Genomic DNA, 138,788 nt, shown 5'->3' with positions numbered 1-138,788 from the left:
GGACAAGCACAGGTTAATTCCCACACCTGGGCATGCCCCTGCCACACCCTGCAGGAGGAGGCCCTTACCCAGCTCCAGGAAAATGATGGTGGTGTTTTTGCCCAGGGAGTTGGAGGCCACACATTCAGCACCTGTCTCCAACAGCTCTGGGGTCACAAGGACATTCAGGATGCTCAGGACACTCTGTGGATCCTGGTCTTGTTCACTTGCCTACAAGGAAGGAGGTGCAGCTCAGGGGGCAGGGAGGATGTCCGGTCACGGCAGCAAAGCCTGGGCAGGGATTAATGAGAGCACGGCAAGAGGAGAGGAGCCTGCTCACCGTGCCATCAACATTCCAGGAGATGGTGGGCCGAGGATGTCCTGATGCTTCACAAGACAGATTCAGCACCGTGTTCTCCTTCACCCACACCTTCCTCTCCTTTACTGTCATCCACGGGGACCCTTGGGGAGGTTGGGAGAAGGATGAGGCAGCCAACTCTGCTAGTCTGCTTCCCCCTCCCCACCAGGGCACCCCAGGACAGCAGCTGACTTTTTGTCCTCAAAAAGTTGTAAACTACCCAACTTGGGGTGGCTTCAAGGGGCTACCCGATCTCTGCCCAGAAGGCCTCCTCACCAAAAACGGCTACGTTGACCAGCTGTGTGCGGTTCAGCCCGGGTACACTGGGCACAGACGCCACACAGCGGTAGCCTCCCCCTTCCTCCCGTTTCAGGTTGTATAATTGGAGCACAGGCCCCTTTTGCAGCAGCTTGCCTGTCTGGGATGACAGAAGAGTCAGAGGGTCACTCCCAGCCCTCTGCTCCCCACAGCCCCTTGCCCCTCACCCCAGGCCCACCTGAGTACCTTTTCTCTCAGCCACTGGAACTCAATGGCCTGGTTGCTCTCTGCCTCACAGGTCAGGGTGAGACTGCTGCCCTCCTGGCTCTGAGGGGCTGCAGGTCTCACTCGGACATCAGACACGTCTGGGGACACAGCAGTAGTGTCAGCCTACGAGGGAATTCCACAGGGCTCCCTCTTGCCCCAGCCTGGCCCCCCTGTCCTGAGTCCCCAGCCCCTCACAGTTCACCAGCAGCTCCTGTTGGTCGCTCTGCAGCGATGTTGTGGTTTCCAAGTCCAGGCCGTGGCATTCATAGACCCCACTGTGCTCCTTCTGGGCGGGCTCCAAAACCAGGATCCCATTGTCATCCGTTGTCTCTTCCTCCATCTCCCTGGTGCTGAGGTTCTGGGAAAAGATGAAGGAGTGAGCAGAGGGTACCTCCAGCCACTTCTGCATCCCTGTCTGCCCCAGCACGGAGCCCTCCGTACCTGCTTGCTGATGCTGAAGTGGGGTGGGGGGTTGCCATCAGCCAAACACCTGATTTCCACACGGTCCCCTTCCTTCAGCATTCCCACGGGCTCCACCTCCAACCACACTTTCTCTGCAGGGTCTGCACAGGCAAAGGGGGTAGCTCTCAGCCCAAGAGCTGCCCCTGTGCTGGGTGAGAGGAGCTAGCAGAAGTTTCCGCCAGACCTTGCCCCAGTGGGGTGGGTCAGTACTCACAGAAAACAGGGACAGTGACCTCCTTAGATTCCTTCATGTGGTTCCCGCTGGGCAGCCGGTAGTTGAGCTCACAGTAAAACTGGGCATCTTTGTCTTCTTTAACCAGCTGTGCCTTCAGAACGCTCTGCAAGGTGTACAAGCCACTCGACTCCACGATCTGGGACGACTGAATGTGGACTCCTGAGCGGGGAGGAAGGGGACGGGGCTCAGACTCAGCCCTGCCTCCAACTCCACCCCCTTTGTCTCCTTGGGGGTTGGCAGGGGAGCGCCTAAGGGACCCCTTGCCCCCTTTGGAAGGCAAGGTACAAATGCAAGCTGTGACCCTTGAATCTGACAGTTTGCTCATTATAACGCTCATTATAACACCTGGATAAACACTTAGACGTGGGAACATGCACAAGGATGTGTGCAAATGATGCTGCAGTGATAAAAAGAAATGAGAGAACACTTGACGTCCACTAACAGGGGAATGAGCGATTAACTAAACTACATTATCTACATCATAGAGAATACTAGGCAGTCGGCAAGAGAGTCAGCTCTAGATAGACTGACCTGGAAAGATTTCCAAGACTCACTGTCACAAGAAAAATGAAATTGTATAGCAACGTATACCACACACTACCATTTAGATCAAGGTCTCTCAACCCCCGCACTGCTGACACTGGGGGCCAGATCATTCTCTGTTGTGGGGCTGTCCTGTGCACTGCAGGATGTTTAGCAGCATCGCTGGTCCCTACCTGCTCCATGCCAGTAGCACCCCTCCATTTGTGACAACCAAAACTGTCTCCAGACATTGCCAAATAGCCCCAGAGGAGGAGCAAAATCACCCCTGGCTAAGAACCACTGATTTAGTAAAAAAACAAAAAAAAAGTCTATACATCCCAAGATATATGTACATGAGTAAGTAAACAGAAATAGACTTGAGAGAAAACACACTACTTCCAAGCAGAGATGACTTCTGTGAGGGGATCTGGAGCAGGAAGGAAATTGTCCTTATAGATTTTCTATACGGTTTAAATTCTTTTTTGTTTTTTTTGAGGAAGATTAGCCCTGAGCTAACATCTGCCAATCCTCTTTTCTTTTCTTTCTTTTTTTTTTTTTTTGCTGAGGAAGACTGGCCCTGGGCTAACATCCCTGCCCGTCTTCCTCTACTTTATATGTGGGACGCCTACCCCAGCATGGCTTGCCAAGTGGTGCCACGTCCGCACCCGGGATCCAAACCAGTGAACCCCAGGCCGCCGAAGCGGAACGTGTGCACTTAACTGCTGTGCCACCAGGCCAGGCCCTATACAGTTTAAATTCTTATGAAAATATTTTCAAACATCACTTGTGTACTTAAAAAAAATAAAGTAAAATAAAATGCAAGGTGATCCCTGTGTGGTACCATAAGCATGGCTTTTAAGGGCTAAGAGGGCTACTCACGGTTCTTCTCCTCCTTGAGGGGCCGGCCATTCTTGTACCAGATGACCTGAGGAACGGGGTACCCGTTCCTCCCCACACAGGTGGCAACCTAAGGAAAACAGGGTGCCAGTCTCCCCGCCTCAGACCCCACCGAGCCCCGCCTTTGCGCCTACTTACCACCTGACCACCCCAGCAAATCTCACCTCCTCGGGCTCCTGACTGTTCACAGAAATGCCCACAGCATTGACCTGGATGCTTGGCTCCTCCGGAGCTTCTACAAGGGAGAGAAATAAGGAGGGCCATGGCACCACCACTTCCCAAGACCCACAGTGCCCACAGAACAGATGGGGGCACTCACTGTACACACGGAGCTGGATGCGGTGCTCCTGGGACTGAGGACGCTTGCCCTGGCACAGGAAGATGCGCTCGTCATGGGGGGTGATATGTGCCAGGGCCAGAGTAGTCCCTTCGTCCTGGAGGCTGAGCCGGTGCTGGTACTCCCCAGGCTGGCTCTGGCCCAGGCCCTGGCGCACGCGGAAGATGAGGGTGGGCTTCTCTTTGTGGACCTAAGGGAAGGGGCAGAGAGGAGATGAGCATCCTGGGGCTACACGGCCAGTAGAGCCTCCTGCCCCTGCTTATCTCTCTGGGGCTCAAGCACTCACAGAAAACCAGTCCACATGGCCGAAGTTGCCCTGGGAATGGGAGGGGCCACACTTCAGAAGCGCCGTGCCGCCTACTTCCACCTCTACCAGCTCAGGCTCGGGCTGCTCCGCCTCTCCAGGCACACCTGGGGGTGAGAGAGGAACACCCCCAGCAGTTGTGTCAGCTCCAGCTGCTCTCCATGCCCTCCCCTCACAGCCGCTCACTGCAGCTGTTCATGCTGCCACATCGAGGGTCTGAATGGGCCCTGTCCTCTCCTAGCCCTCAACCACTCTCTGCCCCCAGCCTGGAGCCAGCCCGCTCCCAGTTCAAGGAGTTGGGGATGGTCACCTCTGGTCATTGGAGTAGAGACCCTGAGCCCCAGGTACCTCCCAGATGAGACTAGCAGAGGGGCAACCCAGGCCCTGGGCCAAGAGGAAGGCCCCTTTCCTTACATGCCCCTCCTCTCCGAGTGAGCTCAGAGTGTGGGAATGCAAGGCATGTGCCAAGCTGGGGCACACAGGCCCCTTTGTGTCCCCACACCCAGGGGAAGACTTCACTACTCTACCCTTTGCCCCCCAAAAACTCCTTCCCTAAATCCCCCACAAGACCCAGTGGGCCAACTCTGGCCAGAAGCTCCCATCTCATCCTCCCTAAGTGGCACCTCCATGAACATCCTGCACACTTGGGGGACCCCATCCTGGGAGCCTTGTGAATATGGAGGGGTCAGAGTCTCCCCCAACGGTCAGGGCAAGGGCCAGGCTGTGGGCAGGAGTGACGTCAGTGGTGCCAGCGTGCTGCCCGCCCTGTGAGAAGGTGATGTCACTCGATACCATCTGGCTGGACTCCGGGATGCCTGGGTTGTTGCCCTGGGCTGGCTCCCAAACAAGCAGGGCAGATGGAGAGGTCTTCAACCCAGAGCAGGAGCCTCAGATCCCTGACTCTGTTTCTCCAGAGCTAGAAGAGCAGGGCTGGGGTGGGGTGGGGTAGGGGGGCTGGACCTGCTGCAGCTGTGGAGCCCGATTTAACCTTTTCTCCAGAAATATGGTCAGCTTGGAAGGCAGCAGCCGGGGGTACCCCAGGGACGCTGTTGGCACTGAGCATGAGGCGAGGAGCTGGCTATTGCCTAGCCTTCCCCTGCCGGACAGCGGCTGCGACCCGGGACCAAGGAGCCAAGAGAAACACGCGACATCGTTGCGGGCCATACAAGGGCAGCGTGGACCCGGGAGCGCCCAGCTCTGAGGCATTTCCAGAGAAAAACACAGAGGTGCAGGGGCGCTCTTCCCACCTGAACGCGGTCCCATTCCTGGAGATGTAACAAGTCTGGGGCGCTTCCACTCTGGGAATCCTCAATCCCTCGTCTCTGCCACCTGCGATCCCGTCACCCCGGTAGGCGCGAGGCGACCCACGTCGCCCCCGGCCCCTGCCAACGCCCAGCTCAGGCGGGAGCCGCCGTCCCTCCCCCTCTCGCTCACCTCCAGCCTGGCTCGAAGCCCGGGCGGGAGAGGGAGGGCTCGGCGCACCCCTCCAGCTAAGAAAGCTGCCTTTTCCAGCAACAGGCGGGCGAGGAATTCAGGATTTGGGGATGCGCTCTAGCTGCGCCACCCGTCACGACATCAGCTGCGAGCCCCCAGAGTAAGCACCTGAGAAAAGCTCTCCCCAAAGCCCCAAGAGGCTCGGCTCCACCCCTTCCCGCTCCGGGCAGCTGCCTCCTCCCCGCCTCCCCAATCCCGCTCCGGGGACACTCTAGAACAGAGGCTGCAAACTGGCTGCAAAGAGGAGTTGCACGCGCGCAAGGCACCCGGGTGCCGGGGACCCGAGGAGGAGCGCACGCCAAAGCGCAAAACCCCGGCCGCACCGCGTCGTCAGCGCAGCTCCCGGGCACGCTCCCGAAGCCCCTCGGCCCGGGCCATTGCAGGCGCGGGCTCCCCAGCGAACTCACTCACCCGCGGCACGGCGACAGCAGCAGCAGGCGGCGAGCAGAAAGGCGCAGACGAGCCTGGACAGCTCCATGCTTCCCGGCCGGAGGGCGAGTGGCAAGTGAGCAAGCCCGCGGCGGCCGGGGGCTGACGTCAGGGGGGCGGGGGAGGGGGCCCGGAGCGCGGGGCTGGCCCGCCACGCCCCGCGCAGCCCCCCGCCCCCGCCCCGCGCCGCAGCCCTAGGGGGCGGGTCCGGCGCCGGAGGCCGGGAGCTGCGCCGAGCCGCGCCGCTCGCGGAGGGGGAGGCCGGAGGCGGCCTCCCCGCCCCCCACCCTGGTCAGGGTGAGGGGGCAGTGACAGGTGTCTCGAGGCCGGACCGTCTGGCCGAGGCAGCAGCAAGGAGAAGCTGGCCCGGATGCCCAGAGTCACGCCGGGTCAGAACCAGCAGCGCGCGCCCCCGCTCAGCCCCTACCGGCCAGGGTAGCCCTGGGGGGACCTCCTGGCGGGAGGAGCGGATGACAAGGTCCTCGGTGTCCCCGAGGGGGGCCTCCCATTCAGGCTCCTCTCTCTGCCTCTTCCTGCAGCCCGCGAGACCTCTGCCACAGAGAAATCGGCCGGCCACGGTCGCTTCCCAGAACGATTGCACCACTGCGGCTGCCGCCGGCCTGGCGCTGCCCCCAAGCCTCGCAGTCCTGGCAGCTTGGAGGGGAGAACCCTGGGCCGGATCCCACAGACCCAGAGGTACCTGTATTGGGGAGTGGAGATGGTGCCTTATGGGCTACCCCTTCAAACCCACGCTCCTGCAAGTCCGTCTGACTAGAGGAAGGAGGGAGGGGGCTGAAGGCACAGGCCCAAGGGTTTCACACTTCTCCAAGCCCAGGCCTTGAGAATTCTGTTTCTGTCCTCTTCACTCATTGAGCCTAGCCTGGGACTCAGTTTCCCCTCACCTGAATGAAGAAAGGAAGAGGAAGAGTTAATGGGTTCAAGGTCTCCAGTGACCCCTGAAAACCTGTTGCTGTTCCCGGAGGTTGAAAGACCCCCTGCAGCAGAGCTCCAGGCCCCTCTTCTGCTGCACAGGCTCCCGGTCCCTCTTGACTGTGGGGGTGGCATATGAAGAAGGGATCAGGAATGGTGTCAGGCAGCCCTGAGTGGGGTCTGCCACACAGCCAGGTGGTGGGAGCCCTGCCACTGCCCTTCTTCCCCAGCCCTGGGTCTTCTGGCCTCTTGAACTAAGGTTCTGGGGAGTGGGATGGGCTTCTGCCTCGCAGAGACCCCAGCACCCTGGCCCTGGGAAAGGGGGCCACATCTGCAGGACTCCTTCAGCAGTCAGGGTCAAATAGGGCCCTGATTTGGGGTTGAGGCGTATTGCCTGGCAGGGCAGACTTTCTGCTGCTTGGGGGAGGAGCAGGGTGAGGCAGCAAACGCCAGAGATGGGCAGGTGACTTGAGAGAAGGCTCTGGGACGGCGTTTTGATGACACAGAGATGACTCTCAAACCACATCAGCCTCATCTTTCAGAACCTTGCTGACCCCTTCCTCCCTGTCCATTAGTCTCCAGCCCGGGGTCCTGCCAAGCCAGCCAGGGCAGGGGGCCTAGAGCCTGGGGGGAGGGAGGCAGAGGAGGACCCTGGCTCTCCATCCCCCAGAGTGAATGTATGGACTGGACCCGGGCGGAGTGGAATGGATGAGCTTGTTTATCCACGGGAGCAGGAGGGGGAATGGCTGAAGGATGCTGTTTGCGCTGACAAGCCTAGAGCTGAGCGTGGAGCTCTGCTTCCCTGCCCCCACCCCCTTCCCTTCACTTAACACCATTAACTAATCATTCTCCTCTCTGGCCTGAAAACAAAGCCAGCTAACCACCAAGGACAGTCAGTTCAGCATTCTTCTTCCGTCCTGAGGACAGTGAAGCCAGGTGGGGGTGGAGGAGCTGCCTCTGCAGTGAAAGGGAAATGAGGTTAGAGCCTAGGATGACATCCCTTCCCTGCATGGCCCCACCAAGCAAGCACAAAGTCTTTTAAGGAAGCCAGTAGCTTGAGGCTATCTGAGCTGCCAGGGAGGAAGTGGGAGAGGTCAGGGCGCAGACAGCTTTGGGATGGCTTAATGAGGGTGGCACTTTGGGATTCCAAACCAAAGAGAGGTCAAGGCCTTGGAGAGGATTCAGAGGGGACTAGAAATAGGAAGAAAGGGCAGTGAAGGCAGGAGGACAGGGTAGAGGGAGCAGAAAGTGGAGGGTGTCAGTCCTGCAGCTCCTCTAAGATGCCAGAAGACAGGGCTTCAGCAGTCGCAGGAAAGAGAGAAGGTGGCAGAGGAAAAACTCCCAGCGAGAGAGGATTGAGATCCAGCCGAAAAGGAGATCAAGGAGGCAGTAATGGGCCTTCCACCCACCGGGACTCTTGCACCTGGACTGGGTTGCAAGCAGCCTTGCCCAGATTGTAGGCCAAGATCAGAAGCAGCGGCCCTGGGCCAGAGTCCTAATTCTTTGCTTCATTTCTCTCCAGAAGGACGGGGTCGGAATGCTGCATTCCTCCACCCCCATGGCAGACCCAGGCTGCTCAGAGATGAGAGGACCCGCTGTGTGGAATGCCCTCTGTGTATCTCTCTGCCATAGGTCTGACCCCAGGCAGAGAAACTGAGGCTGGGTGGGGTGGTGGCTGTGGTCTGGGTCCCTCAGCTACAGTCTCCAGGCTGGGAGGGCCTTTCATTTCATTGTAAGGAGAGGTGGAGAAGAGTGGGGCCCCAGCACCAGTGGAGTTGGTAAAAAGATGAGGCGGGGCCTACCCCCAGGGACTTGCTGGGGTGAGATTTTAACCTGGGAGTCCTCTCTCACCTCCAGCGTAGAGGGCACAGTGGCCTCCCACCCATCCCTCTGGCCAAGGGGCCTTCCTCAGGAGGATGTGAGGAGGGCCGGCTGGGTGGAGGAAGGAAGCTGAGAGAGACAAGTTTGCAGCTGCAGTAAGGAGCTGGGGGTGGGGTTGGGGGGGGCGACCCAGCAATCTTGGCAGTTATGGAGGCTGGGGAACCCCCTGGCCTGGCCAGAAAATAGAGTCCAATCTGGGTCCTTGGAGGCAAGGTAGGAGAATTCCTCCAGAATGGGGGTCTGAGTTGGGAGGAGTCTGTGCTGAGGGAGCGAAAAACAGGGTGGGAGGAGGGTGGGGGGCAGTTGTTGATGAGGACATCATGGGCCAGGAAACCGGATACTGGGGGGCTGGGTGGAAGATGTGGGGGAAGAGATTGAATGGGGGGAAGCAGCCCCTATCCCGGCGGAAGGAGTCTCACTCATGGCCTTTGCACTTGACTCAGGGCGGCAGGAAGGAGGTGCAGCCTGGACTAAGGTGCACCCCTGAAACACCGTGGAAGGGGAGGAGAGTGACTTAGGGGGGATGGGAGGGGCTATTTTTAAACTTGGAAAAACCGTGAGTGAGTTCATCTCCACCCTGAGTGCTGGAGGCGGCAAAGGCCCCATTGTACAGGGGTCCAGAGAAGCGGAGGGGGGAGGGGCTAGTGGCACAATGGCGAGGATTATGTTAGAGCAGGCAGGGCGAGGGGAGGGAGGGGGACGGGGTGTCTTCGTCACAGCTGGCCTACTGAACTCTGGGGTTGAGCCAGGCTGGGGCTTGGACAGGGGGCTTTTCCAGTCTCACAAAGCCCCCTGTTGGGGAGCTGGGGTCTCTGGTATCCGGTGGTCCATCCTGGGGAGGGGGCTGCGGGTGGGATTCCCACGGCGTGGCTTTCCCAGGGACTGTAGGGTCTGTTCCCAGGCTCCCAGCATTCCAGCGGCTCCCCTGGGAGCGCCTGGCCTCTCTTCTCAGCCCCTTCTCTGCCAGGGAGTCGGGGGGAGAGAAGGAGAAAGAGGATGTGGATGCATAGGGACTACTCCTGGGGACTAGGGACCCTTAAACTAGCGGGAGGGGGCAGCTGTGGGTGGGGTATGTTGAGGGAGGTCACACCCCTCCCATCCTAGTCCCCAGCCTGCTGAGCCCTCAGACCTGGGACTGTCTCTCTTGTCCCCTCCGACCCCAAGGGCTTCTCCACGTGGGGAGCCCCCCAGCACCCAGGGCTTCCGCCCAGGGGACCCCGCCATAGCCCCTGCTCCCCAGATCTCGCCCCGCAGAGGCTCCAGGGAGGCGGGGCATCCGGCGTCGTTCGCCACCGACCCAAACATTACCATAAATGCTCAGGCGGCGCCGCGGGCCGGGGAGGGGCTTGGGCGGGGGACCCTGGGGCTCTCCGGAAGCCCCGAATCCGGTCTCCCGGCTGCGGTGATTCAGTCTTCCCTCTCCCCGCTCTGGAAAGGGAGAGGGGGAGGCAGAGTAGGGGGGTGTTGGGGAGAAAGCTGAGGCTGCATAGGGAGCCCCTGGGAGCTGCCCCCTGGGCGCGCAGTGACCTCTGAACAAGGAAAGTAGGACCCTCCACGCAGGCTTTGAGGGTTGGGACAGGAGTGGGAGCTTCTGGGTATCCTTCTAGCTTCTGCGTATCCTTCTAGCTTCTGCAGGACCCACTCCTGTCAGCTGTAATAATGGGGCCTCTTCCCCCTATCTTCTGGGTCTCAGTTCTCTGGACTCTGAGGGCCTAAACATCTTTCCACTTCCTCCTTCCACCCTAAATTTGGAGATTGGAGCATGTTAGGGGGCGGGGTTACAGGGTGGGGGCTGGAAGCAGGATGCTGAGAGATTACACCTCTCCCCCTCAGGGAAATTCACATCCGCTCCCCAAAATACCGCCACGCAAGGGGAGTAATGTCCCCAGAGAGCTGTTTAAATTTGACTCTGGGTTGTCCCTGAGGAAAGGCCAGCTAGTCTAGGAGAGGAGCCCATGGGAAACCTAGAGATGCTATGTTCTGGGTCTCCTGGCCTTTACCTCCCTGAAGGCCACTTCCGCATTCCCTCTACCCTTCCACACAGAGCTTTGAGTAACCCGGGAGGAGCCCTGGAGGAGGGGAGCCTTGTTCCACTCCACTCCGGGAAGGCGTGCTGTGATCCTGCTGAAGTTGCCACAGCTGATCCTGGAGGAGGGGAGAGAGGTGGGAGAAAGAGAAGAGGGGAGGCAAGACAGGAGCTTGCTTCCTGCCACCCTGACCCACACCCCAGGGTCTGGGGCTTCAGAACTTGATGAACGGAGAGTACGCAGGATTTGGAGTCAGAGAAGGGCCCCAGACCAGGTCAGCCTGGGGCTGGGCTCTCCTGTGCCACCTTCCCTTCGCATCCCTGGCACCCTGGAAAGTGCTTTCAGCGTTGGTCTCAGACACCCAGCTGTAAACTCCATGAAGGAACTGGTGGCTTTGAGACTGTTCTACCACTTAATTAGCTAATCTCGGGAAAGTGACGGAACCAGTGACCACTCATAGGGGACACGGCCGTGCTCAGAAGCAGGGAAGAAGCTACTCATATCCAATATCTGTACCATGCGTTACAACTGAGACGCTTCACTTAAGGGTCATTTTCACCACCAATATTTATCTTGATCTTTGCAACAAAACAAATGAGGAAACTGAAGAACAAAAGTTAAATGACCTGAAGTCACGCAGCCTGTGAATGATGGAACTACATTTTTTTCATTGTGGTAAAAGACACATAGCCTAATTTACCCTTTTAACTATTTTCAGTGTACAATTCAGTGGCATTAAGTATATTCACAATGTTATCCAGCCATCACTGTTGTCTGGTTCCTGAGCTTTTTGATCACTCCAAGGAACTAAAATTTGAACCGAGATTGATCTAACTCCCAAACCTGTGCATGCTACCTGTAATAATTCACAGCTGCGTTAAGTAAACGTATACTGGAAATGAAAGTAGTGGATTGAATACCACGGAATTATGTGGTATAAACAGGAAATGCAGCAGGGATTCAGAAAAGGGAGCATCAGTGTGGACCTCTGCCTGCACTAGCCAGGAAAGTCCTTCTGGACATGTGGAGGCTTCAGTGAAAAGTCAGGTTTAGATAGGGGAGGAATGAGGATAGATATTCCAGGCAGGGTAAGTGGCACAAGCAAGGAGAGAGGGGTGACTGAAGAGAAGGGCTCGTACAATGACGACTGCAGAGTTTCTGTATCAGAAGAGTTCAGGGTAACCATCTGGTTAGAAGGTGGGGCTGGTGGGGAGACTAAGTGACATGGCTTGAAGTGATATTTGCAGAGCAAGCCCAGTGCTTTCATTTCCATTGTATGTCTGCTTGGAATGCCTTGAGGAGAGCATTAGCCCCTACCACCACCCATTGGCACCACCCTTATGCAAAAAGCTGGTACTCAGTAAAGAATATTTATTACATGGCTAACTAGAAATTCAACAGGGGAGAAGGTGCATACATGTGAGAGCTTGGGCAGATGAGGTGGAGTTAGGTCATGGGGGAGGAACTTGGATCTTAAGATAAAGTAGGCAATGGGGAGCAGCTGCAGGTTCTTGAGCAAGGGCAAGACGATGTGATGAAATTGGAATTTAGGTTTTCAATGGTTTCTCTATTTCTTCGTTGCCTGAGAGCGCCCCCTTGGTGTCCCTAGGTTGAATTGTTCCCTCATCTCAGGGAGCGGGCAGGAGGAAGGGGGCACTGAAAAGCAGCATTGACGATCGGAGAAGCCAGACCCTTGGGCCTCATTTCAATTCATCCTGAGTGATGACAGCACTGCAGTGAAAATAGAGGTGACATGTGGACAGAGAGGGTTTGATGTGAAGGAAAAGGCATTGTGGTGGTTCCCCTCTCTGTCTCGTAACTCTGAGCTGGGATATTGTGTCAGGTCCTAAGCTGGGGGCTGGAGATAGGATGATGACTAAGACAGGTCTATGTGCGTGAGAAACTTGTACTCTAGTGAAGGGGACAGACAAGTAAACAATTATAATACAACGTGTCTAGCGTGTAAGTAGGCACATAAAACAGTTACTTAACTTAGCCCGAGGTGGTCAAAGAAGGCTTCCTGGAAGAACTGACCCCTAGCTTCATTGAAGGGACCATGGTAAGTAACCAGGTAAATGGGATGTGGCAGCATGCTATGTGCAGGAGATTACTAGCAGTTGGTTAGTATCTGGCAAAGGAGGAATGAGTTTAGTGAGGGATGAGGCCGGATTACAGAGGATTTGTAAACCATGGTAAATTATGTAGAGCGATGGGGTGTGTCTGCATGGTTTTAAGCAGGGGAGCACCCGCAAACCAGTTTAGATCCATCAGAGTTCAGGCCCCAGAGCGACAAAACCAAAGGTCCCACTTCTAGAGTCCTATTTCCCTTCCCAGGTCTGTCCTGTCCCTTGGGTGGCTGAGGTTGGAGACAGCCGGTCCCTTCTGGGGGAGGCTGCCTCTACACGTAGGGTGTGGCCTTATTTTAACTTTCAACAAGCCAGTCCATCTGATCATAAAAATCCCTTACTAGAGTGAAAGATAAGCACTGGGGGGGAACCTCTTCTCTTATTTCACCCCCATGTGACAGATCCTCATGGCAGCTCCTTCCCACATCTGACTTGAGATAAGACACAGCACTTTGAATCCCCTCTAAACAATCCTTGAATAAACTCCATGCAGTGGAGTACTATGCAGCTGTTAAAAGAATAAGGATGATCTCTATACACTGGTATGGAGTAATTGCCAGAATATAATTTTTTAAATTTCTTTATTCATTTATTTTTAAAGGTTGGCACCTGAGCTGACATCTGTTGCCAATCTTTTTTCTTTTTGTTTTTCTTCTCCCCACAGCCCCCCAGTACATAGTTGTATATTCTAGTTGTTAGGTCCTTCTAGATGTGCTATGTGGGACGCCGCCTCAGCATGGCCTGATGAGCGGTGCCATGTCTGCGCCCAGGATCTGAACTGACGAAACCCTGGGCCGCTGAGGCGGAGCTTGAAAACTTAACCGCTCAGCCACGGGGCCGGCCCTCAGAATATAAGTTTAAATTAAAAAGCTAGATATAGAACACTATCTAGAGAATGCTATCTTTTGTGTAGGAATGTAGGAACATTTCATCTATTATCCATCTATATTTATGCTTTTAAATAGAAACAATGAAAGGACCAAAACCAAATAAAAATAGTTACCTAGAGAGACGGAAGGAGCAGGCCTGCCTCTAATATTTGTGTGGCCAGGTCCGAGTACAATAAAGGCTCACATATCATATATCAAAATATTTGAATTATTTGAAAGTAACTAACTGTTAAATGCGTTCTATCCTCTTACCTAGACAAATATACTTTCTAATGACAAAATAAAAAAATATGTAAGGCTGTGGCTTTTGTATGACTTAGAGTCAACAAAATATCCAAGATAAATTAATTTAATCATTATTGCACATGCCTGTTCAATGTGCTCATGGTGTTCTCATGGTAGGACAGCAGTGTTTGGATGCAAAATAAAATTATATACGTGGATTATTACGTATTTATTCCGTTAAATTAATTTTTCTTGCCTTCATTTTGGTAAAATCCCTAATTATGTTGTTATAATAAAAATTTTCTCATAATGCATATTCTTTTGCCAGTAATGCCAAATTAATTGACTTTTCTTGAGTCATTGTTGTTCTTAGATGTTTAAAAAATTAATTTCAATTTGGAGAAATGTTGCTCCAAACTGAAATTATTACCAATATTTGTAAAGCAATACTTAGATTCAGAATTGACTCGTAAATTTTCTATGTCACGTTCCGACATTGTAAAGGAGTTACATAGAATAAATATTTTATCCCAGAAAACATTTAAAATATTTTTCATCATATAAATATCATTTATATTGTAATTTTCACCGTCTCTTAGAGCCATATCTGGATCCATTTGGTGGTTCTTAAGTTTTATTTTTTTCAAATTCTTCTGTGCTGGGATATTATAAAGAAAACCCTGAAGAGCAGTGTATCACTGTAGTTCTTCAAATCTCTCTTCAGTTGAGACTTGAGTTGATCTTGGCCAGAAGATAATCTCTAGAGAAATTAGTTTGGGGATTATTTGCACGTGAAACTTTCTTTATGCCAACATTTTTATTTCCTTGTTTTAGTTTCTGTATGTGTATATTGCTTGCAAACATTTTTATTTCCTTGTTTTAGTTTCCCTATGTATATATTGAACTCTATTTTGGAAAAATTTCAAACACTCAGAAAAGTTGCAAGGATAGGACAGAGTCCTTGTATCCCCTTTACCGAGTGTCACAGATGATTGGCATTTGGTCAGGTGTTTTGCTTTTTTATTCTATGTTTAAAATTTGAATAAAAAATTTTTATTTGATATGTGTGTGTACATATGTTTAATTATTTTTTTGTCAATCATGAGAGTAGATTGCAGGCATCAAGCCCCTAGGTCCCTTAATACTTCAGTATTTCCTAAGAAGGATATTCTATATAACCACAGTACAGTGATCAAATTTAAAAGATTTTTGGGGGCTGGCCTGGTGGTGCAGTGGTTAAGTGCGCACATTCCACTTCAGTGGCCCGGGGTTCACAGGTTCGGATCCTGAGTGCGGACATGACCACTGGGCAAGCCATGCTATGGCAGGCATCCCACGTATAAAGTAGAGGAAGATGGGCACAGATGTTAGCTCAGGGCCAGCCTTCCTCAGCAAAAACAGGAGGATTGGCAGCAGATGTTAGCTCAGGGCTAGTCTTCCTCAAAAACAAAACAAAAAAACAAAACAAGACCAAAAAAAAGATTTAAATTGATACAAGACATTTCTAATCTATAATCCATACTCTGGTCCGACAAGAGTCCCAGTAATGTCGCTGGCAGCGTGTGCTCATCCTCTCTCGTGCGGGATGCAGTCCAGAATCCTCTAGCGCGTGTGGTCCTCAGGTCTCATTACTCTCCTTGAATCTGCAGCAGTTCCTCAGACTTTGTTTTTCCTATTTGTCAATTTGGATTGTCCGATGTATCCTTGTGCTTAAATTATGGTTATACATCCCAGGCTGGAATACTACATAATATGAACATTAGCATCCCTTGATGGGTCTGGCTGGAACCAATTTTTACTATGATGGTTTTAAAATGGTGATTTTCCCCCTCAGCCTCCCTCCTTGTGTACCAGTCGGGATTCCACTGTGCAGAAGAGCCCTCTCGTCACATTTATTCGTTTATCTGTATCTTTTTATTATCAGTTTAGACTCATGGATTCCTATTTTATTCAATGAGTTTTATTCCATTACTGTCCTTATTTATATTGATGATGAAATTAACCCAGATTTGGCCACCTTTGAGATGGCTCCTGTGTCTTTTTTTTTTAAATTTTTTATTTTTTTGAGGAAGATTAGCCCTGAGCTAACATCTGCCAATCCTCCTGTTTTTGCTGAGGAAGCCTGGCCCTGAGCTAACATCCGTGCCCATTTTCCTCTGCTTTATATGTGGGACGCCTACCCCAGCATGGCGTGCCAAGTGGTGCCATGTCTGCACCCGGGATCCGAACCAGGGAACCTCGGGCCGCCAAGAAGCGGAACGTGCAAACTTAACCGCTGCACCACTGGGCCAGCCCCCTCCTGTGTCCTTTGACACTGACCCTCGCCCCATAATTTTTGGCACTACTTTCTTTCTGGCCCAACAAGATGTTCCAAGTTCACATGGTACCATCTCTGCCCCAGCCCTGTAATCAACCATTTTTCCAAGGAATCCCAGTTCCTTTTAGAGAGGATGGTAGTTAGAAACCAAGATCTGGGTACTATTGCTAGTGGGGTATTATTGCTTCTACGTGCTTTCAGTGGACATAGCTAGGTAAAAAAAATGTACATATCATACATATGTATATATAATACATCTAATCTAATATATATTAGTATAACACTTATCTAATCTATTATATATAGATATATATCTAATATCTAATATCTAATATATTATTTGTAATATATATAATATATATTTTATATATATATTATAAAGCATGAGTTCCTACTGGGTAACTTCTTTTTTTTTTGAGGAAGATTAGCCCTCTTTTTGCTGAGGAAGACTGGCCCTGAGCTAACATCCGTGCCCATCTTCCTCTACTTTATATGTGGAACGCCTACCACAGCATGGCTTATTGCCAAGTGGTGCCACATCCACATCCGGGATCCGAACCGGCAAACCCTGGCTGCCAAAGTGGAACGTGGGAACTTAACCACTGCGCCATCGGGCCGGCCCCTCAACTTTCTGTGACTGGCTTCTTTCCCTTAGCATTATGTTTTCACATTTCATCCATGTTGTAGCATGTTTCAGAATTTCATTCGTTTTTATGGTTGAATAGTAGCCCATTGTGTGTATATACCACATTATGTTAATCCATTTGCCTGTCAGGGGACACTTGCGTTGCTTCTACTTCTTGGCTATTTGAATAGTGCTGCTATGAATATGTGTGTGCAATTATCTCTTTGAGACCCTGCTTTCCATTCTGTTGGATATATACCCAGGAGAGGGATTGCTAAATCATATAGTAGTTCTATTTTTAATTTTTTGAGGAACCTCCACCCTGTTTTCTGTAGTGGCTGTGCCGCTCTACAATCCCACCAACAGTCCACAAGTGCTCCAACTTCTCCGCATCCTTGCCAACACCTGCTATGTTCTATTTCCTAGTAGTCTTCTCACTGGGCACAGGTGACATCCCACCTCAGCCCTACCTCCACCTCTCTGATGACCAGAGAGCATCCTCCCATATGCCTGCTGACCAAAAGCACATCATCCTTGGGGAAACGTCCATTCAAGCCCCCAGCCCATCCCCCACTCAGGCTATTTGGTTTCCTGTTGTTGAGTGGCAGTTCTCTTCAATCCTCATTAGATACATGATCTGCAAATACGTTCCCCAACTCTATAAGTTGTCCCCGCTACTCTGTTGATTGTGTTGCTTGATGCACAAAAGCCTCCAACTTTGATGTAATCCGATTTGTCTATGTTTTCTTTTGTTGCTTATGCTTGTGGTGTCATATCCAAGAAATCATTATCAAATTCAGTGTCATCAAGCTATCCTCTATGTTTTCTTCTAGAAATTTTATAGTTTTGGGTCTTATGTTTAGGACTTTATTCCATTTTGAGTTAATTTTTGTATGTGGTGTAAGATGAGTCTAAATTCATGCTGTTGCATGTAGATATCCAGTTTTCCCAGCGCCATGTGTTGAAGAGACTGTCCTTTCCCCATTGAGTGGTCTTGGCACCCTTGTTGAAGATCATTTGGCCATACATGTGAGAGTTTATTTCTGGGTTGTCTGTTCTACTCATTGGTCTATATGAATGTCTGTCTTTATGCCAGTACCACACTGACTTGATTACTGTGGTTTTGTAATAATGTGTACGTAGACATTGTAGATATTGCCATACTCCTCTCCATTGGGGTGATAATATTTTGCTTTCCTACCAGCAATGTATGAGAGTGCTTGTTTCCCCAGAGCCTTGCCAACAGAGTGTACTGTCAAGCTTTGTTTCCTTATAGTTTATTAGAATGCGGCTTCTTTAGATTTAGAAAATACTTTAAAATTTAAAAGAAATTACTTCATCCTTTTAAAAGTAAAACAATTCCTGAACAGTCACATGCAAAAGAATTAATCTAGACATGGATCTTACATGTTTCACAAAAATTAACTCAGTCTCATAGACCTAAATGTAAAATGTAAAACCATAAAACTTCTAGATAACATAGGAGAAAATTTAAGTGATCTTAGGTTTGGCAATGAATTTTTGGCATGATCCATGAGAGAAAAAATTGATAAGTTGGACTTCATTAAAATCAAAAACTTCTGTTCAGTGAAAGACACTGTTAAGAGATTGAAAAGACAAGCCACAGACTGGAGAAAATATTTGCAAAATACATATCTGGTAAAGAACGGGTATCCAAAATATACAAAGAACTCTTAAAACTCAACAATAAGAAAACAAACAACCCAATTAAAAAATGGGCCAAAGACCTTAACAGATGCTTCACCAAAGAAGATATACAGATGGCAAATACCCAGATGAAAAGATGTCGACATCATTTGTCATTGGGGAATTGCAAATTAAAACAACGAGATGCTACTCCAAAACACTGACAACGCCAAATGCTGGAGAGGATATGTAGCAACAGGAACTCATTCGTTGCTGGTGAGAATGCAAAATGGTACGGCCACTTTGGAAGGTAGTTTGATGGTGTCCTACAAAAATAAACATACCCTTACCATACGATCCAGTAATTGTGCTCTTTGTATTTACCCAACTGAGATGAAGACTTATGTCCACACAAAAACCTGCACATGGATGTTTATAGCGGCTTTATTCATAATTGTCAAAACTTGGGAGCAACCAAGATGTCCTTCAATAGGTGAGTGGATAAACAAACTGTTAGGTGCATCTATACAATGGAATATTATTCAGGGATAAAAAGAAGTGAGCTATCAAGTCACAAAAAGACACGGAGGAGGGGCTGGTCCCATGGCTGAGTGGTTAAGTTTGCACATCCCATCGGGAGCCTAGGGTTTCGCCGGTTTGGATCCTGGGTGTGGACCTAGCACTACTCATCAAGCCATGCTGAGGTGGCGTCCCACATACCTCAGCTAGAAGGACCCACAACTAGAATATGCAACTATGTACTGGGGGGCTTTGGGGAGAAGGAAAAAAAACGTTTGGCAACAGATGTTAGCTCAGGGCCAATCTTTAAAAACAAAAACAAAAAAGAGATGGAGGAAACCTAAATGCATATTGCTAAGTGAAAAAAGCTAATTTGAAAATACTATGTACTGTATGTCCAATGATATGACATTCTGGAAAAGGCAAAACTGTGGAGACAGTAAAAAGATCAGTAATGGCCAGGGGTTGGGGGTGGGAAGAAGGGAGAAAAGGGATGAATAGATGGATCACAGGGGATTTTTAGGGCAATGAAGATATTCTATATGATACTGTAATGATAGATACGTGGCATGATACATTTGTCAAAACCCGTAAGATGGACAACCAGAAAGTGAACCCTAATGTAAACTATGGACTTCAGTTAATAATAATAAAGTATTGAGGCTGGCCCTGTGCCTGAGTGGTTAAATTCATGTGCTCCGCTTCAGCAGCCTGGGGTTTGCTGGTTCAGATCCTGGGTGCAGACATGGCACCGCTCATCAGGCCATGTTGAGGCAGCGTGCCACATGCCACAACTAGAAGGACCCACAACTAAAAGTATACAACTATCTACTGGGGAGGATTTGGGGAGAAAAAGCAAAAAAAAAAACAAAAAACAGAGATTGGCAAGTTGTTAGCTCAGGTGCCAATCTTAAAAAAAAAAAATCAATAGTGCATCATCAATTGTAAACAAACAAACAAAACAAGCTAAAATAGTCAAACAGATTTAGATTTCTTTGTTAAGCTTCTGTCAATATTATTAATATTAAGCAACAGTCCATCTCAAATATGTGTGGTAGTATTCAAGAGTATATTCAAGAGCATATTCAAGAGTAATTTCAGTTTCCATTTGAGACCATGATTTGTTCTTTATTTGAGAATCTTCCATCGTTTTGCTTAACTCTTCAAGTTCTTTTTTTCTTTTTTTTGAGAAGGATCAGCCCTGAGCTAACATCTGCTGCCAATCCTCCTCTTTTTGCTGAGGAAGGCTGGCCTTCAGCTAACATCCATGCCCATCTTCCTCTGCTTTATATGTGGGACGCCTGCCACAGCACGGCTTGCCAAGCAGTGCTATGTCTGCACCTGGGATCCGAACTGGCGAACCCTGAGCTGCTGAAGCAGAACGTGCAAACTTAACCACTGGGCCACCGAGCCGGCCCCCCTTCAAGTTCTTTCAGTATCACGTCTAAATTAAATCTACTTGTTATAACAGCATTTAACCAGCATTCCCATCGTGTGTCCAAGAGTGGTTGTAAGGTCAAATGTGATATGTGTTTTTCCAAGATGTTTCATCTTTGGGCAGATCCAGAAAACATTGAATATAATCTTTATATTGTTCCAAAGGCCATCACAATCAGCACAGCTGAGGTCAGGACTAGTAACAAGTTCGACTATGTGCCCTATGGGCACATGACACGAAAAATGCTTCTGGATTTTTGGTCAAAAAAAATGACCTTGTTCACCTTTATCCTTACTAACCATGTCAGTCCCATTATCATGGACTTGCCCTTTAATAATCTTTTAAATCAGTGCCTAAAATTGTGGTTGTGTTTTTTTAGTCTTTAAGTCAAAACAGGGCTAAAGCCAATTAAACACGCACTCATGTTTCACCTAGACTTACATATATACAAATTTTAAAAAATATGACTTAGGGGCCAGCCCCGTGGCCAAGTGGTTAAGTTCATGCGCTCCACTTCGGTGGCCCAGGGTTTCGCCAGTTCGGATCCTGGGTGCAGACACGGTACCACTCATCAAGCCACGCTGAGGCAGCGTCCCACATGCCACAACTAGAAGGACCCTCAGCTTAAATATACAACTATGTACTGGGGGGGATTTGGGGAGAAAAAAAAAAGATTGGCAATAGTTGTTAGCTCAGGTACCAATCTTTAAAAAAAAAAATGAATTAATATTACAGATGTTCCTCACCAACTACTGCAAATACAGCATTAATTTCTGAGTGCTTCTGGAACCACACATTGGAATAAGAAGAAAACCAAGAGGATGTGACTACTTAATTAATGTATTTCTTTTCTTACCTAAGTGCTTCAACCACTCAAAGCGTCCCTTGCCCAAACCACAGATCTTTGTGGCATTGGGACACTGTCACCTCATGTTTCCAGGACATGGGTTATGAGATGTGGAGAAGTGCTCTCCGGGCTGAACGGTGTTGTTACCCAGAGCTGATGTTCAGAGTTATGAGTTCTGCTGTGCCAGTGCCAAGCCCTGAATCCCGATTGACTGAGGAAAACATTTTTTGGTATGTTTGTGATTTGTGGGTCTTTGGGTGGTACTGGGAGGGAACAGGGTGGAGGGGGCAGGATGAAGTCTTCCACGGATGTAACCTTTTATACAGTTTTGACTTTGGGACCCTGTAAATAATTTGCATAATTGAAAAGCAAAATTAAATCAAAAAGGAAAAAATCCAACTGGAAAACCTTAGCAGTAAGATAGATTTTACTGGGGCCGGCTCCGTGGCCGAGTGGTTAAGATCTCGGGCTCCGCTTCTGAGGCCTAGGGTTTCGCCGGTTCGGATCCTGGGTGCGGACATGGCACCGCTGATTAGGCCCCCTTGAGGCGGCATCCCACATACCACAACTAGAAGGACCCACAACTAAAATATACAACTATGTCCTTGGGGGATTTGGGGAGAAAAAGCAGGGGGAAAAAAAAAGAAGATTGGCAACAGTTGTTAGCTCAGGTGCCAATCTTTAAAAAAAAAATGTATATATAGATTTTACTGAATGCTTGATGGGAAAGCGAAGGGGAGGGTTATAGTACACACAATACCACAAAACAAAACTCCTGAATTAGTCATTCTTTCATGGTTTTATTCTCTCTTAATCTTCAAACCCGAACAACCTCTAAAAACCCCTTCTATTGTACCAGCTAGCATCCTCACCCAGCAAAACAAAAGCCACGCAGTTAGCATAGCAGCAGAAACCAGCTGTTGCTCCAGCAGGCCCCTTGGGGGCAGATAGATGCCTGAGGGTTTTAGTTCCACCCACTACGTTTTCTGTTATAAAATTCTGCAAGGATACCACCTCCAGGCAGTAAACGTTCTCAAGATCTGGCTTATTCTCAATCACTGTCACTCACGGTAGTAAGCACTTTGAATCTCTTCCCTAAAGTTAGTTGGCATTGGTTCTTTCCACCAATACCTCTTCAGTACTCCTCCTCCAGCCTCCAATAGATGCCTGACCATTGCTTCGGCACCTGTGGGTGTTTGAACCAGCTCTTACCTGAAATAGTCCTGGAGGAGAAAGAAACATTATCAAGTTAGTAGTGATACTGCTTGATTCCAAACAGAGCCACCATTTCCAGGACCACTCCCCTAGTCAGCACTGGCAGGCGCCTTGACTTCTCCAGGGGGGACCATTCAGCGCTGCTTTCGCATTCTGGTCACGTGGTACTTTCAGCCATTATGTTCCTAGTTGAAGAATGGAGAGCGTTTTGTAGTAATTCACTTGTCACAAGAATTTTGGCCACAGGTCACCTCTGAGACATTGGGACTCCAATGTCTCAGTAAAGGTCTGCTGCACACCTCAGCTCTGTATCAGTGGTGCTTTGGGGAATGAAGGATTCAGGCAGTGTTCAGGGTGGGGCGAAGGGGGTGGGGCGTACAGACACTTTCAGGAGGCCAGAGTGGAGATGAAGAGTTCAATACAAGCAGGAAATTAAAGCAATGGTGACCAAGGGACAGATAAGATTCCCAAGTATCCTTGACGTTAGTAGAAAACACTCGGCTTCCCAGTATATTTGACGTGGGGCCTCAAATATATTTTGAATATTATTTGAATATTAAAGAGAAGGCTAACTGGAGCCGCCCAGGCGTAGATATCTAAATAGAGTGTTCAAGTAAACAAATGCGGCTGAAGTAAGGGGTGAGCTATTTCCGGTTCGTGGCCTCCTTGTCTCAATGACAATGAGGTAATCTCCTGAGGATGCTGAGAAAACCTAATGGAGCGTGAGGAAACTTTGTTATAGCAGCTTGGGAATCCCCTGTAACAATCTGTTTCCTCGTGTGAACTGCTTGAGAGCAGGCACCGTCTTAAACCTTTTTTGTATCCTCAGTGCATTTGTAGGAGCTCAATAAAAGATAGAATAAATGAATAAATAGAGGAGGACGAGGCAGCGAGCCTGAGGAGGCTAAGGAGGCGGTGCAATTCCAGAGCCCAGCTCGGAGGCAGTGACCCCAACCCGCACCTAAAATGATCACGCCGCGCGGCCAAGAAAAAGAACGGCGCCCATATTTAGCCTAGTCCAAAGTCCTGCGCCTTTAGGGGGCGAGGCTAGAGGGCATATTCCGCCTCTGCCCGCCAACTGACCAATCACGCCTTCAAAGGGGCGGGGATTTCAGTCTGTCTCCGCCCCTCCCTCTGGAAAGTAAATATGTTTGGGCGCCGTTCAAACAGACCAATGAGTGCTCGACGTCCCGGCGGTTGGCCCTCACCGATTGGCCGGAGTTCTTCGTCCCTCCCTCCCTGTCACGCTTCTTGCCCCACCCCTTCGCACACAAGATGGCGGCGCCCAGCGGAGTAGAGGCTGCGCCTGGGGTTTGCTGAGGCTGACTCCCTTTCCCAGTCCCTCTTTGGGCGCAAAGCGCCGCGAGCCCGGGGGACGGGGGCCGGGCGGGGACAGGGGCACCTGCGTAGCTGGACTGCGAGCCCGCGCCCAGCCTGCGCCGCCCCCACCCGGCCCCGGCCCGGCCTGATCCCATCCGTTCCCGGTCTCCGCTCGGTCTGAGCCATTGCCCGACCGTGGTACGCCACCCCCGGGCCTCCAAAGCTGAAGTCTCTCCTCCATCCCGGGCTCACCTCCACTCTAGAGATGTTTGGCCTCTTCCCTTCCAAACAGCCCGCCTTCAAAACCGGGACTTCTGGATCGGCATCTGGCCCCCTGTCTCTCCACTGAGACTCCACTTCCCTCTGACCCTCTTCTTCCTTAGATTCTTGATTCTCTCCCTGGGTTGGAGACTGCTCACTTCTCGTCCAAATTAATCCCTGACCCCCCAAATATTGACAGCCTTGACAGCCCCCTCAACCAGGAGCGAGACTTCCTTTTGGACTAACCTCCGTAGCCCTATCATGGAGGCTGTGTACCTTGTAGTGAATGGGGTGGGCCTGGTGCTGGACGTGCTGACCTTGGTGTTGGACCTCAACTTCCTGCTGGTGTCCTCCCTCCTGGCTTCCCTGGCCTGGCTCCTGGCCTTCATCTACAACCTGCCACACACGGTACTGACTAGTCTTCTGCACTTGGGCCGCGGAGTCGTGCTTTCACTGCTGGCCTTGATTGAAGCCTTGGTACGGTTCACCTTTGGGGGCTTGCAGGCCTTGTGTACCCTGCTATACAGCTGTTGCTCTGGCCTGGAGAGCCTAAAGCTCCTGGGGCACCTGGCCTCTCACGGGGCACTGAGGAGCCGGGAGATACTGCACCGGGGTGTCCTCAATGTGGTCTCCAATGGCCATGCTTTGCTGCGCCAGGCCTGTGACATCTGTACCATCGCTATGAGCTTGGTGGCCTATGTGATCAACAGCTTGGTCAACATCTGTCTCATTGGCACTCAGAACCTCTTCTCCCTGGTGCTGGCCCTGTGGGATGCAGTGATGGGGCCGCTGTGGAGGATGACAGACGTTATGGCTGCCTTCCTAGCCCACATTTCCAGCAGTGCTGTGGCCATGGCCATCCTCCTCTGGACCCCCTGCCAACTAGCACTGGAGCTCCTGGCCTCAGCTGCCCGCCTCTTGGCCAGCTTTGTGCTTGTCAATCTCACTGGCCTGGTGCTGTTGGCTTGCGTGCTGGCAGTGACAGTGACTGTGTTGCACCCGGACCTCACCCTGAGGCTCGCCACCCAGGCACTCAGTCAGCTCCATGCCCGGCCATCCTACCACCGGCTCCGAGAGGATGTTGTGCGATTGTCTCGCCTAGCACTGGGCTCAGAGGCCTGGCGCCGAGTCTGGAGCCGCAGCCTGCAGCTGGCGAGCTGGCCAAATCGGGGAGGGGCACCTGGGGCTCCTCACAGTGGCCCTAGGAGGGTACCCTCAGCTACAACCTGGCGACAGGACATTCTTCCTGAAGCAGGGCCCAGATCAGTGGCAGAAGAGGAGGAGGTCAGGATGGTCAGAGCAGCAGCTGCCCGGGGCCGGGAGAGGCTCAATGAGGAGATGCCCATAGCTGGGCAAGACCCATGGAAATTGCTGAAGGAGCAAGAGGAGCGGAAGAAGTGCGTCATCTGCCAGGACCAGAGCAAGACGGTGCTGCTTCTGCCCTGTCGGCACCTGTGCCTGTGCCAGGCCTGCACTGAAATCCTGATGCGCCACCCTGTCTATCACCGCAACTGCCCACTGTGCCGCCGGGGCATTCTGCAGACCCTCAATGTCTACCTCTGAAGACTCCGTCTCTGCCTGCTCAGCCCTCTACGCTCTACGCAGCCACCTGCGCTAGGACAGCATCAGCACCTGATCTCCGATTCCTGGCCTGAATCCCCACCTGCCCCCATGGCTGTCATGCCAAGCCTCTAAGCCATACATCCAGGACATTGAGATGGGATACTCTAGGAGACTATGACCTGGGTGGGGGCAGGGTAATAGCTTTTCCTTACCCAGTGGGTCCCTGTGATGCTGAGGGTGGTGAGTGTGTCACTATGCAAGGCCCTGAGACTGTTTTCTGTGGACTCCCCTCCAGCTTTCCAGGGCCCACCCAGATGCCAGCCTCTGGAGCCCCTGTTCTTTGCTTCTGTTTTTTTTTTTTGTTGGAGATTTGCAGTTTCTCTCCCTGCCCCCTCCTCACTTCTTCCCCAGCTTCTGCAGCCACAACACATTAGTGTCATTTGGGTGTTTTGGCAACTCAAGGGCCTTGGAATGCTCTTGAACCTTTGCTTTCAGCTAGAGCCCCTGTGCCCTGGGAGGCTTTGGGGTAGGATCTCTTAGGTGCCCTTAGAGCTACCACTACTGCCTGTCATGATCTTATGAGGCTCCCTCCAACCTGACTCAACTGCTGGGATCAGTTTACCCCTGGGTGGGAGGGAGGGACGGTCTGCACCTGCCTTTGGGACCATGTACCCTCTGGCACCCCAGCTCCACTGGGACCCTCAGGAGGGATAACCAGGTTTCTGCTTGTACCCCCTTCACTCCTCACATCACAGAGGAAAATGGCATCCCCTTTCCACTTGTCTCTCCCTGGCATGGGGAGGGCAGACTGTGCACATTTCACTAGGGTCCAAATATAGAAGGGGCCAGGACCTTGGGGCATGCAGCTCGCTGAGGGGTCTGTCTGTCCCAGCTTCCAGTGAATAAAGTCCTGTTGCCAGCTCTGAGGGCCTCTGTGTGCATCCTTGCAAGAGCGAGCAGTTGGTCAGGGTAACTAACACTGCAGCAGGGTCCTGCAGTCCTCCTGGAGTCACAGTGTGGTCTGTGGGGGACCTGGTTGGGGGAGAGATGAGATAGGTGGGAGTACTGTGTCTTGGGGAGAGCCCAAACAGGTATGGCTGGATTAGCTTTCACCCCATCCACTTGGTGCCCTCTCACACACATGGCTTTTGGAAGGCCCTCCCTATCTTTTCTGTTGTTGCCAGAATTAAGCCCTAGGAGAGAGAAGTGTGAACTTTCTCATCGTGTGAGTCAGCCTTCCCAGCTTCTCCTCTGGTGCCACTCTTCCCAGGAGGGAACTTGGGGTTCCTGATTCCCGGAGGAGCTGGTGCTTATCCTCCTATCTCTTCGCATCAAGTGGCAATGTGATGGGCTCGAGTATGGCTGCCGGACGTGCTGGTGGAGAACAGGGAGCCAGGAAGCCTGAGGCCCGTCTCTAGCTCACTTCCCCAGCCCAGGCCCCAATCCCTATTGGTCATATCCACCCTTACATGACCAGCAAGAGTGGGGTGGGGGACACTCCCCCATAATTGTATGTTAAATCTAGGAGCTTAATGGCAGTGACAGCCTTCTGAAGGGAGGTGGGAGGGCAGGGGGCGGGAGAGGGAGAAGGGGTAGGTCGGGAAGAAACTCTGAGGAGGGGCCTTTCCACTTTCTCTTGGGTTGAGAGGCTGAACCGATTGTGGGCCTGGCAAGCCCTGGTTTGTTAGTCATTGGGTTGGGGGAGGGGCTGCGGCCAGCTTCTGAAGGTCAGAGGAGGGGAGCCTTGAAGGGGCTTTGTGGTTAGCCTCAGACTTCGTGGCGCGGCTGCCCAGGCCATGCCCAGCACAGTGGGGGAGTTGGCCACATCCCCCTCGGAGTTGGGAGGCCTGAAGGAGGACTTTTTCTCCCCCTCCCCCAACCCTGAGAGGTTGCTGAGCAAGGGGAGGCTTGGCTCCTTCTAGTCTGTTTAATATGAGGATAAACATTTTATGAGAGAAGATAAACTTCCTGAGCTGGGAGGAAAGGACCCCCTTTTCCTCCACCCCCATCTGGAATTCCACTGGCAGACCTCAATACCCTTCCTCCCCCTAACCATCCTGTTAGTCAGGAGCGCGAGCTGCCCAGGGTCATTGCCTCACTCTGGAGCTGGGGTGCCCCCTTGTGGTCACCTCAGAAACTACTTATCTCTAGACAACCAGGGACACTCCCCTGGCATGGGGGACAGAGAAATAGCTTTCCAGTCGTCTAGGGACGAGGCAAGCAGCCAGAGCAGTCATGAATGAAAACCCTGGGCTCCTGTTCATTGATCAGGGCAGGGATGTGTGTGGTGAAGGTAGCCCCTGCCCAGTGCATATGGCATCTTTGAGTTAGAAAGGTGGCCAGAGCCCCATGCCAGGAGGGCACCTCCTCAGCCAGGCACTCCAGTTCATAACCTACACAACTTGGGGGCCAGCTCTGTGAATTGGCCTCTCGTTCACCTGGGCCTGCATCCTGTATCTTCTGCCCCATAGCTCATCCAGCCTAAGAGCACCCCCCTTCTGCCTGAGCATCCCCCACCCCCAAACCTCCTCTCTTTCCTTCCCTCCTCCCCCGCTCCTCAGAATCAGGGCATCCCCACCACTAAAGAAGAGAGGCTGAACCAGTAGGAGGGGGTTTTAGGTTTATTGAATGATCTCTGAGAGAAGGGCCCAGGAGTAGGACGGATCAGGGAGGACCCAGAGAAGCGGAGGACCAGGAAGAAAGCATCCCACCTTGGGGTCCTGGGCAATTGGAGGACCCACACCTGCCAGCACAGAGCACTCCTTTGGTCTTGGGCAGGATTCCAGCCACTGCCCCATGCTGCCAGCTCGGATCTCAGACAGCCCCTGTTCCCATTCCCTGCCAGCAGCAGGACGGAGAAACCCGCACCCCACCTCCGTAGTCATTCACAACACTCCAGGGGGGCCAGCCCTCCCGGATCATGTGCCTGTCAGTGTCATACCCTCCTCCCCTAGGAGTGAGAGAGCTTGAGCTCACTTTCCAGTGGGCATCAAGCGAAGACAGGGGAGCTGTGCCAGTCAGAGTACACCAGGAATCCAGAGAAGGTGCTGTCCGTCTTGATGCTGGCGTAGATGCCGATGTAGTCACCGACGCCCACCTGCACCCACACCTGGTCCTCGGGCTCCAGCCTCACCATGGCGCCCCCGGAGAGCGAGGCTGGCTTGGGCCACCCCCCAAAAAACTGGAAGAAAGAGGCGATGGACTCGCCATTCTTGACCAGATCGAACTGCAGGCTAGCCCGGTAGACGGTGGCGTGGACCGCGAAGTAGTAGACCCCGGGCACCTGGCAGGTGAACTTGCCGGTGGTGGCGTCGTAGTGTCCCTGCTCGTTCACCAGCACGCGGTCGAAGGGTAGGGGCGCGTCTGACGGCGGAGGCACCCGGCTCTCGGAGCGCTTGGCGCTGAAGGCGGAGCGCGGAGGCACCGAGCACTCGCCCGCCGGCCCGGTCGCCCCCACGGGTCCAGCCTCTCCTCGCGGCCCGGGCTCCCCACGGGGCCCCGGCAGTCCTGCGGGGGTGAGGGGAGCGGTTCGGGTGAATGTAGCGGCCGGGGGCGCCCGCCGCGGGCTGCGAGGAGGGCGGCTCTAACGACCCTCCCCATCCTCTCCGAGCCCCGTCAGCCGCCACTTCCTCGGCCAGTGCCGCCCTGCGCACCAGGGCCCCTTCTCCCCACTTCCTACAGGGCTTGGGGCAGATCCCTGGGGCTGGGGCAAAGAGGGTCCCAGGAGTTCTGCCTCCCGCCGCTGAGTCACTCTCTCCTCTCCCGGGTCCCAGAGCCGAGAGGATGGCGGGGACCGCAGCGGCGCCCCCTGGCGGGGATCCCGAGCCCTGTGGCCCCGCGGCCCCGGAGAGCCCGCTCAGGGGCCGCGCTCGCTTGGACAGCCCGGTGGACGGCAGCGGAGGCGCCTTCTTACCTGGCCTCCCGCCCTCGCCTTTCTCCCCGGGCGCCCCGGGCGTGCCGTCCCGGCCGTCGCGGCCGTCGCGGCCAGGCAGGCCCTGACTGCCATGGTGGCCCGGCGTTCCGGGAAGGCCGGGGTGTCCCGGGCACAGGCTGGGAATCTTGTTGTCGTCTAGCGGGGCCGAGCCGGCCGCCAGGCCCAGGAGCAGCAGGGCTACGAGCGCCCTCATGGTGCTGGCACGGGCTGTCCGGACTCCGGGGTCCTCTCGCCGTCTGTGGGCCAGGCAGGACAGGAGTCGGGACCCAGAATCCTGGGACCTGCCCAGCTCCCCACCCCACTGCCGTGCCTGTGAGTGAGTGAGACAGAGCGGCCGCGGGAGGACGAAGAAAGGCGCGCCCCTAGCCCGGAGAACCTGAGAGCACAGCAGACAGGGAAAGGGGAGGCGGCCCCCCCCCACCCCCTACCCCCGTCTCGGCCCGCATCCAGTCTTTCCCACAGTCCCCTCCCCCATCCCCATTCCATCCTCCATCTCCACTAGCACCCCCCCCCCCCCCCCCATCTCACCAAACACCCCGCTCCGGCTCCCGGGCTGCTCCGCTAGCTCTCTGGTCTCCTTTAGGGAGCTCACTACTCCGGACCCTCCTGTTGACCCCGGCTCCGCCCCTGCGCTTCTGCCTAGCCAGGCGTCCCGGGCCCCCGCGTCCCCCGGTCCTGGTTCGCTCCCTGACGGCTCGGCTCTGCTCCTCCCAGACTCCAAGAGGAAACCAGTTGTTCAGGGGCCAAGAGCTCCGGGCCGGGAAGTAGCAGGGAAATAACTCGTGGTGTCGCCCGGCAGCCGGCCAAAGTTTGGGAGGAGAAAGGAGGGGGAGAGAGACTTGAGCCGGCACAGAGAGGCAGAACCGTGAGAGATAGACACTCAGGACACCTACAGCTCCAAGGAGCCGAAAGGAGAGATGGTGTAGTGTGAGACCAAGGACAAGACTCTAGTCTAGGAGAAATGTAAGCTGAGAACCAAGGCTGGAGAGTTCTAGAGGCAGATAGACAACTGGAGCCCAGGGCCTAGAACCGGGCCTGCCACATTGCTAGGTACTCGATACGTTTTTGTTGAATAAATGAAAAAGCGCAAATGGGAACCTGAAAGAGCAGATGGAGAGGGGAAGGCAGAAGATAGAAAACTGGGGTCAGAATCTTGCGTGGGAATTGGTCTAGATTGTCAATGGCACAGCGTGGAGCCAGCCACAGGCAGCTGGCGCAAGTAAATGGACAGGGAAAGATCCAGGAGATTGGGAGGCCCCAGAGAGGATGGGCAGAGTCCCATGCTAGTCCCCCTCCTTTGTCCCCCTGCCTGCCCACCCTGATAGGCAAAAGAGGGATGGGCAGACAGAGGGCAGGGGCCCACTTTAGGGTCAGGGCTGGGCACAAGCCTCCAGGCCAGCGGCCTCAGGCAGCCTGTTGCAGTTGAAGGGCCAGGGGGTGCCCAGTAATGCCAGGCCAGACTGGCACTGGCGCTCTGCCTCCTGGCAGACAGAGCGGCACGGGGGAAGGACACTGCCTAGCGGGGTGCAGTGGGGCACAAGCAGCCCGCACAGGAGCCTCCGGAAATTCTGGTAGCAGGGCAGACTTGTCAGGCTCTGTGGAAGGAGGAGATCAGCCCTCAGGCACCCTGCTGCCCAGGCTCCCTCCCCTTCCCGGGGTCCCTCCTTATCTCTGCTGGAGCACCTTGTAACCTCTGAGGACCTCCACCACCTCCTCCTGGGTGGCCATGCCTACCCAGATGTTGGGGAAGGCCGTGGTGTTGTAGCTCAGGCCGATGCACATCTCCACCTGCACAGGCTCACAGGCCAGCTCTGCAGGGGTAGGAGGGGAGGGTCACTGTGGGAACCACTCATTGGCTGCGTGACCTGGGGAGGGACAGCTACTGGCTCTATGTAGGTCAGACGGGGGTTGTCATGAGACTCAAAGGAGATCACATGGAGAGATGCTCTACGCATGTTGAGGATTCCTGTTATCCTTAAAAGCCTGCTCCAAGCATCATTTGTCAGCCGTGGGCATTGTGCAGGCAGCTCTTTGATCTCAGAAAGCATCGGGCACCCACATTGGTAGGGACCGCTGGGCATCTGGAGGGAAGTCCCCTGTTCTCACCTTCATCTTTGAGAGGGGCTTTCTGTGTGACAAGGCTGGATTGGTTCTTAAAGCCCCATCTGTTGACTCCCAGATTCCCATTTCCCTAGGAGGTAACACTGAGTACCACTGCCACCACTGGATGAGAGTCCCTCCAGGACTCTGTGAAGCGGTCCCAGAGTCAGGATAGGGGATCGCTGCCGTAGGGAGGATAGGGATGGCTGTGATGAAGTGTGCCAGCAGGCTTTCTATGAATGGGCCTCCAGCCTGCTCAGGCCTTCCGTGCCCTGCTCAGGGTGCCCTGGGGCAGGCTTCTCACCTGGGGGTGGGAACAAGGGGCTGCTGCAGTTGTCCTCACTGCTGTCTGCACAGTTTCTCCACGTGTCACATATCCACTGTAGACTCTGACACCCTCCATCCTGACAGGAGAACTCTCTGGGCCCACAGGGGTCTGTAGGCACAGGGGTCATGGCAGTGCCCTGGGACATGCCTGTACCCCCACTGCCTTCATGGTGCCCTGACCAGCATCCAGAGCCCTTCCCTCTTCTCCGGGGGGTGCCTCTACTGGCCACACCCACTCATCCAGGGCACCTACTTTCTGTGACATTGAGGGCCCGGTAGGTGGCTGAGAAGCCCCCGCTGCTGATGCCATGATCTGTCCTAAAGAGCACAGCCAGTTGGTGGTGCCAGGAGATGAGGCGAGGGGGTGGCTCTGCTCCACAGAACCTGCCCGAAGCAGAGAGCAGTCCTGGGCACGGGGCCCTTGGCTGACCGAGGGTAGACCGAGGCCTCCCACAGGCCTCCCTGGGAGCTGGGTGCTCGGGGTGATGCCAGAGGGGATGGGAGGCTTGGTCCCTGACTCACGGAGCTTAGGATCTGGGGAGGAAGACACACATATTCAGCAGACAAGGTATTAAATGAACTGCTTGAACTTGAGCCACTTCGAGATGGGAAAAATCAGTACGTGTTTGTGAGGGAAGTGGAAGGGACAGGGAGAGGACTGGAAAAGGGCCTTCTGGAGAAGGGTGACGTCAGGAGCAAAGGCGAGAAAGGACAAGGCTTTTTTAGGGTGACAGTGAAGAGACCTCTGGCTAGGAGCAGCAGCAGCAGATGAAGCGAGGGGGTCAGCTGGGCTAATTTGCGGGAGGCCTTGACCATCAGACTGCGGAGCACGGAGCTGATCCTCGGCTCCTCCCCTGGCTCTGCCAGTACCTGCCCAGGAGGCTGAGGGCCCCTGAGTTGCTGGTCTCGTACACCTCCACGTAGTCAAGCTTGCACTCGTCCTGAGCTTCCAGGCTGAAGTTGTGGAACTGAAGTTCTATGCCATGTCCAGCAGGCACCGAGATATGCCAGGTGCAAAGCTGGGGGAGGGCACAGATGGAGTAATTCTCAGGTTCCTCCTGTCCCAATCTGACCTCCAATGGGGTTTCTCCTTGCTGCAGGCTGGGCAGGGAGTGGGTGGGCGTCGCCCACCCAGCTCTCATCATCTGGGGTTCTTGAGATAAGAAGGCCTTTAACTTGTCTGGTCTCAGAGATAAATTTACCCAAGGCAGGAACATCTGGATGGTAGTAAGCACTTAACAATGTTCCCTTCCTGGCTGTTTGATCTCTGACCTTCCCATACAAGGCAGTTTCTGCTGTGCTGTTCCCAATCACACTAACCTGGGTGCTCAGGTGTGCCCATGTGTGCCACAGTGCCCTCCCCATGAAGCGTGGGCTTACCTGTTGGTGAGGGTACTGCTGCAGGTAGCTGGGAGCAGAGAAAGTGCCCTGGAGCCCAGTCAGATTCCCCCCACAGCCTGGAGAGAGGAGGAGGGTTCAGGAGTTTCCCGGGGGCTGTGCCTTAACCCAATGGGGCCAGCAGTGGCTGCAGAGAAGAGCTTGGACCATGCCCATGGGGAAACAAGTTTTGAGCCAGAATGACCAGGCAGATTTGGGGCTGGGCCAGCACTGGGGAGCCCAGCCTGAACCTGGATCAGATCCTGAAGACAGTACCTGCCCTGAGGCTGGCAGGGCCCATACCAGAGAACTTGGCACTGCAGTTGGTCTCGTCCCTGCCATCAGCGCAGTTGGCAAAACCATCACACACTGAGTCAGGCAGCAGGCAGATGAGCTGGTCACAGGGGAACTCATCATGGGCACAGCTCCCTGGGGGTGGGCATCTGGATTGAGAAACCCCCAGAGTCTCCACCCCTTTTTGCCAGTGCTGGGAGTGGCTGGAGGCGGGGGAAGTGGACAGTTGCCAGGCAGCTGGGGACATGATGGGAAAACACTCACCATGCCCAGGAGCCACAGCCTGGTACCAGGCATGGAAACCAAATCCTTCCACACTGCTGTCAGAGACGAAGGCCACCCGGAGGTGGCTGGCATTGGTGTTGAGTGTGGGGGGAGGTACCCTCCCACACACTCTGCAAGAAGTCAGGTTGGGGTGATGGAGGCTCAGAGCACAGGGCCAGCCAGAAGGGAGTCTGCCTGGGCCCCCCGGTCCTCTTCCTCAAGCCCTGATCTGGTGACAGGGTGCTCAAAAATGCTCTTTTCATTTCCCAGGGAGCTCTGACTTTCCTAGCACCTGCACATCCATCCTTGCAGCATTTATTCATGGGAAAAATAGGTAAGAGCTCCATTTCACACATCTGGAAATTGAGGTCAGAGAGGGAAGGCGACCTTCCCAAGGTCATATAGCAAGGTGGTGGCAGTGCTAGGCCCAGAGGTCAAGGCTTTCCCACGCAGCACCCTGGTTTTGCCCTCCAGACAGTGGTGGGATCTCCTGGGGGCATAGGGACCCACCTGAGGAGGGGGCCTTCAGGCTCAGGGGAGATTTCCAAGCGATCGAAGAGACAGGAGGCCACGCTCTCCATGCTGAGAGCTTCGATCTTGAGCTGTATTGCATGGTCTGTGGCCACCTGGATGTGCCACACACAGTGGGCATTGGGTGGGTAAGGGTCTGGGTAGTTAGGGCTGCTGAAGAAGCCCCTTGGTCCAGGAAGGAGGCCCCCACAGGCTGCAGAGATGGAGGTGGGAGTTCAGAGGTCAAAAGGAGAGAGACTCTTTTTTTCCAAGGTGCCTTTTCCTGCCCCCCTTCCCCCCTGCCATCTTGGGCCTTTCTGCAGGAAGATCTGCCCTTAGTACTCACTGGACTGGGGTGTGGGGCTCATGCCTGCCTCCTGCTGCTCTTTAGGGGTCCCAGTTGCCTGAGAGGTGGTGGTGGTGATGAGGGGGGTGGTGCCAGTGGTGGTGGTGGCAGGCAGTGGGTGATAGGAGGTCCCCAGTGGGGGTGTAGCCTGCAACTCTGGAGGCAGGAAGATGGAGGAGCGGGATTCAGAGGAGCTGGATCCCTGGGGGGTTGGGTAGCATAGCTCAAGGAGTCTCATTCTAAAGTCCTTCTCCCAAGCAGAGCCCAGGTACTTACGGGCCAGGATGATGGCCACTAGCAGCCCGAGCAGCAGGAGCAGCAGGCTGGCTAGCAGGAGGACACACAGCCAGGAGAACTGGCAGTCTGGTTGCAGCCCTCGGCGATGCCGACCTGTGGGCAGTTGGGGTGGGATTTTGAGACCTCCCCTCCCTGGGGCACCCCTCAAACTGCCCTCAGCTCCTGGGCCTCTCTGTCCTACCCCAGGCCACCCCCTGAGATGGTTACCGTGCCAGGGAGCTCGGATGCTGCAGCTGGCATCCTCCTGGAAGGCCGGTGGAGGGCAAGGGGGCCCCGATTCAGGCTCGAAAGTAGGATTGCAGAATTCAGTCTGAAAGGGGGAGACTTGAGGGCTGAGGGCCAGTGGCAGCACTGCCCAGCAGGCATGTCCCCTGGGCACCCATCTGGGGCTTAGGAGAGTGGTCCTATGTGACCCTTACCTTGCTCAGCTCTGTCCCCTCCACACACAGGATGATATCTGAGCAGTCCTTCATGGCTCAAGGCACTGCATGGCTTTCTGGAGTCCTTGCAACAGCCCAAGCCCCCAAGGGCCCACTCCCTGACCCCAAACCCTCTATCAAAGGAGACGCCTCTGCTCCCTGAGGGAATGGGCTGCCAGACCAGACCAGATCCCAGGCTGCCCTTGGCAGACTGGTTTGGGCTACTGGCTACTCCGTCTCTGAGTGGGGGAAGGGACAGCAGCCAGAAGGAATTCGCAGAGGCATGAAATGGTCCCTTAATCCAACTCAGCTGAGGATGCTGAGGTCAAGACCCTGGCACAGGGCAGCAGTCCTTAAAGGCGCAGGCAGTGTCTGAGAATACCCTGCAGAGGAAACTAGGTGTTCCTGGAGGGTGTGACCTGGGAAGCTGGCCACCCCGCTTTCCTAACCTCACCCAAAGTATTGAGTGAGCACCTGAGGGGTGCTGGGAGGGAAGGAGGACAACGGGACTGCTTTGCAGCAGGAGGGAGCCTTAGAAGCTGGTGTCAGTGTTTGGCAGCTTCAAGGCGCATGAGTCCTAAGGACCCTGGACAAAACCAGCTGTCCATCGCTCCTCCCTTCTGGGTGACTGGGGCATTAGCCATGCCTGGGTCTGTGGACGGGCCCTGTTAAAGCACCTAGGTGCCCGGGACAGGGAGATAAACCATTATAGGAAGAACGTGGTGTGTATGGGCTGCTGTGTCTCTGCGGATGTGAGTGGGGGAGTTTGAGGGGTTGGCTGCCTCTGCCTGGGGCTCCTCAGCCTGCGGGAGGAAGGACGAGGAGGAGGAGTGGTGCCTGAGGCTTGGCTGGGGCAGGTCAGGGCAGACCCCTCGGGAGGGCACTGGAGTCTGGCAATTGGGACCATCTGCTGTTGCAAGACAGGAGACCTACACTCTGCAGACTAGGTCACTTCGCACCCCTTTCTCCATTAGTGAAGTTCTGTTGGAAAATCCCAGCCTGGCCCCGCTGTCCTCAGAGAGAAAGGAAGGGATTGTTAATCTGTTTTGTGTTAGCCGTGCTCAGGCTGAGAGTTGGGCAGGCAGAAGCAGGAGCCGGAGAGGCAGCACGGTATTTCTGGCCACCATTTACGGAATGTCTGTTATGTATTAGGCCCTGGGCGAGAGGTCTTACATACGGTTTCTTTCCTTCACTCACTCTATCAGGTAGTATAACCATTTTATCAAGGATGGCACTAAGGCTCTGAGAAGTTAGGTAACTTCCCTAAGGTCGCACAGCTGGTAAGATCCAGAGACAAGGGTTGAACCTAGGACCGGGTCAATCCAAAGCGCACGTTTTCTGTGACACACCTCTTTCACCTGACCCTGGGGCGGAGGCAAAAGGGGGAACAAAGTGAGGCGCCCCATGGAGACAGAGTCGGTGATCCTAAAGCAGCTGCTCTTGCCCTTCGAGGTTCCCTACCCCCAAGTTCTTCTCCATTCACCCCCTGGAGGCCTGGGGCTGCTTCTGTCTAGGGGCAAGCCTTTGCTCGGCCTGGGCCCGGCGGATGTGGACTGCTTCTTGAGGGTGTGAGAGGTCACACCACCGAGACAGCATTTGCCTTTTTCACCGTCCTTTGTGAGCGGGTGATGCTGGGTCCCAGAGGCCGTCCCAGGTGCTCTGGCGCCAGATTCATGCAGAAAGAGACGGAAGAGAGCTGCCTTTTCTTAAGCCGGGTGTTAATGAGATTTGCAAAACTGTAAAACGATGCTACCCTTCTTACTAATTTATTTTTGTTTTGGAAGATGCAATTTTTAAAAAAATGTCATTTATGTTAGCGTGTAAAGGGTTTATGATTATTTTAAAATTTTTAATTTCAAAATAAGAAAATATTTAAATTTCTTTCAGTTCTAATTTTAATATAGTAAATATTGTTAGGTATAACCCACAAGAACTAAAGTTATTTGAGGTTCTCAATAATTTTCAAGAGTGTAAAGGGGTCTTTTGAGAACTGCTGGTTTACTGGGTTATAAGGTCAGAGGTCCAATGCTGGGTAAGCTGAAGCAGCAATGACCACCTTTGATAGGGGGCAGGCAGAGGGACTTCCTGGAAGAGGTGGCATTTAGTCTAAAGTCTGAGGGTTGAAAAAGATTTTAATAGGCAGAACTTGTGATTGGGTAGGGAATTCCCAAAGTGGGAGAGGCTGCGCACCGTGGGCCTAAGGAGCCTGGGCTGCAACCTGTTTCAAGCAGACTGGCTTGGTCAGAACTGGGTCTTAGAATTGTCTCTGTTCGTGGGAAGACAGTGGAAAGGAGGCAAAGAGGGGCCTGGGGGAGCAGGAAGCTCTCTCTGGCTTTGCTGTGGGCCCTGTCTGCAACTACACACTTGGCTCGGCTGGCATCGGCACGCTTGCAGGACGCTGTTTTATGAAAGCATTTGGGGGAAGGGAGGAAAGCCACCCTGTAAGGCACCAGGTTAGGTGGGAATGTGGCCTGAGTAAAATGACAATGAGAGAAATAGAATGCAGACCACTCAGCTTGTTGTCTCATTGGACCGTCATCACAGCCCTGGGGACAAACTCAGGGAGGTGTTTTTGTTCCCATTTTCCAGATGTAGCTGAGGCGGCGAAGTGGTCCAGCTGGCAAGCAGCGGGCTGCATTTCAGAGCTGGGGCTGTTGGATTCCTGGTTTTCAATTGTTTTCCTTTTTTCCCTTCCCTTTATTTCTTTCCTTTCTTTTCCATTTTCCATGTTCTTTCTACAAACCTTGTAGAATAGTGGGGAGCGAGAGAGGGCTGTGGGCAAGCACATCATGCAGGGGTGTTTTCGGGAGCCCGGGTCTGAAGAGGACAGGGAGGTTGCAGGCCTGCAGCCTTGAGCCCTAGTTGCTTGCTTCTGTCTTGGCTGTCTCTTGGCAACTTGGCCTTCGCCCCCTGGTTCCTGGATCTTCCCTAGTCTCCAGGAGCCTGGAAGACTGCAGCTCAATCCCCGCCAATTTACCATATCTCCAAGAGGCAGGCAGGTCACACCAAATGTCAGGAAATCAGAAAAGCTCATCCCTTGGATTTGGAACGCCCTTTCAGTGGCTCTGCCTCACTAATTCTGCTTGGTTTGGGCAAGGCTATACTTACTTTGCATTCCTAAGCCTTTAAGTATGTTATTTGGGAAAAAGAAGGCAGCAGCATCCTGAGAGGCCAGGGGAAGTGAACATTTGCTGAGGATCACCCACTGAGAGAATCTTAATGGAGTGATGGCAGTGCAGTCCTGGAAGCAGGAGTGAGGTGGGGGGAAGGGACATTTGGTGAGTACCTACGATGTGCCAGACACTCACAACTCTGCATAGGTGAAGAGGGGCTTGTTTCTGCCCACAGAGTGATGAAGGATGAGGACCCTCAGAGGCGCCTAGCCCAGATCTACTAGATCCAGGTATGCGACAGAGCCTGCCGGTTTTGCTCTTGAATTTGTGTGGATGTACAGAGCCAGGGAGTTCCCTTGTTACATCACTGTTCGGCCCAGTTCCTAATAGACACAGGATTGGAAAATTGGCTGAAGAAAGTCCTGCAAAATGCTGTCAGTTATTCACCCCAAAGGCAGGGTATTCAGATGGAAGGGGAACTGGGGGGGGAGTCAAGATACCTGGGTTCCATCCTGCCTCGACTACTGCCAACTGGTGGCCTTGAGCTAGCCTTCTCTAGTGCCGTCCTCACTGCAAATGAGAACGTGGACAAGGTGACCTCTGTAGTCCCAATGCTAACGTTTTATGGAAAGTAATATGCATTTTTTTTTTAAGATTTTATTTTTTTCCTTTTTCTCCCCAAAGCCCCCCGGTACATAGTTGTGTATTCTTCGTTGTGGGTTCCTCTAGTTGTGGCATGTGGGACGGTGCCTCAGCGTGGTCTGACGAGCAGTGCCATGTCCGCGCCCAGGATTCGAACCGACGAAACACTGGGCCGCCTGCAGCGGAGCACGCGAACTTAACTACTCGGCCACGGGGCCAGCCCCAGTAATATGCATTTTTTGAGCACTGGTCACTTAAAAAAATACATATATAAGTATAAATAAATACATATAGTAACTCTATAAACTAGAACCAGGGAACCAGGGGGAGGTAGCCCTGACTTAGGATTTGAGGCATGAATTAGAGAAAAAGTGACTCAGAATGAGAACACTTGAGCTGAGACCTTCAAGGTCCACTAGTCAATCTCCTTAACTCACAGATGAGGCACTGAGGCCCAGAAAGAGGGAGGTTCTTGTTCAAGGTCATACAAGAGCAGTTGCAGGGGAAGTACCTCCCCCAGGGAGAGGCCTGCTGGAACACAAGCAAAGAATGGGGGAAAATCCCAGTTGCTAGGAGGCAAAGCTGATGGATAAAGAAACATGGGGACAGATTGTGTTTGGGATCTGTGTAGCACTAGAACCTGTTGCCATGGGGATGAGAGGCACCACAGGCTGAGTACAGAAGGGAGAGCTGGGAGCAAGGGTGGAAGGGCTCAGCCTGCCCTCGGTGTTATCTAGAGTGAGTCTGTTCCCTAGGGGAAGACAGCAAAAATGCACAGGTGCCTTCTCCCTCCAGTGAAAAGCTAGTCAAAGAAGAGCTAGCAACTTACATTTACTTGGGGCTCACCCATCCACTTTGCTAAAAGCCTAGTGTTTCCATTTTGAAGGTGATCCTGTTCACCTGTGGTTTGGGCAAAATCATCAGCATTTAAATCTTATCCTGGGTCAGGCCACTCCCAGGGCAGGGTTTGAGTCACTGTTGTCTTCAATCCTTTTCCCACTCTTGGAAAATGCCCAGAAAAAGTGCCCCCACTACTGCCTCACCCCATGAGGTGAGTGTGACAGTGGGCGCTGCTGTCTCAGCAAGGATGCAACAGACACGACTTGACTGACACTTCGGTGACTGCAGCAGGGACGGCACTTAGAAAAATCACAAAAAAAACACTCAGCTCAACTGGTGGGGACTTCAGCTTCCTAAGTTCCAAGATCAGTGGCAGAAATGGAAGATCTGAACAGCATTAAGAAGCAAAAGATAAAACCAAAGGAGACAAGGCCCTGAGGGCCCCAAAGAGGCCAGCTCTTTAAGGGGTTAAACCTGTTGACATCTTAAAAAAAGCACTTTAAAGAGAACAAAAGCTTTAACTTATAGGCAGCTGTTTCTAGGTATTAGTGGGGCAAACTGAGATGTTTTAATTTATCAAGGACCACGTCTGGTTCACTCCACATCCAGGTATTGCCACTGTGCTCCAGGAGCAAACTGTGCTGTATTCGGCCTGTGCCGGAGACCTGTTTCAGCTTGTCATACGTCTGTACGGGGACCCAAGTGTGTCAAAAGAGAATCACCAGGGTACCCGTCCCAGCAGTTAAAAAGCAGACAGCCCATTTAAAGAGATTAGATATTTTAGTCTATTAGACACGCTAATTTTCTCAGGGGTGGAGAGAGTGTTGAGGTTATGTGGGAGAATGTCCTTATTCTCAGCAGATGCATGCTGAGGTATTTAGAAACGGTGATATGACACCTCACCCCTAAATGTTTTGCCTAAAAGGACAAAAGAAACATATATAAACAGATGTGGCAAAATGTTACCAACCAGTGAATCCAGATGAAGAACATGGTGTTCAAAACGTGCATTATGTCAGTTTTTTTATACAACTAAAAAGTTTAAAACATGGGTAAACTTTTTCCAGAACTTGAAATTTACAATCCTGTTGAAGCAGTAGAATATTTGGCCACTAAACATGCCAGGATCTCTTCCTGGGTTCAAACCCCTCCCAAATCAAGACTCCATCACTTACCAACTTGTTTCTCAAGGCTATTATTTATTCTGTACACGGTTCCATTGTACATTGGACATTCTTCTACTCTTGCTTACACGGTAAACAAGTGTACCCCTGTCCTTTGGCTCAGGTTCACAGGTCTTCCCTGGAGAAGTGTGTCAGGCCAGTTAAACTTGGGGTGTCTTTCTCTGATGCTTCCTCCTGGGAGCACTGAAAAGCGCCAGGCTCCAAGGGGCACAAGCCAGGCCAGCTGCGTGGGTGCAGAGAGCTCCATGCACAGAGTCCGGTGCCTTGGTGAATAGCTTTACTCTCTGGGACAGCACAGAGTTTTGTCCAACTGGTTAGGGCAGAATCAAGCCCATGGGAAAGAATCATATGGCGGAGGCAAGATGTCTCCAAACACCCAGGCTCCAGCTCCCAGGGTAGGACTGAAGACCGAGGCCAAGAGGAGCTGAGGGGCAGCATGGGCATCCCTGAGAAACTCGGTCCAAAGGGCCTATGTCTAGGAGGCTCTGAGAAGGTGGGGGACGGGGAAGGTCAGGGAGAAAAAGCATGTTGAGGGAATAAATTAAAGGTGAGAGAAGCTCTAGGGATGAGGATCCTTCAAACAGCTGGGAGTAGACCAGGGGTGGGTTGGAGGAAGTGGGCAGGAAGAACTTGATACTCTATCATAAGAAATCTCCGTTCACCTCCTCTCCTCTTCCCCTCACTGCAGTGCAAACAAGCTGGGGGCTAAGGGCATGGCCCCTACCTCCCCCAGCCAGCTTGAACATGGCCCTGGGGAAAAGGGAAGAGGCTGAGGGACATTTCAGGGAGGGGCAGTTACCCCCTGGTCCCCAAATGCTATAAGGCACAATTCTTGGAGGCAACTAGATTCCATCCAAAACATTAAGAAACAAACAAAAACTTGTTAGATCCCAGGTGTACTGTGGCTGTGCTTAGGGCCTGGCTGACACCCACCTAGCACCACTGGGGGCTAGCATTAGAAAAGTCGTATTTGAAGAATTAGAAAAAAAAAAAAAGACCAACACAATGTCCCAGCTGTGAAGAGGTGTGAAGGAGAGCATCTCCAGTCTGACAACTTCAGTGATGGTAGTTAAAAAAAAAAGTTGGGCTTTTAAAAACCAAAAACAGTTTTTTTCAAAGATGTCCCCTAGTCTGTCCCCCTGGAGTTAGCAGCGTTAAGAGGGCTCTTGGCTCATGGGTGTTTTTCTTGCTTCTGGACCAGTGAGCCGGGTCCAGGTGAAGACAGCGCGCCAGGCTCAGGCGCCGGGGCTTCCGGGCAGTGATCCTCCCAGCAGGCTCCAGAGGGCGCTGTCTTCCGGGAGGAGTGGGGCCGGAGCTGGCAGCGAGCGGACCAGGATCTTCTCCCCACAGACCGCTGTTGTTTATTACACACAGGAAAAAACCACAAGCTTAAAAACGCAAACAAGAGGAGCCGAGGGGCACTGTGCTGGCTGCGGTCTCCGTGTCCTGTCGATCTTCCCTGCGAGGCGTGGCTCAGGAGCTCCTGGCTCCCCACTCCAGACTCTGACCAGGCTGCAGCAACTCCTGCTCGGCAGCTTTAGTTTACTTTATTTTTCTCTTGTCAGGTTTTTTTTTTTTTTCTCTTTTTAAAAAAAAACTTAGGGTGTGGGGCCACCACGGGGAAGGGAGATAGGGATGGAGCCCCTCGCTGCTACATGCGGGAGGGTGGACTGGCCAGTTCGTAGAAGAGCAAATAGGCGTCGCTGGTGCGCACTTGGCTGGAGGACATGGGTGTGACGCTGTGGAGAGAGCAGGAAAAGTCAGGGCCTGGTGAGGGGGCCATCGAGACACAGAGCTGAGTGGCTGAGGGAGTGTGGGGCCCATCTCTAATCTCTCTATTACACACCCAAGGCCAACCTCTTGCTGCCCACTAGAGATTCTTCAAATAGGAGCCGTCTCACATGTGTTACATGGCTTTTGGCTCTGACCTTTTCTGTCTAGTGAAGGTGGAAGCCATATAGGTGGGTGAGGCACAGATGTCTGACACCAGGAGGCCTGTCTGAGACCTCTGTCTCACCTGGAGTCATTGAAAGTGTGCCATTCACCCGTCACTGGACTCCGGCAGTAGGCTGTGTAATGGCCGCCCATGGTGGTTCCGGAGTGATTGGACACAGCATACAGGTTGTAAACAGCGTGGTCTGAGGAGGAAATACAACCCCTGAGGCATTCCTTGCCCCCGTCTTCCCTCCCCCTCCTGCCTCTTCCCGGTTTTCATCGCTCTCTCTTCAGCAGCATCCCTCCACCTCTTGGCCTCCCAATGGTATCTTAGACACTGGTGCCTTGCTTCTGCCCTCCCAGCTGAAAAATACTCACTGGTGTTTTCTGAGGCAAATTCTCTCAAGTCCAGGTCTCTTAGGGGGAAATTCACAAATGTTGTGAGCTTGCTGGTTCGTATCCTGGATTCTGAGAACCGCTTCAGATCTGGTATTGACATGAGTCAAGGACTGACACGGTGGCGAGAACAAAGTCAAAGCAAAGGAGACCGAGTCCTAAGAGGGCAACTGCGCTTCTCCAGAAGCAGAAGAGAAACGCAAGAAGGAAAGTCTATCAAGTTTCCTTTTTTCCTACTCTGTTCGCCCTCACCTCCTGGCCCCCTATCAGTCACTCTCTGGAGTCAAGGCCCTTGACGGATCTTAAGGATACGGAGCACCAAGATCTTTGGGAACCTCTGGATGGAGAACTTCTTTATACATCGTTTTCTGGCTCGGCAGCGACAGCATGTCTGAAAGACATGACGGACAGAGCTAGAAAGGACTGGTGGGAGAAGTCAATGGGCCTGGGCTGGCTTTGCTGGTGACAGCGTTGTCCCCAGACACATCTCTTGGAAACTGCTGTTATGGAAGGGTGACTTACGGGCTTTTCATCGCCATCAAGCACATCCTCTTTGGTGAAGAGCCTCATGCAGTCCATTAAAGTCACCTCAGGATAACCTCGCTGGGAGAGAAAAAAGTACAGGTCAGAGGTCAACGACACGAAAGGATAAGAGTTCAAGTTTCAGAAGTAGGGCAACAGGTTGCATACCTTAGCAATGGGCAGTGAGAGGTCCCAGAAGGGGTCAAAGACTGTAGAACAGTAGCCACAATCAGTACACGTCAGGGAGCTCTTTAGTTGCCCGACAAAGAGATCTGGGGAAGAGATGGACACGCGATGCTTCACACAGGGAAGCGAGCACGTGGTCTTCTATGTGTCTCCCTTCTCACTGCTCCTGCCTCAGTTTGTCGGACACTGGGCAGAAAGAGGGTTCCCTGGGAGGATGATTCTTAGGGCTTTTCATGCTCTGCTCAGGCAAAAGTAGTTAACAGGGAAAGTGGGCATTCCCCCTATTCATGCACTTACCCCCAATCCGACTGTCTTCCCGTTCTAGGTATTTCCTCCACATCTGTCGCCCTTTCTCATCATCACTAGGAAACCAGAGGGAGGAACACAATTGGGTCAGAGCTCAAACCATGATAAGTTCAAGGGTCTAGCAATCTTAATCCTTAGTATTTAAAATTCTCCCCCGATCATTACCCCCAGAGAGGTAGATTCACGAAGTTTCGCTTCCCCACAGCATTCTCCTCAGACTTACGGAAGATGATCGAGGTTCTCAGGGTTGGACTTAGGCCTCACTGTTACTCGATTCACCTCGTTGTGGAGCCCATCCAGAAGAAAGCGAAGAAATTCCTGAGCATCCTGCTGACTGAGCCCAAGGAAAAGAGAGTGAGCAATACCTTTCATCTCAAGAACATGCTGTTGCTGCCACCCACCCTGGGGAGGACATGCCTGCAAGGTCCTTACTTATAGCCAACGAAGCGCGGTGCATATCTCTGGATCTGGGTCTTGAACTCAGATGGGCTTACCACATCGTTGGGGGATGAAGTCCATATGGTCTGGATTAGTTTTGCAAACTCTGTTAAAAGGTGAAGGTAGAGAAGGGGCATGGAGGACAGGTGAGACATCTTCTATAGGAAACTCTGAAATTAGAATCCTAACAAAAAGAAGCCAAAGAAAGAAAAACAGGAGAGGTACATATACAACACAACTACCAGTACAGCAGTGGGAGAGTGGGAAGGTGTCCAGAAGAGAAGCAGGACTGTGTCCGCAGAGGGGTTCCTCACCTTCCATGAGGGCTGTGTGTGCATTGCTGCTGTGGCTGAGATCCCGCATATAGAGTCTCTGGAGGCAATAATCTCTCAACTCCCGGGTGTTGCTCAGGCACTGCAGAATTGAGTTCATGAAGCACTGCAAGAAACGATCCAGACAATCAGGAAGGGAAGAGAGACCCACTTGGCATCCCTACTTAGTACCAAAGGCCCTCCGGTTCATCTACCCCTGAAATAGATCCTCCCAAGTTCGTCTTTTTGTAAGTGAAAGGGGCAAAGAGAGGCAAATTCCCACAGCTGGCACAGGGGACGTGACTGGTTATTTACTACAGAGGTGTCCGAAAGGCTGTGGGTGAGCTGGACAGAAGCAGGTGGGACATGATGGATATCCTTGAGGAGAAGCATCCAGGAAAGGAGCTGACAGTTAAAAGGGCAACTCCCTTTAGCAGTGCTTCCTGCTGGGGACGTGGGTGAGGCAGAGCCCAGCAATTCTGCAAAGGACCAATCAGGAAGGGCAGGTACCAGCTGGCCCAGAGCGTAGGGAGGTAGCTGGAGCCAGGAGGGGACTCTGGTTAGATTGTTCCAGTTGGGATGCTAGGGGGTGGCCTCAGGAAAGATGTTAGCTGCTAAGAACTCACCGTGTTCCCAAGGTTTCGAAGACCAGCCAGACCTTGAGCGCTCTTAGAATTCTGTAAGCAAAGAACACAGGGCACATAAGGCTGAAGGCAAAGAGGCTGGGCCTGTGCTAGGCTCTCTCATGCAACTTTCTGCCAGTTGGAGCCTGATACATGGAGCATCAGGTCACATGTATAATTCTCTCTCCAGCTTTAGTCTATATTCCTTGTAGGAAAGACGGTTGAGGAATGCCTGATATTTTCAACACACAACAAAAATGTTCTCCAGGGCCCTGCTTTCTTTTATTGGCTATGTATTTCCCCCTCTTTATGTCACTCTTCGTTCTCCGCCATTTTGGGAACTGCAGATTAGAACTAGAGACTAGGAATTCATATATTTGGGAACATATTTGGTTCCCGGCTACAAGAAACTTCAGGCCCCAAATCCAGACACTGTCTCAAATTACCTATATTTGTACCCCGAGATGTCCAATGTGTAAAGCAGCTGTCATAATAGGCACTTCAAAGAGATCTCGAAAAGTTCAATGACAAAACATCTTAACTGAGTTTAGGTCCTCAGCTGGGAAAACTCAAGCCTGCCTGCCATCGGCCTGCCATCCTGAGTCGTCAGAGACAGGTGGAATTCCTTCCAGCTGAGCTCAGCTCCTGAGGGCTGATTAGAGCCTGGGAGAATCCTCCCTGCCTGGCTCAGGTTTCAACATCCTGACTGGCCAGTGGCTGGGAATCCTTGTGACGACAGACTGCTGCCAAGAAGACGTAAGCACCTGGCTGAAGGTGCCGCTCTTGCTCTTGTCCCTATGGTGGAGGCTGGTGAGGGGTTTGGAGAGAGAGCCGGCGTTAAGTCGAGGACTCTGAGCATTGTTTGGCCAGGTCTCTTGGCTAATCCTGGCCCTACCTCCAAGGAGTCAGAAAACCTTTGGGCTCAAAGGGTTAAAGAAGCAGTCTGCAGGTGAGCCTGCCACCCCCATCCCCGAGGGAGGGGACTGGGGAGCCGGCAACTCTGGAGCAACACTGGCTGGGGCATGCGTGGGGCTAGCTCAACCCTGATCAGAAGAGGAGCCTGAAATAACTCAGCTAAAATTACTCATGCCGTGTGCTGACAGCCTCTGAGGCTGTCAGCAGCTCAAAGCCCGTGAGGTTGTCAGCTCAAGAGGGTGGCGTGGGGGGAGGCAGGCTGAAGGAGGGCTTGTCTCAGGAACTGCCATGCCCATTCCCACAAGGGAAAGGCTCCCTCCTGCCAGTTATCAGGTCTAACACTAACAGGTAGGCAAGGAAATACATACACCCAGAAGAGAAACCTGGTTTCCACCCGCAGCTCGAGAGAAAGCCTACTGGTAGCAGGTGGGGTATAGCATCCTTGAAGAACTCTGCCAGGCTAGCAGTGTACAGCCCTAAACACAAAACTGAAACCTTATCTTTCTGATAGTCTAAACCCTGCGGCTCCAGTAAGAGGGCCACAACAGAGCAAATTCCCTGGACAAAGACCTTATCAGCATTTTCAGCTGGACCTGGAGAAGGACTCCCCTGGGGCCCAACAAAAACACTGAAGTCTCCACGTAGCCCATTGGGAACTAAATGTTAAAGGCTGCCGGCAACAGAATAGCCACTCTCCGCCCAGTCCCCCCCTTACAACTATTTTTGGCAGTGCTTTATTAGTTCTTATCCTGCGCCCCAAACAACATCTGTCTAAACAGGCTGTAGAGGCAAAGCATCCTACCACTGGTGATCACGTCAGTGTGCACCAAAGGGAGCCCTCAGCTGGGACAGCAGGCACGCAGCACTAGTGGGGGCAGGGCAATGGGGAACTGGAGGCCTCTTTCCACTGAGGCCCTCCCTGGTGCTGACACTTTCCACTCTGACCCAGCAGACTGAGGGTCACTAAGAACATATCATCTACGGTTCCTATTCTTGAGGATCCTACTTCGCCCGGTGGGTGGAGAGATATGCGAGGTTCTTTCACAGCATCGCTAAGACCCTCTGTTAGCTTTTCTGGCGGGGGGTCGTGCCTTGGTCTAAAATTTCCTGCGCTCAAGACTACTCGCCAATTTCTAAGCGCCCGGTGTAGAAGGCGGTTGGATAACAGGGGTCGCGGGTGGGAGTGGAGGGGAGGGCAGGGCTGTTCCATGCGCAGCCAGATATTCTTCTGCCATGAATAGGAAATCAGGAGCTCCAGGGAAAGTCAGCATTTTCCATTCTGGAGAGAAACAAAATGTCCCAGGAGTGACCTTTCTTACAGGGAAAACAATCTACCTCAGGCTGGCCGGGAGAGGCTAGAACTGGAGAAGCTGGGAGAGACCCTGCACAGCCAGCCTCTCACCAGGAGAGAAGGAAATGACGCCAGCTGGTATGCTGGAACTTACGTGTAAGGAGGTGAGAGTTTGGATCAAGAACTTCCTTAACATTAGCCATCAGCAAACCTAATTTTGACTTAGCGACCAGTGTTCTATAAAGTAGATACTAGCTCCACAGTCAGTAAACAGGCAGGATTCACCTTCCAGCAAGGGAGCAGGAGAGGGGGCTCAAGAAAGGCTGGCTCTGGGTTAATGCAGAGGAAACATCTGGCTATATGGCCCATATAAAAAAGTCTATTGAGGTTTGTGGCTTCACACTCAAGAACCCAAGAAAGGGCTCTCCTGATTACTTCACCTGTGCCATGAGGGTCAGCCATGAGTCCTGGCTGCAGCCAAGGAGCCTGGTGTGGCCCTGGCAGGGGGCAGTGCACGCATTGCCAACACGGGAGCTGGTGCCTGTTACATAAGATCTGTCAAGCTCTGGCCCCTTCTCCCTTCCCCAAGCGGGCAGTGCCCAGCTTTCAGCCCCAGCATTACTCTGGGATGGCTACTTCATTTGACGGATCCAGTGTCCACTTAGCCGAACTGGGGAGGGCTGGAAAGAAAAGGGAAGTTGCCCTCTTTCACCTGTCTGCAACTCCTCTGCCCTTCACAGGGTCAAAGGACCCCTGTTATCAACGCTTCGGGAAAGCGCCCTCTGGGATGAGTGAGGGGCAGCCCCTTTCTGACCAGCCTTTCTTGGGGGGTTTTGATCTCGGAGGAATCGCACCCGCCGAGTCCAGCGTGCTGCCCGTCCTCTCACACCGAGAACTAGTCAAGGTTACGCTTTCCTGCACCTGTCCTGATAGGTGCCAGGAATTAAGAGCCCTAGAGCCACCTGGTGCCGGAGTCACGAAGGGGACGGGAGTAGGGGCACTCAGGGGATGGGACCTCAAACGGGCGGGGGCCCGCGAGTAAGCGTGAGATCACCTGGGGAGGGGGCATTCCTTGCCGGGAGACCTTGGGAAAAGAGGGGTGGGGGCTGGGAAGAATCGGTCCCCCGACCGTGGGCGCGCGGCGTACGGGGGCGGCGCGGGGAGGCGGCGGAACCCCAGGCCCTCGGCGGGGGGTCCCGGAAAAGGGCCCTGCGTACCTTGGCTTTGTTGACCAGGAGCCCCACGAAGGTGGAGAGCAGCAGGGAAGGGGAGAGCGGGGAGCGCGGCCGCAGCTCCTTGGCGAGGGCGGGAAAGGGGGCGGCGGGGGGCTCCTCGGGCAGGGTCACGGTGTACGAGGTGCGCATGCTGGCGGCGGGCGGCGGGCTCGGCCCCACGCTTAACGTTGGCACAGGGGGCGCGGGGAGTACCGCGCGGTCTCAGCCCGGACGCCGAGGCCGGCCAGGCCGCCACTGAACACCGTCCACGGCGCCCGGCGGTAACCGCTCCGGCCGACCGCGCGCTCCTCCGCCTCGCCCTCCCCGGCCCGCGCCGGCAACCGCCCCGGCCCCGGCTCTCGCGCTCCGGCCGGCTCGCAGCCCCGCCGGCGCCTCGGGTCCCGCGACGTCAGCGCCGGGGCGGGGCCAGGGCCCCGGCCACACCCCTCGCTGCGGCCCCGCCCCCAGCTCGCGGACCCCAGCCGGGACCCGCCCACGGGCCGGCCGCCGCCGGGACCTGCAGCCCCCGGAGGAGGGCAGCATAGGGGCGCGGAGCACGGGCCCGCCTCGGAGTTGGGACTCAGGAGAAATTGTCTTTGAGGCCCGCAGAGGACACGTCCTCAAGACCGAGTGTCAGCCAGGTGACCTTTCCCCAAGGCAGCATCCAATTCCTAACTTTTTGGGGGCTGCAGGTCATTTCGAGAACCCGACGAAAGCACTGTACTCTCTTTAGGGAAAGATGCGCGTAGGCACAAACTGTTGTACAGCATTCGGGGGGACTCAGGGCCTCTTGGAGCGCAACCTCCGCCAGGTCCGTGAGGGTCGCCGGGCCCAGGTCGGGAGGATAAGAGTTCACCGCTTCAGGACTGACCTGCCCTCCTCCCTCGGGTCCTGATTTGGCCCATTATCAAGAAAGGCAATGCTCGTATTTTATAAGGTACAATAGGTCATTGTCCTTTTCGGCCCCAGGGAAGAACCTTTTCTGACCTTTTCTACCCAATTACCCAACACTGTCTCTCACCGAATCTCAAATTTTGATTGTTTTTGGGAGGCAGGGAGAAAGTAACCCCACGGTGGGGAAATAGGCGCTCCGCTGGCGTGGTTGGGAGTGTGCCCCTCCGCCCTCAGGGCAGCAGTGCCTGAAGATCAGAGGTCTTGGAGTTTTCTTTCTGATGCTCCACCCCCCCCCCCCCCTCGCCTATCAGGGACTCACACAGAATCTGCCTAGAGAAAGTATCTTGTTTGGAGCTCGCTATTTTTAGTCAGTATTTTTAGCATTTAAAAATACTCTGAGAGGCAGCAGCCTGTGCTGAGCCTGTGCTGTTACTCATCTGTGGCCTCCTTCTGTTCCTCTTGGCATGCTCGTCCCCACATGTACACGCGCACTGCACACACGACCACAGCCACATGGGGAATGTGTCCAGGACACATGTATGGCTGTACCCTAGGCCACCCACGAAACAGCATTTTTGTGCTAATGAGAGGGGAGCACAGACGGTGCCCCCCTTGTGTTCTAGCAGTGGAGGTGGGAGGAGTGGGCAGGAGGCAGGAGCTGCTGGGCATTCTACTTGGTGATAAGTTAGGAGGGGTGATGCCCACAGTCACTGTCCTTGCCGGGTGACCAAACCTGGAACCTGGACAACCTGCAACAGCCTTTCTCTCCACACTTCCTTCTTTCTAGCCACACCCTTTCCAGCCAGTCCTACACTGTCTGCAGCAAAGCTTTTGCATTCGGTCACATCTTTCTTCTGCCCTGAAACCCCTATTACACCTGACTTGCCTCCAGTCCGGAAGCCTCATGCAGCCCTGTCTGTGAGGCTGCCTGTCCAGAGGCTCCTTCCATTGTCACCACCCTTACTCTTCTCCAATCCTTGTTGCCAACCAACCTGCTCTTATTTCTCTGCTTCAGCACTTGCCTTCTCTCACTTAAAACACACAACTGTCACTGATTAAGCACTTACTAAATGCCAGGCACTGCCTAAGTACTGCATATATATAATCGCAGTTAACGTGCATAATGACACAGTGATGTGGTAACTATCACCTCTGCTTTCTAGATGAAGGACCTTAAGCCCGAGAGGTCAAATGACTTGCCAGGACTGCAAAGCTAATCAATGACAGTATGGGGCTTTCAACCCAGACCTGTCTTACAGCAAAACCCAAGCTTTTAACAACTACTAGGGGATTCTGGAATGCCCTTCCTGCTCTCTACCAATTACCTGCTTGTGAATTGTGCTCACAAAGCCTTCTCTAATGAACTCCACCCAGCTCTAAACACCCCGTTACCGCAGATCCTCAGTCTACTCCCGTTCACTTTACACTATATTAATCTTAATATGTTTATCTTGGTTTTAAAAGTGTCTCTAAGACTTCTGTAAATAGTCTTAGATCGTGTGTGATTGTGCCATCACATTGAAACCTCCTCACAGGCAGGGTTGTGGGTTCTCTTAGTGGGTGCTAAATAAATGTGTTGATCTCATCTCTACAAGGGGTGAGACTAGGCTGGGCATCCTGGAAGGCCCCGAGCCTCCAGGGGTGGGGCGAATCTGGGTGTGCGTGTTGAATAAGCGTGCTGTGGGAAGCCCTGTCCAACAGGCACTCCCCCACTGGAGCATTTGGCTCATCTCCCGTGACTTAGGCCAGTGATTTGGGTACTCCTGCCCCAGGCTGTCATGGCTTTCTGCCAGCACGCTCTCTCCCTCTTTCCTGGGATGGGGGAGGTTAGGGGCAGTGCTGGGAGCAGGGAGGCCCAGACGGGGAAGCTGTTGCCTGGGAGCTCTTTGAGGAGTCTGAGGTGAGGGGAAAGAATTCCCACAGGGTCCAGTCTTGTCAAGCAGGTCTGACTGCTGCAGGACACAACCAATGGGGAACCGTGGCTGATCTCTCAACTCGCCAGGCCCCCAGGAGACCCCTTCTCCTCAGTGCCCTTTCTTGAAGGGGGATAGGTAAGCATATGGTCTTCTGGGATCTGAATCCAGCTCTGACTCTCTGCCTCAGACACGCTGAGCCAGTCTGAGCAGGGCTCATTCCTGCAGCCTGAGACTGCTGTTTCTCAGAGTCTGCGCTTGGCCTGTCTCCCCAGTAGGATAAGTAATTTTCTTCACCTCAAATCCTTCCTGGCATGGATGGAGCGTAAATAAATTAAAGTCAGGGTTAGTTCTGTGAGGGCAGGACTGAGAGTGTCCTGCTTCCTAAGATCTTGTTGGGCAGCTTGGCCCAGGGTTTGGAAACAGTGCCCGGGCCCAGACAAATGCCTCCAGGCCAGTGGCTGCTCCCGCAAGCAAGTGCCCACTATTACCGCTGCAAAGGAACAGACTGGTGGCTTGACTGACACTAAGAGGGGTTCAGAGTCCTTGCTAGGGCTGGGCTTTCAGCCCACAAGTGCCCTTGGGGAGGGAGGGCCGTCAGTCCTACCTACGTCTGTAGGGATCTCTGCTTCCCGGAATCACTCCGACTCAGGAGGCCAGAAGCTCGGACTCCTTTGAGCCCCAGAGCAGTCTGGCCTGAAGCAGCTGGATTCCAGGGGCCCACACACTTCCCCTTTCTTGCTCATACCAGGTTTACATATCCATGGAGGTGAGAGGGTGCAGGGTGCCACGTGTGCAGCTCTGGGCCCTGAACGTGATGTTCGTTTCTGCAGCCGACGGTCAATGGAGCGGCTCCCCCAGGGGCAGGGGACACTTCGCCAGGTTTGGATTAACTTCTGCATTGCTGAGCTCCACCCCAGCACTGCATTAACTCATGAAGACATCCTGAGGTTGGGGGAGGAGGAGGAGGCGGGGCGGATGGTGCCGGGCACTGAGTGAGAGACGGAGTCTGGGGAAGGCAGCACCGAGGCCACCAGCCAGGTCACAGCCCACAGCCGGTCTTCAAGGGATGGAGACATGGATGTCTTGCTGAGTCTAACCACAGACCACAAACCAGCTGCCCTTTCTCAGCAGCTAGTGCTGGTCCTGGCCATGGGACCCCTCTGGCTTAAGGTCTCCTCTGAGTGACCTTCCCATGCTGTCAACACAGAGTCAAGCCCTCAGGAAGTTCAACCTCCTCAGGGTGGCTGAGTGGGTGAAGACAGGCCCCAGGGTCTCAGGCCGCCAAGCTGGATAAATAAGACTGCAGGGAGGCAGTTCCGAGTGGCTGAGTAAACAGAGCGCGAAGGCAAGGGATGAGAGAGGAAGGTCACACTCCTCACCAGAAGCTCTAGGGTGTCCTCACCTTGTTCTCTTTGGAGTAATCCCTGCGCACTGCAGGGCAGCAGTCAGGTCCAAAGTCCCACCCAAGAGAAAAGTCACATGACCTCTGCTTATATAATGTCCCTGTCACTGAACAGCTGGAACCCAAGGCTTCGGGAGATGAGTCAGCAGTGGCAATTATGACCCAGGTCCTCCAGGTTCCCAGACCTTTTGCTCCTAGCAACAGGTCCCCCAGCAGAGGGCAAGGGTGTGGAAGAGACTGGGTGGGGAGAAGAGGCTGGGCCAGGCTCGGAGCCTCAGTCCCTGGCCCTGCAAATGAGCAGCAGGTGCCCAGCCTGACCCAGGAGGGCCCTGGGCCAACCCCAGCTCTTTTGGGGAGAGGAAAGGGTGGCCTGGGCAGGCTAGGGTGGGGCAAGGGCAGGGCTGAGGCCAGCAGGCAGAATGCCAGGGCTGGGAGGGAGCAGCTGGAGTGGGCGGAGCAGGGAAGGATTAGGATGGATTGTAGGGGGTGAAGCGCAACCCTGGCAGGGCTCAGTGGGAACAGCTTGTCCTTCCATAGACCCAGGGAACAGGAGAGGTGGGGCAGAAGGGGGACATGACCCGGTTGGGTACTTGGGTTCCTTGCTCTCTGCAGAGTCAACCCACCTGGCCTGGCTCACTGTGGGTAGTGAAAGCTTTTTTTTTTTTTTTTACTGGTTCTGAACCATCACATCCCTCCTCTCCAGTCTGTCTGCATTTTAAACAGAAGGTGGGGCCTCTGGGCAGCCCTCATTAGCCTAGGCTGAGCTACACCTCTGTGGACTGGCATTTTCTTGGTGCTTATGCAAGCAGGGGGTATTCAGAATTCATGTACCCCCTCCACCACTTCTTTACTTGTGCTCAGCTGACCCTGTGATATTCCAAGCTCACATTGGCTGTTCCTGTTAATGAGGGGAATGAGTCTGGTTAGAACTATTCTACTCCCTGGTTGGGGCCAGCTTTTGACCTCCCTTTATGAAGGCCAATCGTAGTTCAATTCGGCTACCCTGAGAGGCCCCAGGGTCAGGGCTGCCCCAGGGGACCCCAGAGGAGTCAGATCACGCTGGACCCTGCCACAGGATACACTTTCTCACCTTTGTTCCTTCCAAAGGGTAGTTCAGGCCTCTCCCCGCTCTAGTCAGCGGCCAAATGCCCCTTTTCTGTCATCTCCTTTTCCTTCTGAAGTTTAAACCAGCTCTTCCATAGCATTTTACTGGTTTCACGTCCCTCCACATCCATTGTTTGCTTTGAGCCTCAGGACATCTCTATGAGGTGGGCAGGGCAGGTGTGACTATTCCCTTTTATGGACGAGGAAACAGCTCAGACAGGTGTCCAAGGTTAAAGAGCAAACTTCCAGCAGTCACAGAGGCCCATCCCAGCCTCAATGAACTCTCCCTTTCCCGCCACCTATGACACTTAAAGACACCTAGGGCTGCCTCCTATTGCAACTATTTTAAGAACATATTTCCCCCAGTTAATTGTGAATGCACCGAGGGCAGGGACCATGGCTCACACATCTCCTGCCTCCCTAAGCACCTGGAAGGGGCCAAGGAGGAAGGACATTTATCAAGCCCTACTCCGTGGCAGGCACTTTCACACACAACTTTGGTTTCTCACAATAGTCTGTGAAGTGGGTGCTATGATTACTCTCATCTCACAGAGGAAATAGGTTCAGAAGTTAAGGAACTTCTCTGAGGTTACACTCCTAGGAAGCTGAGCACTGTAAATGAGTGAATAAGAAGGGAGGATCCTCAGATGGAGATCTGAAAAGAAACTGGACCTGGTTTTTGGAAGAACTGGTCCAGGCCCCATCAGCAGGGTTGTTCTCACCTCAGCAAGCTGCAGTCAGCTCCAGGAAGTGAGGATGAGAGTGGTGAGGAGAGACAGGGTGAGGTTAAATCAGGGTCTTATACCACTGACCCGCTAGGGTCCTTTCCCAGTTGGCAGGATCTTGAGCGTGAACTCAGAGTGGAATACTAGCTCAACTCAGAGTGGGCATTACTGGCTACTTAAGTGTGTCGTGAACTGTTTCTGGATGGGAGGGAGGGATGTTAGGGTAGCTGAGTTTGCCCCGGGGCAATCTGCTACTCCCCTGAGGTCCTCTCTCAGAACTCCCATCACCCTGGCCCTGGGGAGCAGTGGGGCAGGGTGTCCACTCTGGCAGGGGTGGAGGGCAGCAGGCTGCAGGGAGGTGAGGGATGTCTGTGTGGGAAGGTGGCAGAGGCCCAGTAGAGTCTGGCCCCCAGTAAAGGAGATCTTGCTCTCTCATGACTGGGGCTGAGGGTGGGTCTGCAGTTTAGTCTGTGGAGGGGAGGTTTTCAAACCTCATCGTGCTTAAAGATGACCTGAAGAGTGAAAGGGCAGATCCCCCGGCTCCATCCCTAGAGAGTTTGATTCAGGACACAGGTGGGGCCCAGAATCGTTAGGCCATACAGGTGATTCTGATGCAGGCAGTCTGCAGACCCCTCTTTGAGAAACACTGCATACCATAAAGAACACTTCTCTTCTGAGCAAAGGGAGGGAGCCCCTCAGAGGGCTCTAGGACCCAAGCCCCTCCACTGAGAGCCGCTTTCTGATTGCCCTCGAGATGAGCAACACCAGACATGTCCAAGTGAATCATGCTCCACCTCAAGCACATGCCCTCTGAGAGCATGTATTTCTCTCCCAGGCCAGCTGTCATCTCCCACTCCTACACTAGCCTCCAATGTAGCCAACCCTGCCTTGTCAGGGTCTGAATGTTCTGGGAGGCACCAGCTTTTGTATCTCCCATGGCACTTCACAGACAGCTCAGCAAGGCCAAGACTCTCTAAGTAATGTCATCAAAGTTGTCCTCTCAAGACCTTTAGTTATGACCACCTTCAAGGTCTATGACCCAAAGTCCTGTCCCTATTCTGCACTCCTCCTCCATTCGTCTGGACAACCCCCCTAAGCAGCATTTCTTGCTGTGGCACATTGTTTCCAAAAGGCACATGTCCTAGGAGTAGGGGAAGGGTACAAAGGGAATGAAGGAGACACAACACCCAGCTCTCCCACCCATATGCTTGCCTGTCTGTCTGTCCATCTACCTATCCACCCATTCACCCACCCACCCACCCATGCATCCATCCATGCATCCATCCACCTATCTGCTCACCCATCCAGCCATCCAGCTATCCACCCATCCACCCACCCACCCATCCATCCATCCATTTATCCATCCATCTATCCGCTCATCCATCCAGCCATCTAGCCATCCATCCAGCCATCCACCCATCCAGCCATCCACCCATCCATCCAGCCAGCCAGCCATGCCTCCATCCATCCATGCATGCAATCGTCAGGTCAGTTGAGGTCTGTGTTATGCTAGGCACATGGTGAGGGGTCTAGAGATATTTCTTTCTTTCTCATCCTCTGAGAGCTCGCCACCTAATGGGTATATTTATAACTACAGAAAAGGCAGAATGTAGTCAGTGCCCCACAAGAGGTGTGTTTAGGCATTAGCAAGGCCCTGCCAGGCCTTACTCTTTTTCCAGCAGAGCCTCCTCCCTCATCCCAGCCCAGGCAGGACTGGAATACAGAGGTATTGGATTGTTTCAAGCCTTAGACAAAAATCCCTCCACTATTTTCTCCAAAGACATATAAGTACTGCTGTCCAGACACCTGGTCCTGAGCCAGCCAGTGTCAGTCAGAGGACAGCCCCTCTTCCCCTGATGTCTTATGCCCAAAAGTTAAGCTGGGACTCCGAGCTGGGAAGTAAAAGCCTGTGCAGGAGGAGAGATGCAGTCAGAGCAGGGAGGCCTTTCTTACCACAGGGAGCACTGGTGGGCTGGGGGCGTTCAGTCCAGGATGGGGCAGGGCCTGCAGGGGAGCCTGGCATGCTGGGAAAAGTAGAGTGTAAGAATCACAGTGTATGTGGGGGTAGCTGAGCATTTCCGAGAGCACTGCCGGCCCATCGTCGAGGGCACAGGTCCTGAAGCAGGATTCCTGGGGAGAGTGGGAAAGCCCCTGAGCAAGGAAGGCACCGAGCCACGAGGGTACCAGAAATGCCGAGATGACTTCCCTGGCTTGTCCCTACTTAGGCTGCAGGAGTAGCCGCCGTCAGGTGTGGGAAGTAAACCTCTGCCTTCCATCATCAGTCAAGTTGGGAGTCCTTCCCTCAACTCGGCTCTTGGACATCAGTGGCTGCCTCCCCAGCCCGTCACTGAGTTCCCAAGGGGCAAACTCACCATGGTGTCTCGCCCTGGGGAGCTGGAGCGGCTGGACCCGGGGCCCTGGCCCTTGCCCTTCTCCCACAGAGTGTAACGGCCACTGGGTCGGTAGGTGGGGCTGAGGACTTCAGGGACTCGTGAGGGAGGAGTCTGGCTGGGCACTTGAGGAGCGCTGCCCTTGCGACCATAATTCTCCAGGTAGTCGGACAGGTACTCAGAGCGGCTGGCTGCCTGGTAGAGCCCCTGCAGGGCACACAGCTCCTTTCGTGTGCGGGCCAGCATGGGGCTGCGGCCCAGGTTCCCAGGGTCTATCCGGTAGCTATCTGAGGTCCGGAGGCTGGAGAAATCCCGGGCCAGGTCTGATTGACTGTTCGACTTCTTCTGGGTCAGGGTTACCCCCTGGTTGTGGGCATTCACAGGCAGGTAGCTGAGGGAGTTGTTGGTCACTCCATAAGGGAATCCACTGCCCCCACTGAGTCCACTCCCTGAAGGCCGCTCAGTGCCCCAGGTCTGGCTCTCCGGCCGCTTACCACCCCCGATGACGTCAGGTCTCAGCAGGGGGCGGCTCCGGTCATAGTCCAGGATGGAGGAGGGGCCGTAGGTACGGGGACGAGTGAGGAGGCTGGTTGGGGGGCCTGGCTTGAAACCAAGCTTCTCCTTCTCCAGGAAGGAGGCAGCCAGGTTGGCCCCATAGGAAGAGGGAGTGTAGGTGCCATAGCCTGATTTGGCATAAGGGGCATCTGTGTAGCGGGCCGATTCTGTGTAGCGCTTCAGGGTGGAGGAGAGCTGGGACATCCTTCAGGGCGGCACTCAGTGGGGACTGGGAGCCTCATGGGCTGAAAGACAAGGAAAGCAGTTGTTAAGGGCCTGGCTGGGTATCAGGCTGCCACTGTACCTGCTCTCCATCCCCAGCTGACCAGAACCTTAGATCTCAACCAGGGACCACAAAGTCCATTTCCACAAAGAGCTGGCCTGCTGCTGAGAAATACACCTATGCATGTGCGTACACACACACGCACACAGGTCTGCACACAGGCTTGCACGCACCCATGCATTCACACCTCAGTGACAGCACAGGAGATGAGCTGGCTTTTGTAAACCACACAGGGCAGTCAGTCTCAGCACGTTCTGGCTGCTCCAAGTGACCTGACCGTGACAGTGGGGACTGCCCTACCTCTGCAGTTCTCCAAGTGACTGCTGTATTCCAACCCAGCCCCCATCTGCGTCCTCAGAGACTCCTGAGTTGTGGGGACCCCACTGCCCTCACCCCCTGGATTGAAAACGCTGGGCATTTCAAGAGTTAAGACTGCCTCCTTCCCTTCTGACTTTTGGGATGAGCAGGAGTCTTTTTGGAAGCATACCCTGCCTGAGCTGGAATGACCTGAGGAGCTTTTGGTCAGATCCCTGGTGAGGAAAAGGAGCTCATGAGAGGAAGTAATGGAGGGGAGGTGGTGGTGAGTGAGCATGTGGCAGAGAGGGGCCTTGGCCTTGGTCTCCAGACCCAATCCCAGAGTTCTTCCCTGGACATGGTCTCCTGCTGCGGTGGGGGATCCTCATGTGGTAGAACCCACTCTCTTCTCGAGCTAAGTGGAGTTAGGGCCCTGTGGCCTCCTAGGGGTTCCCCTACCAACATCCATCCCAGACTGCCTAAGGTGATAATGACTTGTGCAAAGGGGGCCCCCTAGAGGCTAAAATCCTGTACTGCAGGCAGCCCTCCCTGTCCTCACCCCCAGTCCTTCCACCTGGGTCAGGGGTGGTGGGGTGGTCTGGAGGAGGAAGACAGAATCTTTGAATCCAGGAGTTCTGAGGGCTCTAAAGGGTCATCCCTTTTAACTTCTCTGTTGTGCAGATGGGAAAGGCGATTTGCCCAGGGTCACACACGAGCAGAGCCAGAGCTGGAATCCAGGTCTTTCAGATTTCCAGGCTGGTGCTCTCTCCGCTTTACCTTGCTTCACCCCTCCACATCAAATTTAGGCTCCCTTGGGAACCCCCAGAGTCCCTCCATCACCCTAAATGCACAGGCTTTATCTAGAGTGGAGCTGGAGGGCAAAGGTGCTTTGGAGAGAGGAGCAAGTAGGATCAGGCCCCTTTCCTGAGGGCCATCAGAGACTCTCGGGGGGGGGCCTCTGGGGGAGGGCACGGTGCGGCGGGGCACAGAGCCATCCAGGACTCTCAGAGTAGTGTGTGCAGGGGCTGGTTCTGACTTGCCCTGTGACTGACTAGCTGGGAGATGTTGCCCTACTCATTTACCCTCTCTGAGCCCCAATTTCCTCACCTATAAAATCAGTATAATAATCATCATTATGATCCTACCTCACAGGGTTGCTGCCAGGAATCAATGAGATAACGACATGTGAAAGCCCTCAACAATGACAGTGTTATTATCTCCTCCCCCAGCCCCTGCCAGGCAGCTGGGCTCCTCCCTTCATAGGCCTGTAATAATGTCGGGGCTGGCCGGCCTCTGACCTCAGCCCTGGGCGCCAGGCTTCCCCCCACAGCCCCCAGTGAGGTGAGTGGATGAGCGGGCAGTGGGCAGAATCTAGCTGTTCAGCAGTCAGTGGCTTGGGCAGCCCACAGCCTGCCCTAGGCCGGCAGTCCAGCCCTTAGGGCAGAGAGGAGCTGGTGCCAAGCCCCAAATGCTGAGGGCTTGGCAGAGACCTCTAGAAATTCAGTCCATGCAAGGCTTGGGATAGATGCAGGGGTGGGAGATCAACAGGTGGCAACTTCCATATAGGCCCCAGAACAGAACTTCTAGACCCTGCCAGAGACCTTCCAGCAACTTTCAGTCCAGGCTGGCATCAGGAGGCCTGGTCCACATTTACTGTCTGCCCTTTTCCCAGCTGGCTCAGGGCTCCCTACCTTCCTGTACATGCCCTTGCCTGCTGTGCTCCCACCTCCAGCACACCTTTCACCTCTTTCGAGGAAAACGTCACAGAGGAAGGCCTCATGCAGGGTTGGGGGAAACGACAAGCTTCCCTTCCATCTGCTTAGCTTTCTGGGATACAGAGAAGGAAGAGAGTGAAGGCTGAGGGAGGCCAGGGGAGAGACAGGGGCCGGGGCGTGGCACCAGTCTTGCTCTATGCTCTACTTCACTTTGGAGAACACCATCAATAATTCAAAGTCACAGAGACTCCAGGTCTCAGGACACCCGGCAGCCAATCAGATGCAAGCTCCCCTCCAGAGTATGAGCTCATACCTCCTCCCCACAGCTCTCTCCCCCTCCCCCACTAAGGCTCCCAGGGAATTGGTATTCTGCAGGCAGTGCCCCAAGCTTGTGACCTCTCCTGGCCCTGCTGATGATGCAGAAGTGCTGGGGCCAACCAAGGTACAGCAGACAGGGACAGACAGCCCTGGGACGGCCCACAAGTAGCCCTGGAAGGGTTGGGGTGGAGGTGGAGCCACACCTTCTTGTCCACAGAATCCCAGGAGGGCTTCTAAATCCCTGGTCTCCTGTCTGCTCCAATCTGGTGGGCAACTGACAGACCTCTCCCTCTTCGCAGCAGCCCTGGGGGGTTGTGCCGTCACTACCAGCCCCCTGGAAGCTGCCTCTCTGTGCTGACATCTGGGTTACAGTTCCCATGTCTGAGGAGAGGGTCCCTATTGGGGCTGAGGCCTTGAGTATGCATATCCCCTCCCCCAAACCCCAGTTTCTCTCTTGAGGAAAGTGCCAGCACCTTCCAGGTAAGCAGACAGCTGGGGTTGGCCCCTGGCATTACCTGGCACAAGGGTCCCTGGAGGCTGCAGAGTGCACCATGGGTGGGAGAGCAGGCTGGGGCCCTGGCCGTAGCCTTGCTGCGCAAGACAGGGACAGGACGGGTGCTCACATGGCTGCGAGTCTCCTTGTTGCCACAGGAACGGCCCGAACTGAATGGCCCTTTCATGGGGCAGTGGGAGGCAAGCCGATTGGCTGGGATCCCTCATTCCCCTCCCTGCCCAGTGTGGGGCCCTTACTGCCCGGCTCCTTTCACTGTTTACCCAGAGCTGGCAAGTACAGGCATGTGGTTCCAGGCAGCGCCTCCCCAGGTGCCCGCCACCTTGGACAGCAGGGGCAGTCCACCTGCCAATCTCCTCCTCCGTGCCAGCTTCACAGAGCTGCCTCCACTCTCCCCTGCTCTGCCTGAGTCCCCTCACTTTGCTCAGCTGCCCCGTCTTGGGAGTTGCAGCAGCATCCTCTGCACAGAGCACGCAGCTTCCTGCAAGGATGTGTGAGCCAAGTAGCCATCGCCTCTGCCGGCAGACGTTGAACACCTCTGGACCAGGCCCATGCTGAGTGCTTCCCATGCAGCCTCACCTCCAACACTCAGACCCCCTCCCCGCGCGCCTGATGCTCTTCTAAGTGCGCTTTGGACAGGGTGTCCCCACAGTCTTAGTGCCGTTTTCAACTTTAATTCTTTTGGGAGAATAAATGCCTCAAACTTACAAACATCATTTGAAGGTTTACTTTTTATGTTAAATTAAAACAAAAAATATTTTTATTCAAAATTTAAAACGTAAATAGGTAAGAAATTTGAATAATGAAACATTTAAATGAAGCGTTTAGCATTCGTCTTTCTGAAGTTATTAAACTTTTAAACTGCACTAAGACTTCTGAGACACCGCATATTAACTCACTTAATCCTCAAAATTGCCCTGAGCAGTAGGAGCTATGATGACACGCATTTGCAGATGAGGATACCAGGGTTTGTGGAAGTGACGTGGGTTTCCCAAGGCCACGCTGGGAGCAGTGGCACACCTGGCCTGGGACTTGTCCTCTGTCCACTAACAGCTAAGCCCCTCACGTCACACTTCCCTAGCCTCTCCCAGAGCTGGTGTGGGGCCAGGGGACCCAGCCTTCCACTGTCTAGGCAACAGCATGGTGGGTACAGACTCCCACAGGAGCAGCCCTTCCGAGTTTCCACTGCAGGCAAATGAAAGCGAAGCCAGGGGCAACCTGAGCCCAGTACAATACTGATTGGTTGCGAGATAGTCCAGGAGGCCTCCATTTCACCTGCGGTGCCAAGCTCCAGAGTGTCCCTTGGCACCAGTATCTAGCCCCAGCCAGGGCCCTTGGCCCAAGACTTGGTTATGTACATGCCCTCCAGCCTCCTACGCTTGCTGCAGCTCGGCTCACCCCCAAGGTACCCAGGCTAGGTGAGTCAAGGGTTAAAATGAACCCTATCCCGGGGCCAGTCCTGTGGCCGGGTGGTTAAAGTTCCCAGGCAGCCGGGGTTTGTGGGTTTGGATCCAGGTGTGAATGGACCTACTCCACTCATCAGCCATGCTGTGACAGCATCCCACTTACAAAGTAGGGGAAGATTGGTACAGATGTTAGCTCAGGGCTAATCTTCCTCAAGCAAAAAAAGAGGAGGATTGGCAACAGATATTAGCTCAGGGTGAATCTTCCTCACAAAAAAAAAAAAAAAGAAAAGAAAATGAACCCTATCCCCCTGAGGCAGCCAACAACCTTGTGTCAGTCATTGTCATTTCCTGTTGCTCCCATGAAGGGTGCCCTAACCTGCCCAGCCAGGGGAGGGACTTGCTCCCCAGGAATCCCAGGCCCTCCTGGCCCCCAGGGTAGAGGATGGGTAAGGTTCCATATCCCAGCAGCCTGCATGGCCCGTCTCTGCCCCCCATCCGCTCTGCTTTCTGGGGTGAAGGCATGCCAACTTCTGTGGCCTCGCTACTGCCTGGATAGAAGGGCTCTAGCTGGGTTTCAGAGGCACACCTCAACAAGGTTCAGTTCCTAACCGCCTACCCAGGTGTCCAGGACAGGTGAGTGGGGAGTCCCAGCCAGCCTTCCAGGTGCTTGGGAACCTCCACAGTGGTGACCTCAGAGCTTCCCAAAGCTGCTTGCTAACAACATTGGAATGAGGCACTGCTGATGAACTGACCTTGAAGGGTGAAGTGGGCTGAAAGAGGGGCCCTATCTGTCTTCATCTACATTCTCCGACCCTTGCTCCTAGCGCTGGCACTGTCTGGGCACAGGCATCAGCTCCTAGGTAGAGACATGTCCTGGCAGGTGTGGAGGATGCAGGTGGAGTGAAAGATTGGGGTGGGGGATATCTGTGTTCACAGTGCCCAGGAGCTCTGTCTACTCATCTCAGGCCCCCAGGAACCTCACTACAGTTCTGTGTCTCAGGAGCTGGCACCCAGTGATCCACCAGGTTAGTGCCTAATTGTCTTGGCAGGGGGTCATCCAGGGGAATTTGGGTGCAACTCTGTCTGTCTTGCTCCTAGTAGTTGCCCAAGGGCCAAGAGAGTGGCAAAGTAGTAACATAAAGAGATTGGAAATTTAGAGCAAGAATCCTGACTGGTGGAGAAGTGAGTGGGCCCCAGGTGGTGTCTCTTGATTTGGGGTGGGGAGAGGGTGGGCATCTCTACATTTCCAAGAAAAGGCAAAGAAATGGGCCCCCAGGCAGTATTGGTATCCTTAAATTCTCTTTTGCCCACCCACCTCTGCCAGTGGAGAGGCACTCTCCCGGTGCCCCCTCCCCAGGGGAGAGCCCCAGTCTTTCTCCCTGTCCTCTAGGGCTTCATCTTTCCTCTGTCCTTGAGCCTCTGAGCCTTTCCTCTTGCCCACAGCACCCACCAGGCCCAGTGGGGCAGCTTCTCACATGCTGCCCCAAACAGACAGGGCTCCCCTAAACAGATAGTCCAGGGGCCTCTGGACAGCCACCCTGTGAAGCTCAGACACTCAAGGGGCAGCTACTGACCTGTGTCCGGGGGCACTGGATGGGATCTGGGGCTTCTCCTTCCCCAGCAGGGCAGGGAGCGCAGTGGAGAGCCCAGAGGCTGGAGTCTGACTGGGGCTGGGTAATCCGGAGCTCAGGTTACCGACTCTGATATATATAGTATCTTATCTGACCTCACAGAGATGGCTAGCTCAACTCACTTGCATTCCAAGCCCGGGGAGAATTAAAGGGGCAGTGGCAGGCCCTCCCTCGAGGGGCAGCCCTGATGAGCCAGTGCCAGGCAGGGAGAGTCTACAAGGCCTCTTTGAACGGGGGGCATTTTGAAGTGGAACAGAAGGTAGATTCGAGGGGAAACAACTGGAAAGAGGGTAGAGGGATGGGGCTGGAATTAAGGGAAAAACATGGAGAAGGAGGTTGTCAGTCACAGAATTAGAGAAGAGTTTGAAAAAGCCTCAGTGGTGGTCCAGCCCCTTTACTACTGAAATGGAGCCAACCTGGAGACGGACAGCAGCTTGCTCAAGGGCAGAGAGAGTGAGAAGCAGGCGGGACCAGCTCTCAGGTTTTCAGTTGAAACTTTTTTATAATGGACTTTTAGGCCCGGGCTTCTATTTCAGTTCTTTCCCTTTTATTGGCTCTGAGACAGTGAGCAAGGCACTTAAGCTGTCTGAACCTTTTATTTAGTCTGTAAAACAGGAGGAGAAATTATAATAATAATGCTATACTACCTCGCAATTGTCAGGATTAAGTAAAATAACATTTGTAAATTTCCTGGCACATAGTAAGAATTCAATAAATAATTATCATTATATTGAATACTTGTACTTATTATTATAATTAGTAGTAGTATTTGTAGTAGCACCTACCACGTGAAACTTCCTAGGGAGAAAAGGGCCTCTAGGCCACCCCTTGGGGGTGCTCTGCTTTAATGCCAGAGAGTAGCCCCATGGTTTCCTGAGCTGGTCTATGTCCCATAACTGGCAAGGACAAACGGGGCTTGCTATATTCCCAGATGTCCAGTCCACCCAGCAGAGAAGGTCCAGGCCCATTTGGCAAGTGCAGCTTCCCCCAAGTTACCAAGAGAAGGCCGGGCTGCCCTGGAGTGGTTCCACTCTACCTGTAGGAGTGCGCAGGATTCCAGGGCCACAGAGCCGGGCCGGGCAGGGTCACAGCGGAAGGAGCAGGATTCTTAACCTCTTGGGCCTTGGTGCTCTTGCCTGCTCCCAGTCTGTTTCTCCTGTTTCTCGACGGCTCTCCCTGAGGACTGGGAGGACCCAAGCTGGTGCCTCCACCCTCTCTCAGCAGAGGCTACTGACTCAGCTCCGGTCCTGATGATGCACTCCACAGGACGCCCTTGTCCCCGGCCCTCATTCCAGTCCTCATTCTGACTCCAGTTTGGTATGCATCTGTAGCATCAGAGGAGCGGGGGATGCCCAACCCCAGCCCAACCAGCTCTCCTTTCCTCCACTTCACGGCCGGCTTGGACTTGGAGGACCTTCTCATGCCCATGCCTGCGGAGGTGAGCGTCACCACAATCTCCAGCTCAGCCCCATTCTGCAAGCAGCCACATCGGGAGGTAGATGTTTACTCCTCAGAGGACAGCTAGAGTGGGTGGGCCAGGGCTTCCCTTGGCTGTTAAGTAAAGTTACTTGCCTTGGAGCACCGGTGCCTGCTGCTGGTTTGGGATTGGTGAGAATTTCAAAGATGCCTCCTTCTGGGTTGGGATTGGTGGAAGATCTCCCCTTCCACTTTGCTGCCCCCACTCCCACCCCTTTGGCAAATTGACCACAGACAGCCCCGCGGCGGGGGGAGCTTTCAGAGGAGGGAGTAAGTGACCTGTACGCACACGTGGGAAGGGGGTTGTCAGTGTCCAGGCGTCACTCAGGCCACAGGGCACAGAGACCTGGACGTGCGGAAGCAGCGCTTCCTTAGAACACACTGATCAGCACACAGATGGCTCTTCCTGGCATCCTGGGCTGTCAGCTGGCAGGCCCCCACACACAACTGGCATCCACAGCTGGAGCTCCTCCGCGCAGCTGGCACTCGCCCTACATTTCTAGTGCCCATTCTGCCCAGGCTGTCGTTGACACCTCACTTTCTGAGCCTCCAACGGCACCGACCTCCTCACCCCCCTCCCCAGTCTCCGACAGGTGGCACGTACCTGCCTCTTCTCCGAGGATGGACGAGTCGAGCCGGGCACAAGCATGGAGCTGCGAGTGAGTCCCCGCCGGTACTGCCGCTGTGCAGTGAGCAGCAGCTGACGCAAAGGGCTCCCTGGCCTCGGCTCCTGCCCGCCTCTAACCCACCTCCGCCGGGGGCCCAGAAAGGACCTCCCCGGGAAATCGGCGCCACCCAGCGGGCAGCCGCTTCATTGCGCCTGGCGGGCAAAGCCACACCCCACGTCTCGCGTCACTGGGACGCGTCACGGCTATTGGCTTGTTCCTATTGTGGCGTCAATAGAGCCCCGCCCGGCTAGGGTCTCCCAGGCGACCGACATATACAGAGAACCACGTGGAGGAAAAAGCATGCGAGTTTGGAGGGGTGGAGCGCGAAAAGAAGTGGACCTGAACTTGGCGCTGCCGGCCAGCTGTAAGGTATTGGGAAAGAGGAGGGGTCATAAGCAGAAGGTCCAGAATTTGAGCCCGGGACATACATATCCACTTTCAGTTTTTTAAAAAAAATTTTCTCTCCAAATCCCCCCAGTAGATAGTTGTATGTTTTTAGTTGTGGGTCCTTCTAGTTGTGGCATGTGGGACGCCGCCTCAACACAGCCTGATGAGCGGTGCCATGTCAGCACCCAGGATCCGAACCTGTGAAACCCTGGGCCGCTGAAGCGGAGGGCACAAACCCAACCACTCGTCCCCGGGCTGGCCCCTCCACTTTCAGTTTTTAGGGATGGCTAAATATTCCAGTTCCTTCCCACCCGGCTTCGAGAGGGCTTATTGTTCAGCCTTCTCTCTTTTTCTATACTCTTAAAGACACACTTTGCTCATTTTAGTAACATGAGACTGGTGATTGGTTTACCAATCCTCCTTGAGTCGGTAAACGGAGGCCCTCAGCCAGTGGAAGGAATTTTATTTGGTCCTTCAACCAAAAGCTGAGACAAAACTTGATTTTTTGCCTCTCCCATTCTTAACATACAACCTTCCCCCCTCGCCCCATGGTCGCGAGAAAACCACACAGTCAGGTAGATTGGTGTCAAGGCAAATCCAGGTTTTCAATTTCACCTGGACCATCAGTCCTTCATTTTTTTTTTTTTTTTTTTGAGAAAGATCAGCCCTGAGCTAACTGCTGCCAATCCTCCTCTTTTTGCTGAGGAAGCCTGGCCCTGAGCTAACATCCATGCCCATCTTCTTCTACTTTATATGTGGGATGCCTACCACAGCATGGCTTTTGCCAACCGGTGCCATGTCCGCACGCGGGATCTGGGCCGGCGAACCCCGAGCCTCCAAGTGGAACGTGTGCACTTAACTGCTGTGCCACCCGGCCGGCCCCCCATCAGTCCTTCCAAGTGTCCTTAGCTCCTTCTCCCATTCTCCATGGCTGGAATTTCTGTCCATTACCACTCTCTTCAAGTCCCTCCTTGTCTTCTAGTTCCCAGAGAAACTGGAGGTAATCAGGAGGGAAATACTTAAATTTCTGCCTACAAACATATCTGAATCCATTCTTACCTGTGTTCCAGGAGCAGTGAAAGTGGTGTCTCTCTTCTCATGCAAGACGAATTTCCTTCTGGATCTTAACCCTTTGTTTCCTTAGGGCCTCATTCCATTCCTTTTTGCAGGTTATTGCCTGTGCTAGGCATTCTTCTAGGCACTGAGGATACAGCAGTGAACAAAACAGGCACAATCCTTGCCTTGAAGGATCTTATATCCTAGTAGAAGCAGAAGGACAATGCCAAATAAGTAAAGCCTGAAGGAGGTGAGGAAGTGAGTCATCTGGATGTCTGGGAAAGAATGTTCTAGCCAGAGGGAACAATAAATGCAAAGGTCCTGGGGTAGGAATGTACTTGCCACTTTTCAGTAAGAACAAGAAGGTCAATGTGGCTGGAGTGAAGAGAGAGAGTGGGAGATGCGGTCAAAGAGAGAAGGGAGGGGCTGCACCTTGTAGGGCCCTAAGGGCCGTTGGGCTTTTACTCTGAAATGGGAGCCATTGGAAGATTTTGAGCAGAGGAGGGATATGCATCTGACTTTTGTTAACAGATCCCTTTAGCTACTGTATGGAGAACAGATCTGAAGAGAGCCAGAGTCGAAGCAGGAGACTGTTTAGGAGGTCATTGCAATCATCTGGTGAAAGATAATGGCAGCTCGGGCTGGTGCGGTGGCAGGACAGGTGGGGAGAAGTGGTTGCCTTCTGGATGTATTTTGAATGTAGAGCCAACAGGGCTTTCTGATGGATTAGGTACTTGAGAGAAAGGGAGGAATTTTTGGTTTGAACATGAACTGAGGGGTGTAGGCTGTGGAGGGCGCAGGGTTTTATTTGGAGGGGGTGTCAGGAGCTTGGTTTAATACATATTAAGTTTGAGATGTCTGTTAGGCATGCCAAGATGCCAAGAAAGTGGCTGGATGTACAAGTTTGGCAAAGTCTGGGTTGGAGATATAAAATTGAGAGTTATCAGCATATGGATGTTATTTAAAGCCGTGTGATTAGAAGAGATCACCAAGGGAGCAAGTGTAAATAGAAAAGGAGAGATGTGCAGGGACTGAATCCTGGAGCTCTCCAACATTAAATGGTTTTAGAAATGAGGTGGAACCATCAAGAGACCAAGGAGTGGCCAGTGAAGTAGGGGAAAAATCCATGAGATGCTGCTATGCTAGAAACCAGAGGAGGAAACCTACCATGGAGGAGAGAAAGATCAATTGTGTCCAATGCTGCGTACGGGTTAAGTTAGATGAGTCTGAGAATTGATTTAGAAGGTTGTTGGTGACCTTGGCAAGAATGGTTTTACTGGAGTGGTGGGGGTGAAAGTCTAACTGGAGATGGGTTCAAGATCTATAGGAGGAGAGGGGTCGACACACTACAGACAAATCTTTGGAGGAGTTTTCTCATAAAGGAAGGAGAGAGATGAGTGGGAGCTAGAAGGGGAAGTGAAGTCAAGAAAATTTTTTAAATGGGAAAAATAACTATATATTTGTATGCTGATGAAAAAGAGCCAGTAGAGGGGCTGGCCCCGTGGCCGAGTGGTTAAGTTCGCGCGCTCCGGGGCAGGCGGCCCAGTGTTTCGTTAGTTCGAATCCTGGGCGCGGACATGGCACTGCTCATCAGACCACGCTGAGGCAGCGTCCCACATGCCACAACTAGAAGAACCCCCAACGAAGAATACACAACTATGTACCGGGGGGCTTTGGGGAGAAAAAGGAAAAAATAAAATCTTTAAAAAAAAAAAAAAAAAGAAAAAGAGCCAGTAGAGAGTGAGAATTGGTGATGCGAGCAAGAGGTGAATGGCCAGAGCAATGTCCTTGAGGAGGTGAGAGGGGAGGTCATCTAGTACAGAGCGAGGGCCTGGCTTTGGTTTGGGGCATAAAAGTTCATCCAAAGTAAAAAGAGAGAAGGCACAATATCTGGCCACAGATGTGGCGGGGTGGATGGATGTGGTGGAAGCTGGTGGAGACTCTCTTAATGGCTTCTTTTCTCTCAGTGAATTAGGAGGCAAGATCAGCGGAGAGAGGATGAAGGGGGAGGAGTTGGAAGTTTGAGACAGGAGAAGTTATCAACTGGTCATCTAGGGCAGTGGTTCTCAAACTTGGGTTTGTATCAGAATCACCTGGAGAGCCTTGTAAAAGCCCACCCACAGTGTCTGACTCAGCAGGTCTGGGGTGGGCCTGAGAATGTGCATTTCCAGCAAGTTTCTGGGTGATGCTGCAGCTGCTGGTCTGGGATGGCCCTTTTTATTTATTTATTTATTTTTGAGGAAGATTAGCCTTGAGCTAACTACTGCCAGTCCTCCTCTTTTTGCTGAGGAAGACTGGCCCTGAGCTAACATCCGTGCCCATCTTCTACTATGTATGTGGGACGCCTACCACACCATGGCATGCCAAGTGGTGCCATGTCCACACCTGGGATCTGAACTGGTGATCCCCAGGCCGCTGAAGCGGAACGTGTGACTTAACCGCTGCGCCACTGGGCCGGCCCCTGGGATGACCCTTTGAGAACCGCTGTGCTAGAGAGTGGGAGGGTGAAGGGACTGTGGAAATACAGTAGGGTTGTCAGGCAGCATAAAGGCTCCATTTGCAGTACGAAATCATCCAGTGAAAGTGTCTCCATTCAGCATTCTTCCTCATCATGTTCACAGTCACTGTCACAGGTTTGGAGTCCTCTATCTTTTAAACTTTCATTTTCTACTGACTTTCCCTTTGACATATAATAGTCTCCAAATTCTTCCCCTTTCAAAACTGAAAATCTTTAACTTAGGTTCTAGCTCTCTCCTCTTCACAGTTCTCTTGGAAGGGTTGCGCACGCTGTGTTTCCCCATCTCCCAGTCTAGACATCACCCCCAGGTCTTCTTCTCAGCTCCTGGTCTGTGCAACATCCACGTGTCTTCTACCTCTCAGAGGTGAGGAAGCCTCCCTTACCCAGTCCTTACTGATTGATCCCCTACTTGCTAACTCCAATGGACCTTTTTAGTTATAATCAATTACTTGACCTCCTGCAAACTTGATACCTCCAACCATTTCCTCCTGAAGTCCTCTTCTCCTTTAAGTTTTGTGACACGATGCTTTCCTGGTTTTCCTTCTGACAGCTCCTTCTCATTTTCCTTTTCCTCTGGCATTCCTTCATCCTCTATTTCTAGTATAACTTATAGCTCAGTGGGTGTTATATGTGCAGATTGTAGATTTCCTGGGATAACTTCTGATTCCTCTGGTTACTGGCTGTGAGACCCGAAACGTTTATGTCTGTTTCTTCATATGTTAAAAAAAATGAGGATAGTAGTAGTATCTGCCTCATTGAGTTGATTTGAGGGTTAAATGAGTTAATATGCATGAAAAGCTTTCAGTAATGCCTGGCATGAGGTGTGTACATAAGAAGATCACTCTGGTCCCCTACTTAGCCATAAGCTACTGCTTGTATGGGCGGATGATACCAAAATGCGTATTTCCAGGTAGACCTCACTCCTGGGTACCTGTCCTAATTATCCACCGGCCTCCTGACATACCCTTGGATGTCCCATAAGGTCTCAACCTCAACATAGCCAAACCTTAAACTCGTCACTTTCTGCTCAGTTTGCTCCCCTTCCTTTATTCCCTACGTCTGTGAATGGCCCCATCCTCTATCTAATTTGCTAGCCAGAAACTTGCTACTTTCCATCTTCTCCCGTCTTTTAATTCTTACAGAGGTGTTATCTTAGTCTGCAGACTCAGACATGCAGGAAACACAACATTGTTTTTCCGTGATATAACTACATTTCTGTTTGGAACCAGCCCCTATTTTGCTGGAGTGGTGGACACTTAGTTTCAGTCAAATGATGGAATTACCCCTCCTTTCTCCAGGGATTGCCTAAATTCTGGGAGGCTGTCCCCTATATATTTGCCAAAGCACTGGAGGAAGTGACCCTTATTATATCACCCAAGTGTCCGCTGAGATGTCTACTGCCTGGTTCCAGCTTGGTGGCCTCTTTAAGTCTGGTGTCTCTCTGCTACCTCTGGGTCATTCTTGGACACGTGGGAATCATTCTGCTGCTTCTGGGCCCAGAGTAGCATGAGAAAGTGACACTGTCCAAGGTTCCAGCTGTCTCCAAAACAGGCTACACTCTGCTCTCATTTCCTCTTTCTGGGGCCTTGTTTCCCTGCTGAGGATCTACCGAGGACAGGAGGGGTGTGGCCCCACTGCTGTCAGATCTCAAAAACCTGTTTAGGGGTTTTGCTGTCTTTCTGTGCTTGGGTCCCTGAGGACAGAACCCACCAACATCTATGCTCTTATTGTCCCTCTGGCTCTTGTCTGATGGTGGTAATGCCAATGCAACGCCTGACTTTACCCAAGATATTTTCTCCACCTCTTTCATCTAGGCTGTGAATCCTTTCTGTTTTATTAATGGCATAAGCGAGTGAAATTCAAAAGCCAGAAGTGGCCTCCCATTTTTTCCCCTGGTTTTTGCTGTCACATCCTTTCACTGAGACATAAGCGTAAAAGCTTGGCTGCTTAAAGTGGGGCTATGGGGGTAAAGGGAAGCAAACAGGAATAATGTGTAAAAACACCATCTCACCATGTTCACTGCATCTGGAGCAGACCATGTCTTTTTGATTCTGTCTCTTTTGTTCCCCTAAGGTTCCCCTCTCTCCATCTCCGTTGTGTCTTAGTTCAGAGTTTTATTCCTATATTTCTGCTGGTTTGGGGATGTCCTCTCCTCAACCATGAGGGTCAAGTTGCTGAAACAGTAGGAGGTTTTGCAGTTGATGACCTTTGATGAAAAAATAAGATTAGAAAGACTGAGTGACCCAGGAAATGCCTGATAAATATTTTTTCTTCTCTAAAACCAACACTAAAATTTAGCACACTAAGTAAAGGGAACATCAGTAGCATTTTACAGATCTGAAATTAGCAGTAATGTGTATATTATAATTATCCTCACTTATCATCCCTGGGTGATTTTGGGATTTCTTTGCAGTTTCAACAGGAGAGTGGTAGCTCTAGCTTGTTTTGATGTAGATGATATGTATTTAGGGGTTCTCCTCCTGCCAGGTTCCTTCTCCAAGCATGCAGTGCCTTCCTGGCTTCAGGACTTCCCATTGCTGTGGCCATCACTAGCCTCATCATGGCCTGCAAGCTGGCTTTGGGGAACTCTCTATAAAGGGGGCTTGCCTGAGACTGGATCCTCTGATTTTTGGCTCTTTGGTAAGGAGAAGCAGGAAAAAGCATCATTTAAAAGTTGCAAGCAGTTTTCCATTTCTGGAGACGAAGAGACTTAATTCACCTTCGGGCTCACTGATTCTTTGCTCTGGGAAAAATCACTACAAAAGGCTTTTAATTTCCTAGATATAAAGTAAGTATCCACCACTGAGCTGAGAGGAATGTGAAATCTGGTGGCATGGGAATTGTTTTCCCACCTTCCTGCTTCTTAGAAGACAGCGGGGAGAACGCTCTTGTTGGGTCTTGGCCCAGCAGGTGTTTACAGGAGCTGAGGCGCAAGACAAAGGGGACTCAGGAAGACAGGAGGTGACAGAAGGTGAGAAGGCACTGGGTGGACTATAGACGTCCCACGGGCCTGTTGATGTCCCACATAGCTGGCTAACTTGGACGTTTTTGAATGTACTGAGTTGGCGTGTGCTGTGAGTATGTGGGTAGCTTGTTAGGGTTAGAGACATACCATCCCGTGCATGGGGGTGTGTCTGTGTTCCTCTGAAAGAAGTGGACTTTCCTCTGTCAGTTGTGCTGAGACAGGAAATGACGAATGAGGGGTGGTGGGCCTTAGACTGGTGGTAAGGAGGACTTTCCCTTCTCTGGGCCTCATGACACTGTTCCGAGCAGGGAGGTGTTATACTCAGAGCATTCCTGGAGCTGAAGCTGAGCTGACCCTGGCCTCAGGGGGCAGGGTGGGGCCGTGTTCGATAAGGGCCCTCTTGTCCTGGTTCTGCCTCCCCTTCGTGAGTTCAGCCACCACGGAACAGCTCCACTTGACCAGGAGAGTGGTTCAAACACCTATGGTTCCTGTCCAGGGTCTAGTCCAGCTCTACCCAGTAAAACTTTCTGTGAGGATGGAAAACCACTAGTCACTTGTGCTGTTGAGCCCTTGAAATGTGGCTGATGGGACCAAGGAACTGAAATTGTAATTTATTTAAATGTAATTCATTTAAGTTCAGATCTAAATAGCCACTTGTGGCCGCACCAACCCACGACAGGTGGGGTAGGTGTCCTTGCTCCCTTCCTCCCTCCTTCAGGAACCCCTGCGGAATCTGCTGGCATCTAGTTACGCTATCGCCACCCTTCCTTGTTGCTGTCATCTGCTGGCTCCAGGTCACTTTGTCTCACCCCTTGACAGCTCTTGGCTCATTGTCTTCCTTTCTACCCCTTCTTTTTCATTATTGTCAATGATTTCAACAGCCGTGTGGGTGATCCTTCCAACTCCGGCCTGTCGGCTTTTGGCCCTCTTTCCCTCCTCCTTCTCACTGTGTGTAATCTGCCTGCCCTCTGACATCTTCACATCCTTACCCAGTTTAGACTCTAAAATGCATCACTTTAATCACTCATTTGCCAACTTCCTCCATTCCTTTGCCCCTCCTTCCCTCTGCTGTTTTTGCCTAGAAAATCCTGGACCATTGCCGAGGCCATCTTGTCTACCTCCCTTTGCCTGCACCCATGCAGGTGGATGATACTGGAGATCACCCAGTGAAGTCTGCTTTATGTTCATGACCACAGACCTCGGATGGCCATTGCTCAGTGCTGCCCAGCATGTCTGTTGTTTCCTGGTGTGTTTATTTTCCCACTGTATTAGTTTTCTACTGCTGTGTAGCACATCCCCAGAAACTTAGTGGCTTAAAACAACACTCATTTATTATCTCACAGTCTATAGATCAGAAGTCCTGGTGGGCTCAGCTGGTTCTCTGGTCAGGGTCTCACAAGGCCAAAGTCAAGGTGCTAACCAGGCAGGCTCTTATTGGGAGGCTCGGGGCAAGAATCCACTTCCGACCTCATTTAGGTTGTTGGCAAATTCCTTCTGGCTGTGGATGTGAGGTCCCTATTTCCTTGCTGGCTGCTAGCCAGGGTCTGCTCTGCTCCTGGAAGCTGCCCACATTCCTTCTTATGTGGCCAGCAATGGCACATTAAATCACCCTTGTGCTTCAGATCTCTTGGCTTCCTCTTCTGCCACTAGCCGGAGAAAGTTCTCTGCTTTTAAGGGCTCATGTAATTACATTAGGCCTAGCCAGAGAGTCTCCCTCTTTTAAGATCAACTGTGCCATATAACATGGCATAATCGTGGGCGTGACGTCTCCTCTCATTCACAGAGCCCAGGCTTATGGTATGTGGAATATTGGCAGGCTATTTTTAGAATTCTGCTACCAGTCCTAATTTTTGATATAACTATTTTATATTATCTACTTTTTTCAAAGCTGCCTCATCTTCCCTCCATCTCTTCACCCTCTTCTTCAGCTGATGACCTTGCTACTTATGTGAAAACCCCTGGACTTCTGCCCTCAGGTTCACAAACCTCCCACTTCCACACCCATCTTCTTTGCCTTTAGTCTTAGCTCTAGATCCCTCTTTTCTTGTCTTCCCAAAGATTCTGCTTCTTCACTTTATTCTCCCTCTTGTTCATCTATCTTTCCAGAATGTCTCCAGAAATAATCACCATCAACATGCAACCATGCTTTAGTATCTTCCATCTTAAAAATAAACAACTCTCCTTGACTCCACCTCCCACACCAGTCACAGCCAAACTTCCTGAGCAAAAAGTCTACCCTCTCCTGTTCACTCTCACTCACCCACTCCAGTCTGGCTTCTGTTACCACTACTCCATTGAACTGCTCTTGGTAAAGTCGCTATTCTGCTTATCTATTGCTGTATCACAAACCACTCCAACATTTAGTGGCTTTCAACAATTTATTAATGTGTCTCATTCTGCTGTGGTTGATGGGCTCAGCTGGGAAGTTCTCACTTGAGGTTTCTTTCTCGCAAGGTTGCAGTCAGCAGCAGCTGGGCCTGGAGTCATCTGAAGGTTCAGCTGAGCTGGATGTTCAAGATGGCGCACTGACATGGATGGCAGCTGATGATGGCTGTTGGCTGGGAGCTTAGCTGGGGCTAGTGACTGGAGTGCCTACCACATGACCTTTATGTGACTTGGGGTCTTAGAATGGCAGCTGGGAATGTCCCAGGCATGCACATTTCTGGAAAAGCAGGTGGAAGCTGCAAGGCTTCTTATGATCTAGCCTTGGAAGTCATGCAGCATGACTTCTACCATATGCTATTGGTCATAAGCAAGACACAGGGCCACGCTGGGCTCAAAGGGATGGGATTACACAGGGGCATGGTTTATTTGGGGGGCCATCTTTGGACACTAGCTACTGTAGTCACCAACAACTTGGTCCTCATCTTACTTGACTTCTTAACAGCAGTTGACCTAGTTGATGGCTGTTTTTCAAACTTCCTTCTCTGGCTTTCCTCTTTCTTCACTGGCTGCTCTTTAATCTCCTTTACTTCCCCCAAAACTCTAAATATTGGGCCCCCTCAGATTCTAGGCCTGGGCTCAATTATTTCTCTATAATGTCTCCTTGCATGATCTTACTTGTCCCATGGTCGATTCCTACCACCCAAATGCTGATGTCTACCAATGTCTATCTCTAACTTTGACCTCTCACCTGTGCTCAGGACTGGGATATCTAGTTGTCTTCTCGATACTTCCATTTGGATGTCTAATGGGCATTGCAGATTTCATATATCCACTTCTCCCATACTCCCCCAGTCTATTCTATCTCAATAAATGGCATCATCATCCATTCATTGTTCAAACAAAAACCCAAGGGTCATCCAGGATTCCTTCTCCCTTCCTTTCAACGCTCCCACCCCCATCCAAACCACTAGTAAGAAAGTCTTCTCTGTTTTTTTTTGAGTGGGCATTAATATGTTTCTTTATATTTGATTTATATTGTTTAGCAAACTAATACATTTATAGAGACAAAAAGTGTTACTAGGTTTATAATGTAAAAACAGTCTGTTACCCTATCCTAAGTTCTCATTCCCCAAAGCAACCACTTTCAACAAAATATTTTAGTTTTTCTGCTATTTACTTCTATGTTTTAAAATCTCTCATATAGATAGCTATTTCTTGATTTTTCCGTTTTATCGATTGACTTTCACATATGGAAAATTAGGTTTAGCTCTCTTAAATGCCCATTTCCTCCCCCATCAAACACATACACTTATCCTTCTCCCATCCTTCAGTATAGCTTTATTACAATTTTTGCTTAAAATCACTGTTTAGTGTTTATATTATTATAACTGTGTAAATATTATTCACAGCTAAGCCGTGTAATATGCTATGACTAGGATTCTTTTTTTTCTTCCCTCTAGAGTTAATAGTTGCCATCTTTTTGTTGTTGTTGTTTTTGAGAATTTAAAAAAAACTTATTTTAAAATCGTTATAGGTTTACAGGAAGTTGCAAAAATAGAATAAAGAGGTCCTGCGTACCAGTTTTCCCCAGTGGTGACATCTTCCATAACTGTCGTACAGGATCAAAACTGGGCAACTAATATTGGTTAAATCCACAGACCTTGTTCGGATTTCACCAGCCCTCTCAGTTTTGACTCTATATGTATCTCAAAGTCACTGCTTCTCTTATTTTTGCACTACAGTTTTTGTCCGAGGCCATCATCTCTTTTGGGACTACTGTAATAGCTTCCTGATTTCTTGCTCCTGCTGTTATTCTCCACCCCACTTTTATTCTCCACCCCGCTGTTATTCTCCACTCCGCTTTTATTCTCCACTCCACTGTTATTCTCCACTCCGCTGTTATTCTCCACTCCGCTGTTATTCTCCACTCCACTGTTATTCTCCACTTCGCTTTTATTCTCCAATCCACTTTCCACAGAGCAGAAAGAGGGGTCTTCTAAAACATTATTAGCTAAATCCTTTATCACTTCCCCGTTGCCCTTAGGACAAAATTCAAACTCTTCACCATGACCTCAAGGCCCTGTGGGACGTGGCTCTCACCTACCTCTTCCGTGACATCTTGTACCACTCCCTGCCTGGACACCTTGAGCGTGCCCTTCCTGTTTCCTCCTCCGCCTGCGTGTGCTTCCCGCACAGCTCTTCAAAGGCTGCCTTTTCTCATCTTTCAGGTCTCAGCTCAGCAGCCCCCTCCTCGGGCTCTCCCTGATCATCCTAGCTAAAGTGCTGTCTGTGACTCTCTTGTCCCCTCCTGCAGATAAATGATCCCGATCTATAGCAACCTGATGTGTTGACTGGCTTTCTTGCTTGATGTCCATCTCCTGTACTACAACGTAAGTGTTATGCGGTAGGGACTTGCCTGCACCATTCGCTGCTCTATGCTCGTGACCCTGCGCAGGTCCCTGGCACGGACTGTGCACTTAGTAAATGTGTGATTGAACGTTGACTGGGTCAGGGACCCTGGTGATGGGCCGTGTGCTCTGAAAGCTGGTATATCAACCAGCGGCTGTGAGTTGCCCTAGCGAGAGGCTGAGGCCCATCCTCAGACTGAACCCACGGTGGCTTCCACTCCCTCTTCACAAGTTTTTCAAGATATAGAGGAAATAAAATTTCTTTCTTGGGAATCAGCTTATGAAATAGCAGAGCCTACTTTTTGTGCTAACTCCTCCTCATGCCTCCTCCTCTGGGGAGCCCTTCAGCCTGGCAAAGGGCCATACATATGTATTCCCATAGTGCTTTATTGAGGTATAATTTACATTTGATGAAATTTGCCCATTATAAGTGGACAGTTCAATGAGTTTTGACAAATGTATGCGCTCATGTAAGCTCTCCAAAAAGTTCCCTTGTGCGTAGGTTTCTTCTTTTATTAAAAAAAATTGTGGTAAAATACATATAACATAAAATTTACCATCTCAACCATCTTTAAGGGTTCCATGCGGTGGCATTAAGTAGATTCACCTTGTGCCACCAACACGACCAGAACTCTTTTCACCTTGCAAGACTGAAACTCTGTACCCATTAAACAGTAACTCCCCAGCCCCCACTCCCTCTAGCGCCTGGCAACCACCATTCTACTTTCTGTCTCAATGAATTTGGCTTTTTTTTTTAAGATTTCATTTTATTTATTTACTTATTTATTTTCCTTTTTCTCCCCAAAGCCCCCCAGTACATAGTTGTATATTCTTCGTTGTGGGTCCTTCTAGTTGTGGCATGCGGGACGCTGCCTCAGTGTAGTTTGATGAGCAGTGCCATGTCCACGCCCAGGATCGAACCAATGAAACACTGGGCCGCCTGCAGCAGAGCGCGTGAACTTAACCACTCGGCCACGGGGCCAGCCCCAATGAATTTGACTTTTGGCTTCTTTTTTTTTATTGTGGTAAAAAACATATATATGGGGGGGCTGGCCCCGTGGCCGAGTGGTTAAGTTCGCGCGCTCTGCTGCAGGCGGCCCAGTGTTTCGTTGGTTCGAATACTGGGTGCGGACATGGCACTGCTCATCAAACCAAGCTGAGGCAGCATCCCACATGCCACAACTAGAAGGACCCACAACGAAGAATATACAACTATGTACTGGGGGGCTTTGGGGAGAAAAAGGAAAAAATAAAATCTTTAAAAAAAAAAAAACAACAAAAAAAAACATATATATGGGGCTGGCCCAGTAACGTAGCAGTTAAGTTCTTGCATTCTTCAGCGGCCCAGGGTTCACTGGTTCAGATCCTGGGTGTGGACTACTCACCACTTGTCAAGCCATGCTGTGGTGGCGTCCCACGTAGAAGAACTAAAAAGACTTACAACAGGATATACAACTAGGTACTTGGGCTTTGAGGAGGAAAACACAAGAGGAAGATTGGCACAGATGTTAGCTCAGTGACAATCTTCCTTAAGCAAAAAGAGAAGGATTGGCAACAGAGGTTAACTCAGGGCCAATCTTCCTCACCAAAAAAGCAAATAGATAGATAAATAAATAAATAAAATCTTAACCGTATTTAAGTGTACAGTTCAGTAGTGTTAAATAATGGCTTCTTTTTAAGGTACGTTTAGGTTTAGTCGTGAGTGCAGAAAACTCCAAATAACAGTAGCTCAAACACGGTAGTCCACAGCCGCTATGATGGCTCTGCCATCACCAGGAATCCAGGCTGCCAGCTTGTGCTTTGTCATTTGTAACACACAGCTTCCATCTCATAGTCCAGGATAGCTGCTCCATTTCCAGCCATCAACTCCACATTCTGACCAACATGAAGGTGAAAAGGGGAGAAAGGCACGTGTCCTCCCTTTAAGAGCACTTCATAGAAATTACACACATTATTTTGTGCTTATGTCCTATTGGACAGAACTCAGCCACATAAGCACATCTTGCTGCAAGGGATCTGGGAAATGTAGTCTTTACTCTGGACCACATGTTCCAGTTCTAATTGCGGATCCTGTTGTTGAGAAGGAAGAGGAGCCCAACCATCTTATTTTCAAAGTTAGAGAAGCGAGGCACTGAAGGGTGAAGTGACTAGGGTCATCTAGTCCAGATTCCTACTGAATTCAGGAAGCTGCTTTACTCCAGACCGGGCAGGTGGCCTCAACTGACCATGCTCCTGCCTGGCACGCCTGCCTCTGCTGCTGGGCAGCTCCAGCCGTCAAGACCCCTTCTGGGTGTGGAGCCAAACTGGCCTCCACAGAACTCTCGCATTGGTTCTGTGTCGCCCTCTACATGCCGTGTCCACCTTCCATCCCTTCCCCTGCCCCCCCGGGTCTTCCTTTGCCAGGCAGAGATGCCTCTCATGGGTCTTCACAGGACATGATCCTTGCTGAGCAGTGGGGGGACATTTGGGGCCTGAGAGTCTCCTGAGGCTAAGAGCCCTGGGCAGGCAGGCGATCCTACCTTTGTCCTCAACCCCTTCTGGGTTGTGCAGGGAGCTGAGGACGCTCACTCACGCTTTGCCCACACTCTGAAGGGCTCCAGTCTCTATATCACCTCAGTGGTAGATGAGGAAATGATTTACTCTTAACCTGAAATTTGCTTCTTTCACGTGTAAAGACAGACATGCCCTTTACAACATGAAGGCTGCAAGCACAGAGAAGAGATGGGCGTCCTGCTGAGGAGGCTGGAGGATGTGTCACAGGTGCCTGGGCACCGTGTAGATTTATTGGTTGGCCAGTGAAAGTCCCCACATCTCCTCATGGTGATCCTCTTGCCCTTCCCGAGGGAGTCCCTAGATGTTGGAGAGACCCTCACACTGCGCCCTGTGCAGATATTCCTCTGTCTCAGCCGACAGTCCAATCAGAAATAGGGCTGTGGAGTGGGGCTTCTGTTGCTACTGAGCAAGAATGCCATGCCCTAAGGTATGGACTGAGATGGTTGAGGGGGACATGGGAGAGGAGGAGGGGTGGAGAGGAGGCTGATGGCGTGGGGTCTGGGGCATGTGTGCAGGAACCTGGGCTGGCCCCAGCCCTCTTTATAGTTAGCCACGTTGCTACGGACATCCTGCTGCCTCCACAAGACCTCCCAACTTGACCAGAGGAACCGATGGCTGCTGTGGCCTGCCTCCGAAAGCCCGCGGCGCCCCTGGCCCACAGCATAGTGTTTCTGGTTTGGCTTATGTAGTGAAGCCTGATGGCCCTGACTTTAAGTTGCAGGGCCCCTTCTCGGGCCCAAGCCTGTTCCACTCTCTCCTTTCCTGCCTTCCTATAGTCCCTGGGCCTCTGATGGCCTCGGTGGCTTCTTAAGCTACCTCACGCACTATGGGTCTCAGGTTCTCCTCCCCTAAGCATGGCTGCACAGGGCAACACCGTCTCCCCAGGACCCTTGTAAAGTATGGCTGCTAAACTTCAGGGAAACAGCACCAGGGTGTGACAAAGACCACATGGGAGGCATTGCCCAGGTCTCACGGTCTTATGGCACTCACAGTTGAGGCTTCACCCTTGGCTTCCTAATTCCTTCCAGAAAGACCTCTAGCTTTAACTCTTACTACTCTGAGGGTGGCATTTGAGCTCCCTTACCCCCAAAGTCTCTTTTCGTTTTCCTAGCACATTGGTGCTTGTGGCTCCCAGCAGGGGAGAACAGGAGGGGCCTGTGTCCATGGGTGTCCCTGCCTCTGGAGACCCCAGGCTGGCTGCACCGTGCTCAGTGACCATCAGCCCACACAGGGATGGGCAGGCCTCATGGTCAGTGACACAGGCAGCTCCCTCTTCTCCTTGCAGGCTGCTCTTGCCTCTTTGGACATGGTCACTATAGGGGCCACTGGCAAGGCCCAGGCCTTGATGGGAGGCGTCAGGAAGAACGGGAGCCAGCGGCATGAATTTAAATCCTGGGCCTTTAAGCAAATACTTGGAATCATTTTACCCAGTGCTAAATACCAAATGAGTCAGCCTCTGGGTAGTGGCCACCCTCCTCCCCCAAATTTCCTGGCAAAGCAGGGAAAGCTGTCTGGGGGCTGCCTGTCTGCCAGTAACTGGAACCCCGAACCACCCTGTGATCCTGTTCTAGCCCCAATGCCAGGGTGACCCTGGCTGCACACATTCTGCTCACTGACTTTGAGGGGAGGGAGCCAGCGATGGGCCTGTGTTCTCCCCCCACCCAGCACTTGATGCTGTGGGCAGCTCCCACCCCCAGCTTCCCGTGCCTCCTCTCCAAGTACTTGCCCTCTCTCTACCAGCTATAACCTGAGGAGGTATTTCTGAGAACAACCAGATCTGAGAAGAAAAAGCAGACTCCACACCTTAGCGCTGGTTAGCATATTCTGGACCCAGGGCCATGTGGCTTGGCCCACACATTGGGAGGTGAGTCTGTTGTTCCTGCCAGGTGAGTCAGCAGAGGTGGAACCTTCGTTTATTTGGGCAAATGTGTCATGTTATCCTGGTAGAGTTGTTCTGAGAAGTCCAGCATGCAGTGGTCCACCCCTGGGGGCAGGGAGGAAGGGCTGATGAAAGGAGAGGGAATGGTGGCAGGTTGAACCTCCCTGCACGCTGAGGGCGGGGAGGTAGGCCCAGGACAGACAGAGGGGCAGAGCAGGGACAGACAGGACAGATTCCAGAGGCTTGGTTTTATTGTGCAGTTTTCGTTTTCCTCAGTGAGATGCCATAAGCTCTGGTGGCACTACACACGGTCACAGGACAGGGCAGAGCCGTCGGGTGGGGAGGTAGGTGTTGGGAAAAGCCATCTCTTGAGTATGTCCCACTCCTGGGTCTCACTCCATGGCCTGCCTCAGGCCCCCAGAGGTCCCTGAGAAGGCAGGCCTGCGGGGCAGGGGCTGGCACTGCCAGGGGAGGGAAGGAAGAGCCTCCTGGAGCAACACTTGGGCCAAACTTGCACGGGGCTGGGGCTCCATCTGGCCTGCCTTACTGCCCCCAGGTCAGGGTTCCAGAAGCTCTTAGGAGCTTGGGACAGCCTGGGATGGGGCTTGTCCTCCTCTGCTACCCTCTCAGTTGCTGGTTGAGACAGTGGGGTACAGTAGGCTCCCGTTTTTTAGCTTCCTCAGGTAGAGAGGGATGATGGACCCTCCCTTCTACTCTCCCCTCAACCTTCCATTAGCACTGATCCCTGGGCAGAATCTGCATTTTCAATGGACCACGCCCCAGGCCCCAGGCCCTTAGGGGACAGTGGTCAGAAGACAGCTTTTTTGCTGTGGCAGAGACTGCTCCTGGAGATGCTCAGTTCTCCTTAAGTGACGGGCCTCAAGTGCCTGGTGGTGCCCTCACATCTAGGGTCTTCAGGCGCCATCCCTGCCTGCTGAGGGATGCGCTAGGCCCAGACACACCCTATTCCCCTCCTCATCCAAGTCTCTCCCAGGCCTCTGGTCCCAGGGGGCAAGGATGACCCCCTAGGGACTGGTTCCCTTCCATCCTACTGCCCCTCCCACACACTCACTCTCCATCAGGTCCCCAACCCTGGCTTCCCTTTTCACAAACTCCAAAAGAAAAGGAAGGCTAAACCCTAAACAAACCAGACAGAAGCAGCTCTGGAACAAAAAGTACAAAAAGACAGCCAGTGGCGTGCGGAGAGGGTGTGGGGCGGCAGTGGGAGGTAATGGCATGCAGCACTGGGATTCCTTATGAGGGGTGGGGTCCCCATTTCTCCCCGAGGTGTGTGAGGGATTGGGGGAGGGGGTCAGCCGACGCAGAGAAGTAAGATCACTGGACTGGGCCTTGTAGCTTCCTGTGTCCTCGCGGGCCCACCAGTCACAGGGAGATGAAATCCATGGCCTGCAGGAGGGGCAGGGACAGCAGGAGCAGCAGCAGCCGCGAGGTGTTCTGGGCCAGCAGGCTTATGCCCTCGCACTTGACCAGTTTGTCTGCGGAGAGAGAATGGGGTGGAGGGGCGGGGCAGGAAGGGAGAGAGACCAGCACTCAGGCAGGCACAGGCCCAGGGCAGGGACGCATTCCCTTGGGGAGGCTGGCTGCACGATGTCTTAGCTGGAACCAGGGCCAACCTGATCTAACAGAACTAGCTGCCTCCCATTTGCAGGTTCCTGAGCCCTTGAACAGACACCACATCAAATCTTTACTAACCATCCTCACAAGAAAACTGGGCGAGGTAGCAAGTGCCATCCTTGTTTTCTAGGGGGTGAGGAGGATTGGGGAGGCCGAGCGATTTGCCTGCAGTCATGGTGGAAGCGCCTGCTACACCCCTCCGCCTGTCTGACTGTTCCCTCAGCCCTTCCCCCAGTTCACACTGAAGGCAGTGGTTCCTCAGGGCACCAGGCAGCAGTTGGGAGAAGGGGAGAGAGGTTATGGGGCCACTCCCCTCTCTGGCCCGGCCCAGCAGACTGCCTCATGTCCTAGCCAGCCCCTTCCTCCCCAGCCTGCCTCTCCCAGCTCACTCGGCCTTGTTGCAGGCTTGCCTTACCTCGGAGCACAGAGACAGTCTTGTTGGAGACAACAGGAGGCTGGCCAGAGAGGCGGAGTTCGCATGTGTAGAGCCCCTCGTCCTTGGTGGTGAAGCTGGATAAGTAGAGGACCTTGATGTTGTACTTGCTGGTGAAGCTGGTCCGGGAGCGGTATGTGTGCTCAGGCACCCCCACGGTGCCGAAGAGCACATGCTTCTTTGTCTCACGGGTCAGGCTGAACTCATACTGGATGGGCGTGGCGGTGGTATTCTCATGGCGGCAGTCCAGACGAAGGCTCTGGTCTGCCAGGCAGGCCGTCAGGCTGGTCACCTTCTGTCCACGGGCCACCTGCAAGACTGGCACGCACAGTGTCCCCCCCACATTAAAGTAGAGAAGGGCCTGGCCAGGGAGGGCACAAGGGTCTGTTCTCTGAGCACCTCTCCCCACCCCAGAGGTCCCTGACGGCCAGACCGCCTTCCTCACTGCAGACCCCAGCCTCCCCTCCTCGTCTACTCTAGTCCCGGGTCCCATCAGTGTGTTCCAGGGGTGGATCCTCGGGAGTTGATGCAGGTTCCTGGTTCCCACTCAGCCATTCCAACTCAATATGGGGCAGGCTCAGTGACCCTGTGTTTCCCAAAACCACCTCAGGCAGTCAGAAGATCAACTAGTTTGCTCAGCCGACTTAGGGAGGAAAGAGAGCCCTCTCTCCCTTAGGCACCTCCACCTTCTGAGGTCTTAGGAAGAAGCCAGCTTCTCTGGAGGGAAGGAAGCCAGGGAACTTGCAATCCCAGCCCTGCCCCTTGCCCAGTACCTGTCAGCAGGAGAGCGATGCCAATGGTGGGGTTCATGGTGCCGAGAGCTCAGTCCTGGACCTGAGTGTGGGAAGAGTATGAGCATCAGGCAAGAGGTAGGGCAGGCGTGCCCACACTTACTGCCAGGGCTGGGGGCCCCTGGGAGACAAGCCATAACAGCCATGGCGAGCATCCAAGCCCCTCTCTGCAGCCCTCTCCCCTCCCTACTTCTCAGTGAATGTGACACTGCCGTGTGGTTCTTTCCCCTTGGGGGAATGCAAGGGGGAAGGAGGTCACACCCTATAATGGTGTGTGTCGTGCTGAACACTTCCTAGTTGGGTAAGTTTGTGTAAGTGACTTTAACTTCACCATTTCCTCTTCCCTTCAGGAAGGCAGGGATTTCCTATTTTTAAATTGTGGTAAAATACACGTAACACAAAATTTGCCATCTTAACCATTTTTAAGTGTACCATTCAGTAGTGTTAAGTTCATTCACATCATTGTGCAACCCATCTCCAGAACTCGTTTCATCTTGCAAAATTAAAACTGTCTGCTTGTTAAACAAAAACTCCCCATTCAAGGACTTCCTATCTCTTGTTTAGAAGAAAACCCCTAATGCCCAGACAGTTCCTGGCATTTACCAGACGCTCAAAAGATATTGAATAAATCTGAGATTTAGATACCCACAGACTTGTGATGGGGCTTAAGAAAAATAACCAACATCTGGCACCATGACTGCTCCATAGGTGATCCACAGACATTAATTTCCCTCCTCTTAGATGACTGTGTGGCTAGCGATGATGTCAGGTGTGTGTGTGGCTAACTAAGGTGCTCCCCATAGGACTATACTTGGCACACACTGAGGGTGTTCTCGGATGCGTGTGAGGGAAAGTGACAGTGCTCTCCGATTGCATATGTTCTCCGATTGCATTGGAAGCTAGATGTTTCCAAATGTCCACCTCTCAGGGCAGGATTCCTCGGCCCGCAGTTTTCCAGTCCGGCTTCCGTAACTTCCCTGCCTAGGCTCTCTGCCCTGTCTTTTTTTTTTTTGCAGCCAAAGCTGGACCAACATCCTGGCAAGGGGACTCGGAGCAGGTAGCCTAGCCTGTTCCAGCGGTGCTCGCCGGGAGAGAGGCCACAGCAGCGGCGTGCGCCGGCGAGTGCGCGCGGGGCGCTGCCCTGGTGCGTGCGCCCGATGCGCGGGGCGCGCGGCTCGCCTGTGTCCAGGGTTCCTGACGATCTGCCCTGCGGCGGGGCTGGACTGGGTTCCTCGACGGCTGCGGCTACAGCAGTACCCTCTCGGATCCCTGCCGAGAGGGACCCGGAGGTGCTATTGGGGAAGAAAGAGGGCGGGCATCTGGCTTTGATTCGCTGACTGAGTTACCGAGCAGAGGTGCGAGCTTGGGATCTAGGCGGAGAAGGGGGAAGCGGCGGCTAGAAGAAGCAAGGGAAGAAACGGGGCTGGGACTGGAGCGGGATGTAGAGCCAAAGGGAGGAGCGGTAGAGAGCGGTAGGAGGCGCACAGTCTGTTTTCATTTCTTCTGCCTTGTGTCCCGCAGCCCAGAACCCAGAGAAGCTCTGCGCTCCCTCCTTCCCCAGCCCCCGTTCCACTAGCCCCACCCTTATTCCGTTTCCATATTCCAATCCTTTCCTTTCCCAATTGAGGCCCCCCTTCCCCCATTCTCATCCTTTTCCAGTTCTCCCCTCCCCCGCCTGCCCGCCATCCTCCCAGCCCCCGCCTGCGGCACTGCGGTTCCCCTTTCCTCTGACGCCCCGCACCCAGCCCGCCTCGCAGGGCAGAGATTTCCCTCCAGTTTGCCGTCCTCGGTTTCACCCCCGAGTTTCACCCCCCGCTGCCGCCTTTGCGAGTTGGGTTTGGGGACATCTGGCTGTCCTTGGCACCCTTCCTCCCGGTTCCGGCGCCTCCGCCCCAGACAACCCTTCCCCCAGCGGGCAAAAGCCCGAAAGACGAAAGGCCAGGTGTGGCGCGGCCCCCGGCCTGCAGCGGTTGCGTCCCGCTCCCACCCCTGCGAGGGAAGCAGGCCCTCCCCGAGCACCGCGCGGCTCCTTCCCATGGCGCTCGCGGACCGTTTCCCGAAGCTTCGGGCTGGGTGGGCTTGCATGAGCTCCTGGGGCCTATCCCTGCGCTCGGGTCCCGCCCAGACTCCAGCTCCCACCTGGGCTCCGGTCCTCCGCTGCTGCAGTCTCCTCCGCTGCGCCGCTGCCTCCAGTTGCTGCACCCGCCCGGCGCCCGCAGTTTTCACCAGGGGTGGGAGAGCAGGAGCGGGGAGGGCCCGGGGGCTCGGCCAATCAGAGGCTGGGGGGGAGCGAGAAAGGATGGCAGAGGGAGGAGGCGGCGGTCTGGGATTGGGGTGGGAGAGTGGCCGTCTGCCGCAGACAGGGGACCTGGCAGGCTTGGCCAGGAACAGGAGGGTTCAGGACCCCAGGGATCAGAGTGGGGCAGGGCAGGGAACACTAGCCGCTTCCCGGAGCCCGGCAATGATTGTTCTTCTTCCAAGGCTTTAACCCTTTCTTCTGATCTAGGCTTCAGAAGTCTGTGGGAAACCAAGGAGTAAGGAGCGGAGGATGGGGGCAGCGAGCGGCCCCCTTGGGCAGTGCCCATGCCTCCTTGTTTCCTTTTCAGCTGGAGCCCACCTCCTCTGGAGCCTCCAGTGAGAGGTTTTGGAGTTGGAATGTTCCAGGCTTTCTCCAAAGGAAGATGGTGGGGTGCTTTTCCACATTGGAGCAACCCTTCAGAAGCCAGGCTGCACCGGGTCCTTCCTTACGGGTCCCCAGCCCTGCCCCACCCCCTCACCCATTCTAGAACACCCAGGCCTGCAGGGGCTTTCTGCTCTGGGGCACCTGGTCTCCCTCAGCTCCTGGGCTGGCACCTCTCGGGGGAGACAGCAAGAAGGTTCTTCAGATTTCGTGTCTCCTCCTACCTCCTCCCCACAAGTCCCTGAGTAACGTCCGCTTGCTTGGTCTTAAGACAAAGGAAGGAGGGCACATTACATCCATGGCCACGTGACTCTGCTGTGATCTGCTGGGTTCATCCCATCCCACTCCCCATCCCGTTGCATGGCTAGTAAGTGGGAGAGTCGGCCAGATGGCCTGGGCTGTAGAACCCCAAGTCCTCAGTGCTGAGCCCCTCCACTGCTGCATCCCGGCCCCGTGGGAGGGGAAATTGCGGAACTATGGGGAAGGGGAGGAGATGGGACCAACTAGAAAGGAATAGCAGAGACCAAGCTTTTAATCCCCTGGGGCACCTGTCCTTGCACCATCGATTTGACCTCACCAGAAGCCTTTGGGTCCTTGTTTACAGCCAGTGCTGATGATTTGTCTCTCCCACCCATAGGTGAGGTGAATTTTTTGAGCAAAGATTTATTTGATTGATTTGCATCCTCATGGCCTCTTTATGAATTCTGGTTGGGACATTGTGTGGGCTGGCCCTGCCTCCCTGCCGTCTGCCTGCCCATTCTCCTATTTCTTCATAGAAGTCAGCCCTGGCATCTTCGCTGCAGTTTCCATTACTGTAATGGCACTGTTGGAAGCCGTCCCTGGGCTAGCAAGTGGGAGATTCACTTCCCTCTCCTTCTCTTGGAGGTTAGGTGGCCTCCCAGCTGTTAGAGTGATGGAACTTTCTACCAGGAACCAGCCTTGAGGATGGTTAATGCAGGGGCCATCATTCTGATAAGGCACAGAAGCCCCTGGGGCACTTCATAAAAAATGAAACGCCCCTGCCCACCTGGGATCTCTCTAGTCTACTAGTAGAGTTGCCTGAGTCTGTATTTTTTCACAAGCTCTTCAGGGTCTGGGGACTACAGAACACTGGTCTTCATGGATCAGGTAACCAGGCTTCTCGTTGTCTGTAGGGTAATTTTTAAGTCCCTGGGTGTCCTGGCCTCTGGCTGCCGACCACTACCACCACTACCTCCTCTTTCCCATTCATCTTTCTGCAGCATTCCAGACACACTGGCCTCCTCCCTGTCACTCTATGTGGTATGTTCTTTCCTGCTTAACTTTCTGATTCTCAGTCCAGCGATTACTTTTTGTCAGAACACAGCTGCTTTAGCTTGGGGCTTAACCTTCTCCTTTCTCTCGCTCACTTTCACACATGCGTGCACACACCACACAGACACACAGAGACAGTTTCTCTTTTTGGCAGGACATAAGCTACCCAGAGGCCCCTTAACTACAGAGGATATCTGGGCTCTGGCTGGACGAGACCCTGGATGCTCTGTTTCCTGCTGTGCATCCCAGTGTCTGAGTGTGGCTGGGTGGAAGGCTAGCTGTGCTATTTTGATAAGGTTATGAGAACCTGGCCTACTTTATGGGTCCCCAAGCACTGTACTTCAGGAAGGGAGGGGAATGTGGACTCTAGAGGGTGTGGCAATTGTGTGTCTGCTAAAGCAAGGTCTCCAGCTGGGTGGAACTAAAAGCTCACACGAGAGGATCTGGGGGCTGGGATGGAGCACAGCGTGGTGAATGGGAGGAGATTTTAAAACTCTTGTTTGCTAATGGGACAGGATCGGAGTGCTGAAAGCAGGAAAAATTTAGAGGAATCTAAGGCAAGATTTCCTGACAGATTGTGGCTGCCCTGTTGATCCTTAGATTTTTCCTCTCCCGTCATCTCCAGTTGCCCTAGCTAGAGATTCATGGGGTGAAAACTCCTCTAAAAATGCGTATTCCTTTAGGATGACGAAGGGACTACCAGCCACTCACTCTTCTTATTCACTGATTTCATCAAATTGTCTTTAAAGAATCACAGAGGTGCCAGAAGCCATCCCATCATTTTAGAGCTGGAAACTGAGGCCCCCAAAAGGGTAATGATTTGTCAAAGGTCAGACAAATACTTTGGAGCACAGGCAGGACTAGCTAGATCCCAGATCTCCTGACTCCATGTACAGTGCTTTCCACTGCTGCCAGGGTGGGTCTTCAGACTCCTGCTAGACTGATTTCATTGGCCCCTGGTAAAATCAAAAACAAGGGCAAGTGGGATACTCTGAACACAGCTGTCAGGTTGCCACCTTGTTCTGATCACCTCCTCTTCACTCTGTTGATGAGGGAGAGATTCCCATTCTAGGGCTTTGGAGATGGCTGAGCACATGACATCTGACACTGGACAGATGAGATTGACAGCAATTTATTAGTCACACATACTCACAGCCCAGCAGAGGACACCACATGCCATGCACTGCCACACAGGAGTTGCTCTCAGGAACAGAGAACAACCAGGAGCTGTAGGAGGCTGGCTTTGTAGTAGCAAAAGGGTGGGATGTCCCTGTTTCCCTCAGGAGGATATGATTGGCTTGTTTGAATAATTCTGTGGGCTGGCAGGGAACTGAAGCCCCCGACTCAGGGATAAGCAGGAACTATGCATGGTCCCTGTGATAGGATGGTTGATTGGCTAGGGGACCTTATCAGCAGAGCTTGTGGTTAGGCCACTTGAGACCCTCTCAGTTTTGTCAGATGTCAAGACAGCACAACTATTGAGCCCTAATTTTGGGCTAATTGAGGCCTAATTCCACACACCTGCCCTTCCTTGGGAAAGCCTGTACTTTCATTCTAAGGTTATGTCTTTCTGTTTTTTTAAGTGGTGGTGGTAGATGGTATGTATGTTTTTAATGTCCTTATAAGGCAAAAAAAGAAAATTGGTAACTTGCTGTTGATCCTCAGACTTCTTTGGAAATGTGACTTGTCTATGAAATTAAAAAGTCTTAGAGTCACTTCTCTACACTCTGCTCCCTCTCCTTATCTCTAGTTGAGGTCAACTCCCCGAGTGAGGTCACTCCCTGAAGAACCGCATATTTGCTTGGAGAATATGACAAAAAATAAAGGTTATATCTTAGAACACAGGCCAAGGGCAGGAGGACAAAGCACCAATAGAGAAATAATTTTCAACATTTATTTAAAAAACTTTAGTCCTGGATATTTAATTAATCAAATAATTAAAAGACATTATTGTTCTAGGCACAATGTTCTGGCACAGGACTAGACCCTGGGAAACAAAGATTAATAGAGCACCATCTCTGCTATCAAAGGCTTGTACAGTGGGGGAGACAGAAGTGGTATATAGAGAATTAGAAAACAATAGTGCAGAGGTAGAGATGTATAGAGGGTAATGTGGGAGCCCAAAGGAGGGACAACTGATGACTCAGTCTGTCAGAGAGGCCTTCTTGGAGGAGGTGAGGCATGAACTGAGGCTTTAAAGATGAATGGGAATTGCCCTGGTGTGGTAGATTGTTACATTCACGGCCTCCAATGAATCACGCATCCTGGTGTCCATGCCTGTGTGATTCCCTTCCACACTGATTCTGGGCTTGGCCGTGTGCCTTCCTTTTGCCAATGGGCCTTCAGCAAATGTGATGTAAGCAGAAGCTTGATGAGTGTATGTTGGGACTTGTCTTCTTGGAATTCAGTTGCCATGTGAGGAAGTTTGAGCTAGCCATGTGGAGAACTGAAGCACCTCAGGTTACATCAGTGACCATTTGGGATCAGCCAGCCCCCGCTTGCCCTGACACATGATCACAAAAGCGTGTGTAATCCCAACTGACACCACACAGGACAGAAATGAACCATCCCAGATAGGCCTACTAAGGTGGTATTAGAAACTGGGTACAAGTTGTTTGCCATTCCTTCATCAAGAAGTGAAATCTATATCCCCTTTCGAATTCTAACGGGCTTGTGACTGCTTCGACCAACAGAGTATGGCAGAAGTGTTGCTAAAAGACTTTTGAATTTAGGTCTTAAAAGGCCATATAACTTTGACTTTGTTGACTGGAACGCTCACTCTTAGAGCCACCATGTAAGATGGACTACCCTGAGACTGCCGTGCTGGAAGGAAGCCCTAGTGACATGGGGGGCGTTGTGTAAGCACTTTTGTACACAGTCCCAGGTGAACTTACCCTTCAGAGTCAATTCCACCCAAGCTCCAGACATGTAAATAAAGAAGCTTCCAGATAGTCCCAGCCCCAGGTGTTTGAGTTGTCCACCTAGCCATTCAAGTTTTCAAGCTGAGGCCCCAGATATTGTGGGACAGAGACAAGTCTGAATTCCTGATCCACAGAATCCCTGAACTTGATAAAATGGTGGTGGTTTTAAGCTGTGATTTTAGGTGATTTGTTATGTGGCAATAGACACCTGCTACAGAAATTGGTACCTAGAAGTATGGTGCTGCCTTAGAAACCTAAACAAGTGGCATTGGCTTTGGAACTGGGTGTGGTGAAGGCTTGAATGAAAAAAAGCAGCGAGGAGACCGTTGTTCAGGCTGAATGAACCGTTAGGAGAGGCTGGAAAAGTTGTAAGGAAGCAGCTTGGAGGCGGGACCGAAGATGGCTTGTGTTATACAGTGGTAAAAGAATTGGCAAAACTGTTGCTTGTGGTAACTTAGAAAATAGGAAGTGCGCCTAATGAAGTTGTGGATTTGGCCAAAGAGATCCAGAGACGAATGTTGAAAGTGTTCTTTGGGTGCCTCTAGCAGTCATAAGAAGATATTATAAGAGAGAGAGGAGCTAAGTAAGAATCTGTCCAGTTTGCTGGATCGGAAAAGAACACTAGTTCTCATTTCCAGGCTCTCCAGCAGGCAACAGGTTCCAAAAGTAAGAACTGACCTAAGAGTAAAGATTAAATCAAGGGTGTGATTGTAGAACCTTTGTTAAGACCCCAGGAATATTTAAGGTGGTGATAAGCAGACCTTCTTAGTTAAGTAAAAGGGTTTCTAAGAATATTAAGGATGTAGTCCCATAGCCGAAGTACAGTCTTCTTGAAATTAATTGTGTATGTGGTTTTTGGTGCATGAAGTAAACCCAATAATACACACAGAAAATCCATAAAGTTTTAAAGAATATTGTATTGGCAAAAACACTATGCGTTTGGGCTAGAAGGGACTAAAACAGTTAAAAATGAAAAGAGGCCTTTGGGCACCTCTCTGTGGGCAGTAAGCTGGCCAATATTCACATGGGTCTTTTCTCATGGAAAAGGAAATCCTCTCACAGGGCAGAACCAAGAACCCAGATGGTGTCATGAGAAGGCAAGGAGAACTGGGCTCTGTTCGGGGGACGTTCCCTGCCTTCAGAGTAGGGGTCCTAATAACAGTGCCTGGCTAGATTTCAGAATTGCTTTGAATCAGTGATTGCTACGTGCCTCCTGTTTCTCCCCTTTTTAATGGGAACATCTATTGAGGTTCTCTTGTGCCTGCTTCACCATTTCACGCTGGGCACCTGAGGGCAGATATCTTGACTTGTTAGTTCACAGGTCTCTGGATCAAGAGGAGCCACACCTGAGGATTGTACCCCAGGACACTCAGCCACATCCAGACCTGCTGCACGTTATGAGATTATGGACTCTGAGCCTGGTGTCATCATTGGATACTACTGTGGGTGTCTTGGGGAGGGTGGGTGTATTTCACATGTGGGAAGTCTGTGCATCATTAGGGGGAGAGGGCAGACTATGGTAGATTGTCCCACTAATGGCCCCCCAGTGAGTCACACCTCTTCCGCCTTGATTCTGGGTTCAGCTATGTGACATGCTTTGACCAATGGGACTTCAGCAAATGTAATGCAGGCAGAGACTTCATAAGTGCTCGCCCATTAGGGCTTGCTTCCTGGAACCCAGCTGCCATGTGAGGAAGCCCAAGCTAGCCACGTGGAGAGACCTCTGCCCTCTCCCCCTAATGATGCACAGACTTCCCACATGTGAAATACACCCACCCTCCCCAAGACACCCACAGTAGTATCCAATGATGACACCAGGCTCAGAGTCCATAATCTCATAACGTGCAGCAGGTCTGGATGTGGCTGAGTGTCCTGGGGTACAATCCTCAGGTGTGGCTCCTCCTGATGATCCCTCTAGGATCATCCAGCCCCTAGTCCACCTGTCGACTGACCACAAACGCATAGGTGAGTCCAGCCAACTCTGCGTGGAGCACAGATGGGCCGTCCCAGTGTGCTGACTCACAGAATTGTTTTTGCCTTTAGTTACTAGTCTGAGTGGTCTGCTACACAGCAATAGGTAACAAATAAACCAGGTGAAGAGAAGGAAGGGCATTTAAGACAGAGGAGACAACATGAACAAAAGCATATAGACCAAAGCAAATCAAAGTGGATATGGGAAAATATGGGTGGTTTGGGACTGCCTGAGGCAGTGAATGTTGAGAGGGGGAAATGGGGAGGAGTCAGTGGAGGAAGCCCTGGTCTGTTTGGACTTGGGTAATGGGGAGTCATCTGAGGTCCACAGGAATGGCGTGAAATGGCCGGATAGACGTGTTCTTTAGAAAGATTACCCTGGGGGCAGTGCGGGGGATGAACATCCGGCCACACAGATGCTCTCCTGCCCAGGAGGTTCTTTACTCCTGTAGTATGTTCAGAGTGGAGGAGGGAGGTAGACGGCAGCTTCTGGGGGAGCAGGGTGGTGTGAAAGACACTTCCTTGAGGTCAGGGTCCAAGTCTATCTTTACTGCTGTGTCTCTACGGCCTCCGGGTCCTGGCGAAAGTAGATTCTCAATAAATATTTTTCAGTGAACGTAGAAAGAAATAAGAGCAATCAGGTATTGTAGGTGCCGCCTATGAGGCAAAAGCAGAAGGAATTCCGAGGAGGGTTTGGGAGAAAGCAGTGGTTGTTTTTCTGGAAGGAAGAAGAAAGGCATTCCTCACAGAGGGAGTCTCAGAAGCAAAGGCATGGAGGCGTGAAGTGTGTCTGGGGAATTGCACATTCTGAAGTTCCGTGTGGTTTGAGCAGGGAGTAGGAGGAGGGGTGGTGCCTGAGATGTGGTTGGGGAGGGAGAAGTAGCCAGATCACAAAAGACTGGATTTATAAGGCTAAAGATTTTAGACTTTATCTGGTAAGCAGTGGGGAGCCATGGAAGGCTCTACAGCAGGGGAGAAGTGTGATGAGACTTGCATTTTGGAGAGATGAGTGGAAACTTGGGCAATGGTGTGGGATGGAAGGATGCGCAGGAGTGGGTTCAGAGCATGTGGGGGCATAGGCAGTTCAGTTGAGGGGGATGAGGGCCTGAAATGGGGCAGGAGCAGTGGAGATGGAGGAGATGACACGGATGAAAAAGACCCACATCAGAGAAGTCAAACACATAGGCACTTCCTGGATGTGTTTGGTGAGGTGTTGCATGAACTCCCAGGTTTCTGGTGTGGCTACTCTGAAGGATGAGAAGCAACGAGGCAGCTCTGGGGCAAAACATCATGTGTTCAGTGTTGGCCGTGCTGAGTTTGAAGTACCTGAGGGATATGCAGGTGGAGAGGTCCAGGTTGGGGCTAAGGAGCAAGATCTGAGTGGAGGGTAGGTATCTGGTAGGTGTTGGGAATAGGTGGTAATGAGCGCTCAGGAGCATTGTAGGCCTAAGAAAACAGAAGGAGCACTGATGTTTAAGGGAGGAGAAGCGGCAATGGGTGTGAGCAGGAGAACCAGGAGAGAGCCATATGGAGACAGGCAAGTTTCAGCACGGTGGTCAGCGGTGTCAAGTAAAGACTAAAAAGCATCCCTTAGATTATGCAACAAGGAGGTCACCTTGTTTCAGAAGTGGATGGGAGCTGAAGTCTGAGGTCATTGTTTAACAATATAGTTTTTATTATTATTTAGGTCTGGCAAGGCCAAGAGGTCAGGAGATGACTACCATTGAAAAGGTAGTTTGTTGTATTCACAGATCGCAAGAGGAGGGCCACGCCACCCATGGGGGCTACACTGGGAAGCACTGGGCTTGGTCAGGAGGCAGAGGGAGAGGGGGAAATTGTGGGCAAGAAGCTTTATGTGGTTTCTGTGGGAAGGAATGGGTGAGGCAAGATGGAAAGGTTTAGAATTGGCTAATTAGAATAATTTTAGCAAGCTCTGGGGCACAGGAAGGTCTCCAGTTGGCTGGTGCCTGACCCTGGGATGATGAGGGCAGGTGGCTAGTAGCCTAGAGTGTGAGGGCCTGATAAAGGAGATGGTTGAGGGGGCAGGCACTCTCAAATCAGATTGGTTAATTAAATTAGATTGCTTAATTAGAATGCTTGGTTTGCAGTAGTAAGGTGCACTTGTGGGTGAGTGGTTTACTGTCTCTCGGAACTGGCTAACCTTGGGAGGGGCAGTCCCCTCAGGTGTCAGAGCATCAGAATACAGAAAACAGAAGACCTGGTTAATATGGTCATGGGCTGGGGAGTGGGTGGGAAAAGATCCAGGATGTAAAGCAGAGGAACCCTGTAAGTGAGGGGCTGCTGGTGGCTCCCTCTTCTTTCAAAGGTGGTTGGAGGTAGGGAGGTGGGTTGCTGGTTTCCAAAGCATAGGGCTAGAGTCTCCTGTTGAGGCCAGGACCTACCCGCTGGTATGATCCTGCTCGTGCCGGTCTCCCTGGCAGCAGCGCCAGGTGAAGATGCTCGAGAGTATGGGCTGTGGGATAGCTTGGGCTGTCCAGCTCAACCTCAGGGCTTTGGCTTGGCTGAGCTCAGCTCTTCTTAGTCTGCGCAAAGTCAGTGAAGGGCCAGAAAGGGCTGTCTCAGACGTGAGAATAGCCCCCGCTGAGTCCTGGCTCAGTCTCTCCAGTAAGGGGAAAAAGAATTAGCAGGTTTTTTGGGCAGGTACAGCTGTGCCTAGGGATAAACAAGATTCATCCTTATGGAATGTGAGCAGAGTTAGCATTTTTTTTTTATTAGCTTTTGGGGGAAAAAAATACAGGCAGAGATCTCATAGCTGTCTGAGGCCACCTCCACCTCAGCTTTCCACAGTTAGGACCCAGCTCGGGCAAAGCTGCTTTGTAAGCAAGCTGCTGCCTCCTAATTTACAAGCTCATAATATTCCTAACTCATTCTGAAGAGTCTGACAATTACCCTACACCCCTTGCCAGCCGGCTTCAGCCAATAGAATTGCAGCATGCAAATGCAGCATCCTGCAGCTAGTCTGAATCAAGCTACTCCAGTGAGGGGAAATTCAACTTTAGATGGGGAAAAGGAAAAAAGTCTGAAATATTTTCTTTACATTAGAGGCATTTCTGCTATTCATTGGCAGGAAGGAAAGGATGAGAATATTGATGGGTGTTCTTTTTTCCAAAATGCATTGTGTACGAAAGCATGTGTTTCAGCTTCTCTAGGTGAGAGCATGCAGTCCAGGAATCCATGTGTGAGTGTGTGTGTGTGTGTGTGTGTGGGGTGGGGGGGATGGGTGCCTGGAGCTCTCTGCCCACACAGGTATACTCCCAATCCTGGACACCCCTCTCTTCAGCTCGCCCAGGCAGATCTCTGTCCATCCAGCTTTCCGGGAGCTGTTGTAGGAATGGGCAGACCCTGGAGGGAGTGACTCCGAGCGTGAAATCTTTCTTAGGCCAAATCCTGAGAGTCATCCTCTCTTGCCTTTACCTTCATATCCAGTTATTCATCCAAGTTTGAATTCTACCCACAAAAATGCTCCTTGGAGCTAGCCCTAGTTGACACATTGACACAGGCCTAGCCCTAGTACTCATCTTCTCTTGCCTTGACTGTTGCAGTAGCCTGCTAGCTGGTCTCCTGATTCTCCAGTGTCTTATTCCACATTGCTACCAGTTGATTTTTTTTCTCAAACCATGTTTTTAAAAAAATTTATATACTGAAAACAATTGTAATACATGTGGTTCTAAATACAATAATACCAAAGAACACGGAGTAAAAAGTAAATCTTCATCAACTCCTGTCCTCTAGCCATTGCTACAGTTGTTAGTGACTGTATATCTTTCCAGAAATATTCCATGAATGTAATTGTATTAGCAAATCTGTCCTTTTTTGGGGCGGTATGGAGGCACACAAATGTAGCTTGTTATACATTTTGTTGTGTGCTTTACTTTTTTTCACTGAACAATGTCTCCAGTGGATCATTCTGTATCAGGACATAAAAAGTTGATTTATTCTTTTCTCAGTTGTATAATATTCCATTTACAGTCATATGACAGTATATTTAGTCAGTCCCCTATCAGTGGCTATTTAGGTGATTGACAAACTGTACTATCACAAACAATGCTTCAGTGAATGATTTGTACAAATGTAATTTTACATGTATTTAATCTATCAAATTCCTTAGAATTTGAGTGCCTTTAAATATTATTACTAAATGTTTAATTTGAACTAAATTATTAAATGTTTTCTCTCCTCTATTTTTTTGAGGAAGATTGGCTCTGAGCTAACATCTGTTGCCAATCTTCCTCTTTTTTTTTTTTCTCCCCAAAGCCCCAGTACATAGTTGTATATCCTAGTTGTAGGTCCTTCTGGTTCTTCTATGTGGGATGCCACACCGCAGCATGGCTTGATGAGCGGTGTATAGGTCTGCGTCCAGGATCTGAACCGGTGAACCACAGGCTGCCAAAGTGGACAGCACCAACTTAAACACTAAGCCACCAGGCTTGCCCCTAAATGTTTCCTCTCTTTGCAAAAGATGAAGAACAGGTATTATATCTTCAGTCCAGACTCTTCCTTGAGCTCTGACCCACTGATCAACTATTACTTAATATATCCCCAAGGATATCTATTATGTCCTAAATTGACCCCCAATCTTTTCCATTGTGTAAATGGGACCCCCATCCACACAACTGCCTACACCCCAAACCCTGAAGTCTTCCATGATTACTTCATTTCTCTCACTGCCCACTTGCCTCACCCATCCACCTTCCATATAGCTCTCTGTTTTGCCCACTTCCCTCCAAGCTTCTGCACCTTCAGTACACCTTTTAACTCCACAGCCGTCTACAGCTGTAGCCTTCCACAGAAATAATTTCACTGCCAGCACGCAAAGTGTACATCATGTTTCACCTGGACTGTGCAGTCATAATAAGATTAAATGGCTTATAAAGCACTTGCTGTGTGCCAGGCTCCATTCTAAGTGTATTACAAACACTAGTTCCTTTTAATCCTCAAAGTCAGGGTAGGTATACTATTATTATCCCCATTTTATAAATAAGGACACTGAGGCGCAGAGAAGTTCATCAACTGGTAAGAGACTGAGCTCTTCAACACTCTTCTCTACTCTTCCTCAAATCACCTAAATGATCCCCCGTGTGCTCCTTACATGCTGTTCTCCAAATTAATGCTCTTTTTAGACATGGAGCAGATCATGTCCTCCACTCCCCTTTAAACACTTCAGTGGCTCAATGTTTTCTCATTTCTCTTAGAACAAAACTCAAATTCCTACAAGGGACTGCATGGGTAGGCCCTACATCTCTCTCTGCCTTACTTAGCATTTTCTTCCTTACCAGCATCACATTTGACAGTCTCTCTTTGGTCCCTGGATATTTCAGCCCTCTTCCACCTCAGGGCCCTTGCACTTATTCTTTGTCTAGACAAGTGGTTCTCTACTGGGGCTATTCTCCCTCCTTCCTCTCCCCAGGGACATTTGGCCATGTCTGGAGACGTTTTTGGTTGTCACAACCGGGGCAGGGGGAGGGGCTACCGGCATCTACTGGTAGAGGCCTGGGATACTGCTAAACATCCTACAGTGCATGGGATAATCCCCACAGCAAAGAATTATCTGGCCCAAAATGTCAATAGTTGATAAGCCCTGGTCTAGAAATTACTTCTCTATACCTTCACATGATTCATTCATTTTCATATTGCAGATGTTGGCTGAAAATATCGTCTCCCCAGAAACGTCTCCCTTACTCTTCTATTTAAAAGAGAGGTACTCAAGTCCCACCCAAGTTATCGCCCTCCTTTTTCTAATTATTAGTACTTTTGCTTTATTTTGTTCCTTTTCTGGTATCCTGGGTTCAGTGCTCTAGGCTACTGTTTCTAATCTTCTTCTTTTTAAACACGTTAATGAGATATTCTAGGTTTATTTATTTGGGTCATGTATAATCCTTAAAAATTTATCCTAATATATATATTTTTGGTGCTACTGTGATTGGGGTCTAGTTTTACATTATACTTTTTAATCTAGTAGTGTTATCATGTACATAGGTACCAGTGTTTGAGAAACACATTTATTGAGTTGGAAAGACCTTATCAATCAATGTTGAGTGAATTAAATGTTTGCAAAATGCTATATAGATATGTGTTGTTTAATACAATACAGTAACACATGTGGCTATTAAATAAATTTAAATTTAAACTAATTAAAATTAAATAATATTAGAAATTCAGTTCCTCAGTCACGCTACCTACATTTCAAGTGCTCAATAGTCACTTGTGGCTAGTGGCTACCATGTTGGACAGTGAAGATAGAAAATATTTCCATCATTGCAGAAATTTCTATTGGAATGCCTTTTTCTAGAATTTGGTCCTATTTAAAAATAAAGTATGTATGTCACATGTATGTTCATCTAGATGTAGGTATATAAATTTTATGTGGCTCCTATCTGTTATAATATTATGGATTTAAAAAAATTTATTTTTCTCTTTATAGAATGTACCTTTATTAACTAGATAGGATATACTAAAGTATTAAATATTAAAAATGACCACATGCTCTGGAGAAATCTCTACTTTGCCATGTTTAAAAAACGTATACTGCATCATAAAAATCTATTTATTTAAAAAGTTCCTATTTCATCCCAGGGAAAATGACACAGTCTTGAAACTTTTCTTCATAATGGGTGGATCTGATTTTATAAACTGATGCCCCAGGAGTGCAAGAAAGAGAGAGAGTACTGGAGAAGTAATGCCACATCGATCTGCCCAAACTTGTTTTTCTTAAAGCCAATTTGGAAGACTGTGGTTCTAAAGTTAAACAAAACGAATGGTACATTTATTTTAATTGGTACCTGGAGGCTTCCAAATGTGGTCAAAACTAGGAAATCACCTTACTACAAGACACCATCTCTAAATAGCTGAAACAATTAAAAAACTGAAGGGGAACAAAATGGTTTCTGAAGCCTCCTTTTCCTTGAGTTCCCTTCCCCCAACTTATTTGTCTCATGCGCCATCTTGTTTGTCTTCCTTGGCTCCTTTGTCTCAGACTCCACTCCAGCAGCCATCTTATGCTCAGGTTTCACCCCCAACACCATGTTTCTCTTTCTTTTCTGTACCTCCAATCCTATTCATTTATGAGGCTGAGATTTCTTAGAAAAATACCATCCCGGAATTTCTTTCTCTCAAAAGGCAAAGCAATTCTAGAATTTGACAGCATGCAAATAAAAATCTTTAGTTAAAAAAAGCCCCTCTTTGCTCATCTGAGCAAGTAACCTTAACTTAGTTGATCTGCCAGAAACATAGTTTTTTTGAGTTTTGTACCTGAGACATGGCTAAAATTTTTAAAACAAAAGCTATAAGATCCCAGTTTATGTCTATGTGTCCATAGACGTATAATGTGTGTGATTTTTTTTTTTAACCTCTGGATGGTATTACCAAAATTTATTTGTGAAAGAGCTCTGTTTAATTGGCTTGAAATTAAGCATTCCTAAACCTCAGAAATATAAGAGAAACTAACCCAAATGCTCTTAAAGTTTATGTGATCTAGGATTAATCTTTAGTAAATAAAAGCTAGCTTATAGTTGTTGGTTTAATTGAAGCAGACATGTCTTTAGAATTATCAATGCTAAATATAATGCAGACACACAACTTTCGTTCTACCTGGGTTTAAGTTCATGTTATCTCTGCTACAAAATTTATCATCAAGAAAAAAATAACTTAAGATGATGGCTCACTGCTTTAATGTCACATGAAGTTTCTGTGAGTAATTTAAACATAATTGTTGGAAACAAATGACTTAAATGGATGAAAATGGAATAAGAGTTTTTGGGTGCAATAATTATGTTTTATGGTATGTGTGCTTGAAAAGTAGCTTCCAAAATTGTTTTTGGTAACTTGAAACTTTAGAGTTTTGCTAACTTAAATTAAATGATGGAATTTCATTGAATATCTGGATCATTTTCCAAACAAGATAAAATGCTAAAACATTAATTACTGGACATAGGTTTATCTACTTTTGGCTTCCTGTTGCAAATAAACTAAAGATAAAATTGGGTCTGTTAGTAGCCATGTCTTGTGCCACATTGAGAGACTGCACTATTTAAAAGGGCACTACTTCTAGAAATCATGAAATGTATTTATCAATCTGCCAGTCCATAATTGCTTACTTCTTAGTTTTCACTAGGAATTAAGGATTCTAAGGGTTATGAATTCTAATATATGTAACTAAAGTTCCTAGAAATAAAAAAGGAAATATCTCTATATGCAAGGAATGAAGGATGTTTCTTTCAGTAAAAGAAGGTACGAGGAATGGAAATGCATTTTGTTGAGGGAAGAGAAAGCAATTTTGTCCTAAAGAGAGGCTGGTTATTTTTGAAAGGGAAAAACACGGGACAAGATCTGAATGTAAAAAGAAAGTTGGGGAAGGTTTGTGGAAAGGAATCTTGTAAAAGAAATCTTATACATGGTCAGGACTGGCTAAAATTGGAATGAATGAGTTTTAATATCAAAAGTAAGCTGATGCAAAATTAAAATCTGGCTTTCTTTTCTGTTAAAAGGACAAGTTTTTCTTGGGCTATTGGTCTGCTTTGATAACAGATTATGAAAGTTTCTCTGCCTTTTAAGTAATATGTCTAGAAAACAGCTTTTGTGTTTTATCAAAACAATTTCCTGTGTTGTTTTTTAAAAATCAGGTCTTTAAGGGGCTGGCCCCGTGGCCGAGTGGTTAAGTTTGCGCGCTCCACTGCAGGTGGCCCAGTGTTTCGTTAGTTCGAATCCTGGGTGCGGACATGGCACTGCTCATCAGACCATGCTGAGGCAGCGTCCCACATGCCACAACTAGAAGAACCCACAATGAAGAATACACAACTATGTACCGGGGGGCTTTGGGGATAAAAAGGAAAAAATAAAATCTTTAAAAAAAAAAAATCAGGTCTTTAATTACTTAGGAAAACTGAATCTTCTTAATATTAAAGGAGTTAAGTTTTGCTTACAATTATGTAACCTTTTATATTTGCCTTTGAAGTCTTTTATTGTTACTTTCATCAAATAGATATAATGTTATCACTTGTAATTCTAGTTACTGTCTTAAAATGTATGTCACAAAAATACCCAAATTTCTTTGTCAGTTGCATTATAATGAACCTCATCTGATCCTAACCCCATTGCTCTTTTAAAGAAAACCTTTTGTCATTTACTGACAGTTATTGTTTTATTCTGTTGCTTTTACAAGCATGTTTCATCTTCAAAGAGATTCATGGAAAAGGCTTTGATAAGTACTCTGGAATACAGGTTTTGATAACTAAGATTATAACACTGAATAGGTAAGAATTTTTAAAACTCTAATGGAAAACGGATTGCTTTATTTTTTAAAGATTTAAATTTTTAAAAAATTTTTTCCTTTTTTCTCCCCAAAGCCCCCTGTACAGAGTTGTATATATTTTTAGTTGTGGGTCCTTCCAGTTGTGGCATGTGGGACACTGCCTCAAAATGGCCTGATGAGCGATGCCATGTCGGCACCCAGGATCTGAACCGGCGAAACCCTGGGCCGCTGAAGCAGAGCATGCAAACTTAACCACTTGGCCACAGGGCCAGCCCCAAGAAAACTAATTGCTTTAATGTTTTGTTTTTTAGGTGTAAAAGGCCCCTTTTACCCCTCTCCTTTAAGCTATCTATAACTTACAGCAATTTGGTAAAGTCTAACTTTACAACATAGGTTGAAGCATTTATCTTTTTCTCCTAGCCTGATTCCTCAAGAGTTTGGAAAATCTTAAGTATTCTTTTCATGACAACATATGTATTTGCATAGATTCAATAAGAATCTGTTCTTGTTATAACAGGACATGACTGGAAATATTGGCTAATATTACCAAGGCTTTGACTGGATTATCATATTCAAGAGAGATGTACATAGACTCAGAAATGACCAGACAGCTTTAAGGAACTCCTTGGAAAAATTGGCGTAGTACCTTGCTTATAGGGTTCCAGCAAAGCAGTCTTTTAAAAAAGAGTTTGTATGTTCAAGCACTATTCTTTCTGAATTTATATAAATAAGCAGGCCAAGTTTAATGCAAAGTAATTTTACTATGATTATATTTAATAAAAGTGAAGGTAATTGTGGAGAGAGAAATAATGTTTGCATCTTTGTAGATATTAAATTCTAGTCCTATTGTCTTTAAGGTTTTGTTATATACCTATAAGCTGGACTGGATCCTAAATTCTTCTAGTTTCCTTCAATGGGTGACTCTGACTCTCCAAACTAATGTTCCCAGTTTTTATTGCCCTTGAAGTCTCCTTGGAAGGGACTATACCAGGTCTTCCTTACTACCTAGATGACAAACAAACTTCGGGGACTCAAGCCTCAGGTACATATCTCACAGCTACAGAAGGCTCCACGTGACATCTGGTCCTGTACAAATGCTGGAGAGCTCCAAATCAAATTGACTAGGAAGAGAAGGAGCCAGCATCTGAGGCAGACACCTCTTCCAAGATGACTAGACCAGCCTGTATACACTTTTCTCACTGTTGCTTCTTACTTTATTTTCTCCTCCTCTTTCTTGGAAGGACAATGTCCTTGTTCACATTTCCAATCTGTTGTGGAAGGAGGAAACCTCTGATGGCTGGATTTGCCATCAGAAACCTCTGTCTGTCCAAGACAGTAATGACCCCTTAGTTCACCCTATAAGTAATTTCACTGGGATTCCAGATGCCATTTTCTGTTTAAATCTAGAACAATTTATGGGGTCAGAGTGCTAAGCCCACTTAAACTCATTCCTTGCTGTAACTTAGCCCAGCCTTAGGAAGGGAAAACAAGATCTTCTGAATATTTGTATGAAAAATTTTGTGAGGCCACCAATGTAAATCGGACTATTTATAAACTTCTTGACATACCCATATATCTAGGCAACTTTTCAGTATGTAACAGCATAATGTCTGAATCTCAGTTAAATGATGCTAATGTCTCTCTGCCAATGGATGAGTCCATAGATACCATCACTTATGTGGGAGCCTTATGTACATGCCCTGGTTACACCTTCATATGTGGGAGATTTGGTAATGGCCTTTATGCTTGGGCAACTCATTGCCTTGATAGCCGGAGAATACAAGGACTGTGTGCCTTTGCTGTATTTACTGTCCCATTTTCTCTACATAACCAAACAGAAGCCTCTTATTGGTCCATCCCATTAAACCCCTATAACCACCTTAAACGAGAACTTCCAGGAGGTATGTATGATTCTTGGTTTGCCTCCATGGGGAGAGCTTTCTTTCTGTGGATCAGAGTGAGTGCCAATGAACAAATGGTCAGAAATCTCTCCCTGACACTAGAAGAGTTCACTGACTCTGCAACCAAGGCAGTTTTAGCTCAGCAATGGTCATTTAACTCATTGGCCAAGGTAGTTTTGGATAATCATATAGCCCTTGATTATCTACTCGCTCAGCAAGGAGGTGTCTGTGCAATAGCTAACACCTCTTATTGCACATGGATAAATGCCTATGGTTAAGTAGAGACCCAGTTACATAAAATTAGAGAGCAAGAACATTGGCCATCACAAATTTCACCTGGCAATCTACTGTCTTTGATTTATTCAACAGGTTACCTTCAGGTCTGGGCTCCTGGTTTAGAACCATCCTGCAAACTGGATTTATAATATTGCTCTTAAACCTGCTCTGTATACTTGTTGTAACATTCTGTACTTGTTGCCCATCAAACCTTTGTAAAGGTGACATACCTAATAAGGTGATGGAATCCCAGCACCTTGAAATGATTTCCAATGCCTATTATTGCAGAAAAGTATAGACTTTGGATAAGAAGCATCTGAGAGTTCTTCCTCCTACCCTTCCTTGTTTCTCAAATGTGGCCTCAAATAGTTTCTGGTCTGTGCACTTTTCCTTTGATGTGAAGCATGACAACTGGGAAAGGTTCTTCCTGGCACTGAGGGACAAAGCCTACCAAACTCAGAAGACCTGACTCTGGGTCAGTGATGCTTTCAGAGAAAGATCTTAATCAAAAGGGGAAAATGTGAAATTAATAAAAGAAACTTCAACTAAATTGGAGGTGGGAAGGCCTGTAGAGGGAGTTCTCATGCCTTATCATATGTCATCAATTACTCCAAACAGGAAGAGAGGTATCTTGCATCTTTGACAGGAAATGTTTTCTGCTTTACTACCCAGCAAGAGAAAGGAAGACTTCTTTCCCTGCCTGGCAACAGTGCAGCCAATGAGAAACTGTAGCACGCAACCAATGAAAAGCTTCTACACTTTGGACTCCCAGTTTCCTCAAATGGACTCTCTGTTTGTTACTACCTCTCCCTACTCCTCCTTTTCCTCTATAAAAGCAAGCCCCTTCCTTTGTTTCTCTGGATTTGCCTATGGTCCACCAAAGTCTGTGTATCCCAAATTGCAATTCTTTTGGTTGGTCCTGAATACACTAGTTTTGAAGGCAATACAACTGGCCAATTTCCTTTTTTAACTTGACAATAGCTTGTTGAATTTTCACAGATTCACACACAAGTGTAGCCAGAACCCAGCCCAAGAAACCGAATTGACCAGTTCCCCAGAAGTTACCCTTGTGTGCCTTTCAGGCACTACCCCCACCTCAAAGTGAGGCTAACCTCTAGCCTGACTTTTTTTCTCATTTCCCCTCATGTTTAAAATTCACACAACATAAAATTAATCATTTTGAAGTGTACAATTCAGTGGCATTTTATACACTCACAATGTTGTGCATCCACCACCTTTAACAAGTTCCAAAACATTTTCGTCTCCCCAGAGGGAAACTTTGTACCAATTAAGCATTCACTTCCTATCCCCCTCCTACAGCCCCTGGCAACCACCAATATGCTTTCTATCTCTCTGGATATTTCTGGACATTTCATATAAACAGAATCATACAATAGGTGATTGTATGATTTTGCTTCTGGCTTATTTCACTTAGCATAATGTTTTCAAGACTTACCCATATTGTAGCATGTATCAGCAGTTTATTCCTTTTTTATGGGTGAATCATATTCCATTGTATGGCTATACCACATTTCACTTTCATCCATTGATAGACATCTGAGTTGTTTCCATCTTTTGTCTATTGTGAATAGTACTGCTATGAATATTTGTGTATACTTACTTGTTTGAATACCTGCTTTGGGTTCTTTGGGGTAAATATCTAAGAGTAGAATTGATGGGTCATATGATAATTTTATGTTTAACTTTTTTGAGGAACTGCCAAACTGGGTTTTCCACAGAGGCTGCACCATTTTACATGCCCACCTGCAACGTACAAGGGTTCCAGTTTCTTCATGTCCTTGCTAACACTTATTTTCTTTCTTTTTTAAATTGTAGCCATCCTAGTGAGCGTGAAGTGGTGTATTATTGTAGTTTCGATTTGCATTTCAATAATAACTGGTTATGTTGAGTATCTTTTTATATGATTATTGGCCATTTGTATATCTTCTTTGAAGAAATATCTAAGTCGTTTGATCATTTTAAAATTGGTTTGTTTGTCTTTTTGTTGTTGAGTTGTAAGGGTTATTTATATACTCTGGACATTAGACCTTTTAAAGATATATGATTTGCAAATATTTTCTCCCGTTCTAAAGGTTATCTTTTCACTTTTTTTTTTAAAAGATTTTATTTTTCCTTTTTCTCCCAAAGCCCCCCAGTACGTAGTTGTATATTTTAGTTGTGGATCCTTCTAGTTGTGGCATGTGGGATGCCACCTCAGCATGGCTTGACAAGTGGTGCCATGTCCGTGCCCAGGATTCAAATCGGCGAAACCCTGGGCTGCCAAAGCAGAGTGCGCGAACTTCACCACTCGGTCATGGGGCTGGCCCCTCACTTTCTTGATCATGTCATTTAATGCACAAAAGTTTTTGTTTCAATGAATTCCAGTTTACCTAATTTTTCTTTTGTTGCATGTGCTTTTGGTATCATATTTAAGAATCCATTGCCGAATCCAGGGTTTTTGAAGATTTAGTCTTATGTTTTCTTGTAAAAGTTTTATAGTTTTAGCCCTTATATTTAAGTTGTGGATCCATTCTGAGTGAATTTTTGAATGTGGTGTGACACAGGGCTCCAGCTTCATTCTTTTGCCTGTGGCTACCTACTTGTCCCAGCTGCATTTGTTGAAGAGACTATTCTTTCCCCCAGCGAATGGTCTTGGCACCCTTGCTGAAAATCAATTGGCCGTAGATGTTTGGGTTTGTTTCTGGACTCTCACTTCTGTTCCATTGGGCTATATGCCTATCCTCATGCCAGTAAGACACTGTTTTGACTACTATTGCTTTTTTGTATAAGTTTTGAAATTGGGAAATGTGAGTCTCCTAGCCTGACTTTTATTACCATGGATTAATTTTGCCTAGTTTTACTATTTATGTAAATGCAATCATATAATAGGTTCTCTTTTGGTCTATTCTACTTAATATTATGTTTGAGATCTACCTTTCTAGGTTAAGTTAAAAAAATAAACTTTAAATAAATAACACATTTAAATGATTTAAAAAATTCAAATAGGATGAAAAGATTAAAGTGAAAAGCAGTGCTGTATCCCAATCCAATACTACACCTCTCTTCCCCAGAGATAATCAATGTTACCAGTTTCTTGAGCATTTATGGAGAGAAGTTTTAGGCATAAACAGGTCTCTGGCTGTGTACCTTCCCTCACCCCCTCCACAGATAAGGTAGCACACGCTACATACAGAAGAGAGCATTTTATCAGACTTACTTTATAATTATTTCCTGAGTTAGCTCACTTTCTCTCCATCCCTATTGCCATTATTCAATCCATTTTTAAAAAGTACGGGGAGGCTACTTTGTAGGCTGTCACTCAATTTGTTTTTTTCTGGTGTCTCCTCATAAGTAGATTCAGTTTATGCACTTTAGGCAGTAATACCACAGAAGAGATGTTGTGTCCATCTCAGTCCATCGTATCAGGAGGCATCTCATGGCAGTATGTGCCGTTATTGGTGAAATGAATTTTGATTGCTTGGTTAGGGTGGAGTCTGCCAGTTTTCTCCACTGTAAAATTATTAATTTTTCTTTTGTAATTAACGTCATCTTTGGGGAGATTCTTTGAGGAAATGTGTATCAAACATTCACTTGAAGGTTTTAACATCCGCTGAGATTTTTGCCTGAATCAATGATTACTGTGATGATTGCAAAATGGTGTGTATGAATTTTGTTTGCACTGTTTTTGAGTTTTGCTGAACTCCAGAGTCCATAGTGCTGTGAGGTGCCTCCTGCAGTGCTCCTGCCTGTCTCTGGCTCCTGAAGTCATGCCAACCATCTCTGGAGGCTCAGCTCAAAGTCCAGGGAAAGGGCGAAGGCTTGGGAAGAGTGAAAGAGAATTGGGGCCCAGAGTGAACTTGCTTCTATGCCCCAACTCCTGGCTCCAGAGAAGTCAGATGGTCATTGGTGAGGTTGGTGCCGTTTTGTGTAGCTTCTGTACCTTGAACTCGCTCATCTCGGAGATCATGTCCCTGGTCTTAGCTTCATTTTAAAACCTCACTGGGTTTCTTTTTATCTGAACAGGGAATCTAGATATTCAATTTTGAAATCAAATTTGGACTCTTCACTCTGGAACTCCAATTTCTTGAGCAAGTTATCCTCTGAAATCAATCCTAGAGTTAACGGTTGTTCTTAAATACCTTGATGAGAGTACGTAATTGGGAGAAGCTGTGGCTGATATGACACCAGCTTGCTTCTCTACCTTGAGTTTTCTCCTCAGGGTTACTTGTCCATGGCCTGGCTTGATTCCAAGGCCTCTGCAGCTTCTAGTCTTCTCTGAAGTGGGTTCTGGTCTTCTCTCTCTGGTGTGGATGTCTAGCTCTTCAGTTCTGAAACCAGATTTGGACTCTATACTCTTCAGTGTTGCTTTCTAAAGCAAGTTTTTGTTTGGAAGCATAACCCAAGTAAGGATATTGGTTGAATGCGTGGATGAGAATTTTCAAAGGATGCTCTGTAGATTTGGTGCAACTGTGCCTACCATGTGTAGCCACAATCTTGCTTGGAGAGTTGTCCCGGGGCTTGACTGGAAGAAAGTCCTGGCATCCATCCTAGGATGCAACTAGCTAGAGTAATGTTTTTAAATACAAATCTCACTTGTCCTGTGCCCTACCAAAGATCCTTAGATAGCCGCCTGATACCCACAGCATCCCCAACTTTATTCCGCCAACCCCTGGGATCTATGAATCCATGCATGCATTAAATACTGTCATTTTGGTCCTTAATTATCATGAAAAATATGAGATGTGAATAATTTATGTGGAGTTCATTATTTCTCATAACACACACAAAACATTGCTGGATGCATTATAGTGTTTGTTGTTACACATTTCAATCTGTGGATTCTATAAATGTGGTTGTTATGTCAGGGTGATATTCAGAATATTAAAAAAGGGCAATGGAATATTGTTCAGTGATAAAAAGAATTGAGTATCAAGCTGTGAAATAACATAGAGGAAATTTAAATGCCTATTACTATATCACTGAGTGAAAGAAGCCAATCTGAAAAGGCTACGTACTGTATGATTTCAACTGTATGACATTCTGGAAAAGGCAAAACTATGCAGATGATAAAAAGATCAGTGGTTGCCAGGGCTTGAGGGGAGGGAGGGAGAAACAGGTGGAGCACAGAGGATTTTTAGGGCAGTGAAGCTATTCGGCATGATACTCCAGGGGTGGATACATGTCATTATACATCTGTCAAAACCCTTAGAAGGTAAACCCAACACTGAACCCTAATGTAAACTATGGACTTTGGATGATAATGATGTGTCGGTGTAGGTACGTCGACTGTAACAAATGTACCACTCTGGTGCAGGATGCTGATGATAGGGGAGGCTGTTGTGTGTGTGTTTGTCGGCAGGGGGTATGTGGGAAATCTCTGTTCCTTTTGCTCAGTTTTGCTGTGAACCTAAGACTGCTCTAAAAAATAAAGTCTATTTTTTTCAAAAAAGGATTCTTATCTTTTAAAAAATGTTGGGAACCCCTTAGCCTTCTGGATATAAATCCAAACTTCTTCTTATGCTGGGCCCTCCACCTTTCTGAGACCACCCTGCTCTTTCCTCCCGTCGGACATGCTGTGTTCCAGTCACACTGGTCCTCTTGACATCCATGGCGGCCGCCTCTCCCCCCACCCGCCTGGTGAAATCCTACGTATCCTTAGGCTGGGCTCCAATGTCTTGTCCACAGGGAAGCCTTCTTTGGTGCATCCTGTTCCAGGCAGAACTCTCACCCAAAGCCCTTTATCACTGCAGTTTTAGAGCAGTGTTTATGGCAGATACAACTGTGCTTAGGAGTCTATTCTCGTCAGTTATGTATGATTTATGCTTCTTTCTCCCCAGCTAGGTTGTTCTTTTATTTAAAAGATGAGGGCCTGGAGTGGGGTGTGTGATAGTTCATTTGATGTGTCAGTTTGGGCTACAGGATGCCCAGAGAGCTGGTTAAACATTATTTCTGGATGTGTCTGTGAGGTTGTTTCTGGAAGAGATTAGCATTTGAATTGGTGGACTGAGTAAAGCAGATGGCCCTCGCCAGAAGTGGGTGCTTTTATAACAAATACTTAAAAATGTGGAAGTGGCTTTGAAAATGGAAAACGGGTAGAGACTGGAAGAGTTTTGAAGTACGTGCTAGAAAATGCAGATACTGCTGTGAACAGACTTTGAAAGGTGGTTCTGGTGAGAGCTCAGAAAGAAAAGAGGAGAGCCATAGACTCTCGTGCACAGAATGTTGGTAGAAATATGGACGGTAAAGGCCACTGTGATGAGTTCTCAGATAGAAATGAGGAACACGTTATGGGACACTGGAGAAAGGCAATCCTTGTTATAAAGTGGCAATGAACTTGGCTGAATTGTGTTTGTGTTCTAGTGTTTTCAAGAAAATAGAACTTGTGAACAGCGTAATTGGATATTTAATTGAGGACATTTTTGAGTAAAGTGTTAAAGGAGTGGCTTGGTACCTCCTGACTGATTATAGTAAAATGCAAAAAGAGAGAATTGAATTGAAGATGAGTCTGGAACTGTTAAGCAAAAAGTAACCAAAACTTAAAGACTTGTAAAATTCTCAGCCTGTGCATATTACAAAAAAGAGAAAGGCTGTTCAGAAGAGAACACCGTGGTGGACTGAGCGGTTCAGAAGGAGATTGAAACTGGCAAACAGTCAGCCGTTGATGATTAAGTAACTAGGAACCAAAGTTTTTTTTCCTTTTTGCAATTACTGCAATTATAGCTTTTAGCTGTTTAACCCACCCATTGTTAACTCTGCTGTTTAGGCAATATCCTATCTGACTCCCACTAGGCTCCTATAGATAACATCTCCCTGAGCCTGGGTCACCATGGTAATGGGTGTGTGAGTTGTTTTTCAGGAATTAGAACCTGTTGTCCACTTCAGGCCAGTTGAGACCACCAACCCATCAACTGGGCCTGCCCAGATGTCTGATAGGCGACCTTTTGACGTCAAGAGGCTCTAAACTCCACCCTCGGATCATGCTTGTGCTGCCATTTTGTGAACACATGCCCTGTGAAGAGGTGTGGAGTCTGACTACGCTTGTGCAGATCGTCAGTTACCTCACCTCTCCTCACTTCCAATCACCTCTCTCCATATTTCAGACCACCTTGCCCTCCATCCCATAAATACCCCTGAGTCCCTATTTTTGGGGAAGCAGATTTGAGACTCATTCTCTTGCTTCCTCACGTGGCTGCCTTGTGATTAAACCCTCTCTCTGCTGCAATCTCGACATCTTGGTGTTTGGCTTCCCGGGAGGCGGGGGTGGGGGGGCGGAAACAAACCTGCTATGGTAACAAGATTAGTGTAAGTGTGAACCAGGGATTTAGACAGCCATCTTGCCAGAAGCTGGGAACAGAGACGGGATTATACCATCAGAAACACTATGAGTTTGGACTAAAGGAAACAGAAAATGGAATGGAACGAAGGAAGCTGTGAATATGTTATCCTTCAAGTAAAGGGAAGAAGGACCCAAAGTCGGTTCAGAGATCATGAGGGCCACTGCCTAGGTTTCAACAGGGCAGACAGCTGGCCAGGGGAGCTGCGGAAATATGACCCCCTACTTGGCAGAGGGCCTCAGCATCGGCAGCACCCTGCCAAGCTGTGGGGGTGATTTGCCACCCCACTGGATCTGGAAGCCAGAGAAAGAGGATTATTCTAGAGCCTTAAGATCTCATAGAATTGCCCTGCTAGGTTTTGGACTTGAGACCTGTGTCCACACAAAATAACCAATAACCATTCTATAGATAAGAGAGATTAGGTAAGTTTTACTTGAGCCAGAGTAAGGATTATAAGCCGGGAGGGCAGTTTCCACAAAGGGAGAAGGCGTTTCAGAGAAGCGTGGTATTCACTACAGTCTTATACCTTTTTAGAACAAAGGGCATACGTTAAACATACCCAGGATACATATTCCTCAAGGTTTCAAAGAGATATTCAGTTGAAATTAGCAGGTCAACATGACCCTGATGTTGGGAAAGGGACTAATATGGGGTGGTGTTACCTGGTAGGGCATGACCGATACTAGCGTAGGAGGGGAAGTCTGCATTCTTCTCTTAAAAGAGTGCATTCTTTACTGTAATGGTTAAAGCGCATGTACGATGTATGTTTCGTAGGTCATAAGTCAGGCTTCTTTAGTTCCAGCTGAATATGTTTTGAACCAAAATAGTTAGCCCATATACCCCAAAATGTGAAAATCTCTTGTCACCTGTGACCCCTTCCTTCTTTCCTACATCTGCGTTTCGGAATGGGAAAGCCTGTCCTGTGCCTGTCCCACCATGTTTTGGAAGCAGCATATAACTTGTTTGTGTTCACAGGTTCACAGCTGGAGGGCAATTTGCCTCAGGGTGAATCATACGTAGAGTCTCACCCACACCTGACTTAGATGATAGATGATGTTTAGACGAGACTTTGGACTTTAGAGTTGATGCTGGAAAGAGTTAAGGCTTTTGGGGTTGTTGGGATGAACTGAATGCATTTTGCATGTGAGAAGGACATGAATTTTGGGGGGCTAGTGGTGAAATGTTATGGATTAAATGTTTATGTCCCCCCCAAAGTGCTATGTTGAAATCTATCTCCACGTGATGGTGTTAGAAGGTGGGGCCTTTGGGAGGTGATTGGCTGTGAGGGTGGCGCCCTCTTCTTATAGTGTCCTTCCAAGAAGAGACATAAGAGCTGCTTTCTCTCTGCTGTCTCTGCCCTGTGATGATGCAATGAGAAGCAGAAACAGAGCTGAAATATTGTCCTCTTTGAGAGACGGGGACCTGGAGGCGCAGACGGTCTGCATTTGCTTCCTGGCTCCTGTGCATGCTAGAGGTGAGATGGGAGCCCCAGAGGTTTGGCTCCTGCATGACTTTCCTCTACTCTGTCTAGCTGCTGCCTTCCAGCCAGGCCTGGATTTCCTTACCCAGCACTTGGCATGCCCTCGGAAGCTGGGTCAGGGGGTAGAGGTGGGGGCTTACGCCTCTGCAACCCATGTGTGCCCCACAGACCAGAGACAAATGCTCTTTTCCTCTAGGGGGTCCTGTTTCCTTCTTTCCTCCTCCACTGACTCTTGGCCCTGTGCGACCCTGGGCAGGTCTGCCATCTCTCTGGCCTCAGTGTCGTCGTCTGTGAAATAGGGTAATGTCTGATCTGCCTGCCTCCATACAAGCATCCGGTATAGCTCGGGTCCATATGTGGAGGCTCCACTCCAGATCCTCCCACACGCTGGGTCCTCAGAGAATAAACCACCTGCCTGTGATATTTTCAGACACAGCCGCAGTTGAAGAAATCATGACCAGGAAGAGGACAGCGCTGTGATGGGCTCCTCTGAAGGCCTGGAGCCAGCCCCGGCGAGGCTGCCTGGCCCCCTGCCTTCCCCATCCCTCCTGCTCACACTGCTCTGCTCCTCTGCTCCAAACCACGTCTTCTTCCTCTCCCTGGAGCCAGCCCAGCTTCCCTCCTTCAGCAGGCTTTCCTCAAGTGACTCTACCCTGAGCGACTCCATGTTTCTTCCTGTATTTGTGTGTCTTGACCCAGTGCCATTTCATTCAATTAAAAAAAAACACCAATTGAGTCCCTGCCCAGGGTGCCGTAGGGGTGCAGGATAGAGGGGTGGGCAGGTGTGATTCTCCGCCTCGAGTGGCTTGTCCCCATGAGGATTTTCAGGCAAGAGTGCAACCATGCAAATGAAAGCGATGTGCATGTGATGAGAGAAATGCCAGATGGAGCCCAGAAGAGGGAAACATCACATCCAGTTGGGAGATGGAGAGAGGCTAAATATGGAGGAGGTGCTGGCCGGGCTGTTCAGCTGTGTCTTCTTTTGTTCCCATTTCCGTTTCCTCCACTGATCTCTCAAAGATGCTCTGCCGCATCAGATTCTCTGTTAGGCACCGGGGGATCCAAATGCACTCATTTTAGTTAATTAACTCAGACATGCAAGAAATAATGCATTTCTTTATTTTCTCTAAGATACCTTAATTTAGACTCTAAGCCCCATTTCTGCTGGGTTGGTGGGAAATGCATCTTTGTCACCTTGGAGCCTCCTGACCCCAAGTAGTCAAAAACGCTCCAGGTCACAGGTGAAGCGAAGGCACCAGGGGGGCTGTGCCCAGTGGCAGCCATCAGTTTCCTTCTGTGCTGCTGAGGCTCCCTGCCCTGCCGGGCCCCTTGGAGTCAGGCTCAGGAATCCAGTACCTGGGTATCCTCTGGGGACCTGCCAGGGAGCCGGATGTGGTCTCCACCACTAGCAACACCTCCCGTTTCCCTCTTTGGCACAGGGGAATCTCTTTTTAGTTCGGAAGTCTCTCTCTCTCACTCTATCCCCCCAAGCATTTGTCCTCTCCCTCAAGGACACCTAGAATCTCCACACAGAGGAAAACAAAAGCCAGGAAGAAAAGTGTATTAGTTAGTGTAATGGGCTGAATTGTGTCCCCTTGAAATGTACATGTTGCGGTCCTAACCCCTAGTATCTCAGAATGTACCGGTATTTGGAGATAAGGGCTTTAAAGTGGTAATTAAGTTGAAATGAAATCTTCAGGGTGGAACCTAATCCAATAGGGCTGGTGTCCTCATAAGAAGAGATTTGGACGCAGACGTGTGCAAAGGGAAGACCGTGTGAGAACACCAGAAGACGACTGCCGTTGACAAGCCAAGGAGAGAGCCTTAGAAGAAACCGACCCTGCTGACACCTTGATCTGGAACTTCCGGCCTCCAGAACTGTGAGGAAATAAACTTCTGTTGTTTAAACCCCTCAGTCTGCCGCATTATGTTGTGGCAGCTGAGCAGACTAATCCAGCTGGGATCTGTGTTTGGCTGCTGTACCAAAGGAACCCAAAATACAATGGCTTAAACACGATGGAAATTAATTTTTATCTCATGAACCAGTCTGAAGGTGGGCATTGGGGATGACGTGGGGCTGGGGACTCACACTTCTGTCTTTGTGCTCTGTCACCCCCTGGGATGTTTTCTTGTCTTTGTGATCCCAGACAGCTCCCCATTATGTCCCTGCACCCACATCTGGCCAGCAGGAAAGGAAAAGGAGAAGGGAAGGGAGTGCCCTTCCTTTAAGGGCAAGAACTGGAAGGAGCGGACATTGCTTCTGCTCGTATGTTAATGGACCTAATTTGGTGATATGGCCACGTCTAATCACAAAGAAGATCGGCAAATGTAGTCTTTACTCTGGATGCCTATGTGCCCAGCTAAAGTTTGGGGCTTCAAATACTGCAAGAAGAAGATCACGACTATTGGGGACAGCCAGCAGTCTCTGCCCTCCCAGAAGCAAGGAAGAACAGGCACTATTGATCTGCTTGGGTGGAGGAAAGAGAAAAGGGAAAATGGCAAGGAGGACAACAGCAATTAATACCATGAAAAGTATCTGCCATATGAAGAACAGTAAGACCCGTGCCGATGCTGCGTTCAAGATGCTCCCAAATGCTCACCATTTCTACAGAGCAATATTTAAAAACAAGCAATTATGATACAACATGATAGCATACAATGGAGTGGAAATTATTGTAATTACAACCTACACTGGGATTGCTTTTTGGGAGAACCTAAGTCCATTTAGAAAAGTTTCTTGATGAGCCATGTTAAGGTGGAAGGCAAGGACCAGGGAGCAAGGATTGGCAGGATTCTGAGAAAGGAGAGTGATATCTAGACAAATCTGTGTGAGAAATGTGTAGGAACCGGACGTCTTGGAGGGCAAAAGAGAGAGCCAAGTGATAGGTGTGGTGGCGGAGAGTGAATGGATAGAATTCTTAGAACAGGTGCCTAATATTTAATTTTGCATCATTTAGATTCTGTAAGGTAACTCTCCCCTGCAAACCTTCAGTCAAATCTGCAGAACATATGAAGGCCTTTGTGTGTGTGTGCGCTCACGTCTGTGTGAATTTCACATCTGGAGCATTTCAGGGCAGAACAGGGGCAGCATCATGAGAGGACGATACACCTGCTTATTGAAAAAATTAGGCAAAGTAGGACTGAAGCAGAGGTGACGAGGGAAACCCCTAGCTACATAGCCCCTTTAGAATTCCAGAGAGAGGGGCCCGCCTGGTGGCGCAGTGGTTAAGTTTGCGTGTTCTGCTTCTCGGCGGCCCGGGGTTTGCCAGTTCGGATCCCAGGAGCGGACATAGTACTGTTTGGCACGTCATGCTGTGGCAGGCGTCCCACATATAAAGTGGAGAAAGATGGGCACGGATGTTAGCTCAGGGGCAGCCTTCCTCAGCAAAAAGAGGAGGACTGGCAGTAGTTAGCTCAGGGCTAATCTTCCTAAACAAAAACCAAATCTTTCAAAAAAAATAGACTATAATAAATACAGGAAATAATACAGCATAGAATAGAATTGAAAATATGAAAGTACATCATATGTGATAAGATTGGGGTTGCTTTGTGAAAATTGTTGTGTTTGTGTGTATGTATTCGTACTGGGTTGCTGTATAAATTGCGTATTTTACTATGAACTGCAGTAAAAAATATTAACTTCCCCCATTTAGCAGAACTCAATTGCAACTTCTACCTCTATTCTCATAAGGGAGTGAATTCAAATAGCAGGTCCATCTAATCAAGGAATGAGGAAAGAAGAGGATACTTTTGGCTCAGAATAATAAGCTCTTCCATCCACCCTTTGGTGACTATGGCTCCAGAGCTTTATCTGGGTGACATTTTTCAGTGGTGTGTGTCCAAGGGCATGAAGTAAAGTAATTGCACTTGAGCAGCTGGCTGTCATTATGTCTCCACACCATTGCCAAAGCTGGAAGCCGTGTGAAGAGCTTGGTTTGCAATCTCTCCTGTGTGTGGAGCTGGCTCATGAAACCTTGGTGCTGGCTATTGTGGTTAATATTAGTAGTAATGACTGTAAACTAATATTGAGCTCTTTTCAGCTTTCAAAGATCTTTCCCATCTGTTTTCTCATTTATTTCTCCAACCACCCAGGGAGTAGTCAGCCCAGGTAAGATTATACCCATTTTGTTTTAGAGAAAACAGGCTCGGAAAAGGCAGTCTGTGCTCACACAGTCTCCTGTCATGTTTCCCAGTTCTCCAAGCTGTGTCCTTTCAGCATTCGAGAGGGCCCAAGAAATAATACCCCTTTCCATGCTTGAATTCAAAGCCAATTGAGAGAGAGAGACACAGGGTGGAAATAAGAATATCAGCTTAATTATGGGTAAAGGCTGGTGTGGACCAGGATCATGACTACCAGGGGCTCTGAGAGGCCCCTCTGCTGCACCCCAACTTGACCCCAGATAAGGCATAATCATGAGGCATCATCCTTCTCGTGAAAGGAGAGGTCTTCAGGGATCCACCACCAAAAACAAACAAACAAACAAACAATCAATCATGATCGGGTCCTAGAGCGGCTGGAGGCCCCATCTGTGGCAGCTAGCAACTTGGATGTAATGGCTGAGAGTTGTAGAAGGAGCTTACCACTTCCCTGGGGTGGCTGAGGTGGCTGGGAGCAGGGAGCTGGGATGGAGCCGTGGGAACCCAGGGTGGTGGGAACTGGCTTGGATCAGCAGGCATGGCTGGGGAGAGCCCTGAGGTTGGCTCATACAACAATACTATCATGTGTTTACTGACACTGGGAAAATTGAGATGGAGATGCTGGCCTGGGCTCCTTTTCTGAGCCAAACTCTCAGTGGGGGCTGAGGTGGTCTTGACTGGAGGTGCCTTCTGGCAAGCAGAGTCCTGGAGGCATATCCTCTCTGTAAGAAAGCTTTCTCATGTTCAGCTTAAAGGGCCCTCACAGATTAAGATCAAACTAGTAGCTCCTGAATAAAGAGGATGCAAAATGGTGCAGCTACTGTGGAAAACAATTTGGTTGTTCCTAACAAAGTTAACCATTGAATTACCATATGACCTGGCAATTCCACTCCTAGGTATATACCCAAAAGAATTGGTAACAGGGACTCAAACAGATACTCGTACACCAGTGGTCATTGCAGCATTATTCACCATAGCCAAAAGGTAGAAGCAACCCAAGTGTCCAACAATAGATGATTGGATAAGCAAAGTGCAGTATCTACATGCAATGGAATATTACTCAGCTATTGAAGGAGTTCTGATACATGCACAACGTGGATAAATCTTGAAAACAGTAGGCTAAGAGCAAGTAGCCAGACACAAAGGACACATATTGTATGATTCCACTTGTATGAAATATCTAGAATAGGGAAATTCATAGAGACAAAAATTAGACTACCAAGGCCTGGGGGAGGGGGAATGAGGAGTTATCGCTTAATGGGTTCAGAGTTTCTGTTTGGGGTCATGAATAAGTTTTGGAAATCGATAGTGGTGATGAATGTACAACATTGTATATGGAATTAATGTCCCTGAATTGTATACATTAAAATGGCAACTTTCATGCTATATATATTTTGCCACAATAAAAAAATGGATCACAGACATAGGTGTAAAATCTAAAGCTGTAAAACTTGAAGAAGAGAACTAAAAAAATATTTGTGACCTCAAGTTAGGCAAAGATTTCTTAGATATGACACAAAAGGCATCGTCCATAAAATAAAAAATTGATAAAGTCATCAAAATTAGAAACTTCTGCTCTTCAAAAGAGAATGCTAATGTCCATCGCTGATGAGACAGTGATATATCCATACAATGGAATATAATTTGGCAGTGAAAAGGGATGAAATGCTGATGCGTGTTACAACATGGAGAACCCTTGAAAACGTTGTACTAAATGAAAGAAGCTGGTCACAAAAGGCCATGAATTGAATAATTCCCTTTTTATAAAATATAAATAAGCAAATTTATAGAGACAGAAAATAGATTAGTGGTTGCTTAGGGTTGGGGGCAAGGAGAGGAAAATGGAGACCTACTGCTAATAAGTATGGGGTTTCTTTTAGGGGGACAAAAATACTCTAAAATCAAATTGTGGCGATGGTTGTACAACCCTCTTAATATACTAAAACACTTTGAATTGTATACTGTAAATGACTAAATTGTATGAAATGTGAATTATACCTCAATAAAATTGTTTAAAAAAAGAATGCTAATCAGAGGAAGAAAGTCAAATACCGTATGATCTCACTCATAAATAGAAGATAAAAACAACAACAAACAAACCTATAGAGATAGAGGTTGGATTGGTGGTTACCAGACGGGAAGCGGGGAGGGAGGAGGGTGAAAGGAGCAATTTGCACATGTGTAAGGTAACGGATGGTAGTTGGTCGTGGCATGGTGAACATGATGTAATCTACATAGAAATCCAAATATAATGATGTACACCTGAAATTTATATAATGTTATAAACCCATGTTACCTCAATAAAAAAATAAACTTAATTGTATTAAAAGTGAAATAATAATAAAAAAAGCAGGATGCCAAAAAAAAAAAATTAAAAGAATACTAAGAGAATGAAAAGACAAGCCACAGACCAGGAGACAATATTTGCAAATCACATATCTGACAAAGAACTTGTATCTAGAATCTATAAATAACTCTCAAAACAATAATAAGAAAGCAAATGGCCCAATTAAAAATAAGTGCAAAAGATTCGAACAGTTTCTTCAACAAAGAAGGTATATAGGTGACAAATAAACATAAGAAAAGATGCTTGATATCATGAATCGTTGGGTAAGCGCCAATTAAAACCACGGAGGAATGCCACTACACCTGGCAGAATAGCAGAAAACAAAAGAAAACCCCAAGTGCGGGTAGGGACGCCGAGCAAATGAAACTCTCAGCTATTGCTGATGGGAATGCAAGTGGCACTTTGGGAAACAATTTGGCAGTTGTATAAAGTTCCATATACACTTACAATACGACTCAATAATTCTACTCCTAGGGATTTAACTAAGTGAAATGAAAAACACGTTAACCAAACGTCAACCATGGACTTTAGGCGATTATGATGTGTCAGTGTGGGTTCATCAACTGTAGCAGATGTGCCACTCTGGGGGGGGATGTTGATAATGGAGGAGGCTGTGTGTGTGTGTGTGGGGCAGTGGTGGGGGCAGGAGGTATATGGGAAATCCCTGTATTTTCTACTCAATTTTGCTGTGAACCTAAAACAGCTCTTTAAAAAATCTTAAAAAAAAAAAAAACCCAACAACTTTTGTTCAAAGACCTGTTTGTGAATATTGATAGTGATTTTATTTGTTATTGCCCCAAACTGGAAACAACCCAAATGTCCCTCAACTGAGAAAACCATGTATTAAATGGATAAATCAGCTACAGGCACATCCACCCAATGGAATACTGCTTGGTAATAAAAAGGAAAGAACGGCTAACGTAGGCAATGACATGGATTAATCTCAACTGCATTGTGCTAAATGAAAGACTCCTCAAATGTCTATGATTACATTCCTATGACGTTATGGAAAAGGCAGAACTACAGGGACAGAGATCAGATACTGATTGTCAGGGGTTTTCCAGGGAGAAGACTGACTGCAAAGGGGCCCCAGAGGGAGTTTTTGGGGTTTAGGGTGATAGAAATGATTTTTTTTAAGATTTAATTTTCCTTTTTTCTCCCCAAAGCCCCCCGGGTACATAGTTGTCTATTTTTTAGTTGTGGGTTCTTCTGGTTGTGGCATGTGGGATGCCGCCTCAGTGTGGGTTGATAAGCGGTGCCATGTCCACACCCAGGATCTGAACTGGGGAAACCCTGGGCTGCTGCAGCAGAGCACGTGAACTTAACCACTCGGCCAAGGGGCCGGCCCCTAGAAATGATCTGTCTTGACTGTGGTATGACTGCATGTGTTTTCAGAATTTATAGACTATTATACCTAAAAGGGTGAATGTAAATTATACCTCAATAAACTTGACTTAAAAAAAATAATAAGGGGGCCGGCCCCGTGGCTGAGTGGTTAAGTTTGCACGCTCTGCTGCGGGCAGCCCAGTGTTTTGTCGGTTCGAATCTTGGGCGCGGACATGGCACCACTCGTCGAGCCACGCTGAGGCGGCACCCCACATGCCACAACCAGAAGAACCCACAACTAAGAATATACAACTATGTACCGGGGGCTTTGGGGAGAAAAAGGAAAAAATAAAATCTTTAAAAAAAATTTTTTTCATCAAAAGACAAGGCAATACACTCATGTTCATAGTAGCATTATTCACACAGCCAAAAGGTAGAAATAACCCAAATGTCCATCAATGGATGAGTGGATAAACAAAAGGTGGTATACACATACAATGGAATATTATTCAGTCTTTGAAGGGAAGGGAATTCTGATATGTATTACAACATGGATGAACCTTGGAGACACTATGCTAAATGAAACCATCCAGGCACAAAATGATAAATACTATAATATTCATATATTATGCATCCATAATATTAAATATTATTCATAATATAATATTAATGAATATTATTCATAAAAAAGAATGACATCTTGCCATTTGCAATAACATGGATGGACCTCTAGGGCATTATGTTAAGTGAAATGTCAGACAGAGAAAGACAAATACTGTATGACCTCTCTTATATGTAGAATCTAAAAGCAAAAACAAACCCCCTGAAAAAACCAAGCTCATAGATACAGAGAACAGATTGGTGGTTGCCAGAGGTTAGGGGTGGGGGGTGAGAGAAATGGGTGAAGGGGGTCAAAAGATACAAACTTCCAGTGGCGCAGTGGTTAGGTGCGCATGTTCCGCTTTAGTGGCCTGGGGTTCGCCGGTTTGCATCCTGGGTATGGACATGGCACCATTTGCCAGGCCATGCTGTGGCAGGCGTCCTGCATGTAGAGTAGAGGAAGATGGGCACGGATGTTAGCTCAGGGCCTGCCTTCCCCTGCTGGAAGAGGAGGATTGGCGGCAGATGTTAGTTCAGGTCTGATCTTCCTCAAAAAAAAAAAAAAAAAGAGAGAGATACAAACTTCCAGTTATAAAATAAATAAATCATGGGGATATAATGTACATCATGGTGACTACAGTCAATAATACTATATTGCATATTTGAAAGTTGCTAAGAGAGCAGATCTTAAAAGTTCTCATCACAAGAAAAAAGGTTTTTTGGAATTATCTACGATGATGGATGTTAACTGGAGTTATTGTGGTGATTATGTCACAGTGTGTACAAATATGGAATCATACGTTGCACACCTGAAACTAATATAACGTTATATGCCAATTATATCTCAATTAAAAAATACATTAAAAAATAGGCAACAAAGTCAGTGTAGTGGTTACCTTGGGTGTGGGATATTGACAGACACAAGGGAGATTTTTGGGATGCTGAAATTGTTCTCTATTTTGATTTGGATAGTGGTTACATGGGTGCATAACTGTGTTAAAATTGTACATTTTAGGTTTATGCAATTTGCTGTATGTATGTTATATTTCAATTTAAAAAAGATGCCATATAAAAGTGAAAATACATGGTACAAACTGGAAGAAGATATTTACCAGACAGGAAGGAGATATTTATCATACACACAATTGACAAAGATTAGTATCCAGAATATATTTTGAGAACTCCCAGAAATCAGTAAGGAAAAGACAACCCAGTAGACAAATGGGCAAAAGTCACAAACAGGAATTTCCTCGAAGAAGGAATCCATGTCCTCAATAGACATATGAAGATACGGTCAACTTCATCAGCAGTTAGGGAAATGCTGAACAAGACTGCAAGATACCAGCTTAAACCCATTTGATTGGCAAAGGTTAGGAAGCCTATCGAAATCAAAGGTTGGAAAGGATGAAGAGCAATAGGATCTCGTACACCTTGCAGTTGGGAACATAAATTGACATGAGCCAAGTGGAAAAACAATGTGGCATCAATATATAAAGTTGAACACTCAGTGCTCAGAAATTCCATTCAACATCCACTGGACAAGAGCATTCATGACAGCACTGTCCATAATAACAGAAATCTGGGAATAATCCCAATGCTCACTGACGAGAGAAGGTAGGGGTTAGTTATGGCATATTTGTATAATGATATATTATGCAGCAGGGCAAATGGGTGAACTGAAATTATATGTTCAATGTGGATAAATTTAGTAAAAATAAGAAGAAAGCAAGTCCCAGAGGAGTGTGTACAGTATGATATCCTTTCTGTAAAATTCAAAATCAAGCTAAACTGAAGAGTATGTTGTTATGCATATATTTGCAGTAAAAATAAAGGAAATGCTAAACACAAAATTCTTTAGCCCATTCTTTAATCGGATTGTTTGTTTTCTTTTTGTTGAGTTTTCAGAGTTCTTTGTGTATTTTGGATAACGGTACTTTATCACATGTGTCTTTTGCAAATATTTTCTCCCAGTCTATGGCTTGTCTTCTCATTCTGTTGAAACTGTCTTTTGCAAAGCAAATGTTAATTTTAATGAAGTCCAGATTTCAATTATTTCTTTCATGGATCATGCCTTTGCTGTTGTATCTAAAATGTCATCACCATACCCAAGACCCAGTGGTTTCTTTGGTTGGCCTTTCATTATTTCCTACCTTGTGTGGATAACATGTGATTGTCTAGTCACCACAGGATTCTTGGTTTCTCATCCTTCTGGAGCTTACAATCGTTGGTTCTAAAGTCAACACGAAGGGTGAAAATCTCATAGGAAGTTATGACAGAACAACAATGTACCATGCCAGTGAATGGTCCAACATAGCCAGTTTCTTCCCAGCACGGAGCAGATCACTTATTCTTCAGTTGAGCACCAGACAAGGTAATTGGCTTATATTAGATGCCATGTTCAAAAAAATGTTTAAACTCCACAATAATGCTTAGCTCAGCAAGATACCCACACTATGAGAGGCACATGGGAAAGTAGATTCAATCTCTGGTCTCAGAATCACTGTGGGGCAAACACTCATTGGGTGGGAAGGTGAGCATAATTGCCCACACTATTTAAATTGTTGCTTTCCCCTCTTGCAGAACTCAAAGATTTGAATTCATGCAAGGTAAGTGCTTATGTGGTAGACTATCTTGTATTTACTTTGGAGTTTCTGGCTATGACTACACATCAATCTCCTCTCTGAGTTTTATAAAGCTCTTGAAAGGAACACAGCAAGAATATCTCTGAGGAGCTTTGTGCACAAGCCACTAGGGTCAGAGGTGGGCCTGCCACCTCCCTCAAGGTACAGGTCAGAAGCTAGACCAGAAAATGAAGCCAATGCCAGGTCCTGGGTCAGTATACAGTATACATGTGGGAGATGCTGGCTGGGCAGAGGTGGTGGGATGCAGGGAAAAGTCAGAGAGGGACAGGAAGAGCCAGGGTGAGGCTGTGTACAGGTCACCAAGGGGAGAAAAAAGGTGGTTATGTTACCGCACCAGGTTTGTTTTTGCCGTGCCAAATGCCAAGATGATGAGACTGCAGCAGAGAGAGGGTTTTAACCACAAGGCAGCTATGTGAGGAAGCAAGAGAATGAGTCTCAGATCTGCTTCTCTGAAAATAGGGACACAAGGATATTTATGGGATGAGGGGCAAGGTGATCTGAAATATGGAGAGAGGTGATTGGAGGTGAGGAGAGGTGAGGTAATTGATGATCTGTGCAAGCATAGTCAGACTGCATGCCTCTTCATAGTACACTTGTTAACAAAATGGTGGCATTAGCATGATCTGAGGGTGGAGTTTTTAGCCTCTTGACGTCAAAAGGTCGCCTATCAGACATCTGGGCAGGCCCAGTTGACAAGTTGGTGGTCTCAACTGGCCTGAAGTGGACAACGGGTTCTAATTCCTGAAAAACAGCTCACACACCCATTACCATGGTGACCCAGGCTCCAGGGAGATGTTATCTATAGGAACCTAGTGGGAGTCAGATAGCACGTTGCCTAAGCAGCACAGTTAACAATGGGTGGGTTAAACAGCTAAAAGCTATAATTGCAGTAATTGCAAAAAGGAAAAAACACTTTAGTTCCTAGTTACTTAATCATCAATGGCTGTTTGCTGGTTTCAATCCCCCTATTCTTTGGTCATTCCTCATTCTTGAGGGATTTGGGGTGATGACCGATCTAGATACTTCCTGCTGAATTGGGGTGTAGATCTGGGTTAGAGGAATGAAACTATTTAGCACTCATTTGGAAACATTCTCTTGTTCCTGGCTTCAGGTTGACATGTTGCATTATTAGAATTTTTTACCTTGCTCAGCAGTTTTGGAACAACATCTAAAGGTACATTTTATAATCAAGTATCTGATCAGAAGGATAAGAAATATAGACAATCCAAATTTTTTTTTTCCTTTTTCTCCCCAAAGCCCCCCGGTACATAGTTGTGTATTCTTCGTTGTGGGTTCCTCTAGTTGTGGCATGTGGGACGCTGCCTCAGCGTGGTCCGATGAGCAGTGCCATGTCCGAGCCCAGGATTCGAACTGACGAAACACTGGGCCACCTGCAGTGGAGCGCGCGAACTTAACCACTCGGCCACGGGGCCAGCCCCTAGACAATCCAAATTTTAACAGTCCCTGAAAAAATAGGCCTAATCCCAGTGGGGCCTCCATCTGATCTCCAGGTCAGGGCAGACGTCTTGTCTTAGTTCCTGATATTCTTTTGTTTTACTGGATACACATCAGAGACCAGAGCGAAGGCCTATACCCTGATCTTTCAGTTGTCATTGACGATGGCTATCAGCATAGACTCTGCCTGGGGGTCATCACGTTCCTAAGGAACTCAAAACAACAAAGTTATCAACTTATAGCAGCTGGGAGGAGCCGTAAAATCTACAGAGCATGTCTAGATTAGTTAATCAGAGGTCATCCAAAGTTATAATATGGTTTCTTTTCTAGAATATAGCTTCCCTTATGTCAACAGTGTGTTGAGCTGGTATCAGTTAACAGTGGCCAGCCATGCCAAGTTCAAGAGGCTGGGGCAATTCCTGGGTTTGGCAGCCAGGAGGTCATGGGTGAACACAGCAGGGGCACTTTAGTATATCAATGGGGCAGAAGACGGCAAAGGGCTCACGCACTTTAGGGACCAAACAGAAACTGTTAAATGATTGAAGCAGGCAGAATGCCACAGTGGGGTAAGGTGGGGTCTGTAGCAAATTGGAGAGTGTACACCCTGCCTGAGATGGGCAGCCTATTCCTAGCACCAGTCAGTTGTTACTAGAAGAAAATGCCAGGGAAACATTGCCAGATCTGGGCTTTTTTTGTTTCAAGAAAAACAAACAAATCTGCATTTTTATGTAAAATGTGATTTTTACATGTTATTACCAATCCAAAATTTTAAAGGCTATAGAGGCCAAACAAAACATGTCTGTGGGCCGGTTTACTTCCTCAGACTAGAGGGTCTGTCAGGTTCTTCTGGTGTCCATCCAGCTGAACCAATGTGTCTGTGTCAAAGTGGTGGGGAGGGGTAACGACAAAGGTGTACACAGGGATTTGACCCTTCTAGGGATAGTGCTGAAGAAAGGAACTCTCAAAAAGGGAAGCTGCTTCACCTTCATCCATCCATCCATCCACCCATCCATCCGCGCAACCATTGGTTTACAAAATGTTGGCTGCCAATTGATGTTTAACGCTATGGTAGGCACCAGGGGCCCTTTACTCAGTAAATGGCCCTTTCACTGAGAGCGCCCAAGCTGCTTCATAGAATACAAATTCTCCTGCTAACTGGTTAAAACCTGGAGTGAAAGATAATTTTTTCAATGGCATATCATCAGAGCTCTTTTGTTAATGCCCACGATGCATCTCCAATCAGGAAGTAAGCACTCACAGGAGCATTCAGGGCATCGGCTCCTTCTCTAAAGACTCAGTGATTTAAGGACCCTTCCAGCTTGCAATTCCTCCTTAATATATGTAAAGCAAATTTTCTACGCTTCTTAGGTCCTTGAGAAAGGTCAGCAGATGGATGTGGGACCCATAGAGAATATACCCTACCTGGCAAATAGGGTGCTTTGAAGGATGAGCTTAGAATTCACAGCAGCTGCAAGTACCTCATTGATTTGCCAACCCCTCACTCCATTTATTTCATTAAGCAATTAACTGAATAAGGAGTTTCTGGAAGTACATCAAGTCACTGCAGCAGCCTCCCTCTGGCAGGGGAGAGCTCAGCATCCCTGCTGGCAGATGGCCTCTGGCTACCTGTCCCACATCCGGAGGGCAGGGCAGGGTGGGGTGGGGCTGGAGGGATGGACCCCAGGGGTTGCCTCGGATAGGACAGTCTCAGCGCACAGGGAGGCTCAGAGCTCTCACCTTTTCTTTCCTCCCTGTGCGGTTCCCAGGGCCAGGAGACCCTAAGTTAGTTTCCTGTGGTGGGAATGGTCCCAAGCAAAGGAGATCCACGCTGCTGTTTCAGACATGGCTGACCACAAGGTCGTTACTTGCCAGGGGCTTCATCAGAGCTTGCTAGTCCCAGCATCCTTGTTAGTGCTGGCCAGCTGTGCCTGGTTACTTGGGTCTGCTGGTAGCTCCTAGTGGCCAGAGCTTCTTAAGTACAGTGTCAGGAGTGGGCCCCAGGTGTGCTGAGGTCTTGACCGCCTCAGCTGGTTGGAGCCCGGGGCAGTTCAGCTCTCAGACCTTTTAACTCCAGCTCTGAGCAGCTTTGTCTGTTTACCCCAGGGTGCCCTAAAATGTTGTTTTCTATGTGTATCCTGATATGAAAAAGCTTGGAGAATACTGTCCTGGTTGTATATAAAGCAGACAGTAGCTGAGCATCTGATCTCAGGAGGCTGGCCTGCTAAGCATCAGGGCCAAGCGCTGGTCTAGATCAGAGGTTCTCAGGTTTCACTGTGTGTGAGAATCTCCTGGGGAGCTTGTTTAAATGCAGAGCCGCGGGCCCCAGCCCCCTATAGAGAGTCTGATTCTAAGGGTCTAAGTGGGGTGGATCTGTCTTCTACCACTGCTGGTTTGGGGACCCCATTTTGAGCAGATCTGGCTTAGGTGCTCATTCAATCTATCTGCTTTCACTGGGGCCCTTGTTGGTGTACACACAACCTGTGTTGGGCCCTGGGGCTGCAAAGCTGAAAATGACACTTGAAAGATTAAACAAGTGATTACAAAGTCATTTGGTGAGTGCCAGCACCCAGCAAGCACAGGGCCCTGGGAGCTCCAAAGAGACAGCCACCCTGTCTGGGCAGACAGGGGTCTCCCAGGGAAGGCAACTGGCGGCTGGTCTTCAGGAATGAGGGGTTCGGTGGGCAGAGAGGAGAGAAGGCGATTCCAGGTAGAGGGGCTGAATGTGCAGAAGTTGGGGCGGGAACCACCTGAGCCTGTGGAGGCAAGCCGGGCCATGCCCTCTGGCTCACACAGGAGGTGGGCTGGGACCGCTGGGGGAGGGCTCTGGATGCCAGGCTGAGGAGACTGGATTTTGCCTGGAGCACAGCAAGGAGGTAAAAAATCAGATTTGCATTTAGGAGAGCAGGTGGGAAATGAATGGGGCGGAGGCACTGGAATCAGGCTGACCCAGACTCCAAATGCAACTCTATCCCGATTGGTGTTAAGACCTGGGCGGGTTGCTTACCCTCTCTGAGCCTCAGTTTCCTCATAGGTAAAAATGGTTGTAATAATAGCTAATGTACGGGGTCATGGGAAGATTAAATGGGCTGGCGTATAAGAAAGCTCTCGGCATAGTGCCTGGCACCTCAGCTCTCAATAAAATAATGTGCCTTGCCTTCCCTGGCTGTGCGACTGTGGCAGCAGGGGGGGCGAGTAAGGGAAGGAGGATCTCCGGGCACGAGCTGCTGGGAGGCTGTCTTACCAGGCGTGAGTAAAGATACTGGGGGGTGGAGGGACCGCTGGGAGCTGTTGTGGGCAGGAGAACTGGTGCATCGGGCAATAAATGGACATGCAGGTTGGGGCATCCTCTGTATGGAGGATGGAGGGAGCAGGGAGTACACTCAAGGTGACATTGGGAGAGGAGTGGCATGAGAAGAGAAGAGGGTGTAGGACAAAATTCTGGAGAACCACATATTTGAGGGGTTGGTGGAGCAGAAGGTTCTGGAAAGAAGTCAGAAAAGGAATACTGAGAGAATATTGAGAGAGGAGAGCTGTCATGACAGTCAAGGCGGGAGTGGCAATGACCAGCACTGCACACTACAGAGAGGACAGTAACACGGGACTGCGTGGCTGGTGGATTAGGCACCAGAAGGTCATGGTGCTCAGGGGGTGGCTGCCACAGGAGCCAGTCAGGAGCTGGCCAGAGCCCCTGCCGTGCAGGCCAGAGCTAGGAGTGCGTTGTTCAAATGGGCATGGATGGTCTGCTTTTTCTCACTTCCTGGATTTGTTGTTGTTATTTTTTTCTCCCCTGACAGTCTCTGGAGACTGAGCCAGAGTCTCCACATTGCAATTACATCTTGTATGTTTAATTTGGAGCCCTTAATAAACTGGGAAGAAGGATGGAATTAAAACCACATCCTGGGGTAAGGAGATCTCCATGTAGCCTCACCTCGTTCTTTTCCCACTCCCACACTCCGCTCCTCTGCCCTCCTTTCTTGGAGAGAAACACATCTCTGCTGGTGTAGTGAAAGGGAGTGGAGGATCCAGGTCACGTTTCCTATGTAGCCTTGTTGGCGTACACCCATCCCACAGCGGGAGAGCTGTCAGGTGGGGAACACATTCATTCATGGTCATGTTTGGGCGACTGCAGGCTAGCTCTTCGGGCAGAGTGGAGCTGAGCAGGAAGGAGAGATGGGAGAGCCTGGAGGGGCCAGGGCCTCTGCCTCCACCTCTGGGAGGAGGAAGTGGAAGAAGGCTCTGAGTGACGTGACTCTCGGGAGACCCCACGGTGGGGGGCAAAGCCAGGGAGCATATCTGAATGCTGGGAGACTTTCTGTCCAGGGACTGACTGACTCAGAAGAAAATCAAACCCCAGTTCTCCAGGGTTAGCAGTGGAGATGGAAACTCCCACTTAGGAACAACACTGGATTCTGAAGTCTCAATTGTCCCCCAGATTCTGCTCCCTTTGGCTCTGTCACTAAAGAGCTCTGCGGCCACTCCCTGCGGGCTTTGGGTGGCTGGCCCAGCCTGAGCTGGAACTGGGGTCGTTGCCTCAATTTCCCTAAACACAGCTGAGTCAAGATCAGGGTATTTAACAAAATATTGCTCAAGGTTCAGGGATGACAACGGGGAAATACACACAGAAAGTAACGTAAGACCATCCCATGCGCCAGATACAAGGACAGCTGCTTCTTCAGCTGGAGGGTCTGCCCCGCCCCCACCCAGGGCTCTGTCCTGACCCTCCATCTGTGACAGGGATCGCCTTTCTCCATCTCTCCTGTCCCTGCGACAGAGCTTTACTTTGGGGCCCCCAAAGGACAGCTTCCTCAGACAACATCACATCAGCCCCTATAAGAGAGAAACATGGACAGTTGCAGGAAGCTTGATTTGTGACCCTCTCTCAGCTGCTTTCCTTGGACTTTGGGGTGTTCTCTCTGGCAGCAGCATAAGGTCATGAGGCCCTCCATAAGGACGTCCCCATGATTGCGTCTTGCTGAGGTTTTTTCTTTTACTCTTTTGATTTATTTCTCAAATTGTTCAGAGCAAGACTTTATTAGGGCCCCACCAGAGACACACCACTGGAATCAAGATATAAATGTGACAGAGGGAAAGACCCCAAACCTGACAAATGGAGCTTAATTCACCATTATGCTTTTCAGTGGTAAATTTTTTAAAAAGTTTCTTGGCAGGTCCTAGATTGCGGCTTCCTGCCTAGGGTTGCCCTCTCCATAAACTGTGGTAAGGAGGTGCGTGGAGGAGGCCCGCTCCACCCCCAGCCCCCCTGGTTGAGGGGAGAGCAGAGGTCTCTGCAACTGAGCAGCCAGCGAGCAGCGAGGCAGCTCCCCCAGGTTTGCGCGATGCATGTTCTAGAACAAGGGCGTGGTCTTTCTCTTTGGACTTCTTTGAATTGTCAACTTAAAAGCAAATCTGCCTGTTACTTTATCCTCAAAAGGAATTCACTTGAGAATAGCCAGAAGAACTGCAATTTGGGATGCGCATACTATGGCAAACCATAGGCAACACCAGAAAACAAAGGAAGGGAGCTGGCTTTATAGAGAAAAAGGAGGAGCAGAGCCGGGCTGTTCTGAAGGAAAGCCCATCGTGGGACAGGAACAGTTCAGGGCGGCACGGGCTTCTCATTGGCTGGGCTGTTGCCCGGTGCGGGGAGAAATCTTCCTTCAGGAATAAAGTAGTTTTACTTCCCGTCCAAGATGCAAACCAATGTCTTTTCCTGTTTCATGTAATGACGATGAGTGATAGGGCTTGAGAGCTCCCCCTACAGGCCTTCCCGACTCCAGTTTAGTTGAGGTTTCTTTTATTAATTTCCTCAGAAGCCTGTGATCACCGCCAGGGCTGGGGTGGGGGCTGCTGAGAGTCCAGTGGGTGGTTGTTCTCTGGCCTCTGGGTCTCCCCTTACGCTGAGGATAAGAGATGTGGCAATGGTGGCTGGGTACCTGGTTAGGTTTGGCAATTCGTGGCTCGGTCCCTGTTTTTGTGAGGGTCTTACTCATTTCCTCAAGTTAAGCTCCCACTCTTGGGAGGTATTGTGGATACTACTGGGGATGCAGCATGAGCAGCCCAGTCTGGACTTCTCTGTTGAAACTTACATCCCACTGGGGAAGGTGGACAATCCAAGTGTCAAGTAAGTGCTTTAAGATTCAATCCCCAGGGGCCGGCCCTGTGGCTCAGTGGTTAGGCTTGCATGCTCCACATCGTCGGCCAGGATTTTGCAGGTTTAGATCCTGGGCGCAGACCGGATCCTGGGTGTGGACATGGCACCACTCATCAGGCCATGCTGAGGTGACGTCCCATATAGCACAACACAAGGATCTACAACTACAATATACAACTATGTACCGGGGGACTTTGGGGAAAAGAAGAAGAAGAAGAAAAAGGAAGATTGGCAGCAGATGTTAGCCCAGGTGCCAATCTTTAAAAAAAAAAAGATTCAATACCCATAGTTTTGTGCTAGAGGGTTCCAAATAATCCAATTATAAAATGAGAGATCACATTCCTGTGAAGTTAAAGAAAAGTGGATTATCTGGTGGGGCATATTGACAAGGGGGGAGGATGTGCATGTACAGGGGCCGGGGATATATGGGAAATCTCTGCACCTTCTCCTCAATATTGCTATGAACCTAAAACCGCTGTGAAAAAATAAAGTATATTAAAAAAAATTCCAGTCTGGGAACATGGTTTCTTAGCATCAGCAAGAAAAGGAGGGATTAGATAGCCGTGGTCACTTTCCTAAAAGAAATTCTGTATAAAATGTATTAGGTACCTCTGCTGTGCTATAAAAATTCTGTGCTGCGGCCCTGCCCTCAGCGAGGCAGCCCAGTCCAGAACTTTAATAGAGGTCCTATATGAAGTAATTAAAAATCCCTATTAAATGATTTTAAAAGTCAAAGTTCATAAAGCTACATAGTGTAAGAATACTGTGAAATTAATACATTTTTAGCTTGGAGACTTCATTTTTATTTTGCAAGTTGAAATAAAGAAAGTATTGTATTTAAAAACTGAATTATTTTTCTGTCACGAAAAGCAAAGATAGTGCAACTTACACTACGCATAACTGAACTTGCACTGAAATGAGAAAGTCCCAAATGGTCACAAGATTGTCACTTCCCGGACATCCCATCCCTGCCCCAGAGACAAGAGCTGGAGCACTCTCTTGGTCAGGAGCAGTGGTGAGGGGTGGCTGGAGGACAGGAGGAATGAGTGATGTCCGAATGAGCGTTATGGCAGTTTTCCTGTAATTCCAGCTTTGTGATGAATGCTAGCAGAGTGTGAGACAGAGGCCTGGCTGGAGAAGACCACCAGGGAAGCCTCTCCGGGGAGTTGACATTTGAGCTAGATCCTGAAGGATGGATGGGAAGGCGCTCAAGATTGGAATGAGGGGCAGGTGGGCTGCTAGGCTGTGGACCGAGCAGGAAGATGATGCTCAGGGGAATCTCAGAGTGGACCGGAGGTGGCAGCTCCCAAGACAGCGGCTGAAGGGAGCCCAGCAGCAGCACCATGCCTCCCTCGGTTCCCTTCCCTCTAGCGAAACTCAGCATCTGCATCTGGTCCCTTCTCTTCTCTTCCAGGTACCAACTGCGTTGTCTACTCCATGGCTTCTGCATTCTCCTGTCTTTGCCTGTCCTGACCCCTCCGGCCTCTCTCTACCTCTCCCTCAACCCTGGGAAGTAGGTTCTACCATCACCCCCATTTTATTGTGGGGAGACTGAGACACAGGTTAGGTGACTTGCCCAAGGTCACATACAGGGTCAAACCCAGGCATTCCGGCTCCAGAGCTGTGTTCTTAACCTAGACGACCCTAAAACTGCATCTCACTGGGGGACTGCCTCTGTGGCTCCAGCCCCCACCTCCTGTCCTGACTGTGCGAGCCTTGTAGGGGTGTCTCCATCCACTGGCCCTTTAGGTCCCACTTCTGGGGTATCTGCAGGTGCCCAGGACTGGCTGGGGTGGTGCTGAGAGGAGAGGCAGGGGGAGGCTCAGCCAGCGCAGCTGCTCAGCCCTCAGTGCCCTGTACCACGTGGTCTCCCCGCAGGGCCCAATGAGCTAGTGCGCCATGGTGCATGATGGAGGGGCTTTCCTGAGACTTCTTACACCTGCACTGAGTTCTGGTCACCATCATCATCACTACTGAGCACCAACTACGTGCCAGACCCTGGGCTAATACTTTCATTTCAAGACAACCCTGGGAGCTGGATACAGGCTCCAGTTATGGCTTTCCTGACCTCAGGGTGACAAAGGGTGTTTGTTGCTTGGATACTCAGAGATTGGGGTCCTGGAGTCCCCAGAGGCATCAAGGCAGCTCTAGCAATGGCCTCTCTGCTGTCTCTGCTTCTCTCTGCCATCCATCCCCTTCTCCACCAGCCAGAGTGCTGGGCCCACTTAGGTTTGTGTTTCCCTGTAGGTCCTACTGGAATGAAGCCCGTAGTGGCAGCCTCAGCTCTAATATCACGTGGGCTTTCGCTCTTGGTCCCCAGGAACAACTGCCATGTCCGGCTGTATCTGTTAGTTCAAAGTTCTGAGGAAGAGCGAGACCCCACCCAGGGTATGCAGTCACTTGGAATGAATGTGCGACTGTCCTTTTACTTGTCAGAGGAAGGTGAGAGGACAAGCAGTGATGGCTGTCACTAGTGCCATGTCACTATTTCCATCTTATAGAAGGGGAAGCTAGGATTGAGAAAGGTTAAGTAACCTGCTTGAGATCACACGGAAATTTGGGGACAGAGCTGCAATTAGAAAGAACTCAGGGCCACCGAACTCTGCAGCCTCTTCCACTGAATGTTGAGAGTCCCCGACTAAATTCTTTTTTTTTTTTGAGGAAGATTAGCCCTGAGCTGACTACTGCTACTCCTCCTCTTTTTTGCTGAGGAAGACTGGCCCTGAGCTAACATCCATGCCCATCTTCCTCTACTTTATACGTGGGACGCCTACCACAGCATGGCTTTTGCCAAGCGGTGCCATGTCCGCATCCGGGATCCGAACTGGTGAACCCCGGGCCACCGAGAAGTGGAACATGCGAACTTAACCGCTGCACCACTGGGCTGGCCCCCCAGCCTAAATTCTAACTTGGGACGCCTCCTCTCATTTCCTCTACCTTCATGTTCAGTTCCCCCACACCTCTCCACGTCCTGTCCTCATCCGTTCCTGGAAGGGTAACTCCTCAACACTCTGCCTCCAACCAGCTGGGCAGTGGAGGGAGACCCAGAGCCCTCCCTCCGGCATGGGAAACACCCAGGCGTCCCCAGGAACAGGGAGGGGATGGTGCCAGACGGGAAGAAGGTGCTTTCTTGAAGTGACATTCTTACTCTGACCTGGCTGCTTCCCTGACTCAGGGTTCCTAACAGGACAATGCCGGCCTTTTTTTTTTTTTTGTAAGGAAGATTGTCACTGAGCTAACATTTGAGCCAATCTTCCTCTGTTTTGTATGTGGGATGCTGCTGCTACAGCATGGCTTGATGAGTGATGTGGAGGTCCGTGTCGGGAATTTGAGCCCGCGAACCCTGGGCTGCTGAAGCAGAGCATGTGAACTTAACCACTACGCCACTATGCTGGCCTTTGATGGGCTGTCCCTGGCACTTTGGATGGTTCCCCCCAGGTCCCAGCCAGGCCTCCCTCCCACTGTTCTCATCATGATCTTCTCCTGCCAGGTGGGCCCTCAGTTCACAGCGCCAGGAGGCTGGGCCTGGAAGGGGGAAGAAGGAGTTAGGGCTAGAGGGGGTATCAGCTAAGGAATTAATGTTTGGTATTGAGCACCTTCGATGTCACAGGGTCTCTGCTGAGACATGTACAGTAACGGTAAACCGGACAGATGGCGCCAGCCCTCCAGGGCGCTGCTATGGTAACAAGTTCTGCAGCAGGAGACTAATCATAGCAGCTGCTGGGGACCTACTGGACCCTGGACTTTGTGCCACGTGCTGTGCTAAGCAGCTTTAGGTGGAACTTCTTATTTGATTTTCAAAGTAACCTTACCATGCATGTACTATTAAGACCTCCATTTTTCGTGAGGATGTATGTACTGCATGGTGACTATAGCTAATGATACTGTGTTGCATATTTGAAAGTTGCTAAGAGAGTACATCTTAAAAGTTCTCATTGCAGGAAAAAAAATTTTTGTTACTATGTGTGGTGATGAACGTTAATTAGACTTATTGTGATGATCATTTTGCAATATATAAAAATATTGAATCATTATGTTGTACAGCTGAAAGTAATATAACGTTATATGTCAATTATATCTCAATAATAAAAGAAAGATTAACAAGCTTTGGGGATCTAATGTACCTCATGGTGATTATAGCTAATAATACCGTGCTACATACTAGAACGTTGCTAAGAGAGTAGATCTTAAATGTTCTCATGACAAAAAAGACATGGCAATTATGTGACAGGAAGGAGGTGTGTTCACTAATGCCACGTTGGGAAATTTTGCATTGTAGACAGTCCCCAGCTTACCACGGTTCGACTTATGATTTCTCAACTTTATGATGGTGCGAAAGTGACACGCATTCAGTAGAGACTATACTTTGAATTTTGAATGTTGATCTTTTCCTGGGCTGGCGATACACAGTGTGATCCTCTCTCGTGACGCTGGCAGTGGCAGCAGCCGCAGCTCCCGGTCGGCCACGCCACCAGGAGGGTGAACAACCCAGACACTGACAGCCATTCAGCACCCACACAGCCATGCCATTGTTCACTTTCGTACAGTATCCAATAAACTGCGTGAGACAGTCTGCACTGTATTATAAAATAGGCCCTGTGTGAGATGATCTTCCCCCACTGTAGGCTCGTGTAAGCGCTCTGAGCGTGTGTAAGCTAGGCTGGGCTGGGCTTGATGTTCGTAGGTTAGGTGTATCCAATGTATTTTCTTTTCTTTCTTTTTTTTTTTTTAAGTATTTTAAAAGCCTCTGGTAATTGAGAATTGGGGATGGGTGGAGCAGGGGAGGGATTTTTTTTTAAGATTGGCACCTAAGCTAACATCTGTCGCCAATCCTTTTTTTCCCCCTTTTTTCTTCTTCTTCTTCTCCCCAAAGCCCCCCAGTGCATAGTTGTATACCGTAGCTGTAGGTCCTTCTGGTTGTGCTACGTGGGAGGCTGCCTCACTGTGGCCTGATGAGCAGTGCTGGGTCCACATCCAGGATCCGAACCAGTGAAACCCTGCAGAGTGCGTGAACTTAACCACTCGGCCACGGGGCCGGCCCCTGCATTTTCGACTTAGGATATTTTCAACTTAATGATGGGTTTATTGGGACATAACCCCATTGTAAGTAGAGGAAGAGCTGTATATGAAAGTATCAAATCAATATGTTGTATACCTTAAACTTACATAATGTTCTATGTCAATTATCTCAATAAAACTGGAAAAATATGAAAAAACCCAAAAAACCTCCATTTTACAGATGGGAAAACTGAGACTTAGAGAAGTCCAGTAGGTTATTCAGGGCCCCTCAGGTAGGCAGCGAATGGGCCAGGGTTTGAAGGTCATCTCTAGACCTGACCTGGAGGCCACACCCTGCACCACACCTTCAGAACTCGAGCTGCTGGGGGGTGGTGCTCATAACATTGGGGGTTCAACGAAGTCTTCCCAGGTGGAGTGACATCTAAGACACTGTTACTCCTGGAGGAGGAGAGTTAAGAAGGTGAAATGTTGTGTGGAATGGATTGTGTGGGGATGGATGTGGGGAGTAAAGGAAGAGTGTTCTAGGTGAGAG

The 138,788-nt window shown here is 49.8% G+C and overlaps 6 protein-coding genes and 1 long non-coding RNA gene across 17 annotated transcripts in view; 2 read left to right on the top strand and 5 right to left on the bottom strand.

The window, feature by feature from the left end:
* The window catches only part of MCAM (melanoma cell adhesion molecule), an 8,157-nt gene extending 2,478 nt beyond the window's left edge, over window positions 1-5,679 (bottom strand). Inside the window, exons 1-12 of one of the 2 annotated variants that reach the window (XM_014855689.3) lie at window positions 5,525-5,679; window positions 3,602-3,726; window positions 3,298-3,505; window positions 3,143-3,213; window positions 2,961-3,048; window positions 1,539-1,718; window positions 1,304-1,425; window positions 1,058-1,220; window positions 842-960; window positions 614-755; window positions 320-441; window positions 69-210 (exon numbers count right to left, since the gene is read on the bottom strand). In XM_014855689.3, the coding sequence (XP_014711175.3) occupies window positions 69-210; window positions 320-441; window positions 614-755; window positions 842-960; window positions 1,058-1,220; window positions 1,304-1,425; window positions 1,539-1,718; window positions 2,961-3,048; window positions 3,143-3,213; window positions 3,298-3,505; window positions 3,602-3,726; window positions 5,525-5,591 (1,549 nt within the window). In that variant the 5' untranslated portion in view covers window positions 5,592-5,679. The remainder of the gene's footprint in view (window positions 1-68; window positions 211-319; window positions 442-613; window positions 756-841; window positions 961-1,057; window positions 1,221-1,303; window positions 1,426-1,538; window positions 1,719-2,960; window positions 3,049-3,142; window positions 3,214-3,297; window positions 3,506-3,601; window positions 3,727-5,524) is intronic. The other variant, XM_014855687.3, reaches the window with a different exon arrangement.
* A 17,811-nt stretch (window positions 5,680-23,490) lies between these two features.
* RNF26 (ring finger protein 26) lies at window positions 23,491-26,294 on the top strand. The gene has a single exon (XM_014855690.3). It carries the CDS (start codon window positions 24,072-24,074, stop codon window positions 25,371-25,373), a length of 1,302 nt encoding a protein of 433 aa, XP_014711176.1. The 5' UTR covers window positions 23,491-24,071; the 3' UTR covers window positions 25,374-26,294.
* A 1,682-nt stretch (window positions 26,295-27,976) lies between these two features.
* Window positions 27,977-30,021, bottom strand: C1QTNF5 (C1q and TNF related 5). 2 transcript variants are annotated; one of them, XM_014855693.3, is made up of 3 exons: window positions 29,836-30,021; window positions 29,287-29,543; window positions 27,977-28,880 (listed from the first exon to the last, which is right to left on the bottom strand). In XM_014855693.3, exons 2-3 carry the CDS (start codon window positions 29,498-29,500, stop codon window positions 28,363-28,365), a joined length of 732 nt encoding a protein of 243 aa, XP_014711179.1. In that variant the 5' UTR covers window positions 29,501-29,543; window positions 29,836-30,021; the 3' UTR covers window positions 27,977-28,362. The 2 variants fall into 2 exon arrangements, with proteins under 2 accessions (XP_014711179.1, XP_070346192.1); XM_070490091.1 differs by having other exon boundaries at window positions 29,843-30,019.
* Window positions 30,022-30,061: 40 nt separating this feature from the next.
* Window positions 30,062-35,499, bottom strand: MFRP (membrane frizzled-related protein). 3 transcript variants are annotated; one of them, XM_070490090.1, is made up of 13 exons: window positions 35,242-35,499; window positions 35,030-35,132; window positions 34,802-34,915; window positions 34,526-34,681; window positions 34,180-34,393; window positions 33,670-33,800; window positions 33,415-33,540; window positions 33,115-33,191; window positions 32,605-32,753; window positions 31,988-32,118; window positions 31,712-31,843; window positions 30,991-31,118; window positions 30,062-30,196 (listed from the first exon to the last, which is right to left on the bottom strand). In XM_070490090.1, the coding sequence occupies exons 1-13, from the start codon at window positions 35,293-35,295 to the stop codon at window positions 30,188-30,190; spliced, it is 1,524 nt and encodes a 507-aa protein (XP_070346191.1). In that variant the 5' UTR covers window positions 35,296-35,499; the 3' UTR covers window positions 30,062-30,187. The 3 variants fall into 3 exon arrangements, with proteins under 3 accessions (XP_070346191.1, XP_070346190.1, XP_014711177.1); XM_070490089.1 differs by lacking the exon at window positions 30,062-30,196 and adding an exon at window positions 30,280-30,405; XM_014855691.3 differs by lacking the exon at window positions 30,062-30,196 and adding an exon at window positions 30,429-30,902.
* Window positions 35,500-41,015: 5,516 nt separating this feature from the next.
* Window positions 41,016-66,541, bottom strand: USP2 (ubiquitin specific peptidase 2). 6 transcript variants are annotated; one of them, XM_014855694.3, is made up of 14 exons: window positions 64,245-64,376; window positions 57,571-58,388; window positions 57,152-57,328; window positions 45,741-45,791; window positions 45,118-45,241; window positions 44,798-44,909; window positions 44,589-44,699; window positions 44,357-44,421; window positions 44,042-44,145; window positions 43,874-43,954; window positions 43,664-43,742; window positions 43,334-43,441; window positions 43,038-43,158; window positions 41,016-42,759 (listed from the first exon to the last, which is right to left on the bottom strand). In XM_014855694.3, exons 2-14 carry the CDS (start codon window positions 58,345-58,347, stop codon window positions 42,672-42,674), a joined length of 1,998 nt encoding a protein of 665 aa, XP_014711180.1. In that variant the 5' UTR covers window positions 58,348-58,388; window positions 64,245-64,376; the 3' UTR covers window positions 41,016-42,671. The 6 variants fall into 6 exon arrangements, with proteins under 6 accessions (XP_014711180.1, XP_014711185.1, XP_070346187.1 ...); XM_014855699.3 differs by lacking the exons at window positions 57,152-57,328; window positions 64,245-64,376 and adding an exon at window positions 66,382-66,541; XM_070490086.1 differs by lacking the exons at window positions 57,152-57,328; window positions 64,245-64,376 and adding an exon at window positions 65,338-65,486.
* Window positions 66,542-66,682: 141 nt separating this feature from the next.
* Window positions 66,683-82,586, top strand: LOC123278665 (uncharacterized). The gene is made up of 3 exons (XR_006516187.2): window positions 66,683-66,814; window positions 78,071-78,146; window positions 82,458-82,586. It is a non-coding gene; the product is annotated as an uncharacterized lncRNA (long non-coding RNA).
* Window positions 82,587-82,825: 239 nt separating this feature from the next.
* Window positions 82,826-87,918, bottom strand: THY1 (Thy-1 cell surface antigen). 2 transcript variants are annotated; one of them, XM_014855700.3, is made up of 4 exons: window positions 87,595-87,918; window positions 85,438-85,498; window positions 84,647-84,982; window positions 82,826-84,092 (listed from the first exon to the last, which is right to left on the bottom strand). In XM_014855700.3, exons 2-4 carry the CDS (start codon window positions 85,472-85,474, stop codon window positions 83,980-83,982), a joined length of 486 nt encoding a protein of 161 aa, XP_014711186.1. In that variant the 5' UTR covers window positions 85,475-85,498; window positions 87,595-87,918; the 3' UTR covers window positions 82,826-83,979. The 2 variants fall into 2 exon arrangements, with proteins under 2 accessions (XP_014711186.1, XP_070346188.1); XM_070490087.1 differs by lacking the exon at window positions 87,595-87,918 and adding an exon at window positions 86,635-86,774.
* Window positions 87,919-138,788: the final 50,870 nt, after the last annotated feature.

This window comes from Equus asinus, chromosome 20 (assembly GCF_041296235.1).
Source record: "Equus asinus isolate D_3611 breed Donkey chromosome 20, EquAss-T2T_v2, whole genome shotgun sequence".
NCBI lineage: Eukaryota > Metazoa > Chordata > Mammalia > Perissodactyla > Equidae > Equus > Equus asinus.
Note: the sequence above shows the minus strand (reverse complement) of the source record. Positions and strands in the feature narration are given on the sequence as shown.

Bases quoted from the DNA above. Each gene is read 5' to 3' on its own strand.
- MFRP (XM_014855691.3), bottom strand. From the start codon at position 35,295: ATGAAGGACTGCTCAGATATCATCCTGTGTGTGGAGGGGACAGAGCTG. The intron at 34,682-34,801 runs GTAAGTACCTGG...TCCTGCCTCCAG, and splicing joins AGTGGCCATCATCCTGGCCC to AGTTGCAGGCTACACCCCCA. The intron at 31,119-31,711 runs GTGAGAAGCCTG...CTACCCCTGCAG, and splicing joins CCCCTTGTTCCCACCCCCAG to AGCTGGCCTGTGAGCCTGTG.
- USP2 (XM_014855694.3), bottom strand. From the start codon at position 58,347: ATGTCCCAGCTCTCCTCCACCCTGAAGCGCTACACAGAATCGGCCCGC. The intron at 45,792-57,151 runs GTAAGAAAGGCC...CTTTGCTTACAG, and splicing joins GCCCACCAGTGCTCCCTGTG to AATTCTAAGAGCGCTCAAGG. The intron at 45,242-45,740 runs GTGAGTTCTTAG...CGTTTCTTGCAG, and splicing joins TTCGAAACCTTGGGAACACG to TGCTTCATGAACTCAATTCT.
- RNF26 (XM_014855690.3), top strand. From the start codon at position 24,072: ATGGAGGCTGTGTACCTTGTAGTGAATGGGGTGGGCCTGGTGCTGGAC.
- THY1 (XM_014855700.3), bottom strand. From the start codon at position 85,474: ATGAACCCCACCATTGGCATCGCTCTCCTGCTGACAG. The intron at 84,983-85,437 runs GTACTGGGCAAG...TGTGCGTGCCAG, and splicing joins CATCGCTCTCCTGCTGACAG to TCTTGCAGGTGGCCCGTGGA. The intron at 84,093-84,646 runs GTAAGGCAAGCC...CTCTCTCCGCAG, and splicing joins GACTGTCTCTGTGCTCCGAG to ACAAACTGGTCAAGTGCGAG.
- C1QTNF5 (XM_014855693.3), bottom strand. From the start codon at position 29,500: ATGAGGGCGCTCGTAGCCCTGCTGCTCCTGGGCCTGGCGGCCGGCTCG. The intron at 28,881-29,286 runs GTAAGAAGGCGC...TCACCCCCGCAG, and splicing joins AGGCGAGGGCGGGAGGCCAG to GACTGCCGGGGCCCCGTGGG.